The 144179-nt window shown below is 36.0% G+C and overlaps 8 protein-coding genes, 1 long non-coding RNA gene and 1 other non-coding gene across 11 annotated transcripts in view; 5 read left to right on the forward strand and 5 right to left on the reverse strand.

Annotated features, from left to right (window-relative positions):
• Positions 1–2544, reverse strand: part of LOC105964521 (serine hydroxymethyltransferase 4) — a 2767-nt gene extending 223 nt beyond the window's left edge. Inside the window, exons 1-4 of the mRNA XM_012989027.2 lie at positions 1763–2544; positions 665–1055; positions 448–549; positions 1–312 (exon numbers count right to left, since the gene is read on the reverse strand). The exon at positions 1–312 is cut by the window's left edge and continues 223 nt beyond it. Coding sequence (XP_012844481.1) covers positions 71–312; positions 448–549; positions 665–1055; positions 1763–2440 — 1413 coding nt within the window. The 5' untranslated portion in view covers positions 2441–2544 and the 3' untranslated portion in view covers positions 1–70. The remainder of the gene's footprint in view (positions 313–447; positions 550–664; positions 1056–1762) is intronic.
• An 18870-nt stretch (positions 2545–21414) lies between these two features.
• Positions 21415–22790, reverse strand: LOC148769060 (uncharacterized). Its single transcript, XM_088820819.1, has 2 exons — positions 21975–22790; positions 21415–21739 (listed from the first exon to the last, which is right to left on the reverse strand). The coding sequence occupies exons 1-2, from the start codon at positions 22684–22686 to the stop codon at positions 21702–21704; spliced, it is 750 nt and encodes a 249-aa protein (XP_088676945.1). The 5' UTR covers positions 22687–22790; the 3' UTR covers positions 21415–21701.
• A 5437-nt stretch (positions 22791–28227) lies between these two features.
• LOC105964524 (adenosylhomocysteinase) lies at positions 28228–30851 on the forward strand. The gene is made up of 2 exons (XM_012989030.2): positions 28228–29042; positions 29835–30851. The coding sequence occupies exons 1-2, from the start codon at positions 28332–28334 to the stop codon at positions 30579–30581; spliced, it is 1458 nt and encodes a 485-aa protein (XP_012844484.1). The 5' UTR covers positions 28228–28331; the 3' UTR covers positions 30582–30851.
• Positions 30852–32577: 1726 nt separating this feature from the next.
• LOC105964525 (adenosylhomocysteinase 1) lies at positions 32578–35571 on the reverse strand. The gene is made up of 2 exons (XM_012989031.2): positions 34746–35571; positions 32578–33577 (listed from the first exon to the last, which is right to left on the reverse strand). Exons 1-2 carry the CDS (start codon positions 35454–35456, stop codon positions 32831–32833), a joined length of 1458 nt encoding a protein of 485 aa, XP_012844485.1. The 5' UTR covers positions 35457–35571; the 3' UTR covers positions 32578–32830.
• An 18730-nt stretch (positions 35572–54301) lies between these two features.
• LOC105964526 (chaperone protein dnaJ 49) lies at positions 54302–57437 on the forward strand. The gene is made up of 2 exons (XM_012989032.2): positions 54302–55672; positions 57139–57437. Exon 1 carries the CDS (start codon positions 54557–54559, stop codon positions 55658–55660), a length of 1104 nt encoding a protein of 367 aa, XP_012844486.2. The 5' UTR covers positions 54302–54556; the 3' UTR covers positions 55661–55672; positions 57139–57437.
• A 101-nt stretch (positions 57438–57538) lies between these two features.
• LOC105964527 (uncharacterized) lies at positions 57539–61841 on the reverse strand. Its single transcript, XM_012989033.2, has 7 exons — positions 61524–61841; positions 59906–60018; positions 59659–59730; positions 59200–59235; positions 58634–58679; positions 58359–58446; positions 57539–57782 (listed from the first exon to the last, which is right to left on the reverse strand). Exons 1-7 carry the CDS (start codon positions 61600–61602, stop codon positions 57674–57676), a joined length of 543 nt encoding a protein of 180 aa, XP_012844487.1. The 5' UTR covers positions 61603–61841; the 3' UTR covers positions 57539–57673.
• Positions 61842–65489: 3648 nt separating this feature from the next.
• LOC105964528 (large ribosomal subunit protein uL1x) lies at positions 65490–67714 on the forward strand. Its single transcript, XM_012989034.2, has 6 exons — positions 65490–65572; positions 65693–65729; positions 66091–66310; positions 66699–66864; positions 67161–67366; positions 67478–67714. Exons 2-6 carry the CDS (start codon positions 65725–65727, stop codon positions 67529–67531), a joined length of 651 nt encoding a protein of 216 aa, XP_012844488.1. The 5' UTR covers positions 65490–65572; positions 65693–65724; the 3' UTR covers positions 67532–67714.
• Positions 67715–82465: 14751 nt separating this feature from the next.
• On the forward strand, positions 82466–84507 carry LOC148769061 (uncharacterized). 2 transcript variants are annotated; one of them, XR_016032166.1, is made up of 5 exons: positions 82466–82783; positions 83063–83112; positions 83225–83252; positions 83685–83750; positions 84281–84507. It is a non-coding gene; the product is annotated as an uncharacterized LOC148769061 (long non-coding RNA). The 2 variants fall into 2 exon arrangements; XR_016032165.1 differs by lacking the exon at positions 83225–83252 and having other exon boundaries at positions 84281–84505.
• Positions 84508–96968: 12461 nt separating this feature from the next.
• On the reverse strand, positions 96969–97049 carry TRNAL-AAG (transfer RNA leucine (anticodon AAG)). Its single transcript has one exon. It is a non-coding gene; the product is annotated as a tRNA-Leu (tRNA).
• A 4272-nt stretch (positions 97050–101321) lies between these two features.
• On the forward strand, positions 101322–102192 carry LOC148769063 (uncharacterized). Its single transcript, XM_088820206.1, has 2 exons — positions 101322–101391; positions 101564–102192. The coding sequence occupies exons 1-2, from the start codon at positions 101322–101324 to the stop codon at positions 102190–102192; spliced, it is 699 nt and encodes a 232-aa protein (XP_088676332.1).
• The last annotated feature ends 41987 nt before the right edge of the window (positions 102193–144179 follow it).

The raw sequence follows: 144179 nt of genomic DNA on the forward strand, positions 1-144179 counted from the left end.
TTAACGATAAAATCAAGAACATTGATTGGGCAAGCCTAATAATAATAAGAAAATGCGGAGGGGGTGGAATTTATTGGTACTTCATCTCGGACATTTTGAAGCCAGGCATGTCAAAGGAGGACGAAAACTTTTCGACGTCAGCCTTAAGCTCTTCAATGTCTTTGTTGTTGACAAGTCCTTTGTTGAAGTCCTTTAGTAGTTTACCGTGCTCTTTCTGAATCTTTAGGGTTACGCTCACTGCCCTGTGTAGGAACTCGGCTATCTGCTCAAAGTCTTTCTCGACTAATCCTCGAGATGTCATGGCGGGCGCACCTGCGAATTCCACAACATTTTGTTTTTTTTTTATCATAAATTACAGACGAGCGACACTCGAAAAATCATATAAATTTCGACTTTTATGTCTAGTAATGCAAATAAAGTTACAGGTAATTGCATCGGGATTCTTACCAATGCGAACACCTCCAGGGGCCAATGCACTGCTGTCACCAAACACAGCATTCTTGTTAACAGTAATGTTGCACAGGTCACATAGTTTCTCAACCTTGTTTCCTGAATTTTTTTTTTTTTTAAAACAACCCATATCAGATAAATATATTAATTGAAGTTACAAGTCAGTAAAAAACTTTTTCTCAAGAACAGAATAAAATTACTAGCTTTTAATTACCAGTCAAGCCGAGAGGGCGAAGATCCCACAGAACCAAATGGTTCTCAGTTCCACCAGTGACAAGCTTGTAATCTTTGCTCATCAGATAATTTCCGAGGGCAACGGCATTGGCCCTGACTTGCTTAGCGTAGGCCTTGAATCCAGGTGTCATCGCCTGCTTCAACGCAACAGCAAGAGCACCGATTTGGTGATTGTGTGGGCCCCCCTGAAGAGAAGGGAACACAGCAAAGTTGATCTTGTCCTCAAAGTCGTAAACGGCATCTTGTGGCTGCCCCTTCTTAGCTGGCTTAGGACCCTTCCTGTAGAAGATCATGCCGGCTCTAGGACCCCTCAGACTCTTGTGAGTTGTGGTTGTGACTATGTCACAGTACTCAAACGGATCTGCCGCTTCCTAAAATCATTTAACAATGCCGTGGTTTTTCAGATTGGAGCATCAAGCAATTTAATTTTCACATAATCACAAAATACGGAATTATTTTAGATTACAGGACTCAATACATAAAGCAAGATTCAAAAACTCCCTTGCTTGATTCGCAGGGCACATGCGTAAAGTGGTTTAATTTGACACGAAATCATATCAATGTCAAGATGTAGGCTGCATAAATGGAATCATCACGCGTGCTTCATATTGATAAAACCGATAGGAAATAAATGAACCATTCAAAATAACAGATTTAGAAAGTCGAGCTTTTGGCCAAAGGCCAGGCTAATCCCAATGTAGACTTATCACGCGATTCGTGTACAATTAGGCCATGTGAGTATGAAATTAATTTGGATCTAGACAAATCAGGATCGGCAAGAACTTTCTGAAATACGGGAATCTTCACTAGACTAAAGCACCATTTACGAATCTTGGATCCGATACAATTACGGTTTCAGAGAGTCGAAACACAAACACAAATGCATACTCAAAAGCCCAGACAGAGAATTAATACAACCGGATTCGATGTCCCAAATGAATCCGACATGCAACAAATCGGAATCAAGAAAATCAATAACAATAAACAGATCTAACAATAAGGCATCATGCAAATAAATCAAGCAAACAAATCAAATAATAATCAATATAGCATAAGAAAAAGGAATAATCTTTTTTACCTGAGCAGCAACAAGGCCACTAATATGAGCCATATCACAAAGCAAGAGGGCGCCACACTTATCAGCAACCTCCCTAAACCTCTTGTAATCCCAATCCCTAGGGTAAGCACTTCCTCCGCAAATAATCAATTTGGGCCTGAAATCCAACGCCTTCTCCTCCAACTTATCGTAATCGATGTAACCAGTGGTCGAATCAACCTTGTAGGGCAAACTCTCGAAGTAAATCGAGGTGGCGCTGATCTTCTTCCCGTTGGATGTGTAGTACCCGTGGGTGAGATGGCCGCCGGACGGCAGATCGAGGCCCATGATGCGGTCGTGCGGGTTGAGCACCGCCGTGTAGGCGGCGAAATTGGCGGGGGAGCCGCTGTAGGGCTGGACATTGACGCCCCACTTGGTAGGGTCGCATCGGTAGGCCTGGAGGGCGCGTGAGCGCGTGAGGTTCTCGATCTCGTCGATGAACTCGTTTCCTCCGTAGTAGCGGGCGCCCGGCATGCCCTCGGAGTACTTGTTGGTGAGTGCGCTGCCGAGGGCCTCGATCACGGCGAAGGAGGTGAAGTTCTCGGAGGCGATGAGCTCGATCCCGCGGCATTGGCGGCGCTTCTCCTTCTCGATCAGGTCGTGGATGTCTGGGTCGACGACGGAGAGAGGGGTGTTGCCCCAATCGTTAACTGGATCCATTTCTCCGGTGGAGAGTGTGTGTGTGTGTGAATGTGTGAGAGAGAAAGGAGTGACTGTGTGTGTAGAGAGAGAAAGAAGGAGCTGAGAGGACGAAGTGAAAGTGGGAGGTTGGGGTTTCATTTAAGGAGGATATTTGGTGGGGCTGAATGACCATTTTACCCTTGAGGTTGTTGGGATAATTTCTCTCTCTTAATTTTTTTTTTATTAGAACATCATGTTTCACTTTTGTTAATTCTGAGATTTATTTTGGCCAAATCCTATTAGTGGTCCCTTATCTTCACATTTAGTCTCACTTTAGTCCCTCGTGTCTTAATTATCTCATTTTCATCCCTCATTTCTATAATCCATCTCATTTATCATCTCTTTGTGTATATACATGTTATATAATTTAAAAATAATTTTTGCAACTAATAAAAATATAACTTATAAATATATAACTTAAAAAACTACTATTTTTGTGAATATATGACTTGTATTTAGAGATATATTTAAATAATTATAATATGCCATCTACATATATTCTCTAAAATATTATTTATATTTTTTTTGATCTTATGTTAATATTTAAAGAACTAATTAAATTATATATTTTTATTCTAGTATTTATTAATTTATTTATATTTTATTACAAATAATTATAAGAATAGAATATTTCATTCAGTAAATAAAAAATTTCGTTAAAGTTAACTACATTATACACGAAGGACTATATTGAGATAGATTATAAAGTTGGGGATAATAATGAGACAATTGAGACATGAGGAACTAAAATGAGACTAAACACTAAGATGAGGGACTATTAGAGAAATTTGGTAATTTATTTTTCATTTGTTTTTAAGTAAAAGCCAAGTTATAAATTGAGGGATAGTCGTGATGACAAGGTGGTTTCTTCTAAAATATTATGATAATGTATTTCCAATTTATTCTTGTCAGGTTATATTTTCTGAAAATGAAATTATTTTGTTTTGTTTATATTAATACTTGTTTTTGAACCAAAAACTATCCACATAGTCGATTGCGATCATGATTTGTTGGTAAAAATTAATTTTTTTTTTCTTTTTTTTTCACATTCGGGTACATAGAATTATGGTTGGGTATGGATCGGTTTTATCGGCTAATCGATCTACTTTCGACCCGCTTCTTTTGATCGATAATTTTATTATCGGGCCGGTAATTTTAACCGACCCATATAAAAGTGGGTGGTTTTCAGTTTACACAAAAGTTGGTTGGTCGGGTAATATCGGTCAACCAACTTTTTTAATATTTTTTTATTATAAATATTTAATTGTTAAAAAAAATTCACTATTAAAATAATATATAAAAGAAGTAAAAACTCAAATCACAAATTTATAAACCTCTCCATATTATCTCTATTTTATAATTCTTATTTCACATTCTTCATTATATATTTACTTATTGTAGAAGTTTAATGAGTAAAAAAAACTCTTAATTTTAAACTTAAGATTTTTACTAATATAGGTTTTCCCAAAATATTGAATATTTTTTGAATTTTTTTTAAAACAATCTTAGTATTGTAAAAAAAATTAAAAGAAAATTAAATAAATAGATGGCCGATAATACCAATCAACAACCCATTGTTTACCGGTCAAAGTCAGTTGTCACCATTACCCAACCCATAATGGTCAGGCCGTTAGTGGTTTTCAATTTTCAGTAAAATTGGGTGGTCGGGTCGAGTAGGTAATTGGCCGATAATTACCCGATCCAACTCATGCCCAGCCCCAAAAATTTAAAAACAAATCAAATGCAAAATAAAAAGGGAATTAAGGTTCTAGAACTGGAATTCGGAGCAGGGGTTCTAGAACCATAATATTTTGAAATTACAAAAAAATTGGTTTCTTTTTTGGTCGTTTACAGAAAATTGTTTGGAGAACATGTATTGTAAAATAAGAGAATGTCTTGGAAAGGAAAATGCATTTCAAATTTTTTTGGACGAATTATATATGACACAAAGTAAATATATTTTCTGAAATGTTAAATGTCGTTTCAATTTTACTAATGTCGTTTTGACTTCGAACCTAATTTTGACATATTTCTATTTTGATTTTGGCAAAATTCGAAACACGAAAACTGTAGTCCTTTGGGTTAGCTTTCTAATCCAACTTAAATCCGCTAGATTGAATGTCGTGTGACAAAGTTATGCATGAATGAGTCACATTTTGAATTTTAGATACCTAAATATTGTGGGCAGTATCAATTGATTCATGTATATCGTATCAATTGATTCATGTATATCTTTCTCGTCCGACATCCAATTTTGATGATTCAAGTTGGGTTAGAAAACTAACTCAGAATACTACAAATTATATTTTTCCGGTTTTGCAAAATTTGGAATTAAAAATGATCAAAATCACGTTTGAAGTCGAAAAGGTATTATTAAAGCTCGAACGACATTTATCACATCCCATATATTTTAGTTAACATTTTATTGTGATATGTTATTAATCTACTTTATTTGATTACAATGTTTGCCTTGTTATCAATGGATCGAATAAAAATTACCTTCCTAGAAATAAAAATTAGAAATCACAATGAAAACATAAATCGTAAAAATAAAAAAAAAATAAAAAAAAAAACGGAACTAATTATATATACGCATTAATACATTAAATGATGCACAATTATAAAAAATATCGCATCATAACAAAAATTTACATTATATAGAACTTTGTTTGCTCTAGTTTTCCCAATCACCACGCTTGTCTCTCTAGAAAGGATGTACGAAGAGATTGCTTGTAACACAACTTTGATTGAGGTCCAAATTCTAAAGTATTGATCACGCCTTTATCCACTACATGGAAACCCTGTATGGATTGGATCTCCTTATTTGCCATTAGTATCGTCGGACAAAACGCCATTATGGATTTTGCCGGATTTATTCATGTCCTGAGGCCAAAGCATAAAATGTCAAAATCCGTCGAAGGGTTTGGGCATCACCATGGTAACCCGCAAAAGATGAGCGTGTCGTCTGCAAAACACAAAGTAGAAACCGTCAAGGCCGTCGAAGCAATCCACACACCTCTCATATCTCCATCATCTACAGCTTTTTGGAGTATATATAGCAATCAGAGCCTTAGTGCAACACTAAGAGCATCTTCCAACCTAATCACTATATTTTCACCAAATTCTATTTTTTGTGGTGAAGAAATGGGTTTATCTCCCACCCTTAGCACACTATTCTATAATTTTACTACTTTTTGTGAAAAAATAGTGTATTTGGTCTACCACCAATCCCATCAAATTTTACACCAAATAATAAAATAATAAGATTTCACCATTTTCTTATTTAAAGAGAATAGCATTTGATTTGGTCTCCCGTGGTATTTCACCAAATATATCACACAATTATAAATTTAATGTTAATCATAATTTTAGTCTATTTCAATTTAAAAAATATTGATTATAGATCCGACTATAAGTAATAATTTTATTGATTATATAATCTTAAAATTATATAATGTTTTAAAAAACTATTGAAACATAAATGAAAATCAATGTAAATTATTATACATATAATAAAACACATAAACAATAATTTCACAACTAAATGCATAAAAATACTACAACAAAATTAATAAAAAGTTATTAAATGAACACCAATTCATTAATTAACACTAGTATATTTACTATAAATATGTTTATAAATTGGTGATCACGTGAGTTTATATAATAATTTTATATGCTAATCATAAAATGGTGTTAATTGCACCAAATTCTATTTTAATTTCTATATTTGATAGGAAAAATAGGATTTGGTGGAAAATATGGTAAAATGGTGGAAGGGTGGGAGTTGCAAATATCTTCACCAAAAAAATTGGTGAAAGTATAGGATTTGGTAATATGGTGATATATGGTTCGACCACAATGGGAGACTAAAACCAAATCATCGTAATTTAAGGTGTAATAGTGATTTAGTAATTTAAGTTGGGAGGTTAAAAACACCTAAATTAAGTGTAATAAATAGGATACGGTGTAGGGTGGAAGATGCCCTAAGAGCATCTCCGATCGGTCGCTATATCGCCATTTTTTCGTCTAATTTAGGTGTTTTTAGTCTCCCACCCGAAATTCCTATATCGCCATTACACCTAAAATTACGAAGATTTGGTTTTAGCCTCCCACCGTGGTCAACCCCATATCACCATATACTCAAATCCTATTTTTCCACCAAATTTTTTGGTGAATGAATTTTCATCTCCCACCGGTTCACGATTTTCCTATTTTTTCCACCAAATCCTATTTTTCCTACCAAATATAGAGGTGAAATAGGATTCGGTATAATTAACACCATTTTATTAAGTAGCATATAAAATGACGATTTTAACTAATTGCACTTGATTACCAACTTATTAGCATATTTATCATAAATACATTCGTGTTAATTACTAAATTAGTTTTTAAAATATAAATACATTTGTTATTATTAATAGAAACATTAATTCTAATAATATAAATATGCTTATTTTTAATTAATTTGTATATTTTTTTTTCGTATCAATGTTGATTAGTTCAATTTTTTTACTTAACTAATACGCTAATTGCTATTAATAAAATATAATAAGCAACAATAGAATGATTAACGAAAGACCCTTTAATTGATGAAATACATGACGAGATATTTAAATTGAAAACATAATTTTTAAAATTGATAACATAATTTTTAAATTATATAGTTAAAAAATTTATTACTTAACATTGAATTTATAATTAATATTTATGAAATAAAATATAATAAAATTATGATTAACATTAGATTTATAATTTTAGGGCATATATGGTGAGCTGCCATGGGAGACCAAACCAAATTTCATTTCCTATAAGTGGTGAAATGGTGAAATATTATTATTTTAATATTTGGTTTAAATTCTGTTGAAATCCATTGGAGACCAAAAACACCATTTTTCCACACAAAAATGTGAAAAGGGTAAAATGATGTGCTACGGGTAGGAGATGAACCCATTTTTTCACCACAAAAAATGGAATTTGGTGAAAAAATGGTGGAACCTGTCGGAGATGCTCTAAACACGCAATTTTTTCACTAAAAATGGTGGATAGGTAAAATGTTGTACTACCAATGATAGATGAACTCGTTTTTTTACCACAAAAAATAGGACTTAGCGAAACAATAATGGTGAAACAGGTTAGAAATGCACTTACTAATATTAAGTTTAATAACCACAAAATATTGCACAGAAATCAAGCCAAGATCCAGGCAAATGTTGGGCTTTTCTAATCAGCAATCAGCAGTAACATGAAAATCGAAATAAATGCATGTCGTCAACCTGGTAATGAATAACGGATCCTTTTCCTCGTAATCAGTGTCATTATTTATAGGGTTTTTGGCACTTTGCACCCTTGAATAACACCATTTTGGCACTTTGCACCCTTAAATTGTAAAATTGGCAGATTGCACCCTTAAAACATAAATTGTGTGGCACTTTGCACCCCAAATCAATTATGGCTTAAAAAACTTACCTGCAACTTGTTGGGAAACCTGGAAGATGGGCAAATTCATAATTTTCTTAATATGTATCCTCTTTCCCCAATTGTTAATCACCTTTACACCATTTTTATCTTTCATCCCTTTAATCAAAAAATCCTAAAATCTTTTTAGCCATTTCTTTCAGTGGTAAACCAGTATAAACACTAAATAATAAGAGTAAATCACTTTTGTTTTTTTTTTCTTTTGAGTTTGAAAAATAATGTAGCTGGAAATTTTAGGCCGATCCCTAAAAAAAAAATCTTTTTTTTTAATAGTTAAATGAAAAAATAAGGCTACTGGGGAATTTTATTTGGTGGCAGAGAGGTGGTGCCGATTAGTTTCATGATGGGAGGAATTTTGTGCTCCCATTGAATAGTCTGTATGAAAAATATTTAAAAAAATAGCGTTACCATGAAATAAAACTTGATCTTCTGAAGGTGTGTTATCAGACTCTTGTCTATATATTCCGATCGTTCTTGAGTTTTAGCTCAGAATTTACATATTAGGGCAAATAGAAATGGCTAAGAAGAATTTATGATTTTTTGATTAAAAGGACGAAAGATAAAAATTGCGGAACAATGATTAATAATTGGGGGAAGAGGATAGATGATTAAAGAATTACATATTTCTCCATTTTCCAGGTTTTCAACAAGTTGCAGGTAATGTTTTTAAGCTAAAAGTGGTTTGGGGTGCAAAGTGCCAAACAATTTATGTTTAAAGGGTGCAATCTGCCAATTTTGCAATTTAAGGGTGCAAAGTGCCAAGATGGTGTAATTCAAGGGTGCAAAGTGCCAAAAACCCTTATTTATATTTCATTTCATCTTTTTATGTTGTTAGTAATAAACAACGGCAAATAATAAAATAGACTACGTCATGCATACATATGCATTCCCGATGATAAGAAGAAGAATTTTGGAATTTAAAATTGCCAAATATACTATGCCAAAATATGTTTTGATTTGGGTTGCTGTGCAAATATTAAAAAAATTAATAAATGTGCGTCGATTTTAGAGAAAAAAAATATATAGAATGACTAAAATATCCATGACATTAATGTCGTTTCTATTAATTCTCTCTCAATTAATAAATAGCAATAAGGGTAAAATTGAGAAAATAGCAATTAATGCATCATTGAAAATCTAAAGTGACAAATAATTTGGAACAAGAAAAATTCTCCAAAGCGACAGTTAATTTGGAACGACGGGGTATAGTGTAGGTGGTACTTGGGACCGAAAATTCTGAATTCTGTCGATATCAATTCACAAATTTATGATGTTACAAAATAATATTTTTCAAACCTAATTTCGAAAGTTTTGAATTCCGATTTTTTCATTTTTATTGAGGGGATATGAATACATATTAGAATTTAATTTCCTATTTGATTTTAGTTTCTGAAAATGCCGATTTGTTTCTTCGAAAAGTACACTTGTAATATCAATATTATTATATATTTTGTATTATAGGTGACGCAAAAATTGGAATTTCCGAATTCCACCGATTTCAGTCGTAAAATTTCATATTCTGGAAGACTATTTTTCATTTCGAATTCCAAAGATTTTTTTTTCTAATTTTGTTCCCAATCTTTTGGAATGTAATGGGAATTAGTTTTTCACTTCAAAAAGAAATAGAATATTTTAAGAGTACTAGTTCAATTTCGCCTGATTCCCGTCGTTACTCTAATTTGAGATTCCAGTCCTAACTATTAGAGTAAGAAACAAGAGTTTTCTCTAATTTGGAATAATTTCTCTTTGCACCCTTGAAATAAACTTTTTGGCACTCTGCATCCCAAAAAAATTGTACCCCCAAACTTCAATAAATCATTCATTGTACAATTCAAAACTCATATTTTAAGAGGTTAGTTAGGGCAAATTTGTAAATATGAATGTATTTATTTAGGGTGAAAATACCAAAATAAAATATTATCTTCCCCATCTTTCAACCTAATTGGAGTGTACAAAGTTGCAAAATAAAAAAGGAAAAATGAAAATCATTAAATTACTTGGAAAAAGAAAATCTCACACGAAAGAGAAAAAATCTCTTAAACTTTTCTCACCAAACTACTTGATTGATAGGTCTTTTATTATAATTAATGAAACATGTAGTGACATTTTTTTATATAAAAAGTTCTAATTTTCAAGTAAGTTGGTGACAAGGACGTAATTATTACCCTAATTAAATAAACCAAATTTCTATATTTTAAATGTCAATGAGGGTATTCCTATCATTTCAATCGTATTTCTTTATAGCGTATAATACAAGATGGTTTATAAAATCCTATCTGGTGAAATACACTATGCGATCTAAATCGTAAATGTCCATAAATACATATCCACATAGATGTAAATTAATAGTGTAAAACTACATGATATATTTCACGTTCTATAATACCATCCGAGATAATATTATAATTCATTTCCACCCTTCCACTAAGTTGTCATCAAATTATTTAAAAAATATTAATATCTCACACAAAATGAACATCAATCATGATATGTAGAATTGAATATTATTAGCGTATCATATAGTATAAAATATGTCGATAGATAGCTGCCGTATACCACTAAATCTCCGCTACAACTCAAAGGCACGATGAGGTAGGTGGGGGCGGGGGGCGGGGGGCGGGGGGTGGGAGGTAATCATATCATAAAATGTAACAATGTCCTCATTATCAGTGGGTTGGTAAGAAAGGAAAAAAATGAAAAAGAAAGAAAAAAGAAATGGCTAAATTACGGTCAAGCCCTGAGTTATGGTCAAATTACGAAAACCCTCTTCTTGTTTGGGTAATTACAGCCACCTCCATCGACTATATATTATCTTACGAAAATACCCTACAGAGGTAAATTTAGGGATGTGAAATCGGTAAAAACCGAATCAAAATTTCGGTACGCCAACATTTCATACCATTTACTGAATTGAATATACGATTTGGTTCGGTAAATAACCGAATTACATAAAGTTTATGTAAAAATATCTAAAAGGAGAAGGGTTGATGTAGTTACCCAAACATGAGGGAGTTTTATTCGTAATTTGCCCATACTTCAGGGGTGGCCATAATTTGTCCAAAAAGAAAAGAAAAAGGCAAAATCTAGTTTTTAAACATAAATTTAAATACATAATTATCATTAAACACACATATGTGTATGTCATTATTTGTAGATCAATGATTTAAGACTAGCCGACGAGTGTAACATCTATAAAATGGTGTTTGAATGAAAATTTGTTGGGGGTCACTTTTGTCATTTAACATGTACCTACCCGCTAGTTCCCTACCTCGTTAGACTTCATTAATCAAAATTCAAAACTTTATAGCAAAAATCTTGACCCCCAAGAATTGGCTGGTGTTTGTGGTTATTTTGTCAAATTACAAATTTTAAATTGTAAGGTGGTGCTTGAAAAAAAATATATATGTGTGGTTCTGAGTTATGTTTAGGAATTAGAATACGTGCTTATTTCAAATACCAATGGGTCAACTTTAAGTAATCTAATGAGCAAATAAACTTTAATTTTTATCTTATTTTGATGAAATATCTAAATATTACTCCCTCTGTTCCACAATAACTGTCTTTTTTTTAAAATATTTTTGTTCCATATTATCTGTCACTTTAGATTTCCAATACTGCATTAAATGCATTTTTTCCTGTTTTAACCTTATTAATTCAATTATAAGTATTAACTCTCTCTTATCCCATTTTAAATAATCAAGGTTATTTAGTATTTCTAATATATTTTACCTAAAATCAAGACACATTTATTGAGTTTTTTAATCCTTGTGCAAAGCAAAAAACGACATTTAATAGGGAACGGAGGGAGTATAATAAAGTGGATTTAAATAAAAATAATAAGAACACAAATATTCAATCTCACTTTCCATTATGAAAATGCTTTTAAACTAGTAAACATATTTCAGACATGTTTTCTAAATTACAATGTGATATATTTTAACAAATAAAGTTTATGTTTGGTTGTCAATTTAAGATTAACTAATCTAATGAAACTCAATTATTTTATCAGACCCCGTGACGTCGAACAAAAAAATTATTTAAAAGACAAGATAAGTCATAATAATATAACAGCAAATTATCGAGATACTAAGGTGGTGTTTGCAAAAGTTTTTAGAAATAGATTATGAGTTTTTTTTGTCTTATAATTTGTTTTTAGGTGGTTGTAAAATCGAATTATGCTTTTGCTTTTATTAAAATAAACTACTTTAAGCTATAATTTAAAAAACCACTCATGTACCTCCTGTTTTTTCTATTTAAATTGATTTTACATATTTTTGCAAATACCCCCAACTTTTAGAATTAAACACTTCATATTAACTTAACTCACAATCACTAACTTATATTTTAAAATAAATTTTGCAAATATCACCTAAACATCAAACAAAATCCAATTATTTAATTAATCGTGGATAACCTTCCCATCAACCAAACAAGACCTTACCAATTTGTTAAATATTTTCCAAAAATTTCAACATCCTACCGAATAATAAGTTACCAGAACACCATCCTCAACAACTCATTTAAGATTTAAATAATAAAATAAAGGGTAAATTACAAACACCCCCTGAGGTATGGTCAAATTACAAAAACCCCCCTCTTGTTTGGATAATTACATCTACCCCCCTCAACTATGATTTTTTCTTAGACCTCCATCTTTATGGTGCCAAATTCAACATAGTCATCTAGATTCCGTGAAATGTGATCTAGTTTGTACTCTTTTTGTGTAAAAAATACAGTTTCCGATGCACCACAAACTGATATATACAATCTAAAAATCACATATTATGATCATCTTGCTTCATAATGTAGAGTTTGAATGGGATAAAACGGGTACAAAAGTGATAATATTCCATATAATCTCGAAGATTCCACTAAATTTGATGAGTTGAGGGGGGTGGTTGTAATTATTCAAACAAGAGGGGTGTTTTGTAATTTGACCATACCTCAGGGGGTGTTTGTAATTTACCCTAAAATAAAAGGTGATTTGTCAACATTTCACCAAACACGCACCAACTCCTAAGACCAAGTCCTACATTTCCCACCACTATCTTCCAAGTTTGTAGCAATTGCACCTACAAATCATTTATTTATTCATTTAGGGATTGACTTATTTTATTAAACTCTAAAATCACTACTCATAGTCATAACAAACCTAACAAGAGTCTCTCAACTATATTATGTTAATTTTATTAAATAAGATATTTTATAGATAAATCATATTTAATATCATAATTTAAACTGAAATTTAATGCAAGGAACCGAATATCTTATTAACGAAATAATTAATTAGTCACTAGATAATTATTCAAATTTTACTGAATCTAAACTAATTCGATATAGATAACAGATCGAGTCCCAAGAGTAAGTTCGGTTAACAAATAAACATTTTTTGAGTTGTTTACAAAAATAAACTAGAATAAGTAAATACTTGTAAGTTATAATTTAGATTGCTATGTGTATAAGAAATGATTTATATTTTTTGAGTTGTTCGTCCCAATTGAAACAAGTCGATCACATACTTTATTAAACGAATTGAACAATTATATATATGTTTTTTGGATTCTTGTGTGGTGCAAAATGTGGGTTAGTGGTATAGTAAAATAATGAAATAGTGGTATACACATACTATGCTCTATATATAATTTGTTTTCTTTTCTCAATTTTATTATTATAACGAATGAACCCGCAACTTATACCTATCGGCTATATGATTATAGGTGTATTAATTTTTTTATTTACTTTTATACAATAACTTAAAAACTATTGGAAGAAAGTATTCGAACTCGAATCATATAATATACTGCGCTCTCTTACTTCACCAACCATACCATCTTTACGAGCTTTGTTATGTGGTTAGTTTTTTTCTTTTTCTTTTTTCCTTTTTTTTTTCTTTTTTTTTTCATTTTCTATGTATTGTTGAATCAATCATTTTAAATTAGTTGAAACTTGAAACATGCACACATGGTTAAGTGAAATGTAACATTCAAATTAAAATTCTCACGTTCTATTCACCTTCACAATTAAGATTCCACCGACAGTTCACACACACATATACATACACATATATGTATACATAACCACACATAACACACACACACACACACACTCTCACACAAACTATAATGGTGGCCCAAAGCCTTTAAACTGAGATCTGGACTGAAACCAGATCTAGATCTCTCTCTCTCACACACACACACACACAAGTGGGCATTGTTGGCTTTATTTTCAACTAGAATTAATTAGCAAGTGGAAATATCTCTATCATACCTTTCATGAAGGGTACTGAACTGATTAGTAATTACTTCTTCAGACATAGATTTAATTTTTTGGTTTGTAGCACTAAAAGTTCAATATCGTTCGGAAATGTAATTTTACGAACCGCGACCGGCTTGGAAATTGTCGGTTTTAAACCGAAAAAAAAGAGAGTGAGGAATTAGTGTAACTATTTAAAGCAAGTATACAAAAGATCTGACTTGGTTGAATCGATAACGAAATCGTCAATTTGCGGTGTGGGGAGTTATGACTCATAATCAGGGCCGGTGCGGCGTATTCGGGGACCCAGGGCAAGAATATAATTTTTCGGTAGCTCAGGGGCGACGCCCGGCATCTTAAGCTTAATAAAATAATATAATTAAATTATTTGTTAACATAAACCTCATAAATAGAAGTTTGAAAATGTTAATGTTTAGATAAAACACTTAGAATTAAAAAAAAAAAAAAAAACATTAAATTTCAAATCTATTTTTAAAATAAATTTATAAAGAAAAATAAAAAAGAATAAAAGAGTAGAAATCTTTTTATTAAAAAATTAGAAAAGTAATATTTTTTAAACAATAAAACACTTTCTCACATAAAAATGAATAATATATATATTAACAAATTAAAAATTTGGGCCCCCAATGAAATCGGACTCTGGGCGTGGGCCCTGCTTGCCCCACCCCAGGGCCGGCCCTGCTCATAATTTGCTATGAAGTACATGCGACTTACATTTGAAGTCTTGCACTTAAAATATTTTAATTGGGTGGTGGTGAAATTCGAATTCAGGACCGAGAAGAGTACCACCGCCGGGAGGGAGAAAATTGGCTGAGTGGTGGTCCTGGCTCTGATACCATATAACCTATGAGTTGATTTGCATTGATTATATAGAGAGAAATATTACAAAATAATAGACGAATCTAGGTAATTGAATCATGACTAGGGCTGAAAGTCGGAAGGATCGGAATCATAACGTGTTTGATTTTATTTTTATAAATTGATTGGCTCGACATATATAAAGTTTTTAGGAAAAAAATTAAAAATATGTAGTCAACGTTAATTGTTAAACTGATTATATATATTTGGTTAATTAGTTTGTTGAGTACACGTGGGGAGCAAATAATTGGTGTGAATAAATGATTCTATATTTACTCCCGTATTAGCATTTTAGAAATAAAAATAATGATTAGTTTAATACACTACGATAACAGTTATAATAAAATTTATTAGTAATATCGATAACAGCGTTAATATTTATACAAATTTAATAATACAAATTGATTCTGAAAAGAAATATATAAACTTAATTATTATCAAATAAATGAAGCAAAGAAGAATTAAAGAAAATATACTGGAAAATAGGAGATAAAAATAAAAAGAACAATTAAAAAGATATAGATGTAGTGGATTATGAGTGTGCTAGTCGAGATTTGGTATAAAATAAATTAGAAAAAAAACACTGGCTACAAAATAGTATATATATATATATATATATATATATATATATATATATATATATATATATATATATATATATATATATATATATACAAAAAAAAAATTATTTTCTTATCAATATACTATTATGGTTTCTTATGTTGTCCTAGCATTTCTTTCTTTTATATATAAGATAGAACAATTAATAATAATTGATCAATAATAATTTATTAATCATTTAGTAATTTAATGAATAATTAATAATAACTTTTTGTGATTAATAACTATGTGCAATACCAACATGACAATACAAATATACAAATTATTATTACAGCTTAAACAATAAATAGCACTCAGCACTGCAATCTTGCATTAACATTAGGACCGGCAATTGAGCCGGGCCTAACCGAAGCCCGATGGCTCGGCCCGATTATATTTGAGCCGAGCCTACTTTTTAGTGAGCCGGGCCGAGTTTGAGCCATTTTACTAAACCCGATTTATTTATGAGCCGAGTTTGAGCCTAGTATGGCTCAACCCGAATAAGGCCCGATCGATTAGGATAATAATAATATATAATATATTTATTATTTTAATGTTATGGATCAACATACAAGTTATGATTGTATAAGATTATTTGATTTTGTAAAGAAAAAAGTCAAAATAAAAGGAATTAAGTAGTGGCAGTGGCTATAAGTTAAATAAGAATCAAATGCAACATATCACCGAGATTTGACAATATAAAACGTTTCCAATAATAAGAGTTACTAATCTTTTTGTTTTTACTTTTTTCAGTCTTATTTTCAAGTTTTTCGAATAACATGAAAAGATCGTTTAGGGTTTTTTTTTTTGGATTGACTTCATTGGAGGTAAATCTTGTTCATCACTTATTTTTATGAATTTTGTTACTCATTACAATTATATAGTATTGGGGCCCGATATAGACCCGAAACCCGAAAAATTACATGAGCCGAGCTTGAGCCTATACTAGTGAGGCCCGATGGTATATGAGCTTGAGCCTATAGTAACGAGGCCCGATGGTATGTGAGCTTGAGCCGACCCAAGCTCGGCTCACATGACCCGATTGCCAGCCCTAATTAACATCATGAAATTTCTTGCAATATTAACAACACATAGAATGCCGAGTTAGTTCAAAGTGTTCACGATTTTCTCTTTGAGAATTATTAGATAAATGTGACCCAAATTGTCAGTATTGAGGCTCATTTGATGTATACGATGAATGTACTTGCAAATGCTTCACGATTATGATGATAGTATCCAAATCTTTGATATCTACTACTGTCACAAGATGCATAATTGCAATCATTATTTATAGTACTTTTGCTTCTAAAGGACTCATAATGATATACATGTTACTATAGTAGACTACAAGCTTTTTTTTTTTTTTTTTTTTTTTTTTAATCTATAAACGATCTCATTGTTAATAAAATTTATTAATTTTAGTTAGTTATGAGAATCTGCAAGGTGTTTGAATGTGTTTAATATATATTGATTGCTGTCAGTCAATTATATGCACAAGTAGGGGTGGGTTTGGGAGGGCAACCGTACCAAACCCCTCAAATTACTACCATTACCGAAATTTCGGTATTATGAAATCTATTACTATTACCTTACCAAAAACTTTGATATACCGAATTCGGTATATCAAAAATTTTGGTATACCGAATTCGGTATACCAAAAGTTCAGTACGGTAGGGTATGATAATGGTGATTACCAATTTATATTATCTACTATTTAAGTCTAAATGCAAGATCATATTTTTCAAAGCAATTCAAAGCATACATGTTTAAAATGTATAAAACTAGTTTTTAAAATATAAGTGTCCTAAATTTATGTTCTAAAATTGACATAATGTAAAATATTTCTTAAATAAAATTATAACATAAAAACTTTTAACATCAATTATATCATCATTAATGAAAGCAATTTAAAATATTTTTGACATATCTAAAAAGTATAATTAATTTTCACTAATAGTAGTTCCTTAGGATACTATGTTCACTTTTTATATATGATAAATGAATTATTAAAATAATTTTTTATTATTAATAATATTTCAGTACGGTAGGGTAATACCATTTTAATAATATTGAGTGTCGTTGCCCTACCAAAAAATTTCGGTAGGGCACGGTAGGGTACGGTAATAATTCGGTAGAAATATTTCGGTAGAGAATCAGTAGGGTTCGGTAGGGCAACGGGTTGGTAGGGCAATTTGGTAAAAAAAAAACCCACCCCTATACACGAGTATAATATTCTAATAGTATTTAAAATTTGTGTTGATTTGGATATAGTACACAGAAGATCATTTTGGAAGTTCATTTAGAATATAAAGTTGAATAATTCACAATTTAGGTAGAAATGGTCGAACAATTGGAATAGACTGTAGCACGATATTACGTTATTCATCTTGACTACAGTAAATACAAAATATTGCTAGTTATTGTTTTAATTTATTGTGCTAACACACTCGGCATATTTAGAACATGACAAAATGAAATAATTGTTTCATTGTTTAAATATGAAACTGCATTATTTCAAGTTTACAGTATATTACTTTCTTTCGTAATCCTTAAATGATTAATGTACACATTTAATTGATGATCTCTACTTTCATGTCACAACGGGGGAGATATCTATACTGAGTCAAGTGAAATCCGGTGCTTTCGAAAATAATTCGCATCTCTGGAAAATAAGATTGATTTATAACCCTCGAGCAGCTTATGAGTTTTGATTATGGGTAAAACTTGGCCAAGTGCATTTTGTATCCGACATAATCAAATATGTTAAACGGGTAAAACTTAAGAAAATATGTCATTTAGTTTATTTAACAATGAGTAATTTAATCGGTGGTTCTTGAATTATTTTAATGCGAGTATAATCTAAATAATAATAAACTAGAGCTCAAATATAATACTTGAGAATATAAATGAGAGTTCAATAATTATATGATTGTAAAAAATATAATTAATTAAATTTTTTTTTTTAAAGTTTGAATTTAACTGATTATTAGTAGCACACATTATATTTTTCTCATTTCATCATTGTTATAGGAGAAATAGAATTGGAGAAAGAGAGAATTGTGTCTCTCACGTATATTAATTATATATATAGGTACATGTAGGAAACCCTAACCTATTACACAAGGTAACTATAAAATAATAATAATAATATATACGTATAATATATATATACGCTAATACACCCCCGCACTTGAAACGGGAAAGGAGAGGACGTGGAGACTGGAGACAAACTGTTGGAACAGTTGAGTAGGGAGTCCTTTCGTGAAGATATCAACAAACTGGTAGGCGGATGGGATGTGAAGGACTCGAACGTGTCCCAAAGCAACTTTGTCTCGGAAAAAGTGAATATCAATCTCCATATGTTTCGTACAAGAGTATTGAATAGGATTGCTGGATAGGTAGACGGCACTGACATTGTCACAGTAGACAATGGTAGCTTTCAAAAGTGGGCAGAGCAACTCAGAAAGTAGGTTGCGTAACCAAGTCGTTTCGACGACGGCATTTGTGACAACTCGATATTCAGCCTCCGCACTAGATCGAGAAGTAGTGACCTGTCGTTTGGAGGACCAAGAGATGAGGTTGTTGCCGAGGAAAACGCAATAGCCCGATGTCGAACGACGAGTGTCAGGGCAGCCACCCCAATCGGCGTCGGAGTAAGCGATAAGAGAGATGTCCGGATTGGGGGGAGAGGTGAAGGCCGTGATCAAGAGTGCCACGAATGTAGCGAAGGATACGCTTGAGAGCAGCCATATGAGGTTCCCTCGGATCATGCATGAATATACATATTTGTTGCACAACATAGCAAATGTCGGGACGAGTAAACGTGAGGTATTGCAGTGCACCGGCAAGGTTGCGATAAAGAGTAGGGTCACCAACGGGGGGTCCAGTGGTCGAAGACAACTTGCTCTTTGTGTTAGCCGGCGTAAGACAAGGGTTGCAGGAAGCCATGTGTGCACGCTCTAGTATCTCGTCGGCGTACTTGCGTTGAGAGAGAAATAGCTCATTCGACGAGAGAGTAACTGAGATGCCGAGAAAGTAGTGAAGATCGCCAAGATCCTTCATTGCGAACTCTTTATTAAGGGCAGCGATGATAGAGCGGAGCAATTCAGGTGTGGATGCCGTAAGTACAATGTCATCGACATACAGTAGAAGATAGGTGCATGAACTGTTGCGACAGTCGCGTGAACTGTTGCGATAGAACACAAAAAGTGAAGTGTCGGACTTGCATTCTCTGAACCCCATGGTAGTAATGTGAGAAGCAAAACGCTTATACCAAGCACGTGGTGCCTGCTTGAGACCGTAGAGTGCTTTGTTGAGACGACACACGTGAGTGGGGCGAGATGGATCGACGAATCCGGGAGGTTGCTCGTAGTAGACAGTTTCAGAGAGATTGTCATGTAAGAATGCATTTTTCACATCAAGCTGGTGGATTGGCCATGATCGTGAGAGAGCAATACTGAGAACTGTTCGAACAGTGGTTGGTTTGACAACTGGGCTAAAGGACTCGTCAAAATCGATGCCAGCATGCTGGTGAAAACCGCGAACAACCCACCGTGCTTTGTATCACTCAAGGGAGCCATGAGACTTGAGTTTTTGTTTGTATATCCACTTACCATAAATAACATTAGTGAACGGGGGGCGGGGCACAACATTCCAAGTATTGTTTTTAATTAAAACAGTATATTCCTCAATCATGGCGTTTCGCCAATTTTGGTCAAGAAGAGCTTGGCGGTAGTTGGTGGGAATGGAAGAGGTAGAGGACGCAATTAGAGAGAAGGGGACTTTGGGTTTGTCGATGCCCGCTTTACTGCGAGTCACCATAGGGTGAGCAGGGGGAGGTGGGGGAGTAGGAGAAGGGGTTGTGAGCTGGTCGTGGTCGAGAGGTTGTGCTGCAGGTGGAACAGGTGTTGGCTGTGTTATAGGACTGTTGGACGAACTGCTGGAACATGGTGGTTCACTGTTGGAACAGTTGGATGAACTGTTGCAACAGTTAGACGAAGTTTGAGGGAGGAGGAACAAGGAGGGTGTGTTTTCGTCCAAGGCAGAGGTAGGTAGTGTGTTTGTGGGGGGAGTTGACTCAGCAAAAGGAAAGTGAATTTCGTCGAAGGTAACATGACGAGAAATTATGATTCGGCCAGTGGATCTATCAAGGCAACGATATCCTTTGTGAGAGGAAGGGTGACCGAGATAGACACAAGGAGTAGAACGGGGGGCGAGTTTATGTGGTGTGGTGGCGGTGAGGTTGGGATAACAGAGACAGCCGAATACTCGAAGATGAGAGTATGTAGGTTTGATGAGGTAAAGAGCTTCGTGAGGGGTCCGGTTTTGTGTGGTTTTGGTAGGTAAGATATTGAGTAGGTGGGTGGCCATATGAAGGGCTTCGACCCAATAAGTAGGAGGAAGATGAGCTTGAAAGATGAGGGATCGAATCATGTTGGTTATGGTGCGGATCATTCGTTCTGCGTGTCCGTTTTGAGGGGAGGTGTGGGGACACGAAAAACGATTTATGATGTCGTGTTTAGTGAAGTAGTTTTGAAAATCCGCATTTTTTAATTCACGACCATTATCACTTTGTAAGGCTTTGAGGGGATGTTGGAATTGAGTTTTTAGAAGAGTATGAAAATTGACAAAGGTTGTAAAAACGTCAGATTTATTTCGAAGAGGAAAAGTCCATAAATAATGGGTAAAATCATCAACTAACACAAGATAGTATTTAAAACCCGTAAGACTAGAGACATGAGAAGTCCATAAATCAGCATGAATAATTTGAAATAGAGCAACAGTAGTAGATTTTTGAGAAAAAAATGGTAGACGAAAATGTTTGCCTAATTGACAGGCATTACAAAGAGACTCCTTAGGGTCTTTATTATGTGAAAGAAAAGTGCTAGAAAATAAACGGGACATGACGTGTTTGCCGGGATGGCCTAGACGCCGATGCCAAATAGTGTGAGACGAAGGTGTTGCGACAGTGAGTAAAGCAGCGGGAGGTGAGGTGGGAGGAGGGACGCTAAATGGATATAGGTCACCGGAGCTATTGCACCTGAAAATATCGACTCGACTCCGAAGATCCTTCACAGAAAAACCAAACGGGTCAAATTCAACCGAACATGAGTTATCGCGGGTGAACTTTCGAACAGAGATAAGGTGTTTGATGATATTGGGTGTGACATAGATATTTGTGAGGCGGAAAGGAGTGGTGGGAAGAATTGTGTGGCCTATGTGGGTGATGGGAGGGTGGAACCATTACCGACGACGACATGTTTGGGGAAATTACTACTAGGATTAAAAACAAAATTGAAATTACCTGAGTGTGGTGCCATATGAGAGGTCACCCCGCTGTCCATGAACCATTGTGACTCGGTAGGCTGCTGAAGTGTCACCGTATTCAAACGGTTTGCGAGATCCACCACGTTGGCACTGTTGCATGAACTGTTGCAACTGTTGATGGAACTGTTAGAGCTGTGGCATGGCTGCCGGTGCGGATGAACCTGAGTAGGGGCCGAGTGGCCGGTGTAGGGTTCAGGTGGTCCAGTAAAGTAGGCTTGAGCCGCTGGAGTGGATGGGTGGCCCGATGTATTTGGAGCGGATCCCAGAATTGACGGATGGGTGCCTTTCTTGAGGGACTTGAATTTTTCTTCAAGTTGAATGGCCCGATAATCTTTATTATCGGTGAAGAGATAAGAGATGGCGGTCCATAGATCACTGGCGGTGGAGGTTTTTGAGAGAACCATGCTGGACAAATCATCGGAGATGGTGTCGTAGATCCAAGATTGGAGGAGATAGTCGGCGCGTTGCCATTCATCGGCGGAAATTGAATCCGGTCGGGGTTTTCCATGGAGAAGATTGGAGAGGCAGAAACGACCGACGGTAATTGTGAAAAAGTAGCTCCACTTTTGATAGTTGGGATTTTTCAGATCTAGAGTAACGGGGATAAGAGATTTGATATTGGAGATGGCATGAGCAAGGTGGAAAGAATTGAGAGGGGCGGCGGAGGGAACAGAAGCGTCGTCGGCCATGGAGAAGGAGGTGGGCGACGGCTGAGAAGAGAAGGGTGGTGGTGACGGCTAGGTTAACCTAGTGTCTGATATCATATAGGAGAAATAGAATTGGAGAAAGAGAGAATTGTGTCTCTCACGTATATTAATCATATATATATGTACATGTAGAAAACCCTAACCTATTACACAAGGTAACCTATTACACAAGGTAACTGTAATAAATAATAATAATAATATATACGTATAATATATGTATACGCTAATAGTTGTAGATCAATCGGATTTTCTAATTAATTAAGAAAATAGAATTAAACCAAGAGGATAAAACGAAAGAGATGTTGACTATTTAATAACTACAGTTTTCGGCTCTTACTAGTGGATAAGGAGAATATTTTTGGCCATAACTCCTTTGCTACTTCAACTCCTTTTAGATTTCTTCAATATAAGGTAAAAAAGAGTTGGAAATAATTTTGACTTCTTTCCTATTCCTAAGTTCAAAATCGGCCCCTACTAGCGGCAAAGGTGAATGGATTCTTCTTTTCAACTACAAATCCCTCTACATTTTTAACATATCAGATGAATAGAGTTGAACAAAACTTGAGCTTTTATTGGAGCTCCAATTTTTTGCTATTAGCAAGAGTAGAAGAATGTGTTGTTTTTTCAACCCTTTTCTTGCTACAACTCATTCTAAAACTCTTTTAAATACTAAGGCTTGGTAGAAGAGAAAAATAACTCATGCTTTCTACACAGTGATTTTCAAAATTTTGGGATTATAGTTCTTAAATATTTTTCTCTTCTTGTATTCTGAATTATCGAGTTATAATTTTTTTAGATATAAGTCCTCTTTATTGAAAAATTTAAATTAATCTATAATTTACAATAGAAGATCGAAGATCTTGTGAGCAAAACAAGATTGAATTAGAAACTACAAAGTTCCTGGGAAATTTCACATAAAACCAGCATACACCAACCACGTCGTCACCGACTTCCCTCTTCAATTTTGGGTTTTGCAATCTAATTAGCTAAACAAAAATAAATTACAAAAACAATTGGGACATCACATTACTTGAATGAGATAAATAATTGTCCTTTGAATGTTTGTATTGTTTAGAAATATTACTACTTTGCCACTTTAAGTTATTAGTGTCGCTCCTCAAAGATGAAGCTACTTAAATTTACTTTCGAACAACTATAATTAAACAACAAAATAACGGATTACTTTTTTGTTCGGGTCTATTAGCGAAACACCCTTCATTATTTTTTTTTAATAGAACTAGACTCGCTTTGTTGTTTGCATTCAAGAGTCCCTTAACTTCTTATAATCTCATTTAACCCTTATATTATTCCAATTCTCCACCCTTCTTATCCATCACCTATATATCATTCTATTATCTATCTTTTTTTTTCTCTTTTAATAAATTTATTTTTTAATAACTTTTTTTAATAAATTCGTCTTCTTTTCTGGCAAATTTACTAAAATCTTAAACAACTATAAATTACAATAATCAACTACATGTCTTTTTTTTTTTTTTTACTAAAATCATAATCAACTAGAAATTACATTAATCAACTATACAAATTACAGTAATCAACTACAAATTTTATTTAATCAACTATATTTTATTAGATAATCAGCTATAATTTTAACGTACATATAATTGAAAATAACTATTTATTATAACAAAAACGACTATACAAAAATCATAATCAACTACAAAATCACAGAAGTCAACTACAAAAATCATCGAAATCTACTACAAAATCGCCGAAACCAACTACAAATTATTGAAAATCAACAACAAATTCGCCATCTTGTACCGTGCACGACTAAACCCTAGGAAAAAGATATCCGTTGGTTACTCCTGAAAAAGTCGCCGCCAAACCCTAGGAAAATTCCACCATCTACCATAGAACAAACCGCCGCCGCGTCATCGATGTCGCTCGCACCGTTGCCATCTTACACCGTGCACGACTGATGACAAACCCTAGTAACAACCGTGGTCTACTCTAGCAGGAACAACCGCCGCGTCGCAGCTACTCTCACCGTTGAACCCTAGCCGTTGTGTCTCTCGCCGTAGAATTAAATTTATGATTGATGATTAAATTAAACGAGGGTGTACTCCCTCCGTTCCCTTTTAATAGTCAATTTTAGCTTTGCACACGGATTATTAGTTTTACTAAATGTGTCTTGATTTTATGAAAAATGTAAGTTTTTAGACTAAATGACCTTATTTTATAATTAATATGAGATAAATGAATTAAAAAAAAAAGATATTAGAAATATGTTGTTAATAAGAAGATAAACTAAAAATTAAGTAATTAATGCAGCATTCGAAATATAAAGTGACAGATAATATAAAACAAAATATTAAAATAGAAAATGACAGATATAATGAAACAGAAGAAGTACAACGTAAAAAGGGGCTCGTTTTACGGTAGACTTATTAAATTTAATTGATGATTTATTTATGAAACCAGCCTTCATTTATGTAGGGAAAAGGTATGGAGGAGATATTTTGGACATACTCTGCCGACACCTGCTTGCTACAAATGCTTTTCCCTTTTATAAATGCCAGCTCTTGTCGCCGCGGCTCGTAATTATTATTATTATTATTAATCTACAAATTCAAAACATCTCAACTTCTTTTATTTAGATTTTAGTATAGTTATAACAATTTTGATTAAATATTTATGTTATTTATACTAAAAATACCAATTTTCTTGTGGTCATGCATGATACTTTATGCGACATAAGTCGATTGCATGAATCAGACTAATTTTAATTAAATTGGATTGAATTCTTTCTCATTGGCTAATTAATTTGCGAGTTGCTAAAATATTAGATTTCTTGTATTAGATCTTATATTATGTTTTTTTTTATTAAATATGATTTTTCAATAATAATCTTAATTGAATAATAATCACTTAGTAATATATAGTAATTTAATTTTGGGGAAAATCATATTCTTTTAGTAGCTACTTACGGAAAATTGACTGAATAGTACTTCCTTCGTCGTGTATTATGTATCATTTTGGGTGGTTGAGCACATATTAAGAAACATATGCATACATCGTACCAAAAAAGACACAGTAAATACTAAAATAATCTTGTAATTAATTGTTTTTTCAACTAACTAATTAAGAGTGATAAGTGGTAACATTAATAAAAGTGTAATTAATGTTTTATTGGAATTCTAAAGTGACAAATAATTTAGAAAAAAAAAAAAAAACTCCAAATAGACAAATAATATTGGACAGAAGGAATAGCATTTAGTTACGAGCTTCAACTCTAATTATGAACTTGAGGTATGTTGAATTTTGTCAATTGAATATATTCTTAACTCCTACTATAGTTAATAGTTAGGGCTCGTTCGGTTACCGCTATAAGGTTCAACTAACTAAATAGTAGGGGCTAATAACATGTTCGGTTGGCAAGATTCACACTTTTCATACCTGCTACTAAAATCAAAGTCCGCTATTAAATGCTACTATTTCATTAAACTAGTAACACCCCTCCCCCTGAGATTAATTTTATAGGGGTGACTAAAAAGGAAAAATACAATGTTATCCTTAAAATTATATTTTATTATTATAAACTAAGTGTTTTATAGACAATTCATATATAATAACTGATTTTAACAAATTTAATAGAGAATTTTTAATCTAAGAAACCGAACATGCAACTAACTAAATAATTAATTAGACAATATGAAGTTAATCTAATCTCATGTAATCCAATCTAATCCACTATTAAAGGCAACTAAATGATATCTTAGATTAAACATATAGATCAAAGTTATATATAAATATTTTTTATGAAACATAAAATATAAATAAAAAGCTGATTTTTTTTTTCGAGCAAATAAAAGGGTAAAATACTACAATTAAAAACCGAAACCCGAAAACCCGAATCCTAAGCCACGGTTTGCCTTAATTTAAGGTTACATTACTTATGTTTGTTTGTTCCCTTAATAATAGCATGTTCTTCATGGACATCACCTAAAGAACTTCCAAGAATTTCTTAAAGCCACAAATATCTTTTTTTCTTTGACCAATACAACAGATCGATTCCCTTTTGGTAGAAAAATAAAATAAAAAAATATTATAATATGATATGTCAACCATAAACCCAAAACCCAAATTCCAATATATCCGGCTTGAATGGTTGAAAATGTAAATTGTGCATGCAGAAAAATCTGAAGAAGGGCCTCAAAGCCGGACCCAGAGTGTGTTTGTGAAGTTTATAAGATGTTAAAAAGAGTTTATAAGATGTTTTAGAGCATATAAGTTCTTCGAAAGTGTTTGGTAATTTTTTTTAAAAATAAAATTAAGACCTCAAAAAATAAGCTGCTGAAAAATAAATAAGATTTAAAAAAATATATATATCTTTGTCCCACATTTTTATTGATTATCTTATAATGAGTAAAAATAGCTTATAAGATCATTATTCAAGCACTTTAAAAATTAATTCTAATAATAAAACATAAGAACTTATCAACTCTTAAATCAACTTATTCAGATATAAAAATTTATCTGTTGTTTAAAATAAACTTAACCAAGCGAGCTTTACAGTAAATTTTGTAATAACTTGAATGCGGGTGTGTAATGTTTATAAAACCAAGTTAAAAAGGCAAAGACCAACCCACGCGTCGTCGGTGAAATTTCTCGTGACATGTTTCTTCTAAATCGTTAGAAATTGTTTTGTTAATACTATTGGCAATAAAATATACTAGGCAAACTACTAAAGTTGAAATAACATCATACTCGATTTAGCTATTTCTTGTAACATTATAAAAAAAAAAATACATATATATTAATGCTTAGAAAGCTTTTGATTCTCTTCACTTGTTTTTTTTTTTAAATTTATTTTTTAACGAAGAAACACGCAACCAACCATTTAGGTGTACTGAGTTAATTCACACTTTCGTATAATAGCTTGCAAACCGCTCACACTCTCATATAATAACGTGCAAATGATACGGGAGATGTAAACCACACTAGGTACACTACATGTAAAAAAGTTAAGAGGATTCGAACTTGAGTTAATTGACACAGCCTCACTTGATCCAACCGCTAAATCATCCTACGGAACTCTCTTCATTTATTTCATTACTATGCATAAGTTCTTTAGTAATCAATTCAAAGAAAACTTCATCTAATTTTAAATTACATGCTCAAACATAATTCAAATGCTACAAATATAAATTGATCTTCTAAAAATTTAAAGCTCAAAATACAAACCGAAAACACTATTATGTTGCTCTCAAGCTATTTTCCCCTATATATCTTATAATGAAATGATATATTGATCAATCCAAAAGTTCTCATTTAACTACTAAAATAGTAAATATTCATAAAAAAAATTTAAAAAAAATAAAAAAGAAAATACAAAAATAGTAAATAGAACCTCATAATGTGTTCACAATAACAGCTAGCAAACCCCACTCTCTCCCCACCACCCACCACAGCCATTTACCCAAATCTCAGATCCACCAAACCCTCTTTAATCTGAGCCGTCCATTTTCAACCATTAAACTCTATTTATACCTCTCCCCCAAGCATTGTCTACACTTGCCTTACGATCCCTTCTTCTTTCTCACCCCCACTCCCCAAGAACAGCGCGTGCAGTTCAAACCCCGAGTTTCCATTCCCCAATTTCCATAATGGCGCTACTAGTGGAGAAGACAACCTCCGGCCGCGAGTACAAGGTCAAGGACATGACTCAGGCCGATTTCGGCCGACTCGAGCTCGAACTCGCCGAGGTCGAGATGCCTGGACTCATGTCCTGCCGCACCGAGTTCGGCCCGTCTCAGCCGTTCAAGGGCGCCAGGATCACCGGCAGCCTCCACATGACGATCCAGACCGCCGTCCTCATCGAAACCCTAACCGCCCTCGGCGCCGAGGTGAGGTGGTGCTCCTGCAACATCTTCTCCACCCAGGACCACGCCGCCGCCGCCATCGCCCGCGACAGCGCCGCCGTGTTCGCCTGGAAGGGGGAGACCCTCCAGGAGTACTGGTGGTGCACGGAGCGCGCCCTCGACTGGGGCCCCGGCGGCGGCCCCGATCTGATCGTGGACGACGGCGGCGACGCCACCCTGCTGATCCACGAGGGCGTGAAGGCCGAGGAGGAGTTCGAGAAGACCGGCAAATTGCCCGACCCGAGCTCCACCGACAATGCCGAGTTCCAGATTGTTCTGACGATCATCAGAGACGGGCTTAAAACCGACCCCAAAAGGTACGCCAAGATGAAGGAGAGATTGGTCGGAGTTTCGGAGGAAACCACCACCGGAGTTAAGAGGTTGTACCAGATGCAGCTCAACGGCACTCTGCTCTTCCCTGCTATCAACGTCAACGACTCCGTCACCAAGAGCAAGGTATACATACATCTCTCTCTCTCTCTCTCTCTCTCTCTCTCTCTCTCTCTCTCTCTCTCTCTCTCTCTCTCTCTCTCTCTCTCTCTCTCTCTCTCTCTCTCTCTCTCTCTCTCTCTCTCTCTCTCTCTCTCTCTCTCTCTCTCTCTCTCTCTCTCTCTCTCTCTCTCTCTCTCTCTCATCTTTGATATTGCTTTTCCAGCTTTAGATCTAATAATCGTAGTCCTGAAAATTGAATCTAGATCTGACATGTTTTACCATAATTAGGGGTGGAAATCGGAATGGAATTTCCGAATTCCGCCAATTCCGATCCGAGAATATCCGGAAACGTATTGTTCATTCTGATTTCCCAAGTTTCGATTTCAGATATTTCCATTATATCCGAATTTGAAACAAGAGATCATAAACATAAACTAATGTAATTTCCAAAATTCCACCAATTACGAGGCAATCCAAAATTGGAATGATTTTTTTTTGCAACGGAAATTGGAACCCATACTTTAGTTCCGAAAATAATTGGAAATTTTTCGAAAAAGCTATTTCCGATCCATTTCGTCCGATTTTCACCCGTAACCGTTTTGGTGGTTAAGATTAGCTAATTATGATTAATCATGCTCTAACAATACAATTTGGGTTTTCATGATATTATTATTTAATCTCATATTATGAATCAAATGAGGCATATTCATTCATATTGAGATAAAATTGCACTTTTTGCTCCAAGAATTGGTTGGTTACATACATATTTATGTGAATTACCAATAACGCCCCTAACTCCCGTTCCATTTCCACCAGTTCGACAACTTGTACGGGTGCCGCCACTCACTCCCCGACGGTCTCATGAGAGCCACCGACGTCATGATCGCCGGAAAGGTCGGCGTGGTCTGCGGTTACGGAGACGTCGGAAAGGGTTGCGCAATCTCCCTCAAACAAGCTGGGGCCCGCGTGATCGTGACCGAGATCGACCCCATCTGCGCGCTGCAAGCCCTCATGGAAGGGTTCCAAGTCCTCACCCTAGAGGATGTCCTCTCCGAAGCCGACATCTTCGTCACCACCACCGGAAACAAGGATATCATAATGGTCGACCACATGAGGAAGATGAAGAACAACGCAATCGTCTGCAACATCGGCCACTTTGACAACGAGATCGACATGCACGGCCTCGAGACTTTCCCCGGAGTGAAGAGAATCACGATCAAGCCACAAACCGACCGATGGGTTTTCCCCGACACCAAATCGGGTATTATCATTCTGGCGGAGGGTCGCCTGATGAACTTGGGTTGTGCGACGGGTCATCCTAGTTTTGTGATGTCGTGCTCGTTCACCAACCAGGTGATCGCACAGTTGGAGCTCTGGAACGAAAGGAAGAGTGGCAAGTATGGGAAGGAGGTTTACGTGTTGCCGAAGCATCTTGACGAGAAAGTTGCGGCGCTTCATCTCGGAAAGCTTGGTGCTAAGCTGACTAAGCTTACTAAGGATCAGTCCGATTACGTTAGCATTCCTGTCGAGGGTCCTTACAAGCCACCTCACTACAGGTACTGAGACGATAAAATGTCGAATTTGGAAGAGAATTTATTTATATACTTCGATCCGTGTTATTTGTTTTCTATTTTTTTTTTTCCTTTCCTTGAATCATGTTTAGTGATTTGGGAGTTCGTTTGATGACCGAAATAAGTTCGATAGCAATCGGGTCGTCGGGTTTTTTTTTTTTTTTTTTTTTATCGAAGTGTATTTTGCTACGGCTATATTGTATTTGCTTTCTGGCATCTGTTTTTTTTTCGGTGAAATGATATATTATATAGTACCAAGAAATGTTTCCGTTGTGGTGTTTGTGATGGAAAATTTTAATATATGTTTTTTTGCATTTCATTCAATCTAGGGTAAATTATGAAAATTCCCCTGAACATAAGCTAAATTATGAAAAACACCTCTACATATCCGTAATTACTAAAACCCCCGATGTTTGTATCCGTCATACACCGACCCCCTCAAGGTGTACTTTTTTCACGAAATCTTTTTGATTCGAGTGAATATTTCCCCAAAAATGTTGATTTCAATCCTGCAGTGGTATTTTTTTATGCTATTTTTTAAAGACAAATTATTCCAATGGTGACTTAATTTTTTATTTTTTTAAGTACCGCATACACAACTTTTTATTATTACCATTACCCCTCTAAGTGTTACTTTTGTCTTCAAAGAGTAAAATTGACATTTTCCGAAAAATATATCCATGGAGTTAAAAGGATTTCGTGAAATATTACACGGTAAGAGGAGGTCGGTGTAAGACAGAAATAAAAGTCGGGGATTATGGAAATTACTAATAGATGGGGCAGTTTTTCAGAAATTTCCCTTCCAAATATTAAAAAGTGGGCCTGTATTTAAGCTTAGGAACTAAGTGTTTGGTAAATTTTTAGAAAAAAATCTTAATTTTTTTTAAAATAAGTTGTTGGAGAGCAAATAAGATATTTTTAAATAAGTACCTCTACCCCACATTTTTATTTAAAGTCTTATAATAAGTAAAAATAGGAAATAAGCCCATTATCCAAACATTCTAAAAATTAATCCTAAAAATAAGATGTAACGGTTTATCAGCTCTAAAAAGATCTTATCAAACGTAAGAGTTTATCAGCTGTTTAAAATAAGGTTAGCCAGTTTGGGTTTAAGATAATTGCTCTTGCTCTTGCCTGTATTTATGGAATGCTTAGCACATGTAAACTAAAATGTACGTTTACAACGCCACCTTTCTTAACCCCAATTGCTTTTGAAAGAATAGGGCAAATTACGGTTACCCTTGAGGTATGGTCAAATTACAAAAACACCCCTCTTGTTTGGATAATTACAACCACCCCTCATTTTAAATACTTTTACATAAAATATATGTAATTCAATTATTTACCGAACTATATCGTATATTCAATTAGGTAAACGGTATGAAATATTGGCGTACCGAAATTTCGGTTCGGTTTAACAGATTTAACATCCCTAAATTTATCTCTAGAGGGGTTTTTTCGTAACGCAATACATAGTTGAAGGGTGACTGTAATTACCCAAAGAGGAGGAATGGTTTTTCATTTTGCCATAACTCAGGGGTGGCCGTAATTTGTCCAAAAGACTAAAATGATAAGGGTTAAAGCATATATAACACTATTGGATACTGATTTCAAACAAATAGGTGTGTTTCAAGCAATTAGCTACAGATTCTCATTGGTCTTAAAAATCTTGGAAGGTCCTCAAGTTTGTTATTAGGTTCAGAACTTTATAATCGAAGTTCAAATATTGCTAAAAATCCAACGAAAAAAAAAGACGCATATATATAATTATCTATTAAACACACGCACGTGCAGGATTTGTTAAAATCGTGCACCAAAATATGCTTCTGGCAAGAGTTGCTTAAATAAGAAACCAACTTAACCTGTCTTCTTCAACCCTACAGCCACTGTTTTCCTATTAACACGTTCATTTTGATTCAGAAAGTTCGAATCAGAATTCAACTTCAGAAAATCTACGTTTCGTTAGGAAAAATCTACATCACCGGGTGTAGGGGAGAAGACAAAAGTGGTACAATACATATAATTTAGGGAAATAATGAGTTCAACCAATGACAAGTAGCTCCCACGAAAAGTCGCAAAAGCAAATACAAAACAAACAACATAATAATAATAATCCTCACATTTAAGTTACTGCTAATGCAAAAACAATAAGAGTGCAACAAATAAACCAAACTGCCATCACAAAAAGACCAACACAAAATCAAGAAACAATCTCAAACCCTAAAATCACAAATCAACCCCTCAGTACCTGTAGTGAGGTGGCTTGTACGGACCCTCAACAGGAATGCTAATATAATCGGACTGCTCCTTAGTAAGCTTAGTCAGCTTAGCACCAAGCTTTCCAAGATGAAGCGCCGCAACTTTCTCATCAAGATGCTTGGGCAACACGTAAACCTCCTTCCCATACTTGCCACTCTTCCTCTCGTTCCAGAGCTCCAACTGCGCGATCACCTGGTTGGTGAACGAGCACGACATCACAAAACTCGGATGACCCGTTGCACAACCCAAATTCATCAAACGCCCCTCTGCCAAAATGATAATACCCGTTTTGGTCTCTGGGAAAACCCATCGGTCGGTTTGTGGCTTGATCGTGATTCTTTTCACTCCGGGGTAAGTCTCGAGACCGTGCATGTCGATCTCGTTGTCGAAATGGCCGATGTTGCAGACGATTGCGTTGTTCTTCATCTTCCTCATGTGGTCGACCATTATGATGTCTTTGTTTCCGGTGGTGGTGACGAAGATGTCGGCTTCGGAGACAACATCCTCTAGGGTGAGGACTTGGAAGCCTTCCATGAGGGCTTGCAGTGCGCAGATGGGGTCGATCTCGGTCACGATCACGCGGGCCCCGGCTTGTTTGAGGGAGATTGCACAACCCTTTCCGACGTCTCCGTAGCCGCAGACTACGCCGACCTTTCCGGCAATCATGACATCGGTGGCTCTCATGAGACCGTCGGGGAGTGAGTGGCGGCACCCGTACAAGTTGTCAAACTGGTACAAGCAAAAAGGGAGGAAAAAAAACGGATTAGTTTTGGTGTTACGACATATATATTTTTTGCTTGTTTTATCTAGATAAGTTAGTTAGTGATCTACATATTTCCCTTTTATTGAGGGAAAGGCATGAACGGTAAATTAAGATTCATTAAGAATACACAATTATCCATATTTTACTTGTAGGATATCAAGTAATTATGTACTAAAAATTGCATTTACATTGATGGTAGAAGAAAGAGAATGCCACTTCTATGAATTTTTATTCTTTAAACAAACATCTTAAAGTAGGAAAAATAAATAGCGCTAATTTTCTTTTCAGAAGACTCGGAGTTGACCAATTACAAAATGAAAATTTAATGTGCATGACTGCTCCACAGTCTGGATCTGTAGTGTGAAAATCAGTTACTTTTGTAACAACTTCTATTCACAAAAATTTTAAAATTTCGTTTGTTTTTATTATTTGAAAAATTAACACCCAATAATGCATTCGTAAAGAAAAGCATCAAGTGTTCCTATGTAACTACCGAAAAATCCTCTCACAAGATGATATGTGCACTTCAAAATCCAATTAGCAAACATCAAATTGTTGTTTGATGTACTATTTTGACATTTAGCCCAATTCAAATGCGCAAACATCATTTGTAAATATTTAGTTTGTTGAATTTTGAAATGTCACATGTTTATCAATTTAGTAGGAACGTTGTGATGCATTTTTGCATCCAAAGTGGTGGAGCACCAAAATGCCAACCAACTTTGATCTTAGTGTAGATTAAGATTAACTTAAAAAAATTGATTTAATATATGTAGAAAATAATTATTTAAGCCATTCAAATTGCTATTAAAGACATTTTAATCTTAGTATGTATTGGTTCGGGTTAACTTCAAAAAAATTAAGTTAAAATACGTTGAAAATAATGAATCATTTGATGTATGCGGTTGCAAGAATCAAAGGGTGCATAAAGTATACATTTTGCTTCTTGCTACATAGTGTTTTGATGTCCCAATAAAACTCATATACACCATCCACAAACATCAAATGAATCATCATTTTTTTAAAAATATATATTAACTAACTCATCAAATTCAATTAAAAACTTACATATTATTAAAATTAAATAGAAATAGTAAATCAAATAAAGATTAATTTAAGGAAACATAAATGTACCTTGCTCTTGGTGACAGAGTCGTTGACATTGATAGCCGGGAAGAGCAGAGTGCCGTTGAGCTGCATCTGGTACAACCTCTTAACTCCGGTGGTGGTTTCCTCCGAAACTCCGACCAATCTCTCCTTCATCTTGTGGTATTTCTTAGGGTCCTCCTTCAAACCATCTCTGATAATTGTCAGCACAATCTGGAACTCGGCGTTGTCGGTGGAGCTCGGGTCGGGCACCTTCCCGGACTTCTCGAACTCCTCCTCGGCCTTCACGCCCTCGTGGATCAGCAGGGTGGCGTCGCCGCCGTCGTCCACGATCAGATCGGGGCCGCCGCCGGGGCCCCAGTCGAGGGCGCGCTCCGTGCACCACCAGTACTCCTGGAGCGTCTCCCCCTTCCAGGCGAACACGGCGGCGCTGTCGCGGGCGATGGCGGCGGCGGCGTGGTCCTGGGTGGAGAAGATGTTGCAGGAGCACCACCTCACCTCGGCGCCGAGTGCGGTTAGGGTTTCGATGAGGACGGCGGTCTGGATCGTCATGTGGAGGCTGCCGGTGATCCTGGCGCCCTTGAACGGCTGAGATGGGCCGAACTCGGTGCGGCAGGACATGAGTCCCGGCATCTCGACCTCGGCGAGTTCGAGCTCGAGCCGGCCGAAATCCGCCTGGGACATGTCCTTGACCTTGTACTCACGGCCGGAGGTTGTCTTCTCTACTACGAGCGCCATTTTTTTTGGATTTAGATCTGAGATTTGGGGGTTTTGCAGAGAAGAGGAGTGAGTGCAGAGAGGAGGAGGAAAAATGAAGGGATAGGTGAAGGGTTTATATAGGGTTGAAATGGACGGTTGGGATTTTGAGGTGAGACTGGGAGGAATAAGGGGTGGATGTCCAATTTAGTTAAGATTTTGGGGCTATTTTGAATTTTGATTAAAAGTCTGGCCATTGGTTGAAGAGTAAACGAAGCAGATATTTTGCCGAACATAATAGATAGCATTCTTCTATTCATGTCAAACCCAATTCAGTACCGCTGAAATGATAATCTGAAATTAAGGGTGGCTAGAACTAACAGCAAAAAAAAATTATTTTAATACAATTAAAATAAAAATTAGATAAGAAATAGTTAGTCATAAAATATCCTTAATGAAAATTAAAACTAAATACACAAATACTCCTCCAATCCCTCTTTTTCTTCATAAACCCCTGATTTGCTCCAAAATAGTCGAGACGATGACGTGGGATCCTTGGAAGATATTTTGGATGATAGCTTGTCGGGGATCCCGCCAGAGGGGTACCTGCAACGCCGGGAGGGGTTTCCCGGCGTAGAAGCTCCGACGATCAAGTCAGTTTTTATCCGGAGATAATCGAGTGTCATATGTAAGAGAGAGCATAGAAGTGATAAGTTGAGAGTAACTCCCTATTTATAGGTGAGGATACTTGATGGACAAGAAATAAGCAAACTTGCCCTAACTCCTCTTCTTGGGCCTGATATGACTTTGGGCCAAATACAAGTGAAAACTCAATCCACGGCCCAATAAATGATTAGGAAACCCCATGAGGACAATTTGGTCCGTATCAACTACTCCCTCCTACTCCGAAGTCTAAAAGTCGTGATTAGACTAGGAGTATTATTCACGTGTCGTCTTTTCGCCTTACATCGTTTTTTCTCTGATTGTATGACTCGTGCGCTTATCTCGCCGTATTGGCTTGAATGTCTCTAGCGATTTACTTACTCGATTTGATAGGCTATTCTTGCCTATTATAACAACTCATCTTTGCTCGATTTAACGCCTCGTTTTTGCGCGATTTAACGCTTCATTTTTGCACTTATCTCGCCTCATTTCGTTTCGATTTAACGACTCATTTTCGCGCGATTTAACGCCTCATTTTTGCTCGAGTAACGATTCATTTGCTAAATTTAACGACTCGTTTTTGCGCGATTTAACGCTTCATTTTTGCACTTATCTCGCCTCATTTCGTTTCGATTTAACGACTCATTTTCGCGCGATTTAACGCCTCATTTTTGCTCGATTAACGATTCATATGCTCGATTTAACGACTCGTTTCTGCGCGATTTAACGCTTCATTTTTGTACTTATCTCGCCTCATTTCGTTTCGATTTAACGACTCATTTTCGCGCGATTTAACGCCTCATTTTTGTTCGATTAACGATTCATTTGCTCGATTTAACGACTCGTTTTTGCTCGATTTAACGCTTCATTTTTGCACTTATCTCGCCTCATTTCGTTTCGATTTAACGACTCATTTTCGCGCGATTTAACGCCTCATTTTTGCTCGATTTAACGACTCGTTTTTGGGCGATTTAACGCCTCATTTTTGCTCTTTATGTGCAAAGCGATGCGGTGTTACTCATCTCGCTTAAAGCGCATCGGTGTTATTTATTTCGCGCAAAGTGCCTCGGTGTTGCTAAATGATCAACCCATTTTAACGACTCGTATTCTTCGAAAATCGAATTTAACCGAACTCAAGGGTTTTTCACCTTTGTTTATCTGACTCATTGTCCCTGACCCCACACATATATAACTATATGTCGGACATAAATTCAAGCCACATCTCGCAAGGATATTAGTAGAGGTTCGAGCTTTCATAGATTCGTGTTCGAGGTGGAGATGCGAGCTTCGTAGGACCAATTCTATATAGGAGAGAACTACAAGTCTCGAAAAATCCCGCTTCGAGGTAAGAAAACGAGTTCAGCAGCAAACACGATCATTAAGTACTCGCTTTTATGTACGAGAATAACTCTGGCCTATAAGAGCTTTAAGAACTATTTCCCGGAATTTGAAATTCCAGAGAAAAATTCAAGCTTCAAGAAAGGTGATTGAGAGACTTGCCTCGACAGGCATTAGGTTGGCGAGATTCGGTTAGAGAGCACCGGGATGGTAACGTTCGAGACGGCAAAATCTGGCTCGGAGTTGTGGGAGAATTGGCATAGAAGTGCGAGCAATGTGAACGCGAGCTCTCGGGATAAAGTAAGTTTTCAGCAATCCCGCTGAGAGGATAACTCCGAGCTTTATGTAGAAAATGCGAGCTAGGAGAGAGCCCCATTTTAACACTTGATCGCCTCGACTCGTAGCGATCTCTTGCCGAGGTGGAAACCTCACATCGCCATAAAAATATGGCGTGGGTCCTCTCTTCTCACATAATCTCCTCCCGTAATAAATGAGAGCGACAAAAAGTCCAATTACGAGAAATGAATTTGAGGTGTGAGTTGTGAGTGCGAGTTTCAAAGTTTCACCAAGCGTCAGGTTCATTCCGAGAACTCCGAACTTCAAGAAAGCCCAGCCCCGCTAAATCATGGGAATAAACTTTGTGCCTCGAGGGATCTTCCGGGGTATATGAGAGAAAATTCAAGCCCTTGAATTAATAAGGCATGGATATCTGTTAAGCAATACCGAGCTAAGGAGCAAGGTCTAGGCCTGTGGCGCCCCAATACCCATGCTGGTCGGTGACCTTAGATGGTTAGGTTTAGAGAGGCAAGTTTAAGCATCCCGCCACCGATCGAGAAAAGAAAACCGGGTTGTCCGAATACATCCCTCAGACGGGTTCCGACTCAATATGCATCAACGGAGGTGGTGCTGAGTAGAGAACCAAATTTTCATAAGTGATGGGTCCGACATATTCGGCTTGACGGGCACTGGGATCGGCGAAATCTGGCTCGGAGTTGGCTGGCCAAGCTCCAACCGATCAATACGGACTTCAAGAATTCGTTTTCGAGAGAATAATGTGATCTTGAAAAACTTCCTGCCAAGGAATTAGTTTCGGGTTTTGTGAAAACCATCATCTCGCAACTTATAAATCTGAGTATTGTCGAGCTTCATAGAGAGCCCAAATCGTTCACGAGACATATTCAAACTCATTCAAGATCGAGATCTCAGAAGATTGAGCTTATAAATTGTGGGAATTCAGAACCCCTCAGTTGATTGAGACGGCTGGGCCAACCGAAAGGGGTTGTAAATAACATGCAGCGGGCTCTTGGAGCGTTATGTCCCATCATTGAGCTTACGAGCTCAAAGTGTTCGTCTATTTTTTTTTTTTTTTTTTTTTTTTGTGTGTGTAATCCCGATGTAGATCATGTCGACAAATGCGGGCTAAGATTGCTTTTGGCTCCAGAGGAGATGTAACTTCTATTATTTTGGACATAAAGATATATGTCGATACTTTAGTTTTTGCTCAATTCATGTACCACTCCCCCAAGTTATATCTCCGATGGGTGAATGTTTAGTGCACAAGACATTTTCCTTTGGAACACCATGTGAAGAAATTTTGACTGACAATCCCATGCTTGTCAACGCTGAGCTAACCAGTGGCACAAGATTCTCGGTACTGAACACCATCATATATCCAAAAGGGTTTGGATAATCGTCTCTTTTTAGTGTATGTTACTGTGGTTATGATCGCATCGAGCTCATGCGAGATCGCTGAGTTCCCGAGGTCCCGCTTCACGAGACGGGTTCAAGTTTATCGAAGTAAATATGACTGACAAAAATTCCGATTACCATAGATAAATCTGAGGCATGAGTTGTGATTGTGAGCTTCAAAATTTGCTCTTTGTCAACTCGTAGAAGTCTGATAGGTCTCATGTTGATTTCATAAATTTACTAAGTGTCGAGCTCCTTAGGATGATGTCTGAGCTGTGCAAGGGGAATGCAAGCTGTAATACGAGCCTCCAAAAAATCCAGATGAAGACGAGCTCGAGGGATCGAGCTTCTTGTTTTTAACTCGCAATGACCATATACTAGCTCGAGTTTGATGCAGAGAATGCGCAAGAAAACTCCTTATGTTGTAAGTATCTCATTATGGTGTGTAGTGGCACTCAGCTAATCTGTCTTGGAAACCATTTACCAATTCCGAAATGATAAACACAAAGATTCATACCCAACTCGGAAGGTGATTAGGAGAGGTTTCTTCCTTCGTAACTTTATGCTCGAGATGGCGAGCGAGGTTCATACTGTTAGGATAGTAGACTAAAAGTCTCGCTTTTAGCTACATAATTTTATTATTGAATTAATAAAATAATTTATTATCGTTTTATGAGAATCTGCACTAGGGTATTCAATGCACTTAATTGATTGTTTGTCAATTAATTAAAAGCATGTCTAATATTCTAATAGTATTCGAAATGGTGTGCTACGGCGCACAGAAAGATCATTTTGAAAGTTCGTTTAGAATATAAAGATAAACGTTCACAATCTAGATGGAAATGGACTAACCATTGGTAAAAGATTGTAGCACAATATTTAAGTGATTGGTCTTGATCACAGTAAATAGAGAATAACTTTTGTAGTTATTGTTTTGACTTATTGTGCTAGCACACCCGGCATGTGTTGAACCGGACAAAGTGAAATAATTGTTTCATCACTGTTCATAAATGAAACTGTATTATTTCTAGTTGACAGTATATTACTTACTCTCTTAATCCCTAGATAATTAACGTACACATTTAATTAATGATCTCTACTTTGATGTCACAATGGGAGAGATTCCTATATTGAGTCAAATGGCCCCGGTGCGTTGGGTAGAGACATTAAGAATTAATAGGTGGAAATTGATTATCGAAAGGAATCCACATCTCTGAAATATGGGATTGATAATAACCTTTGAGTAGCTTATAAGATTTGTTTATGCCAAGTCCTGGCCAGGTGGATTTCGTATCCGGCATACTCAAATAAGTTAAGCGGGTAAGACTCATGAAAAGAAACCATTTAATTTATTTAGCAGTGAATAAATTATTTGGTGGTTATAAGATTTCTTAATATGGGGAGAATCTAAGTAATGATCGACCGGAGCTCGAATGTAATATTTGAGAATATAAACGGGAGTTCAATAATTATTTGGTAGTGGAAAATAAATAATTATTTAATGATTAATTAAATGAATTCTTTTAAGAGTTTGGATTTAATTAATTATTAGTTGCCCGATTTATATTTTCTCCTTTAGTCCCTATTGTAGCCCAATGGATTTTCTAATTAATCGAGAAAATAAAGTTCAACCAATATTATATATTGGAATTAATATAGCCGAAAATTAAGTCCCCATTGGATTGCAATTTTCGACTATATAGAGTTATAGAAAGAGTGGGATTTGTTTCCATGTAATCCTCTCTATGTGTGACTCTAATTCCTTGTGCTATATATAATAGAGATTAGGTTGATGAGAAAAAATAATAATTGCTACACGCCTATTCACGTTCCGGAGAGGAGAATATTTTTCTCTTCTTCTTTTCTCTCTAAGTTTCTCGATTATAGATTTAGATTTCTTCAAGTACAAGTCCACCATTGTAGAAGAATTATTAATCCGGGATATACAATAGAAGACCATTGTAGAAGAATTATTAATCCGGGATATACAATAGAAGACTAAAGGTTTTTAGAGAAAACTATAATTCCCGAATTTTCTGAGCAGTCCTGCGAAGAAAATCACCATAAATCAACCGTTAGTCGGATAGGCACGAAATTTATACAGTAGCTTCCTAACCCTTAGATCTACAATCCGACCGAAGGGTTTCTCAATCGGGTCAACGGTCGCGGAGATATCGGTGAAGGAAGAGGACAGAAAATTTCTGGACAGCAGCTTTTACGAAGGTTGAAGGCTTGACGTGGATCCTCGTTCGTGCGCCGAAGATAGAAACGAATCTGCTCGCGAAAACTGTAAGTTGCTAGATTAGATTTATTCCGCTTTAAACGAATCTAATCAAAGCATGTTAATAAAATTAAAACCGGCTAATCTAGAACCTCTTGCGAATTTTCATTGAATCCTGGGCTTCACATCCCAACAATTGGTATCAGAGCTTCTTTGATTAATTCGTTTGAGGTTCACATGTTGTCCAAAGTTGCATGAAACGGAAAATTCATATGTTGCATATAGCGTTTTGTTTTTGACTTTGTTTTGCAGAATAGAAAATCCGCTATTATGGTTATGAATATTTTATTTATGTTTTATGTGAATGGATCCCACTGCCTCGTGAGTGGTTACTTGTCGGTTTTAATTTTCATCGTGTGATATTGATGGAAGATCGTGTGCCTACGATATTTTTATTTTTTGTAATTTTTCTAGAGGAGTTTTAGATAGAAATTACATAGATAGAATAGAGCAGATTTTGTTCTCGGAATTGTTTGCGCGACTGTGCCGTTTCTGTTATCACGGCCTTGTCCACCGTAGGATCGAGCTGAATTTTTTTTCAGAGGTTCCTTACTCCTTGGTGTAGCATTCGACCGTTCGGATCGTGAATCGGAGTTACCTAGACGGAGATATAAATTTCAGAACAAGGCTGGAAATTCCAGGACAATACCAGAATTATCAACCGCGCGGGGTCTCGACATCGGGCAGCGGGCAGCGGCTCCGGGCAGTCTGGAATTCGAGAATTCTGGAGTTTACGGGGACTTTTGGACTTCCTAATTTTAAGGAGTCTAAATCCGGGAGTCCCAACTTAACCATAATAGCGGAAAATTAAATTGCTTTATTTAATGTTTTATGGTTCATGTATGTTTATATTTGTTATAAACATGATTGCATGTATTATTCATGTTTATTATATTTGGGCTTAATTTGTTTATGTGAGATAAGAAACGAGCTCAGCGGCAAACGAGATCGTTAATTACTCGCTTTTGTGTTCGAGATATAACTCTGGCCTTTTAAGAGCTTTAAGAAATATTTCCCGGAGTTTGAGATGTACGAGGCAAATTCGAGCTTCAAGAAGGGCGAACTCTGAAAAATTCAAATCTCGGAGAATTTTTAACAACCATAAGTTGCTCAAGAAGACTGTCTCTATAAATGTGGATTCCTTGACAAGACATTTGTAAGTAATATATTAGTGCTCCAAGCAATAAACACGAGCCCCAAGAATCATTGTTTTAGAAATAAATCTAAACTTCGGGAAATTTGAGCTGCAAGAGGTGACTTTTGAAAATATTCGAGCTAAAGAAATCCAATTTCGGGAAAATCACGTTGAGAATAGTCCAGTCGACCTGGCTCAATTAGAGCCATTATAAATAGATTTGCTCTTCTAGAAATTCCAGGGAAATAATTTGCGAGCTCCAAGACCAGCGAATCTTTCGTGAGTCATGGTGAGCTTATATACAGACAGTCCGAGCTCTTGGAGAGGTTTGTCCCATCATTGAGCTCGCGACTTTGAAATATTCATCTCGTGGTAAAGAAACTCTTCAATTCTTCTTACTTTCTATCAATCCCATTGTAGATTTCGCGTTGACAAATATGGGCTGAAGTTGCTCTCGGTTCTGGAGGAGATGTAACTTGCATTTTTTCTGGGCATATATTGATACTCTACCACTCCTCCGAGTTATATCTTCGTTGGGTGACTTTTTAGTGTGCAACGGAATTTTCCTTTGGAACACCGTGCGAGTCAATTTCAATTGATAATTTTGTGCTTGTTAGCTCCGAACTAACAAGCGACACAAGACCCCGGAAAATTTATTGCTCCACACCTCTTTTCAGAAACTGTTGAACACCATCTTATGAAAACCAAATCATAGATCCAATTGTTTAGTGTCTTTATGTCGTGATAGAGTCGTCCTGTCTCGTCTCGTACTGAACCGCATCGAGCTCATGCACGATCAAGCTCCAATATTAGCTCATCTCATATTTCCACAAGTATTATTGTGATGCCTCCCACTTGTAACGATCTTTCACGGGCCAGAACGACCTCTTCCCAAACATCTTTCTCGGAGATCGGCCTCACCGTCTCGATAATTGGAGAGAAGTCTCATTCAAGAATCATTTCGATTTCCTCTTGCCACCCAATTTGATGTTTAATATCATACCTCGTCGATAGTTGTGTTGTCGAATGCTGATGTGTTGTTACTCCCATCTCTCAGCAAGAGATTACACTCGGTAATAGCTCGCCTCAGCTTCTCAAAGTCCAGCTCATTTTCGTATGATTTTCCTCGCGTTGTACCACACCAATGCACTGCCACCAGTGGCTAATCGAAATACGAAGTTAGAGGTTCGTAATCTGCATTCTCGGAGCTCGTCGAATAAAGGACAGCCTCGATAGCATCTCTTAATTTTGGGGATACAATATCCCTGCCAAGTAATCCCGGATCCCTTTAATGATTTCCTCGAAACTCGAGCTCAATTTGTAACACCGGCGTGTTCTCTGAGACATCTTATCAAACAGTTTGTTCGCAACATCATGCAATTGAATCTTTCTCCCCGATCTAACTTTCAACAAATCGGCATTTTTCAACAATTGGTTAAAATTGCTTTAGTTCGTAGATTCGGATTTTTCTTTCTTGTTCACATTTTTAATTCGCTCAATTCGATTTTCCTTTGCCTTTGAGCAATATAAACTCTAAACAAAAACATGCCGGTTGCTTCAACCCAAAGTCAAGAGAACTAGGGTAGCACTGCCTCACAAGAATGCCCCTAGGACTAGGCTTCGTCAGAAAAATCGGACTAGCTCATTCCCTCGCTAAAAGGATTTACGGACAACAGCTCTAGTCACTTGTGGTGCTCTCGTGGAGATTTTTTCCAAATTGATTTCAGATCTAATTCCAAATCAACATCCCCTTTCTTTCGGTTGGCAATGGTTGACAGCCTTAGATGGTCAGATCTGGAGAGGCGGAGCCTTCGGGTGGGGGCGCACTGGCCGGTACGAAAGAAAACAATTGACCGAACTCATTGCTCAATTGGCCGCTCTGGGCTTCGACGAGGAGAAGAGAATCGGATTTCGAGGTGATGAGCCCGCGAAATTCAGCTCGACAGGCGTTCGGTAGGCGAGCATAGGTTTGGCGAGGGATGGCTCAGCAGATCCAGGTTTTGCGAGATTCGATCTCGTCAGACGAGGTCGGTGAGACTTAGCTCGGTGGACATGGATCGACGAACACCGAGACGGGGTTGACTGTTGCTTCTCTCGTTTCTTCTCCCACCTCGGATCTATCAAGCTCGATCTCGTCAGACGAGGTCGACGAGACTTAGCTCGGTGGACATGGATCGATGAACACCGAGACGGGGTTGCCTGCTGCTTCTCTCATTTATTCTCCCACCTCGGATCTGTCAAGCTCGATCTCGTCAGACGAGGTCGGCGAGACTTAGCTCGGTGGACATGGATCGACGAACACCGAGACGGGGTTGCCTGCTGCTTCTCTCATTTCTTCTCCCACCTCGGATTTGTCAAGCTCTTGACTCATTTGGACTCGTTTCATGTGGTTTACCTCGTGAATCTACTCTGATTTCTTTTTCTCTTTAGATTTTGGTCGACGTTAGGGAAATATTTATTTCCACATTCTCCTCTTCGTACTTCATCGATTCATCAGATCTGGATTCCAAGCACAAGCTTTGAGCCCCTTTCTTGGTTTCCCGTTAAAAAACTTCCCCAAGAAATACAGTGAACCGTTCTTCCTCGATCTTGCAGCTCATTATCTCCAACCTCATGGAGAAGATTCAAAAATTCAAATTATCTCACGTCTTAGCTCGAGATCTTTTCCCACAGACGGCGCCACTTGATTTGCTCCAAAATAGTCGAGACGATGACGTGGGATCCTTGGAAGATATTTTGGATGATAGCTTGTCGGGGATCCCGCCAGAGGGGTACCTGCAACGCCGGGAGGGGTTTCCCGGCGTAGAAGCTCCGACGATCAAGTCAGTTTTTATCCGGAGATAATCGAGTGTGATATGTAAGAGAGAGCATAGAAGTGATAAGTTGAGAGTAACTCCCTATTTAAAGGTGAGGATACTTGATAGACAAGAAATAAGCAAACTTGCCCTAACTCCTCTTCTTGGGCCTGATATGACTTTGGGCCAAATACAAGTGAAAACTCAATCCACGGCCCAATAAATGATTAGGAAACCCCAAGAGGACAATTTGGTCCGTATCAACCCCTAACCTCCTTCTCATTCTTCTTCTTCCTATTAACAAAATCCTCCTAAAAACTCTCAAAATTAAAGAAATTAAAACCTTACACAACTTGCAAAATTGAGTCAAAATGACAATAAAATGGTCGTTTACGAGCAAGGAGAACACATTAAGATACATATTCATGTCTTTTTTTGAGCTTAAAAGTCGATTTTGACAGTTTTATTTTTAAAGCCGTCATCTATTTTCGACACATACAGGTCGAAAATGTGTGTTTTTCGACCCGTATGTGTCGAATAAAATAATAATAATAGATATTGTGAATTCGACGGGTGAGTGTCGAATTACAGTGAATTTTCGACATCAAAGTGTCAAAAATTCATTGAAATTCGACGCTTACCTGTCGAAAATCAAAGCACAGCCTTTTTCGACAGATTCCTGTCAAAAATGGTGGAAAAATCGACAGCAACCTGTTGATTTTTCCACAATTTTCGACAGGAATCTGTCAAATTTTCGATAATGCGCAAAATCGACCTGAATGTGTCGATTTTGGGAAGACGAAGAACAAACCACGAAATATCAAACCAATGCCCAAATCGACTGAAATTAGAGGCACCTATCACTAAATAACGATCATTCTTACCTAAAACAATCAAATCATAAAATGTAACCCAATATCTAAGGAGAAAAAATAGCCTAACTCTTACTTGGGGATAACGGCGGCGGCGGCGATTTGTTGGCATAGGGACGTCGGCTGCGGCGGTGGGTTTTGGGGTCTGGTTGGTTTTGGGAAGGTTTTTTTGTGATATTTTTTTTAATCGGTATTAAACTAAGAAATTTCAATATCTTTTGGTATAAGTTGATATTTTGTAGGTAAGGGGTATTTTTGTAATTGGAATTTCTTTTTGGTATTAAAGTAAGAAAAAAATTACAAATATGTATTGAATTGTGGTTTTAAACTTTGTGGTATTAACGTAACAAAATTTTGGTATTAGTTTTACCCATCCACGTGAAATTAACTGCAGCAGAACTTTTATTAAAATTGGTTTATTTGTAGTGGTAGTCTCATTTCTCATTTGTGTAACTTGCTAGTTATGTCTCTCGTGCAACTAGTTATGTCGTATGGATCATTTTATAGGATCTATGAAATATGACATTAAGTTGTCACAGACAAGTTATATTGATTTAAATACTTGCCAAATTTAGCATGTACAAATTCCAAAGAAAGAATTTTTTTCTTTCAGGCACGAAGTCACTCTATTGAGAAATTAGTGTCTTTGAACACGTAATGCGATAGAGATGTTAAATGCAGTTCTTGTTGCAAAGGAAGCCTTACATATGCTATAGTAAATAATTAAATTCAAATCTTGCTTTGCATCTTGCATAGTTAGCAAATGTGAATTTATTTTGAGGCTAGTATGTTAGACAGCGGTAAAGTATATTCTTAAGTATTGAAGGATACAAAATTATATACTAGTTTACTAGGAGGATAGTCTTAGTACGACTCAATAATTAATGGTCGAGTAATAGTGATTTTTCTTTAGCATATTATCACTTTGGGAGATTTATTTTCCTAAGAAAGTGAAACCGTATAGTGGGAGGTTTATGCAATCATGTGGTTGCGTGTTCTGCTAGATATACAGTGCATGCTTTTACATCGGATGATAGCCTCATAGATTTGTTCTATGGATGGGTTAGGGATGTTGAGCTGCGAGTCTTTGAGTCTAAGTGGGAGATTGTTAGGATAGTAGACTGAAAGTCTCGCTTTAATCTACATAATTTTATTATTGAATTAATAAAATAGTATATTATCATTTTGTGAGAATATGTATTAGGGTATTCAATGCATTTAATTGATTGTTTGTCAATTAATTAAAAGCATAAGTCTAATATTCTAATAGTATTCGAAATGGTGTGCTACGGCGCACATAAATATCATTTCGAAAGTTCGTTTAGAATATAAAGATAAACGTCCACAATCTAGATGGAAATGGATTAACCATTGGTAAAAGATTGTAGCACAATATTTAAGTGATTGGTCTTGATCACAGTAAACAGAGAATAACTTTAGTAGTTATTGTTTTGACTTATTGTGCTAGCACACCCGGCATGTGTTGAACCGGAATAAAGTGAAATAATTGTTTCATCACTGCTCATAAATGAGACGGTATTATTTCTAGTTGACAGTAAATTACTTACTCTCTTAATCCCTAGATAATTAACGTACATATTTAATTGATGATCTCTACTTTGATGTCACAGTGGGAGAGATTCCTATATTGAGTCAAATGGCCCCCGGTGCGTAGAGACATTAAGAATTAATAGGTGGAAATTAATTATCGAAAGGAATCCACATCTCTGAAATATGAGATTGATAATAACCCTTGAGTAACTTATAAGATTTTTTTATGCCAAGTCCTGGCCAGGTGGATTTCGTATCCGGCATACTCAAATAAGTTAAGCGGGTAAGACTCGTGAAAATAAACCATTTAATTTATTTAGCAGTGAATAAATTATTTGGTTGTTATAAGATATCTTAATGTGGGGAGAATCTAAGTAATGATCGACCGGAGCTCGAATGTAATATTTGAGAATATAAACGGGAGTTCAATAATTATTTGGTAGTGGAAAATAAATAATTATTTAATTATTAATTAAATAAATTCTTTTAAGAGTTTGGATTTAATTAAGGGTGAATTACAGTTTGCACCCCTGTACTATCGAAAAGGTCGCATTCAACCCCCTGTACTATCAAAATCTACAAATACCCCCCTGTTTTTAACAGTCATGGTCAGACATTTGACAGTGTTAACTTTAACTGTGCAATTACTCTTCTACCCTCGTTTTTACGTCTGATGAGTGTCTAAATTTCTCCAAGTCCTTTCATTCTCTCACAACAACACACACTCACTCTTTGCCTCTCGTTTTAAATTTTCATAAGGCAAAAAGTCTCACAAAATCTCCCTTTCTCTCTGAGTTTTCGCGAAATTGGTTTGAAGAACTACTGTATGAGTGCATTCGAAGGACGCTTACTGTAGAAGAAGGTAAGATTTTCAATTTTAGGGGTCTTCTCAACTAAGCCATGAACTTGTGTGGGTACAGTGAATTTTTTTGGGGATTCTTGAATTCGATGAGCTTTGAAGGTTTAGGGTATGTTTTTGAGTAAAATTTAGGTTTTTTTTATTGTTGTCGATTTTTACTATTCTTTAAAATTAGGGCTTTTGTCGATTTTTACTATTCGTTGAAATTATGACTGATGTAGTTCGAAATGAGGGATTTTTCAGTTTTTTTTATGGGATTTTATTGATTGAATTTTTATTTAATTTTTATCCACCGGGGAGGGAGATTCACAGTTGATGGTTTTGACTACATTGGAGGGATGACATTGGAGTTGATGGTTCCAGAAAAATAATACATATAATATTTGGATCTAAGACACGATTGTTGAGAATTTGAACCATTAGAAGATATTTTAGCATGAAAAAAAAAGGGAAACGAAGCTGGAAAAAAAATAGGAATTGAGGTTGAATAAAATGCAGAATTCAGGGAGAAAAGAAAACAGGAGAAAAAACGAGAAAAATGAGGAAAAATGAGAAAAAACGAGGAGAAAAAACGAGAAAAAGAGGAAAAAAAGGAGAAAAAACGAGGAGAAAAGAAAATAGGAGAAAAAACGAGAAAAAAGAGGAAAAAAGGGAGAAAAAACGAGCTGAAAAGGTGAAAATTTTGGTCAAAAAAATGGGCAAGAGTATGCAACATTTATAAAGTGATTTTTGGGGGTATTTTCGTCAGAAAAAAGCCAACGGCTCTATGAAACGGTCGGTCAACGCGTTTGACAAACGGAGTCAACAGTCGGTGCTCACGGCAGGGGGGTATTTGTAGATTTTGATAGTAAGGGGGGTGAATGCGACATTTTCGATAGTACAGGGGTGCAAATTGTAATTTACCCTTTAATTAATTATTAGTTGCCCGATTTATATTTTCTCCTTTAGTCCCTATTATAGCCCGTTGGATTTTCTAATTAATCGAGAAAATAAAGTTCAACCAATATTATATATTGGAATTAATATAGCTCAAAATTAAGTTCCCATTGGACTGCAATTTTCAACTATATAGAGTTATAGAAGGAGTGGGATTTGTTTTCATCTAATCCTCTCTATATGTGACTATAATTCCTTGTGCTATATATAATAGAGATTAGGTTGATGAGAAAAAAGAATAATGCTACACGCCTATTTCACGGTGGAAGAGAAATATTTTTCTCTTCTTATTTTCTCTCTAAGTTTCTCGAGTATAGATTTAGATTTCTTCAAGTACAATTCCAGCCTTGTAGGAGAATTATTAATCCGGGTAATACAATGGAAGACTAGAGGTTTTTAGAGCAAACTATTATTCCCGAAATCAGTCCTGTGAAGAAATTCACCATAAATCAACCGTTTGTCCGATTGGCTTGAAATTTATACAGTAGCTTCCTAACTCATAGTAATATAATCTGTTCAAAGAGTTTCTCCATCAGATCAACCATCACGGAGATATTGGTGAAGGAAGAAGGCTGTAAATTTCTAACAGCAGTTTTTCGAGGATTGAATGCTTGGTGTGGATCCTCGTTCGTGCGCCGAAGATAGAAACGAATCTGCTCGCAAAAACTGTAAATTGCTAGATTAGATTTATTCCGCTTTAAACGAATCTAATCAAAGCATGTTAATAAAATTAAAATCGGCTAATCTAGAACCTCTTGCGAATTTTCATTGAATCCTGGGCTTCACATCCCAACATAATCCGCAGACATCAACGAACGTGAAACATGTCTACAACCAACTTGAGAAGATGAAAAAAATGAATATGGCGGGGAAGACCGTGAGACAGCACATGATGTCGAGCCTTCAAGAAACTGGATATGAGTACTGCTATCGATGTAATGAAGCCGGTGATACACTGATTGATTTGATGTTTGCCGCTCATATTTCACTGAAACTTTTGCGATTATTTCCTAATGTTATATTGATGGACTAAACTTACAAAATCAATAGGTATGTAATTTGTATTCATTTTTTGTTACAATTTCACAATTTTTGTTGCTTTCATGTCCCGTGAAGATGCAGACACCTATGCATGGGCTATGAGTTGTATGAAATGTGAATAGGAAGGGCTGATAACTGATGTGATCATGACGGATCGGGAATTGGGACTCATTAAAACAATGCCTCGTTTTTTTCCAGATTTCGAACATTTCTTGTGTCTGTTTCACATAAATAGAAATGTGGAAAAAATGCATCGAAGTTTATTTGAAGTAGTAAACACGGGGTTTTATTCGGCGTAGACATTGGGCAGCGCTAGTGGAATCAAAAATAGAAAAAAAAATTACTATGAAAACTACGAGGAAATGGTTAGACGCTATGGTTGTTACCCCCAAACCGATATCATACCTGAACGATACGTGGTTGATATACAAGGAAAAATTTGTCAAAACATGGACTAATAAGATTTTGCATTTTGGGAACACGTTGACTAATAGGTATTTCTGGTTTTGGTTCTGCATTTTATAATATATTGTTGATGTTTTTAGTTATTAGTTACATTTTTTTATGTCTACGAATAGGGTGGAAAGTGCTCACAATTCATCGAAGGGTTGGATTAGTGCTTCTACCAGCGTTGTTAACATCGTGCAATATCAAATTGATTTGGGGCTTGAGCGTCAACTTACTAGGATCAAGGGGAGTTTTCAAAATCCAGCTTAATCAGGAAGCATAAAGCAAAGTATCCGGTATTTCAGAGTTTGATATGCATGTTCACACATAAGGCATTAAATTTTCTGGATGAAGAGCACGGTAAACCAGCTGTAGAAGATCTATCTAGTTGTGATCACGTTTTTATTTGTTACTCATGGACTTCCGTGTGCGTGCCGAATTTCGTTGAAAATCCAGCAACGTGATACATTTATAACTGTGGAGCTACATCCATTCTGGAGTACCAAGCACGTTGAAGAATCTGAAATACCCGAAGCATAGCCAGATTACGAAGCAATATGAGAGACCGGGTAATTAGACTAGCCACATAAATGTTAGAAAAGTATTACATGACTCAAAAGATGATTGTTGATTACATGAATAACACTATTAATCCTGACACAGTCCACTTGGCTGAGCATGTAAATGTTAAACCGAAGGGACGGCCGAAGGATAAACCGACGAAGATAGATAAATCTGGTTGGGAGTTCTCACGATGGCCACCGAAGTCGTCTACTGAAGAAGAAAAGGATAAATCGTCTTCAGGTTCTAAGCGGCGAGAAACTACTTCTACTCGAACCCCACCATCGAAAGTAACCGATCCCTCTCGCGGTCGCAGTCGGTGGCGCAGTCATGGTAGATCAAGTGGTGAATCTAATGCCAATCCAAATCGTAATCCGAATCCTCCAAAGGAACCGAGGGAAGACCTCAATTTTTATTCTACATCCCAGGTTTTGTGGCAGGATCTATTGCATCTTATGTAAATGTGGTCGCGGATGGAAACTGTGAGTACAAATGTGTTGCAAAAGCAGCATCGAAAGTAACCGATCCCTCTCGCGGTCGCAGTCGGTGGCGCAGTCGTGGTAGATCAAGTGGTGAATTTAATGCCAATCCAAATCGTAGTCCGAATCCTCCAAATGAATCGAGGGAAGACCTCAATTTTTATTCTACATCCCAGGTTTTGTGGCAGGATCTATTGCATCTTATGTAAATGTGGTCGCGGATGGAAACTGTGGGTACAAATGTGTTGCAAAAGCAGCATTCGAAGATCAAGACAGATGGAGTCATGTGAGAAGATATTTAATTGTTGAGATGTATGAACGATTTGGTACGTACGCGGCACAAAATGGGCAAGACGAAGTCATCCGATGGATTACAAGTTGTGATTGACGTCAAGGACCTTGTGGACCGGACAAATGGATGTCATATTCAGATATGGGAATGTCGATCGCGACGAAATACAATGCGGCTTTGGTGATATACTGCGTCGGTGGTAGTATGACTTACCTACCTCTCGTAGGTCCGAGTGAATTGTCTCATATGATCCATTCGGTGTTGTCATGAAACCATTTTGTTCTTATCTAGTTATCGATTAATTGTCCATAACCACCCATCACTCCACAGTGGCGACATGTTAGAGCTGAAAATCTTAACCACTTGTCCGATGTGTTCGAATAACGCCTATATATGTGGCGTCAACTACCTATGTTGGGGTATGTTTTGGTTTATTTAAGTATATTATGTTGCGTACTTTATATTTGTTATGTATTTGAAACTTTACGTATTTGTTATGGTTGGCGTATGTTTTGGTTTATTTAAGTATTTTATGTTGTATACTCTTTATTTGTTATGTATTTGACTTTTTAAGTATTTTAGACCTCCTGGACGTGCCCTCTCCCAAACTCATCCCTCCAGATCGCCGACGTGGTGGTGGGATCTGCTGAAAATCGTCGTCGTCGGTATCTCGAGTCTGGGAAGCATCTCCCTATCAACCAGATTAATAGATGCTCGTAAAGGACGGAAGTACTCATAAATCCAACACTTCAAATAAAGAACATAAAAAATTAGATACTAAGTTATAATATAATAAATTGAAACAAATAAATATGTTCATAATAAAATACCTGAAGCAGTACTGTGCATCCTTATAGCCCCTTTACGTGGGCCCTGCTAGCCAAACCCAACTGTCAGTAAAAGTGGCAAAAACCGCTGCAACTCAAGCATACTCGCCGACGTGCTCTAGACCGCAGGAGTATCTCATCCATGTTGGCTTCAACTTGTCTACGATTCGGTCGGGGAACAAAGCCATCCCGAATAGAAATGTAAAAACCCTACGGCCTTCTGCCTACAAGATTGGTGCCGCTTCCACACGCGATCACGTAACTCCGCCCAACGGATCCTAACATTCTTGAACACTGCCTTCGAGTCGACTAGGTTCAAATCAAAAACCTCTGCATGTAACAAGCACAACTCAAACATGAGCCTTTCCTACCTCAAAATCACCGTGGACTGATAGACCGTCGACACGCAACCCCATGATGAAGGCAACATCAGAATGATCGTCATCTCACCTCACGGCATGTGGAAACTATTCGTCTCCGGCTGCCACCTCTCTACAAACGCCTGCATAAGGCCTTTGTCCACATTATTAATGTATAAGCGCTCGAGTGAATCTAGGCCAGATGCCTCAAATAGCCCTAACTCATCTTGCCCGTAAGGTGCCATGTGCTTCTTCAGGCCATCCTTCGTAAACGACTTTAGCGCGTGAATCCTAGACTGACATCGTCCGACAATGCATTCTTGCAGAATATTTGATTAAATTAAAAAAATGTATATTAATAAAAATGAAAATATACATAAAAAGAAATAAATATAAACTTACATGTCCTTCCCAAATGTAGTTGACGATATGATTCTTGAAGCTAGGAATCAGCCTCGAGTCAGACATACCTCCATGAGCCGGACCCCTAACAAAATCCCACCCTTAAAAGTCTCGAACTCGTATCGAGACTTACGTTGTTGGTGGGCAACTAGGACGGGAACATCTTCATCATCAGTCGCCACATCGTCGTCGTCGTCTCGATCATAGAGTACACGAGGATGCTTCCCTACAGAGAACGATGGATGATAGTAATTACCCAAACAATAAGAGTTTTCCCGTAATTGGACATTACCTAAAGGGGTGTCCGTAATTTGGACAAAAACTAATTTGAGATGCATTAAGTAAAAATGTAAAATGAAGTACCTACCTACCCCTTGTGAAAGTAGAGTCCAATTGCTTGTCGCAAAGACCCGACCCGTTCTACAGCCAAATCGATCTCCCCCACAGCATAACAAAACCCCCTCCCCCGTTTCATTGCCGGAAGTTCCTCGATTGAATCTAATTCAGTTTCAGTTGTAGCTTCCCTTCTTCTCTCTTTTTCTGGGTAAAACCCCAATTTTTCTCGACTGATCGATCATACAATTATATATTTATATAAGCAGAGATTATCGCAAGATGGATGGGAACAAAGACGAAGCTTTGAAGTGTCTGACAATCGCCAAGAATTCAATCGAATCGGGTGACAGAAGCCGCGCCCTAAAATTCCTCAACAAAGCTCTCCGATTGGACCCATCAATCGAAATCGGCGATTTGATGTCGAATCTCAACTCTCCGGAATCAGAAAATATCAATCCCGACGGACCCGCCGCCGATAATCCCTCCAATTCCCCCCGAACCGGTCCCCGCCGCAGGGTTCCGGCGGCCGGGCCGCCGTCCTCCTCCTCCTCGACCGCATCGGCTGTCTACACCGAGGAGCAGGTTACTGTGGTCAGAGAGATTAAGAGGAAGAAAGACTATTATGAGATATTGGGATTGGAGAAGAGTTGCAGTTCCGAAGATGTGCGCAAGGCTTATCGAAAATTGTCCTTGAAGGTCCATCCCGACAAGAACCAGGCTCCCGGAGCGGAGGAGGCGTTCAAGATGGTCTCGAAGGCGTTCCAGTGTTTGACGAACGAGGAGAATCGGAGAAAGTACGATGTTCTCGGCACCGAAGACGAGCCCGTTTACCAGCGGCGAGGTGGTGGTGGTGGTGCCGCTAACGGAATGAGAGGATTTAACGGGTTTTACGACGGCGGAGATGTTGATGCAGACGAGATTTTCAGGAATTTCTTTTTCGGTGGGATGAATCCAGCCGCTAATTTCGGCGGCGGGTTTAATTTCGGGCCCGGTGTGAGAGTGAGAACCGGTGGTGGTGGTGTTGATCATGGCTCTCACAGTAGACTGAGGACTTTGATCCAGTTGTTGCCTGTGATACTGATCTTGTTGGTTAATTTCTTGCCTTCGTCGGAGCCTGTTTATTCTCTCAACCGGTCTTACTCGCACGATGTTAGGTTCACTACGCAGAAGGGTGTGAATTATTTCGTCAAATCGGCAAAGTTTGAGCAGCAATATCCGCCTAACACACAGGAGCGGATTGCGATCGAACAGAAAGTTGAGGATGACTATCACTCGATACTTACGCATAATTGCAGGCTCGAGTGGCAGCAGCTTCACTGGGGGTACAGAAGGGAAACGCCGAATTGTGATGCGTTGAAGCGCTTCGAGGCTGTTGCTCAGTGATTTTAATCCAAGGTTCGAACTTTTCTCTCTCTTTTTTTTTTATTTTTATGGCTACTTGTTTGTATTTGGTTAGCTTTCTTGCGTCTAAGTTAATTTGTTGATTGATTATGGTTGTTTGTGTGTTGAGATTTTTTATGTTGCAAATATTGCTTGGGAATAACCATGAAGTTTTACCTTTGATTCGGGTTTTTGGCTAGTTAGGTATATTCTTTCATCAGTTAAGATTTTTCAAGAACCAGTGTTGGATATATAGTCGTTACTAAATGAGTAATTTTGATGTATTGAATGAAGTCATGGACAAATTATTGTCATTTTCAGCACTTAATCTGCTACTCTGTGAGGCTTTTATTACTCGAGAAGATAAATTATAGTCAAGGTTTGATTGGCTGATGATAGTTGTATTTGACATATTAGTCAATTCTTGTTCGTCCTGTGGCTGGATGAGTTTTTTTTATTATTATTTTAAGGACGTGTTTTGTAGGTATAGTTTTGTGTTATTGCCTCGTCGGAGTTTATTGCTTTTCTTGAAGTGGTGTGGAAACTGAAAAAACGGAGTTGTAGTCTCAATGTTCCATTGCTCTAATGCCATTGAATGGAATTTTTCTAAGAGTATATTTGAGAAATTGGTTTTGTTTTTGTTTTCTCACAATCTTTAATGCACTTATGTTACATTTTTAACATATTACTTGCGTAATATGGTTTAACTTGTAAGATCAAATATTTTATTTTTGACTGATGCATTAAGAAAATATTCAAATTAATATATCGTAGAATTGAAATATTTCTTATACTGATGAATAAGTTTTTAAAACGCTAGAAACTTAAGTAATTTGTTAGTGGGTAGTGACTAAAAACCCTTTACTTTATGATAGACATAATAACTAGTAGTGAAATGAAAACGAAAAAGTAAAATGTTGTATATGAATATATGCTAGATATTTGTCTCGTTTTATTCTTTCTTTTTTCTCATTTCATTATATTACTTCATTTTGTTTTGTATTGTTTGTAATTTTATTCTCTCTTTTCTCATGCCTAGATCTAAAAAATCGTTTTTACTTTTTATTTTGGTCTTTTTGTTGTGGGGTGTGCCGTTGGGGGTTGTTTTGATCTTAAAATTCAAAGGTAGAAGGTTTGGTTTGGTAATAAAACCGAAAGGGTTATCTAGGTAAATATCTTTGGTTGAAGTTTCTTGTTATGTGTGATGAAGTTTTAAGTTGTGCAATTTGCAGCTTATTTAAAAAAAATTAAGATCTTTTTTTTTAAATTTATCAAACACTTTGGAAGAGCTTATAAGTTCTAAAACATCTTATAAGCTCCTTTTAACATCTCATGAGTTTAGCCAAACACCCTCTTAATGTGCAATTCAGTGTTAATAGATTGTGATTTGTGTTTCTTTTGATTCTATATGAGAATGCAAATAATACCTTTAATTGGTGTATATTAACCTATGTAATAATTATTCATTGTTTGCTTTGCAGATTAACTAGATATCCTTTACTTTAAGGCTTTCCTCGGTCAAGAGTCGATCCCGAATATCACAAGTTTGTGGTGGCAAGAAAGAAAGATCGAGATGAAATACGTAGAGAATTTCATCAGAGTTTTGAAATGCTGAATGTGCAGTAAACTACTCGAATATATTTTGTTACAAATCATCTACACTATTTATATTGATTGCGTCATGTTTGCTACATTGGGTTATGTCAATCTTTTGCCACTGGGATTTATGTATACTTTTAAACCCGTTCGTATTTACGTGAAATAATAACATTTTGGGCAATCTGATTAAAATCTTTTGCTATACTTTGTTCAGTTTTGCTGACCGAAACCATAACGATATGCATACAGCCACGCAAAAGAAGTGTGAACATGTGTCGGGAGTTAATAATTCAAGAACATAACACGATTTCAGTCAATAAATTCAGTCTACAAAATCAGGGATTAAAATTTGCCAGTGTATTTAAGTGACATCAGCAATTGGTCTAACTGTGTAATCTCCAGAAATTTCATAGTCTGTTATTCTTTTGAAGTAATGACCAGCAAACCCAAAGCGCCTATCAATATATACTTGATTATAGGCTTTTCGGTCATGATTATCGTCACCCAACCTACGTAAGGCAGGAATCTGCAAACAAGCGTAGACAAAATGTACGTTTATTAGTAAATAAAAAATAAAAAATTGGAGAAAGATAAATAAACAATTGCAATAATGAGAGAGCGATTTAATCTACACTTAAAAGTAGATTTTCTAGAACATAAAGCAATGTTGTAGAATTAAACGATTTGAATCGTGAGACTCGATAATCTTTAAACAAGGATAATTTTTACACTAAAGAAATTTGCTAAAATTGAAAGTAATGATGTGTGTAAATCTTTAAGAGGGTTATGACAGATTTTGTGTGCTGAAATTGCCTCGTGATTTTTTTATTTTTTTTTTGCGTTGTTCGAGTGGATCCTAAACAAACCAACAAACCTACCCAACCTAAGACTTCAAGTTCAGTTTAGTGTAGCCAAATTTAAACCGAACCCAAAAACACTAGAGAACCACGGCACTGATTATCTTCATTGGGACTTACTTTTCTGTTATTATGGTTTCCACATTCGATTCTTGACTACATCTCGGAGAAATCAGATATCATTATATTTATCAAATGAACCATATACATGGAAATGTCATGCAAACAATTTCAACAGCACTTACCCGACAGCTCGTCCCATAATGTGATGTCTGTGCAGCCAAAGCTGACCTTGTGCATACAGAAGTCTGTCGTCCCCAAAATTGTTATCTCCTGATTAAATCAACGGGCAGACAAACATAAAATTAACACCAAATTCGCTTCAAATGAACCTCAAAGAATCATACTTTACGGTTTTGAATACACTCAATTTTAACAAATTATGTGGCATTGCTCATACGTCTAATATAGGAGTAACAAAGTCTGTAACTATATATAATTTAATTATGCAAAAGCGTACCTTTAGTCAGGACATCAACTTCTCCGGTTTCTTGGCGTTCATGAACCTAAGAAAATAGCAATAATACCTATTAGCGTAAAAGACGAGAAAGAAAAAAAATTAAATAAAGAGCACGAGGGCAAAGTGCCTTTGCTTATAAAGCAAGAATAAGTGCTCATATGGGCATTATGTGCTTCTTATCACTATGAATTTCCTGTACTGCAGTTGGGAGAAAAATAATATACAGAAAGACATTTATTCCCACAACACTAGTCACTTGAAATAATTAACGACTACTAGAATATAGTAGCAAAGTCAAAGTCTCACGTGTTCGTTTGATGTGAGATTAACCCAACTACTGAATAAATTTTGATAAAGACATGACACTAAAATCAATGCATTTATGTAATATGTATGTGTCGACGGCTTTAAGAATGTCGATATGAATTCAACAGAATAAATAAATAAATAATGCTTGCATGTTTTAACAGCAAACTTTGACACCGTGTCATGTTTCTTTTGCAGATAGTCCTATGCTAATTGAAACATATGGACGGAGAAAAGGAGAGAAATAACACCAATCATACCTTGATAACTCGGTGGACAATAGGAATTTCACGTCCCTGTTGGTAAGCAAAAATAATCGAAATAAGTTTCAGAAAAAAAAAGAACATAACAAGAAGATTGATTCTAAATGCCTACTTAACACGTACGAAATTGATAACATCATTTAAAGTTTTCGAGATAAATTGAAATACGGTCTTTCTTCTTTATGAAGCTCTAAAGGAGAAAGACCGTGATACATCTTTTCTTCATCAAGTTTTCTCATACCTCACTAATTGTATTCTAGTTTTCCGTTCAAAAAGTTTCGAAAATGAGACTAAAGCTCTGAATTAGTAGATTCATTTACGGAGAAAATATATTTCTTGTCTCTCCAAATTGGCAAAATTGAATCATGAACTAACGACAAATAAACGAGCATAGGGGGCTAGCAAATTAGAAATGCAACGATACGCAGAAACGAATATGATACAAGGACCACATACATCAACATTGAACACAACAATTTCTCCAGAGCGAATTGGGTCCTTGCTCATGTGCAAGAACAGGATGTCACCCTGAAAGAATGTAAATTACGAAGTTAGGGTCGAGGGAAAAATATGTAAATAAACAACAAAGTATTTCATCAAAAGCAGTAGCTTGTGATTTTAATCCCGTGTATTGAAAATCGGCAGATTATTAAAAAGTTGTTAAAGATTATCTCACACGCATTTAAGATATGAAAGAACTCACCCTTTTGAAACCGGGTTCCATGCTGCCAGACAGCACGACAACTACAGGCGACTCACTGCCAGTAATACACATTAATCCTTTCCATATAATAAGTGCGGATGTAACGATCATACCTGGAATATTTTAGAAACAATAAGGGTAATTGGGTCATATACTTCTTCCATGCAAAACCCAGAAACAAAAAACGAAACTAATATTTTTACACAGAATAAAGGTACCACAAATCCAAGATCCATAGACGAAATCAAATGAACTGCTGTGAGGACCATTTTGTAAAATGATGATTCGTGTGTGTGTGTGTGTGCATACATTTGGCATGAATGAGTAGCAACTATGAATGGGCAAAAGAGTTTACTACATTTCTCAAATTCTTCTTAATATGCACACCACATAAGCAAACAAAAAGTCATGGTTCAAAAACACGTAATTGCATATTTTTAAGGTTAAATAGCATCCAACCCCCTTATGGTCGTAATTTAAGCACATAACCCCTTACGTGGTTTTGAATAGATGATATCCGTCAATTTTTTTGCGTTTAAGTTAACTGAACGCATTATTCCCACACCCAATTATGAAGTAATGGATTTTTACCAAAGTATAAACTCTTAAAATACCCGCTCTTTTAACTTATAAAATCCCCACCCATCACCCACTTAGTATTCTAATCCTAAGGCCCCGTTTGGTTGCCAAGATAAGATTAGCCAAGATAAGACTAAATAATCTAATGAAACCCAATTGTTTGGTTGGACCTTGGAAGGTCCAACAAAAAACATGCTTAAAAGGCAAGATAAGCCATGATAACATAATATTTGCGGGTCGACCCGGTAAGTTATTGGGATACCAAACATCAAACAAAGTCCAATTATTTAGTTTATCATGGCTAATCTCCCCAACCAAACAAGGCCTTAATAGATAAAGAAGCTAATTATCTTAACACTAAAGAATCACAAGGCAGGACAACCTCTATTAGAATCACAATCTTCTTCCCTATTAAATCATGATAATCCGAAATCTGAATGGTTGATTTTTTTAATTTTTTTTATGAATGAAACTAATATTTTTGGATATGAAAATACTAAATTTTCGGAGCTCTTCAACGATTGTGTAAATACGTTTTACAAACACTTCACTCAATGTTGCAAACACACGAAAAATGATTCAAGACTACATAGAGGAGTTATATGCTTAAATTACAACGGGGTCATGAGTCGAACCGCAAGGGGATTAGATGCTATTTACCATATCTTTAATCAAAATTAAAAATGTAGAAAATATCAATCTAAAAATTTGAAAGATGCTTTTAATTCATCTCCCCAATTTTGTCTTCTCCATCGTATCCTCGGAAACCCGTTCCGTTCCGTTCATTCTTTCGCACATTAAAAAAGTAACCGCAAAAGAATTAACATAAAATCATCAAAACCCACACTTGAAACTACTCAAAACAGAAAACCAAAAAAAAAATTGAAAAGAAGCCCTTTTGAATTTCCAAAGTATTAACAAAAAAAAAACCGAAGCCGAAAAGAAAAGGAAAAAACAAGAATAGAGAAACCTAGCTGACATTATTCAAAAATTCAACAGGCAAAAATCTCAACAGAAAAGCAAAATATTGAGTACGAACCGAGGCTAACGGCTTGAGTGAGGACTTGTCTGAAGTTCAAGGATTTGATGGAATCGATCTGCTCTCCGATCCAACCCATCTTCTCTCTCTCTTCTCTCTCTCTCTCTCTCTCTCTCTCTCTCTCTCTCTCTTCTTCTCTCGCTGTATTCTCTCTGTTCTGAGTCGAAACGCTCCAAATGGTGTTACAATTTACGAAGGGTGAAAGAGAGTGAAATCGGAAAATTTATTTCGAAGGCTCCGTTTTGGGACACCCTAGAAAATGGGAATTTTGGGACGAGATTTTTTGTTTAATTTCATACCCAAATACCTAATTGTGGTAATTGTACTAAATAAATAGTTTTAATAAGTAAAAATACCAAAAAGTACAACAATTATTATTGCATCTAAAAATTCCAAAATCTAAATATATATAATAAATCATATTCCAATTTCATATTAGTGGTGTGACTTTGGACAAAAAAATATTTATCTTGTATTATAATAATTTTATTGATGAATTAATAACTTTTTTTTATATTGATATCCTTGTTACCATTTAATTATTTCAAACACAAAATTTCATTAATCAATAAAGTAATTAACACAGAGTTAGTGAGACCCGTGATAATTTTGTTTTAATTTTTTCATTTCCAATTCGAAATTTTAATTTTTTTAATTTCATTTATGAAGGTTTTTTTAATATTCACTAGCATTTTTTCTCCGTGCGATGCACGGGAACGTATTTTAAAAGTGAAAAAAATTTGAACAATTTAATACATTATAAAAAAATATAATACACTATCATAGTAATATTTAAGAATGTAATGCTATTCATATTTTATATAACATTAGTTTCTTAAATCTTATGTAGTAAGATTTATAATCTAAACAAATTGGTTAATATTTAACAAATTGAATTTATATCGTTATCTCTTAAGATTTTAAATATATTAAAGAAAAATAGGAGATAGAGTTGCAAGTATTCTTCACGGTTCAGTTTCAATTTTGATAATTGTTGAATATATAGTTAGAAAATTAATACAAAAAAAATTAAAAATACATAATTACAAAAATACCATTAGGGTTTCTTAGGAATATTGCCTAGCATTTTATATATAAGATGTTGAAGCCTGAAATGATAATTAATTTAAAAGAAAATTGACTATTCATAATAGTAAATCATGATTAAATAACTTTTTAGTCAAAAACAATTAACTAAAATTGTATGCTATCTAAGAAAATCTACACCAAACACCCACCCTCCTTGTTATATAAATCATACACCAAACCTCATTGTGTTAATTTTATTGCGTAAAATCTCTCCGTGTTTTATTTCATCTTATCTCTCTTATTTCATTAATAATTAAAAATGTTAGCTATTGAGAGAATTTCATGCAAGTTTTTTGTAACACAAGGAAGTTTTGTGCATATTTTTAACAGTACAAGTGCATTTTTGTAAATATAATTTATTTTTTTTGAAATTCAAATTACTTTTCAAACTAAGTCAAATACATTAATTCAAGCTTTCAAAGTCTAGTTTTAAAAATTATTTATATCAAAACTAAATTCGAATTTTCATATTATATTATTTATATTCTTTTTACATATAATACACCCAAGCTAAATTATATAAATATGTAACAATTTTGATACTATAATTATATAGTTTTGAAATAATATTATTTTAATACATTCCTAAGTTCAATTTTTATCCAAAATTGAAAATTTTCAAAATTTTATTTAGTTACACTTTTGTTTTTGTGTAAAAAAATAGAATTAAATTTTGGAAATCCAAATGAAGAAAAAATGTTCTAAAATTTAAAATTTCGAATTGGAAACGACAAAATTAAAAAAAATACTTTTTTAGAAACTTCATCCTTACCATTAGTCTTTAATTTTTCATATTGCAATTTAATAAATGTGTTCGGCTAAATTTGAAAAAGTAATTCGAATTTTAAATGAATAATTTGCATAAATCCCCCTTATATTGAAGAAAACATGCACCAATGACCAAACCTCCTTTTGTTACGAAAAATTTGCCACAAATCCCATCAATAGTCAAAGGTGTTAATTGTTAACGGAATATGGTATTTCATGCAGAATAAAATAAAACACATTAGGATTCTACGCAATAAAACTAACACATGGGTTTTGGTGCATATTTTCCATAATTGTTTATCCTAACTACTCGTATAACAACAGATCTAAAGTAAAAAATAATCATTTTCAAAGTCTTACTTCATATACATTTTGTAAAAAACGGAAAAACAAAATATCGTTCATTTACCCGAAACTGAAGAAGTTTTGGGTAAATGAACCCGAAAGTGCAAAAAAAAAAAAAAAAAAAAAAAGAACTCTCGGTAAATAAACAAGAGATAAGAACTAAAAAATCAAAATTGGGGGCTCGAGTAAATTCGTGGATCCATCGAACACTGCCGATTTTCAGTTTTTATTTATTTCTATCTCAATCGATCTATCTTAGAACAAGTACTCACTTTTACGAATTTTAAATTGGAGATCGATTAAGAGAAATGTAGATTATCAAGTTGTTGAAAGGGTTGTATTGTTATGTTGGGCGGAATAAAAATACTTTCGGAGGGATTGAGCCAAATGCGGTGAAGACCGTTTTATTTGCTAATAAATTTTGATAATCACCAACATAAAATAGGTACATTATTACCCTTAGGGCTCGTTCGGTTACTGCTATAAGGTGCTACTGACTAAATAGTAGGGGCTAATAACACGTTCGGTTGACAAGATTCACATTTTTTTAAACCCGCTACTAAAATCAAAGCCCGCTATTAGATGCTACTATTGCATTAAATTAGTAGCACCCCTCCCCCAGAGATTAATTTAATAGGGGGTGATTAAAAAGGAAAAAGACAATTTTATCCTTAAAATCATATCGTATTATTTTAAACTAAGTGGTTTTATAGACAATTCATATATAGTAACTAAATTTAACAAATTTAATAGAAGATCTAATCTAAGAAACCGAACATGCTACTGACTAAATAATTAATTAGTCAGTAGGGAGTTAATCCAATCTCATCTAATCCAATCTAATCCAATATAGGTAACCGAACGAGCCCTTAATGAAAATCAATATCACGCATAAAATTTGTGTGGTATGATTTTATTAAGGGTATTAATGTCATTACCTATTTATTTTTTATTTTTTATGTTGATGGTATTGAAGTAAGAAATAAACGGTATTTGTTTTAGCTGTGTCCAAAGAAAAAAGCTCGATAAGTACATACAGTTAAACCTCTATAAATTAATACAGTTGGGACCATCAAAATTTCATTAATTTAGCGAAAAATTAACTTATCGATAAATTAATAATCATTAATTTATATATTAATTAATAACTTATTAATTTATGAAATTATTTTTATTATTATTTTCAATAAATGTATTTTTTTTTATTTTTTTTACATGTATATTTTTATTGTATCATTAGTTCAATGCACTAGAGAGCCCGTTTCACAAACGGAAGCTCTAAAAACGACAATGGTATAGAACAATTTATGTTGAATTATGAGAAAACTATACCGAAAGTTCTAACCATGGTAAGAAAAGTGAGGGACAAGATTGATGATAATGTGAACTTCAATAAGAAACAAGCGACAATTAAATTGTATTGTATTAAGCCTTCATAGATCTACAAAATATGTGATGTACCATGTAATTTAAGAATTATTTTTATGCGTTATTAATTTATATATTATATGGGGCTTCTTAAAATTTTCGATTGTGTATTATCTTATAAATTTAGTGAATTATTAATTAAGAACGTTGTCCCCAAGTCGGGACCAAAAAAATTTATTATTTAAGCGAGGCTATTAATTTATCGAGGTTTTACTGTACTTATAAATTAAAAAACAAATAAATAATATAAACGGGCTTAAGTTAGGTAGGATTAATTTGGGCCGAGAGTTAATCAAATGGTCTTCAATTAATTGGGCCCAATAATAGCCTTGAGTTAAACTGAGCTGGGTTTCATTTTCCACCACTCCTCTTAAATCCATCGACACTCTCACAAACCCTAATCAAGGCTTTCTCTTAAGGTTTCTCTCTCCCCCCTCGCCCCTCTCTCTCTCTCTCTCTCTCTCTCTCTCTCTCTCTCTCTCTCTCCTGCGTCTCAGTGTAAGCATATTTACTGACGAGGGTTTTTTTCTTCTTCACAGCTTAATCTTCGTTTTCGTAGGCTTCGGGAATCATGAGGTACGATGAATCATTTATGGATTAAACCTCTGATTTTTAGTTTTTTTTTTATAGTTTTGTTTGTGATCTGTATTCTGTATATGCATACCTTTTAGATTCTGTTTTTGTCTCTAATGAAGAAGAAATGTTCAGTCTTTTCGGTGAATTGAAGGATGTGATTTAGGGTTTGTTGAATTAGTGCAGATTTATTATGCACACACGGATGTTGAAGTTTGTATGTGCTGATTTTGTTTTTGTCTCTAATAAAAAGAAATGTTCAGTCTTTTCGGTGAATTGAAGCATGTGATTTAGGGTTAGTTGTGTTCACAAATGTTGAAGTTGTATGTGCTGATTTTTGTTCCTGACTGTAATGTATATACAGTAAGCTTCAGAGCGATGCCGTTAGGGAAGCAATCACCCAGATTGCTGCAGATTGTAAGGAGAAGAACCGTAAGTTCACCGAGACGATTGAGCTCCAGATTGGACTCAAGAACTACGACCCGCAAAAAGACAAGCGTTTCAGTGGCTCTGTGAAGTTGCCCCATATCCCGAGGCCCAAGATGAAGATTTGCATGCTTGGTGATGCTCAGCATGTTGAAGAGGTATATATATATCACTCGGTCCCGTTTAGTGTTTTAATATTATCCAAAGATGAAATGTCGACGTATCTATTGTCTCTGATTTATCACTTACTCTGTAGTGCTTTGACAACGCAAAAGCTCTTGGTAAATTTTTCATAGCTTAAGTAGTTCTGTGGTTGTAATGAATAAATACTTAACATGATATACAGAAAATAGTGATGTAGCATGTCATTTTTCTTGATTTTCTAATGTTAATAACTTAATAATGCATTGGTTAATTTGTTTTTTGGGGCTCTGTATCTGTTTATTACATAGATTTTTGTATTGTTATTTTTGTTTACTAATACTCTACTTGATTCATGGATTCTAATCTTTGATGCTGTTTTGCTTTTCAATGATATAACTTCAGGCCACTAAGATTGGTCTCGAGTCCATGGATGTGGAAGCTCTTAAGAAGCTAAACAAGAACAAGAAGTTGGTGAAAAAACTTGCAAAGAAATACCATGCTTTCTTGGCCTCCGAAGCTGTCATTAAACAGATTCCCCGTCTCTTAGGTCCCGGTCTTAACAAAGCAGGTAAACTACCTTTGTCTAATGCACGTGAAAGACTAGTTCATCTTGTGTGGTAATAATTACTCAAACTATAAATCTTAAAATTGAAAACAAAATGTTTGCAAATCTTTCCATCGAGTTAATAATTCAAGAAAGATGAGAAACTGCTAAAATATCCTGTTGTTTGTTTCATATTTAGGTCCATCTTCTTGTTTTCTATGTTGGAAACTTATATGCTAATCTTTATGTGTATCTGTTATTTCTCGTAATTTGTAAGATATTGTCCCTTTTTTGCTTATTTTTCAGTATGCTTGATGCAGGTAAATTCCCGACCCTTGTGTCTCACCAGGAATCTCTTGAAGCGAAGGTGAACGAGACAAAGGCGACTGTCAAGTTCCAATTGAAGAAGGTGCTCTGCATGGGAGTTGCTGTTGGAAATCTATCAATGGAGGAGAAGCAAATCTTCCAAAATGTGCAAATGAGCGTCAACTTCCTCGTTTCCCTATTGAAGAAGAATTGGCAAAATGTAAGACACCTCTATTTTTTTATTTTTTTTATTTTTTTAACCTAGTTTGTATTATTTTTGTTCCTTGAAATATTGTACTGAAATATTCTTTGATTATATTTTGTATCTCAGGTGAGATGCTTGTACTTGAAGAGCACTATGGGGCGTCCTCAACGGGTCTTTTAAGGAAGTTGAATTTGAGTTTTGTTTTGTTTTGTTTCCTATTTGCTTAGGACAAAAAAGGTTGTAAGAGATTAACATAGATTTAAATGTTTTCTCCAGAAATGGGATTCTCTTTGGTTTTCTGCTATGGTTACATTGTGAGGGATACCTTTTTTTTTATGGATTTTGTTTTATTTTGATTTCATTGCCATTTGTTTCTAGTTTTTGAGCGTTTTTAAATGATTATATCGAGTTCATGATATAATAGCCAACCTTGTGATAGAAAATGTGTGCTTTGAAATGTTTTGGGAGATGGAATCTTTGCATGTCACGTGTTATCAACGTGTGTATTTGCTCTTTGAAATCTCTCTGGTAGCAGCCATTGGAGACCGAATATAGATGCCAATTTATAGAACCAAATGAATTTCATTTCTTGAGTAAAGATAATTTGATAGGTTTACACATTGAAGTGACCAAGTGTAGGTGCCAAATGGCTTATGAACCAAAGCACTATCGGAAGTCGGAACGACCTCACAAAGAACTTCATCCTTGTAATGCCTATGCAATCGGGCTTCTCTGTTATCATTTATCCGTCGCAGCTCATATAATTTAGAATACTCCGAAGTTGACAAACTCAATTTTTGCTATGATGTATTGCCTCATCACGTGATTAGTGGAACTATCCCCATTAATAATCGATCGAATCGCAAGATTGTTCATCCACATGGTACCACTTATGCAAACTATTAATTATGTGCATCACGTCTCCATCTTCTTCGACTTGCATTGGAAGAGTATGTAACCTGGTTAGCTCGACACTAACTCGGGTAGTTGACTGGATCGTATCATCCCCACCTTTGTTGAGTGTATAAATTACACTTAATTACATATACTTTCGGTTGAACTTTTGTGTGATTTGATATGATAAATCCGTCTTCAAATTGACTATTTAGGAAAAAAAGAAGAATTCGAATTTTAGAAGGGTAGGAGACTAAAACAACTCAAAAATCCGAGAGAATCGGATGAAAAATCGTGACTTTATGAGACCCTAGTCTCAAGATCGTGAAGGAATCTCAGACCCCAGTCCGAGAAGAGAAGAAAATAAACTTGACTTTCTGTTGGCTCGGACCGCGGAGTTTTAGTGTTATTTCTCATACCGCGGTCCGAGAAGAAAATCTGGCGAAAATTTTAATTTTAACTGGAAACTTGGGCCAGAATTTAGGTATAAAATGAGGGTTTCCAAGGCAAGTTGGTTGAGACCTTTTAGAGCAGGAAAATTCAACCTTTTAGAGCAAGAAAATTCAGAGAGAACTTGGAGAAAGAGGAAAAGAAGACGGAGAAATGACGACGAAGACGTGACAAATCTTTATCATAGTTCCTCTTTTTATCTTTCTTTTCTAAAACTGTGTATTTTATTATTTTTATTATTTTTCTTTGAACAACATGAGTAGCTAAGCTCGTAATCTTAGATTTCGTTAGAACCCTAGGTGGGATTTGTTGGATTAATTTACCTATTCTGTAAGTTTTATGAATTATTTATTTATTCACCCTGTGCTTAATTTATTTCTTGAATCTGATCAATTTGTGATTTGTTTCATTGAATTAATTGACGAATTGCTTTAATTATTTAGAACCGTGGTAGAAGAGCTCTCGAGTTAATTTTATCTAATTGATGTTCTTGGCATGAACATAGGATAAAAATATATCTTTATTCCTTACCAGTCGTAATCGGAATTTGTTCTTAATGCTTAATGTTTTAATCGATTTGCATAGATGTATCGTAGATTAGTTATGCATGTTAGGATTAGCCATTGCGAAGGATGTTTATAATTAATCGAGTATTCCGGTTTAGTAAATTAATTCATTAGCTTGCATGACTAGGGATTTTATTAATCAAGTACATATAGGGGGAAGACGAGATCCTAAGTTTTTTTTTTAACAATTTGATTAAATCCTTCGCTATTTGCCTTTCGTTATTTACTTATATTTCATAGTCGAAGAATTAATAAATCAAAACTCAATTTTGTTGCTTGGATAAAAGTAAGTAGTGATAATTTAGTACTTAGAAGTAGGAAAATAACTTGCTCCATGTGGGTACGATATCCTGACTCTCACGAGTCCAAGTTACTACTTGTAAACGATACATGCACTTGCGCACCTGAAAAATCACCAACAAGTTTGAAAAATCACCAACAAGTTTCAAAAAGATCCGCACTCGAATCTAAACCTTCTTTTTCTTAGTGGTGACTGCTAGAGTGTCCCATTTGAAAAAGTGAAAGTATCATCCATCTTAGGAGATGGCAAACTATCACCCTTTTTCTTCGAAACGGATCTAACATCTCCACTTTTCCATGAAAACAAGCTTAACTTGTTTGTAAATTGTGAAGTAATGTGACCAAAACCCAAACACCAATAGCATTTAGTATCATGAATTGAATGAGATTGAGAAAAATAATTACCATGATCTTTATTCTCTAATTGAGGCTTAGTCCAAAAAAAAATTCTTTCATTTTTTTTTAAATGATTCCCAAGATCGTCTTGTTGACGAACTCCACTAGGATTCCCAATTTGGCGAGGCTCCTTTCTTCTAACGTAGTGGAAACAACTGTAGATTTAGGTCCATCAACCATTCTTTGCTCGCGATGCTCAAAATGACCTCATCTCCGTCGATCGAGCTGAGCCCTTCTTCCCATCTTTTCGCACTTGATGAGGTAGCGATGACATCGAAACTTCAATCGTTATATACTTCTTTATCACGTTAAGGTAAACCATGTTAGTGAACAATAAGTCCTACATTTGTGTTATGAGAATTGAGGAAAAATTGAAAGGTATACAAGGAAATAACTAATTACAATGAAATCTAATCTCCTTACTTATGTAAAAATATCAAATCAAATCCCTAACTTATTCTACAAGAATACACATTAACACCCCCCCCTCAAACTCAAGGAGGGTGACAAAGCAGCTTGAGGTTTTAAACCAAATCACGATGACGTCCCTTAGGATGAGGCTTTGTGAAGATATCTACAAGTTGATCTTTTGAAGAAACCGAGAAGAGCTTAAGAACACCTTGAATAATGTGTGAACAAATAAAATGACAATCTATCTCAATGTGTTTAGTCCGTACATGAAAGGCATCATTCTGACTAATATGGATAGCACTTTGATTGTCACAGTGAAGAGGAGTGGGAGAAGATGTTGATACTCCTAAGTCCTTGATAAGCCATTGAAGCCAAAGTAGCTCAGATGTGGTATCGGCAAGAGCACGATATTTTGCTTTAGTGATGGATCGGGCCACAAATGTTTGTTTCTTACTTCTCCAAGATATTAGAGATGTGCCAAGAAGAAAATAATAACCAGTAGTGGACCTGCGATCAGTGGGATCTCCAGCCTAATCACTATCGGAGAATGCTCGAAGGACTAGAGGTGACTCAGTAGAGTAGAAAAGACCATGAAAAAGAGTACCCTTTAGATATCGAAGGATGCGTAGAACAACAACATAGTGAAGAGATCTTGGAGCAGATAGATATTGACTCACTTGATGAACCGCATATGAGATATCCGGACGAGTCACTGTAAAATAGACTAGACTGCGTACCAAACGTCTGTAAAGTGATGAGTTTGACAATAGTGTGCCTATTGGTGGTAATACCTACACGCAAGTGCACGTATCGTACAAGTAATAAAGTGGATTTTTAAGTCCAAGTATCGATCCCACAAAGAATATTTAATTATCTAATCCTTGACGCTAAATTCTACCAATTGCTATCAAGCCCACCCTACGCAGTCGAAAAATGATTAATAAACTAAATTCACTAAAGCAAGCAAAAACAAGAAAGCAATTTAAAACGAAGTTGACAAGCCTAGGATTTTATTCTTCCCCCTATGTGATTATTAATTCCCCAATTCCTTCAATTATGCAAGTTATTAACTCGGATTATTAACCTGAGATGCTAAATTAATCATAACCCGCTTCCGCATGTATTACGATTCTAATACTCTAGATTCAATTACTGTATTCCTACGCAATTAATTCTAGAACACAACATTAAGCACAAATCTCAATAATGGCTACCTAAGAGATTAACTATATTCCTATGTTAATACCACAAAGGCTCTACTACCACCGTTCTAATTATTAACCCGATCTTCCGATTCATGCGATTAACAATAACATAAAAGCACATAAAGTGATCAAGTTCATGCACTTAATAAAACAAGTAGAAGAAATAATCCGGAATTAAAACTTGCACAAAATCATAGAATTGGGTTCATAAATCCCACATATGGTTCAAAATAAAATCCTAGAAACTAAAGACTTAGCTACTCGTGATTCTTATGATAAAGAAAATAAAATAAATAAATTAAATAAGAAAAACTATGCTTGAGTCTTTGTTGATCTTCGTTCCTCGTGTTTTTGGTGTAAAATTCGTGCTTATGGTGTAAGGACTTGTTGCTTTTATAGGCTTTTCTTGATAAGGAAGTAGTGGAAACCTAATAGGAATCAATTTCCGCCACTTTCCCCCACCAGGATTTGTTCTTCGATTTTCGCCATGATGGAGTCCGAATTTTGGAATGTTACGTGAATAAGAATTGTAGCCCTTGAAATTAGCTTTCCACTGCCGCCAAAATCAGCTGATTTGGAGTTTGTATGAGAGAGATATGCTCGAAATGGTGGACACTGCCAAAGCTGTGGCGAGATTCCTTCTTCCAATTTGATTTATTTCCTTATTTGCAACTTTTTCCTTTCTTTTTGATCTTTTTTTCCTTCATGGACACCTAATTCTCGTTTTTCACCTATAAATCACAAAATCAATCAATTAAAGCACAAATATAATTAAATCTAAACAAAAGATACACGTAAAGTAAACGTATTGAACGTAAAACTACACTCAACAGTGCCCCCTAAGGGAGTTAAGTGAGTATTGAGTTCAACTGGAGTGTCAATGATCTTGCTATCAGTGAGTCCGACTTGAGATACGAGTTGAGATGCATATTTGGCTTGAGTAATGTAAAAACCATCTTTAGAGTGAGTAATCTCAAGTCCCAAGAAGTAGCTTAGGTGACCAAGATCTTTCATTTCAAACTATTGACTTAGAAAATCCTTCAATTCTTGAATTCCACTAGGATCGTCACGAGTTATGATCATATCATCCACATATAAGAGGAGAAATATGGAGCCTTTGTCAGTACGACGAAGAAATAAGGTAGAATAACAACTGGCAGAGTAACCCAAATGAGATATACTGGAGTTGAATTTGGCAAACCAAGCTCGAGGGTCTTGTTTAAGACCGTAAAGTGCACGACAAAGATGACAGACCTTGTCTGGATCAACATATAGTCCTGGCGGAGGTTGCATATAGACATCTTCAGCTAGCTCTCCATTTAGAAATGCATTTTTAACATCCATCTGAAATAGATCCCATTGTCTAGCAGCGGCAACCGCCAAGAGAGCGCGAATTGAGAAGATTCGAACAACTGGAGCAAATGTCTCCTCATAATCAATTCCATACTCTTGAGTAAATCCTTTGCAACCAGACGAGCCTTATATCTCTCAATGGATCCATCATAGTGAGTCTTGATCTTGTAAATCCAGTTACATCCAACAACAGACTGTCCAGGAGGGAGAGTAACAAGATCCTAATTATGGTTTTTAGATAATGCATCAAGTTCCTGATCTCTCATTGCATTCTGCAATAAAAGGTCAGTGGAAGCCTCATGATAGATGTGAGGCTCGTGCAAAGTGGCAACAATGGTGTAACAATGATAGCCAAGTAGATGAGTAGAAATAGATCTTACCCTATTTGAATGGCGAGGTGGTGTAGGGTCTGTAAGATCCTCAAGCGGAGCAGGAGCAAGGGATTCGTTTTCAGAACTGGGCAGTTCGTGTTCGACCTGTTCATTTTCCACCTGTTCATTTAAGGTTGGGCTTGAGTGAGGATTATAAGTATTTTCAAACGAGTCAAAATAGGATAATGATACTCATTTGAAAATATATCTAACTCGAATGAGGTAGTGAAAGAAGAACGATAATGGGAAAGTTCAACAAAAAGACGATGTTCCCAAAAGACAATATGACGAGAGACACGAAGATGATGAGAGATAGGATCATAACACCGATAGACCTTTTGAGTTTCTCCATAACCAAGAATACAACAAATTCTAGATCGAGGCTCGAGTTTATTGTGTTCGTGTGGTTGAAGAAGAACAAAACAAGTTGTACCAAAAGAGCGGAGGTGATGATAGCCTGGAGATTTCATAAAGAGTCGCTTGTATGGAGTTTCATTTTGGATAACAGGACCTGGCAAACGATTGATAGCATAAATTGCATTCAAAGCAGCTTCACCCCAGAATGGGTAGGGAATTTTTGCAGAGAGAAGTGGAGCACGAACAGTGTCAAGAATGTGACGAAGTTTTCGCTCGGCTCGACCATTCTGATGAGAGGTCCCTTGACAAGTAAGGTGGTGGACAATGCCATATGATCGGAGGATATTTTGAAAGGCATTTTGAGTATATTAAAGAGCATTATCATATCGAAAAGTTTTAATATGCTGTGAAAACTGAGTTTCAACCATTTTTGCAAAATTACTGTATATTGACAATAATTCTGAGCGAGATTTCATAAGAAACAAATCCAACTATAGCGAGAATAATCATCAATAAAGACAACAAAATTTCTAGAGCCACCAATACTAGTAATGGGGGAAGTCCCCAAACATCAGAATGAATTAAGTCAATTTTTTTATTAGAAACAGAGGTACTCGTATTAAATGGTAAGACTAGTTGTTTTCCCAACTGAGACGAGGTGCAATCAAAATGTTCGTTAGACACAAAACCTAACAGACCTTTAGAAGCTAAATGTTGAAGACGAGGTGTGGGTGCATGACCAAGACGAGAGTGCCATAAAACAAGAGAAGGTGAAGAATATCTAGATGCAACAACAACAACGACAACAGAGATGAGAGCAACAGGTGGAAGACAAAGGTTATCCACGGGAAACATACGCCCAATTATAGTCCCGGTCACAAGCTCCTGTCCCGTCCTCGGATCCTGTACAATACATCCAGAGTAATGAAAGGTAAGACGATAGCCTAGTTCAGCTAATTGTCCCACGAAAAATAGATTATAAGATAGATCAGGAATGTGAAAAACACCGGGAACAAATATATTGGACGTTGAAACAGACCCTAAGTTTTTGCCATGTAAAGTGGAACCATTTGCTATGTGAATATTTAAAGGGTGTGAAGCAGGTTCAAGTTTAGAAAACAAGGATGAGTGAGGGTCATATGGTTGCAACATGCAGAATCGAAAAGCCAAGTTTGAGACTTACCAGGCAAGACTGATAGAGCAGTGGAAAGAGATGCATTACCAGCCATACGAATAGCCTGAGCTATTATATCTTGTAGTTCAGGAGAGGAAAGATGTATAATGGATCCAGATGACTGAGACACAGCTGAGTTGGAAGTCATTGGCGGAATGGACTCGGTAACAACAACGGTGGATTTGTTACGACGATAACATGTATCAATGGTGTGGCCCGGGCGTTTGCAGTAATTGCAAAACCTTTTGATGGATTGTCTACACCGACTGTTGGAGGCATCAAACCTTAAATGAGAAGGTTGCTCTGTGATGATCATGATAGGTGGAGCAACTGCGAGGACATTGAGCTTATTTTCACTTGAAAAGTTGCAAGACGTGTTTCTTCTTGTACCAACTCATTAACATCATAATCAAGAGATGGAAATGGACTACGATTGAGAAGCTAACCTCGGATTGGTTCAAATGCTTTGTCAAGAGACATTAAAAATTCATAAAGACGGAATTCGTCTCGGAAAAACAACACAAAGTTGAGCATCTTTAGGGCACACCCAAGCTGGTTCAGACAAATCAATTTTGTCCCATATATGCGAAACTGATCGTAATAATCATTGATGGATTGCCCTGGTTCTTGGCGAAGTTGGTGCAATTGGACAACCAACTGATATTTCATAGATCCATGAGAAGTCGAATACCGTCTCGCTAACATGTCCCATGCCGATTTGGCATCGTCATAATTGCCCAATAAGTTGGAAATTGAAGGAATGGAAGTATTTCTGAGCCATGTAAGAATCATATGGTTGTGGCTGTCTACTCAATTGTACGACCAACAAAGGCAGATTATGCTTCATCTTTCGCTTGAACAAGAATAGTGATTGCACCAGTACAATATTGCCAAATCATTCGACCTTTAAGAAAACTTTGCATAGCTTGAGACCATGATAAGTAATTCTTGGTTCCCTCTAGAGTATACTATTGTTGATGGGTCGAGGGCAAAAATTGTCTCTTTTGTCCATATTTTTTTTTCATAAAACGGACGTAAAAACTGAAATCTATGCGAAAACTCGAGCAAGAATGACCTAAAAGTCAAAGTCAATAGATGACTGGCGCTGATGTGATGAGCTGACTCAGCGATGACAAAACACTGCTGACGTCAGTGCTAGAGAACGATGATGTCAGTGATGACATGAGGATGACGTCACAGAGATGCAACCAAACCACACTTCGGGCGCGTGGAATTCTTCAGCGGCCGTACGGTAGCGCGTGAAACTACGCGCATGACCTTCTGGGGGCGCGTGAGGGTGCGTGTGGTCTCCGATGGCAGTCTGGTTTCCACCGATGAGTAGATCGTTTAACGACGATCTTGATGGTATGATCAGAATCTCGATCGGAGCGATGACGCACTTACATCAGTGGTTTTATGGTGTTTCGACGGATGCGAAAAATGAAGAAGATGAAAACACCACAAGGAAACCAAAAATAGCTAGAAGATCAGAGATTGACTCCTGGTACCATGTTATGAGACTTGAGGAAAAATTGATATGTATTCTTCTCCATAGGAGTCACTATTTATACACATAAAGAGAAAGCTATACAAGGAAATAACTAATTACAATGAAATCAAATCTCCTAACTTATGTAAAGCATATCAAATCAAATCCCTAACTTATTCTACAAGAATATACATTAAGAGTTTGGCTCCAGAACATGTCGACCCCCATGTAGTTTATATATTTGGTCTTCAAGTCCTTCCATTCGATCATGGAGTCTCTCAGAGGCTGGAAGCGTTGTTCCATTGCCGACATACTAAGTTGTTCGATCACTTATCTTTTACTATCCTTCTCGGACTTGTTCAAAATACTATAAAAATAGTGTTAAAAAAATAGAAAATTTCCACACCACTCGCTTACGTGTATAACTCGATGATAATATCTCATGTCTCGCACAATTTAGCTTTTCCTCTCTTTTGATCTCACACACTCGTATCTTTTTCCACTCGCCAATTCCCTTTCCTTCAAAGTTCTACATAAAACTAATACAAAATTATTCAATGAATTTTCATTTATAACTAGGGGTGGAAATTCGAACGGAATTTCCGAATTCCGCCAATTCCGATCCGAAAATATCCGAATTTGGAACCTTTTTTTTTCATTCCGATTTCCGATATTCCGATTTTCGATTAACTATGTTTACATTTCCTTTTTCTTTTTGAAAATTTGCAAGAATTATCTTTGCTTTCATAAACTGATTATGTTGTTATTACAAGTATTTACATTTCATCTTATTGATATTCGTTTTGGATTCTTGCATTTTGCTGTAAAATTACGAAAATATTAGGGAAAAATTATAAAAATTACCATTATTTCCGATTTTGGAACAAAAAATTAAGAGTTAATGCAGTTTCCGAATATTCCGAAATTCCGACGATTCCGAAATTGGAATGGATTTTGAAATTCCGATTTTTTTGGAACGAAAATTGGAACATATTTTTAACTTCCGAAAAAAATTGGAAATTTCCGAAAAAAATATTTCGATCCATTCCGTCCGATTTCCACCCCTTAATATATATATATATATATATATATATATATATATATATATATATATATATATATATATATATAGTATTTTTATAACATAATTTATGATATATATTATATAAAAAATGTAAATACCCATTCAGGCCCAAATAAAAGCCTATGACTACGAGTCTCAAGAGTCTAAGACCCTAGCCCAAGTTTCCATATAATTGTTATCATTCACGTTCTTTTGACTTTATTCACTACCGCTTTTCATATTTTTCACCGCCTCTGCTTGTTCTCTTCACCAAGCAATTTTTACTCGTGAGTATCAAATACCGGTGCAACTCTTCTCATTGATTTCACCATCCAATTTCTACTTGTCAGTGCTCTTCCATATTTGATGGTTTGAATATGGAAGATTAGAATTTTAATATTAGCATTTTTTTTAATTTTTTTTATCTACAGTATGTCAATTATGGCTTCAAGTATTGACGCTCCTAACGCCAACACCGCAAACATGCCGGAGAAAAAGCAAAAACTTTGCGGAAAGTCGGGGCTTTCCGGTCACCACGGTCGATCTGAGGTGTGGAATTACTTTGACAAGGTTAATGATGAGGAGACTAAAAAATGGCTTGGAAACTGTAAGTGCAAGTTTTTTGGTAAGGTAATATATTCTCCTACTGCAATAGGGACAAATAAGTTGTGGAGTCATAGAGATAAGTGCAAAGAATTACCTGCTGAGTTAAGAGACAAGTCACAAGCAACTATTTCTTTATTTACTGGTGCACTTAGTAGTTGGAAGTTCGACCAAGACAAGAGTCGTAAGGCTTTGGCTAGCTAGAATGATTATAATGGATGAACTTCCGTTTTGTATTGTTGAGAAGGCCGGTTTTAAAGCTTTTTGCTCCGAGGTGCAACCTAAGTTTCATCTGGTTTCCAGGCCCACGATTACAAAAGATTGTTATGAGATATTTTTTGAAGAAAAAGAAAAATTGAGAACCTATTTGAGTGAAAGTTCCACACGTGTATGCCTCACAAGTGATATGTGGACTTCCATCCAGAATTTGGATACTTGGTCCTTACAGCTCACTTTGTTGATAAAAATTGGATCCTTAGAAAAAAATCATCAACTTTTATGTTGTTCCACATCCAAAACGTTTTCCTACAACTTCCCCACAATCCCACGTAATCCTCCACTACATAGCGAATGAAATACCATAAAAACAAATAAAAAAAACGTAGAGTTCCAGCCTAATATCCATGACGCCATCTGTAATCTCTTGCTGCAGATCCTTCGACGGCTGACTCTGGAAAACCCTAGCCGTAAAATCTCTCTCACTCTCATACATTTCAGTCGATGCATCTTTTGATATTATTCTTTTTGTGATGTTGCTGCTATTTTCGCTGGCCCATTATTTTTTTACAGTTTCCCTTTATCATGACCTTTTTGGATTTTGTCCCTTCTTGAATTGTTTTTAGTGTCTGTTTGGTTGCATTGTGGAGCAAAATATGAGGTCTTAAGGTTACAACATTTGTATGCACACCTATCGGACTCCAGGTTTTTACCCTCGAAAAATATTCGAAGGTTGGTATCCAGGGGCGGATCTAGGGGGTGGCCAAGTATGCCATGGACCACCCCAAAAAATGAAAATAAATTTGCCTTAATGGCAAAGATCTCCAAGTTAATAGTTGAGGGCATGAGTTCGACTCCATTATGGAACAAAAATGTATTGTTTAATTTTTTTGTCTAAATTTCTTTTGAGCCCCTCTCCCATAAACACATTATATTATATCTATATTACTATTTAGTCCACCCGAAATTCAAAATATACAAAAAAAGTCCTAACTTTTTTCCTTTTCTTTTTAGCCCCTCTCCCCAAAAACACATTATATTATATCTATATTATTATTTAGTCCACCCAAAATTCAAAATATACAAAAAAAGTCCTAAATTTTTTCTTGTTTTTTTAGCACCTCTTCCCAAAAACACATTATATTATATCTATATTATTATTTAGTCCACCCAAAATTCAAAATATACAAAAAAAGTCCCAAATTTTTTCTTCTCCTAATTTATCCAAAAAAATAAAATAAAAAGTTTCAATTTCTTTTTTCCCTTCTCCTAATTTATCCAACAAAAAAAGGTTCAAATTTTTTTTTTCCGGGGGCGCTGCCCCCGAACCCCCGAAAATTTAACCCCCACTATACAGTAAATTCTTGGACTCGGCACAGTCGGCATACCCTGAATTTTCGTCCTGGATCCGCCACTGTTGGTATCTATTATGAATTTTGTTAGTTTGATTTCTACGTGTTTGTTTACACTCTGGAAAGTATCCGAAAATATACGACGATGTGATTATCTTCAATTAATTTCTATGTGTTGTCCTCAAATGTTGTTTCACAACGAATTAGATGCTCATTGGCTTACTAGATGTTTTTGCAGTCGAAGAAATCCTGTTGATTATATTGGTAAATAACATATTCTATTGCTTGATTTTCTTTTTCAAATAGTGGTATTTCACATTTTTTGATTATCTCAAGCAATATATATATATATATATATATATATATATATATATATATATATATATATATATATATATATATATATATATATATATATATATATATATATATATATATATATATATTTTGCCTTGCGCAATTATTATTGAATAATATTGCCTTTTTTTGTTGCAAACAAAGTTCATCCGTGATGGTTTATCATGAAACTTCGAATACATTTTTTCCTGTGTTGGTTTTGCAACTTCGAATGTGTATTCGGGATTGCGAACCTATATAGCAGCGTTTTTTTATTATTTGATGAAATCGTCTTCCCCAAAGTATTTTTGATATTTAGTACTTTCATGCTCATTTTGATTGCAAAACAAGTTCTTTGGTGATGCTTTATTTGAGATTTCGACTCCGTTTATTCCTGGAATTGATTTTGCAACTTCAAATTTGTATCTGCGCATGAATATTCAGTTGTTTTATGTATTATTTAATTTTTTTTTAAAAAAAAAGACATAAAGCAGACATGTATGCATGAACTTATGATATGAGATTCCTAACTGTTGCCGACCTGATTTCGAGTGTTTTCCTTGGGAGTATCGTCTCTTCACTAGCAATCTAAGCGACAATGCCAGCGAATATGTGATCCTCTTTTACCAATATATATATATATATATAATTTGTCTAAATGTTTCCTAAAAATAAAACCAGTGTATCAGTGGGACATTTCCTACACTGCCGATAGAGAAAATAAACGCACCGATGAGGAAGAATTCCCATGGTAGTAATGGAATAAATTACTTTCCAGAAAAATTGGTCTAAATGTTTATAATTTGTGTATTTCTTATTTACTAAAGTCTCTGTTTTTATACTTCTAACCATTGCGTTCCTTTTTTCTTTTTCTTTTTTAATCACAATAGCATGTACTTGGAAGAAGTTGTAGATGATTTAATAATTCTAACTGATTTTCTCTTAGACTTGCACAATTCTTCATCTCACAAAAGATCTTATCGGAAATATGTTATGCGTACGAATTTAGAGCAGTTGACTTCTCATGCTGTATTACGAAAAGTGGTGTTGTGTTTAAATTTCAATATTTTTGGATGAACATTTTAAAGAGAAAATATTTTTCTGAGTTGTATTTAAATTTCTACTCCTTTTTATGAACAGTTCAAGAGAAAATATTTCTCCAAGTTGTGTTTAAATTTCAAAGTTTTTTAATGAGCAGTTTAAGAGAAAATATTTTTTCGAGTTAATGAACTGAGCATTGCGTTCAAAATTCATAATTTAAAACATATTTTGTATTTTAATGGATAAATAGGGCAATGAACGATTCTTCTTGGTTGTATGCGGAAACGAGCAATTGTTGGTCATATTCCATCAATGACCGTAGCTTGAGGAACCTCTTATTTCTATAAATCTACTACTATGTTAATTATTTCTTTTTTATAATGAAAGAATATAAATTTTGCCAAAATTAAATTGTGAGACGGTCTTTCTTTGACTCTTCTCAGATGTACTACACAGTTTTGTACACTCTGTCACAATTTTTCCAAATATGAATCTTGACTCTTGAGGATTCTGAAACAACGAAGATATGGCAAGTGACGATATGTTGGACTTCGACAAGCTGTGGAACCTTAGGTTTGAATTGATTGTTCAATCGTGTGGCGTTATTTATTCTCAATTATTTAATTTCGTTTGTTTTAATGATACCTCGTGCAACGCACGGGTATAGTTACTAGTATATGTTAATGTTATAATATCTTTAGAATTTATAAATGTATCCTTATATTTTTAACATTTACATATTTCCTCACGTTCTTGTATCCAATTTTTCGAAAATGGGATTTCCCCCTGTCCGTTTTCTCGTGTCCCCGTCCCTGTATCCGTGCTCTATAGCTTGTATCTAAAACAACAAAGATAACTTGGTACCAAGTGTTTACAATTATTCACCCACAGGAATACGAATAACTTTAATGTAACTGGATCCTAGAAAATAGTAAGCTATTTATGAATTGATCAGTTTGATGAAAATATCTTCATTAATTACAAATTGAATTACTTCATTTCACATTTTTCTTTTCTTTGTTTCAATACTTTTACATATTTAACTATTACAGCATAAAATGTTATATGTCTTATGTAAACTACATCTATAATACAAGTAAATATGACTTCTTTTTTGAATTATTTTCTTAAAATAAAATGAAATGAAAATATCCTCCAAATATTTCCAAACACAGCCGGAGTTTTTCTATGTTTTGTGTAGGGGTGTGCACGGGTCGGTTCGGTTCGGTTTTAGCCAAAAACCGAACCGAACCGAATGTATCGGTTTTTGTGAAATTAAAAACCGTGTATGTCGGTTTTTTGTCGGTTCGGTTTCTTTCGGTTTCGGTTCGGTTTCGGTTTTTTTCGGTTCGGTTTCGGTTATTTTTCGGTTCAAGTGTCAATATATATTCAAGTTGTACAAACAAAAAAATACAATCTTATATATAAAAAGAAGATATTTTGACCTACAACCCTAAATCTAAACCTAGGGGTACTTTTGACAATTCATATGTTAGCAGTTTTTTCATTTCTCAATAAGTAAAAAATAAATAAAAAATTCCTTATTTCATGGTTACCAATAAACTGAATAACGATCTTTCTTCAACGGTTGCAGCAAAAACTAAACACACGATCTTTCATTAACCTCTGCAAGACTGCAACCACGATCTTCATCAAGGACACGATCCCATCTCAATTCTTTATATGAAAAACCTCTCCTTTATCATCGTAGAAATTTTATAGATTCCCTGTGAGATTCCATCGGCTTTTGACACCACTGCTTAATAGTTAATTCCCTTCTTTATCTCCCACAAACAAAATATAGAGTTTGCGGTGGTAATGATGCTCCATTCTCAATATTCTTGCTTATCAATAGGTTCAAACACTTCTATTTCCCTGCAAATCATTTATTGTCGTATCTGATTTAGATTTACGTATTCTTTTCCCTTGCTCTGTTATTTTTTTTTTTTTGTTTTTTAGATTCATATTTTGTTTAAGCTTGCTTAGAACATATGGTTTGTGTTTTGCTTTTTCGCATGTTTTTGTTGGTGGCGATAATTTAAATTATATGTCAAGGTCCTCAAAGGTTTCCGGAATTCGTATGTGTTTATTTTATGTAGTTCTGTTTTCTTAATTTTTTTTCTTTCCACTGCAGGTTAATTTTTTCTTTCCCCTTTCATCGACAATTAACAACCGACGTAGAAGGTATATCTTCTTTGCTTACAATCTCCCATAGTAGCCATTTTTTTAACATATTCAAATTTTATGTTGTTTATAGTGGTTTAAAGTTTGTGGAATGCATTTTGCTTTCTTGCAGGTTTGTTAAAACACATAATCTTTCCACTGTATGTTCCTTCTTCTTCCTCCAAAAAGTTTGCGAAGTTCTAATTACTTACGCGACTTCAATTTTGTATCAAAGTTTGCGAAGTTCCATAGCAGCATTCTTTCATTGAAATATCGCTGTTGTCCTCATATTAATTTCTGAGATGATGTTCATTATTGGATAAGTTGTCGATTCCTGATCGTTTATTCCTTATCTTTTGAAGATCATTTTTTTGTTTTTCTTCGATTGTTAAATGGGATTATGGAGATAAGCATTTTTCTTACTCTCGACTGTAATTCCTATATGATTTTGTAAGGAATAATTTACACAGACAAAATATCATTTTTTTTTTGCCGCCATCAAATATGTAGCAACACTGTTCACATAATAAATACAGTTCATAACTGAATTTTGTTTGGATACTTATTTAACACATTCTAAATATCTCTTGCAGGCAATGCTATTTGTATCAGCATCCAATACGTGGTTGGATAGAGCTTCTGATGCAATTTATTAGCAGGTAACCTACGGATGATTTTTTGTTTATTTGTTTCACTTTCATGTTATGTGCCATAAATTAGAGTTCTCATTATATCTCTTTTAATTTTTGAGATAAATTTTACATTAAACATATTAAGAAAAAAATCTTCCGAAGAGATCTTTTTTCTTTCTTTTATCATGCGAGAACATAAGAAACTTCTTCTATGAGAATCTTTATTTTTATTAACCTTTTGTTGTTCCTAGGAAATTTTAGATTAGATATTATTGTCAACAGAGAGATTTAAAGAAGTCCATTATATTAATATCATACATAGAGTGGCGAATTTTAGACTATATATACATTATAACATTATAGTACTCTCTGCATGAGCACATCTATAATATTAGAGTGTGAAAAGGAAGCTGAGCGGATATACAATGAGTGTTAATGCTGCTCTCATATTTCGTTTATAGCTATTAGAGTGATATATGGTTTACATGCTATTACCTTTTGAATATAATCATTTGACATATTATACTATTATTAAAAAAAATATGTTCTAATTTCAGGTTTGAACAATCTGAATTAATAGAACGGGGGGAACGGGATTGGATGAGCTTGACGCAGGCCATTGATGGAATGATTCTGTTTAGAATCTTATCAGGTTACGTTCATGGCCAAAAAAAAAAGGCTCACTTGCTTTTATATTTCCTATTACATACTTTTAGGGTGTTGAGATATTATTTTTTGCATAATATCGAGTTTGCATTAGTTATTGTCCTTTTTTATGTTTTTCGTTATGTATTGATTGGGAAATTTTATGGGTTTTGTGTGTAGGAATATATACATATATTTAGATATAGATTGATGGATGGTGATGGAAGTTCGAGTGGTGCAAAGAATAAAATTTTCAGAATAAATTCCTGCACACTTTGGAGGATTTGCTTTCCAGTTTCCACATACACTACTAATTTATCGAAATTCCTATGTTCAACTTTGAATCTTCTAAACAAAAGGGTTTTTATTTTTCGGTAAATCTGTTTCTCAATAAATTCCTGCTAAATGTTCTATGATGTTTATTGGTTAGTTATTGTTTGTATGAACAATTGCTATGAAAATTATTAAGTTAACTATGGGCTCTTTTGGTTGGCATTATTAGCCTTGATGGGATAAATAGTACATTTTAGTACAACATTTGGTTTGGATGTTTTCTCAAACCTTGACAAATGACCCCACCATTTTTATCCCTCAATCGAATTATTAGTTGTCAAGCCAAATTTGGCTTGACAAGTTATCACCGAAATACTCCCATCATGTGATACGTATGAAATGTCGAAAATGCCCTTCAAACATACAACAACTACAAATTTATCACATATAAATAGTCGTTTTTCTTCTCAACTTTGTCTTCACCGATGAGCCCTAATTTTTGAGAGGTGGGAACTGGCTTCCACATTAGCAACCTCCCACGGCTCCCGACTGTCCTCCGTCGCGGCCAAAAGACGCCGTTGAAGAGCCCTCCATTAACGCTTCGAATAATCTTATGCGATTAAGACCTGGCGAGTATTCAGAACTTAATTATGCGACAACAGATCATCAAATACAGCTGAATATCGAGATGCCGTGGTACTCGGATTCGAGAAATCTGTACAGGTTCATTATAAATCGTGTGTTGAATGTGTTCCACTTAGGATTTCGAAAGGGGTAAAAGAGAGAGAAGAAGATAAGGACATACATATGATTTCTGATGCTATGCTTTTCTTCATTAATGGAATCTCTGCACTTAACTACTTAATAATTGGGATAATAGAATGTCTAATATAGTTGCATATTTTATTTTAATTTTTTTTCTCTGCCTTATCTATTTAGTTTACAATTTAATACATAGTCAATTAAAGATTATGGCGGAAATTGGTAGGTTATCTGGGTTTTGCAATTGGGGATCTAAAGAAGACGAAGATGGGCATATCAAATTATATCATTAAGGGCATTTTCGGATATTTTACAACTAATCCCAAATAAGACAGTAAAATCAACAAAACAAAACATGAAATTGTTCATCAAGTGATTAACATACACGTGACAATACCACAAACCAAAAGTAATATTTGTATTTACTCATCAACATTTTAATCCCAATATTAGATATCTCATCCCTACCTATCTATCCAAACTACTCAACCAAAAGAGCCCTATATATCTTCTGTTTCCCTTAAATATTTTATTAAATAGGTGATCTTCCAAGTAGAAGTATCTATCCAAACTACTCAACCAAAAGAGCCCTATATATCTTCTGTTTCCCTTAAATATTTTATTAAATAGGTGATCTTCCAAGTAGAAGTCCAACGCTCATAAAAAATAAATAAATAAATGTAGCGTGCAACTCCATCCGCATTGGGATGGAAAATTGGATCATCACTTTAAACATTCTAATAATTTAAGTATATTGGTTCAGTTTATTTAGATGGAAAATAAACAAAAAAATGTTATTTCAAATCTGTTTTTTTATTGTTCAACATAGTTTTGTTATAATAAGACTCGAAATTTATATATTTATTGTAGGACGGAATAATATATTCCACAATAATAGGACTACACGTGAGTAAGCAATGTTTAATAATAGGAAAAATTAGAGAAAACCCCTCACCTAGGAAATATAGTTAAGGAAACACCCCCTCCCAAAAATAATTAGAGAAAAGTATCTTAGCTATATTCCTCTCAATTGATATATTATATATAAAAAGAAGATATTTTGACCTATAACCCTAGACCTAAACCTAATGACAATTTTGTCATTTAACTTTTTTATGCTTTTATTGGGTAGTTTTTTCTTTAATTTTCTTTTATTTATTTATTTATATTTTGGTAGTTCTAGGGGCAGTTATTTTTTTTTCCACATTCCCCCTCTCGGTTCTTTGTTGCACAATATCACAACATTTTTTTAATTGTATTCACCAAGTTTTCAATATTATTTATCCATCTATTTACGATTTTTCTCATAATGTGATATGTTCTCAATTATTTAATTTCAATAAATATATAATTTTAGAACATTTAATATTTTCTTATTATTTTAGGTAGTGGTATAATTCCACTCCACTCTAATTACAGTGTTTCTAAATTTTTTTTTGTTTTTTTTGGATTTTTCTTATCCACTCTAACCACCTACTAACTCGAAGTTAGAACACCATGATCTCAACGTAAGCAATTGTTTTTTACAAGTAAACAATACAATTATTTATTTAGAAGAAGAAGAAAAAGAAGAAGAACAAGAAGAATAAGGAGAAGGAGAAGAATGAGAAGAAGAAGGAGGAGGAGAAGAAGAAGAAAAGAAGAAGAAAAGAAGAAAAAACAGAAGGAGGAAAAAGAAGAAGAAGAAGAAGAAGAAGAAGAAGAAGAAGAAGAAGAAGAAGAAGAAGAAGAAGAAGAAGAAGAAGAAGGCAGGAGGGGAAGGATGAGAAGAAGAAGAAAAAGAATAAGAAGAAGAAGAAGAAGAAGAAGAAGAAGAAGAAGAAGAATGAGAAGAAGAATGAGAGAAGAATGAGATTGAGAAGAAGAAAAATGAGAAAAAGAATGAGATTGAGAAGAAGAAGAAGAAGAAGAAGAAGAAGAAGAAGAAGAAGAAGAATAAGAAGAAGAAGAAGAAGAAGAAGAAGAAGAAGAAGAAGAAGAAGAAGAAGAAGAATGAGAAGAAGAAGAATGAGAAGAATGAGAAGAAGAAGAAGAAGAAGAAGAAGAATGAGAGAAGAATGAGATTGAGAAGAAGAAGAAGAAGAAGAAGAAGAAGAAGAAGAAGAAGAAGAAGAATGAGAAGAAGAAGAAGAAGAAGAAGAAGAAGAAGAAGAAGAAGAAGAAGAAGAAGAATGAGAGAAGAATGAGATTGAGAAGAAGAAGAAGAATGAGAAGAAGAAGAAGAAGAAGAAGAAGAAGAAGAAGAAGAAGAAGAAGAAGAAGAAGAAGAAGAAGAAGAAGAAGAAGAAGAAGAAGAATGAGAAGAAGAAGAATGAGAAGAATGAGAAGAATGAGAAGAAGAAGAAGAAGAAGAAGAAGAAGAAGAAGAAGAAGAAGAAGAAGAAAAAGAATGAGAAGAAGAAGAATGAGAAGAATGAGATTGAGAAGAAGAATGAGAATAAGAAGAAGAAGAAGAAGAAAAAGAATGAGAAGAATGAGAAGAAGAATGAGATTGAGAAGAAGAATGAGAAGAAGAAGAAGAAGAAGAAGAAGAAGAAAAATCAGGAGAAAAAGCATGAGGATAAGAAGAAGGAGAAGGAAGAAGAAATATGAGTAGAAGGGGTGTTACCGGTTTGTGTGTGGAAATAAAGAAAGAAAAATGAGATTTTTTATGTTTGTGTGATATTGATTTTCATTACAAGTACAAATGTCATCACCTATTTATTATCTAATCGGTATTGAAATGAGAAACAATGTATTTAAAATTGCCGTTCCCTTTGCTAAATTTATATAGTTTATTATTTAACATGATTGTAGGATAGAAAATACATGCTACTATAAAATAAAGTAATAGTTTTTTTTTTTTTTTCAAGAGAACGACACCCGATGAGGGTGGGGGGTTAGGCTTGACCCCCTACCTGTTTATAAAACAAAATTTAAGAAGTACATAATGAGTTTCGCTCAAATTGCTACTGCCCAACATATGGCTAATAATAGCAATTGACAAACAAAAGACATTAGGTAACTAACAAAACGTTAAGAAAACGGGCAAAACAGGTGGCCCAAATAATAAAAAGGACGGGGTGGGAATGATCATAGAAGGTCGGGGAAGACCAAGGTAGACCGTTCGCCTCACCACAACAGCCGAGGCCACTTACACTTTCGCCAAAAATGGGCGAAACAGGTATAACGGCTGCGAAATGTGTGGCACCATTCGACAAACAGTCTAGTCTTGATAGACCCAAACAATCCATAATCACCCCAACCCTCCCTAACATGTAAAGTTCACGAAAATTCATAAATTGCCAATAATATAAAAACGTGGAATGCATGGCACCTATGTGCGAGACTGTCGTCGAAAGGATGGATATCCAAGCTGGTCCATCCGAATCATCTGCTGAATAGGTCGGGGAAGTTCCGCTGTTGTGAAGGTACGAGCCAACTCGGTCTGACACCCCAAGTAATAGTTTTGTAATCTGAATTTCACAGATATATTTCAATATTATTTGATATATTTTTATTATCATTTATTTAAACAATTATTTTTTTTCCTTTTGTGGAATGCGACCCCGTGCAACGCACGGGCATGATTACTAGTTACAATTACTTTCACAACTTACTAATGCAATGAAAATATAAAATCCTTAATTTCATAGGACTTAACGTAATTTAGATGATGTAATTTAGATGATGCATTATGCTTCATTTTTTTTTCCTACTTTTATCTACTACATTATTAACACCATGAACTCAAGTAAATTTTTTCTTACTAAATAAATAAAATACAATGGCTCAATTTATGAACAAATGCTTAGACTGAGACAAGTAATTGAAATATAGAAAATAAATATTAGGGTAAAATAATACATATATTATATAAAATGAAGTCATTTTATAGTTTCGGTTCGGTTTTTCGGTTCGGTTATTTACCTTCCCACCATACCGAACCGAATAATTCGGTATTTCAAAAATAAAAAACCGTACATGCGGTTTGCTATTCGGTACGGTTTAAAACGGCTCGGTTTTTCGGTTTTTCGGTTCGGTTTTTCGGTTTTTTTGCTCACCCCTAGTTTTGTGTCTTTCAGTTATTAATTCATGGGCGAGACCCGTGCAGCGGCCGTGGTGGCGGTGGAGGAGGACATGCTGGCCTTCCGGGATCTAGTATTTGATCCGACCCATGCTCTTCAAATTATAGAAAAAATGAACCATAAATATATACATATTTTCTTTGATTTATTGGATATCCCAAGAATCATTAATTAAATGAGAAAATATATACATATTTTCTTTGATTTATTGGATATTTAATACAGTTTTTTTGTTTTTGATATATACAGTTGAACATACAGGAGAACCTCGATAAATTAATACGTGATAAATTAATAATCTCGCTTAAATAATAATTTCTTCTGGTCCCGATTCAGTGAAAATATATTAAATTATTACTTCGATAATTTAATAGTTCGCTAAATTAATAAAATTTTGCTAGTGCTGACTGTATTAATTTATAAAAGTTTAGCTGTATAACATATTAAATATCACTAATAGTTTCGTTACAATCTATAAGTTAAATATAAAAAAATGGGTTATAATTATGGGACAATTAGAGAAAAGTCCCTAAAATTTATTTTTTTCTGAGGTAAGGACACTATATATTTTTTTGTTTCGAGTATCTTTGTTCATTCTTTTGCAAAACCGTCAAATGGACACACTATAGTCATCTCAGTTTATGTTTCCTCAATTTTTTTTTTTCTTTTTGAGAAATTCAAATCCTGTTACAAGTTGAAAAAGTAGGAGAGAAGCATAATTCAAACCCTAAACATCTACTCTAATAGTAGAGACTATGTACCAACTCTTCTAAAGAAGGTTGGTATGTTTCCTCAATTAGGAAGAAGCAGTTCTGTGAAACCAAATCAAGAGTCGAATATACTTACCTAGAAATATTGTTGTTCCTTGAATTAGCATAAAACCAAGCAATGTGAGTATAACAATAACCATATTTCTGAACCGCTTCATCTTTTCCTTGTACCTATGCATATTGAAGTGAGACAAACTTTGCTATTTTGCTTTAATTTATAGAATAGTGAGTCAAGTATATAAGGAAATACAGATAATTAGACACTATATCTGGTTGTTTACACTGTACGAATTTCAACCGTAGATCTATACATAATCGCACATACCCATGCATGTGTATGTGTGCTCAGTGGATACTTATTTAATCAGATCTATAATAAAAAACGACCCAGTATAAATAACTAGATATAGCATCTAACTCCCGAGGAAAGACTTCGATGGATTATTTTCTCTCTATTTTGCTGGGCAGACTTGAAGAGTTTAGAAATACTTACAAAGTCACAATTCAATTCCGCGTGAAAGAAGAGTTCTTAGGGTAGGGATGTGCCCGCAGGTCCAGTACTACACTACTACACTAGAGATAAGGGGCGGTGGTCACCCGTCACCTCACTCGTGTTATAAAAGGAGACCTTCGGTTCATGAAAATATAGATAAATATTATTTAAATTGGGTTCATATTTAGTCAGAATAAATCAAATGGCAGGTATCTAGCTCCACCAGCCCATGCTACAGAACAAACCTAGCTCCTGCATATAAAAGGATACCTCTGATTCATGCAAATACAAACTTACATAGACGTACAAATCAAGTCTCAAGCTTCCACTGCAAATTCATAACATATTTTAATTCAAGGTGTTGTTTATATTTATTCAATTCAAGAAAAAGCTTCTAAGCTCTTGAATCGATTTAGGAGAAAAAAATCAAGGGAATTATCCCGGAGATTGTAACTCATTTTCGTTTGATTAATAAAATTCATTTGTTTCCAATTTTTCTTGTCTCGTATAATTTATTTATGCAGACTAAAAAAATTGTGGCGATAAGTACTAACCACATAACAAAAGTTTAATAATACCAAGAGCATATAATACACATGAAAATCATTACAAAATATAAATAAAATGCAAATCTTCTGCATCCGAAATTATGCTCGAACATTGCAAGAATATATCATTAGGTCATTTGAAAATAGCAATTAATATAAACAAAACACAACATAAAGTCATTTTTTATTTATTAAAAGCTGGACTTTTTTTTTCTTTTGGATTAAAAAAACCGATTTTTGACCTATTTTTTCCATCAATATTTGACCCGCCCCACCTCTAAGGTCGTGACTGCCTCGGACCGTTTTGGACCGTCTCAAACCGCATCACAGGCCAAAACTCAGTTTTTCAAATCTTTACATCAAAATCATAAAGGTATTGATCCGCCTTCACTTCAAAGACCGATTAGTCTGCTACCTCAACCAACATTGATATAATATAATAGGAATTCAAATATTTCAAGCCACATAATATGTTTTAAAATTAACATAATTAGTTCAATACACGACAAAAAAATAAAATAAAAAATACTATAGAGCAATCTAAAAAAATTGGGCATATATAACATATTGAAACTTTCTCTGATTCCACGAATAAAAAAATATATTTATAAAAAATATATGAACTATTCAAGCCTCCTTTTCTAACTCCCAAGGCAATAATAATCCACGAGATTTATTTTTTTCCTCAGTAAGCCAAGTTAAATAATTAGGTTTTGTTAAATAATTTTAGTCAGATTATTAGACTAGGGAGAATTGCTTGAAGTTTAAAGTAGAAACTTGAAATTAAACCAAAAATATTAAATAACTGAAATTAAGTTGGTTGCTCGATATTATCTGAACAATCAAGAGTTTTACTATATTATCTACTATCAACTGATCCAACTATTCATGAATGGTTTTAATTACTGACCCGACTTTAATAGGTTGGATGATGGTTGATCCGACCAAAAAATATGAATTAAAAATGCGTAGGTTGCTCAGTAAAACCAATACACGAATAACACTAGTATTTTCAGGTTGATTTCTTATATAATCAATCTTATCACCCCAATTTTCTTTTAAGATTTGAAGCATTTATATCTATACTCTATACTAATACAAACATTTTTATCTTATCACCTACAATTTCTCTATTTATTGGGTCACGAGCCCGATTTAGAATACCACTACTACAAATACCCAATCACGTTCAAATAAGGTTCGGACCCGACAAATTAACTCTACCCCAATCGACGAGCTATAAATAAATGTTCTAACTTATTTGTTAAGGTACGTCTTATTATATGAGCAATACGATAATTTATATTCTCTCAATTACTTCTATGATCCGCACGTTTGACTTGAGCGACAGAGGGGTTTCCGCCGGATCTACCCCCGGCCTAGTTCACGTGTTCTCTATTCGCAGGTATTTCAGGACCATATAGCTCGCGAGCCAGTGATCCCCTTTGCTCTTCTAGCTCATCCTACCTCACTTATTTAAGGTAATCTATTTCTAGCATCATCATAATGGCTCTGTCAGTGGAAACGCATACAAGATCATGTAGCGCGCATGATGTCCCTGAGTCATCTACTCGGAGACAACATGACACTGGTAAAAACCTCCCACCTCGCGGAGGCTATGGCTTGCCACTTCCTCCTTGTAATCAGGATCCACCTTGTCACGTCCAGATAAACCCCCTATAGGATCCACAACTCACCGCTCCTCGAACGGTTCAGATCACCGAAGAGGCCCTCCAATACATGATTGCGGAGGCTTCAGCTCGTGCTACCACTGAAGCAGTGTCACAATACATCGCCACAACGGGAGTGAATGCTCCCCCTGCAGCTCCACCCGTGGCACAACGACCTCCACCGCCACCGGATAACGTATCCATCTCAGACTCTATGTCTCGGATGCAATAATCTACTTATCGCCATGATGCACGAATGGGAAACAAGACCAACGTTCACCTCCAAGAGGCAACGGCTCTCGCCAACGAGCTCCTCCACACAATGGTGGAGATGATGAAATTAACAGTCAGGTATCTCGCTCGAATCACCTTCCCCATATAGGTAATCCTATTGGTGGAAGGGCAGTTGCTCCAATAAGGCGCAGTCCCTTCACTGTCGCAATACTCAATGAGATACTACTCCAACGGGTAAAGGTCTCGAGTCTGCCGCAGTTCGATGGAACTAGTGACCACATGAGCACCTTGAAAAGTTCTACGTCATAGCAGATTTGTATGACCCAACTGATGCGGTGATGTGCAAGATGTTCCGCACAACGCTCTCCTAACGAGCATTAAGCTGGTTCAACTCTTTGCCCACTGGGTCAATTGAAGCTCTCTCGCAACCGACGGATCGCTTCACCAACTATTTCGCTATCAACAAAGAGTACTCTAAAACTCTCGCATACCTCTTTACTATCACCCAGAGACCGCAACTACATTAAACGATTTTTGGAGGCAGCTCATGAAGTTCCTAACGTGGGAGGAAGCATGCTCTCTGGAATCATTCAACAAAACTTGAAGCAATTTAGATTCAAGGAATCTATCGCAGGAAGACCTCCAGCCACTTTGGAGGAGTTATTAAGTCGCACTGGGAAACACGTGCGCATCGAAGAAGCTTCGGCCCTCGCTCCTCCCAATAGGAAAAGAAATGAAGATCACTTCGACACCCGACGACGAGATGACCGACGACAATCATCGACATCTCATGGACAATCTCCTTCTACGTCCCTGGACTTTTAATGATGTCAATGACACTTGGAGCCTCTTGAGCCCAGAACATAGTTAGTGATTGCATCATCCTAAACTGGGGGGTTATCCTACCCTAAGGATGATACATCCCCTCACATATCTACATCAATTGGACGAAACACCTACTACTTAGTATAAGTTTAGTTATTTTGGCGATTCGCTCCCTACATGTTTATTTCCCTTTGCCTCAAGTAGGCTTGTAACATTCACATTTTCAATCAATGAATAAAACAAGTTTTCCCTTACTCTCGCAGTTATTGCTCTTTCACTACACAATTATTAGCTCAAGTCAACATTAACGCTGAGAACACTTAGAGATGTTATGATGATCTATATAGCCTGGGCAGCTTGATTTCATAAACTTCTCTACCTGTTTTCATCGGGTCCTACATTTAAAACGTGGCTACGGTCCTAACATACTTACGACCCATGATATCTAACAAGGGGCACGATCCCCATCAAAAAAATCTTGAGATACTGATCCCCTCATCAAGTACATTACTTAATGTGATTTCAAAATTTGAATATAATGATTAGGGTTAAATACACTTTGCACCCCTAAAATATAGCCTATATAACACTTACCCCTTGAAAGTATTATTTGTAACACTTACCCCCTCAATATCAATGATTTTATATTTTAAAATTTAAAACATAGTAAACATAACAATCTAATAATTATTGGATCATAAAAAAATTAAAAGTAACTAAAATGAAATAATTGGAAAAAATAAAAAGTAATATATATTGTATAATAATAAAATGAAAATACATTTTAAGAAATTAATGAATTAAACTAAACTTAAATACTTAAGATTGCTATTAGTTATGTATTGATTACTTAAAATTTATCGATATGAATATATTCGATTAATTGGTACAAATAACACTTAGATGTTATTTATTAAATATGTACCCAACACAAGATAACATTTTTAACTTACAAAAGATTGCATTTTCAACATATATTTTTAGTTGTATAATTTAATTATTCTTTTAAATAAAAGAAGAAAATTTTAAGGTATTAGGATTTAAAATACAAATTAAATTCAGCTTGAGGGGTAAGTGTTACAAACGATACTTTAGGGGATAAGTGTTATAGAGGCTATATTTTAGGGGTGTAAACTATATTTAACCCTAATGATTAATTTGTTATTATATATTACAAGTACTTTGCTCCGTGCGTTGCACTGACGGATATTATAAAAAACGCAAAATAAATGCAGGTAAATAAATAATTTTAAAAAATATATAAATTGGTAATACAAATATTTGGCTACATCAATGTGCACTTGTAAGAAGAATAAACACACATGAAAGAGAACTCGAAAACGAAGAGTGGCATTGAGATCATTTATGGAACAACTTAGGAATATTATAATTAAGGTGGGAAGTGGTCATTGTTCAATGACAATGTTTGCCAAATTCAAAAATATGACATGATTAATTAGAGAGATATATGCAAATGAAGTAAATAAAAAAATAAAGTGAAGAACTAATAATACCAATTATGAAATTGTTAACACTAATTAATAACTCACCCGTTCGATAATAAACACTAGTAATTTATGTTTTTTTAGTGTTAACAACAAATTCATGTTTTCTATAAATATTTCATAACTTATGAAATATAGCAAATTAATAATTTATGTTTTCGATAACTCACCAATAAATTATGAAAATTTTAATACTAAAATTTTAGTTTGCTATGTCCAATAACGCCGATTTATGAAATTGTTATCAATTATGCAGTTTATGTTTATCAAGTATCAGTAAGTACAATATACAATCACTATGAACAATTATTTTCTCTATAAATTTGTATACTACGGACTGTATATCGAATAGCATATTTTTTAGCCTGAAAAAAAGAAGAAAAAAATGGTTAAAAATATAAGTTTATGAAGAAGAAAATTACCATGATGAGAGAAATAAAAAGAATGAACACCGTGAGAATTGATATAGGAGCAATCGAAATCTTCATTATCGGAAATATCGTTCTTGCTTAGCCGTCGAACAATATTGATACAGAAGAACTGATATATGAGAATTGATAAATGAGCAATCGTAAGCCCTCGAACAATATTATTCTTGGTGTCATCTTTATATAGATCAATTTATGGGAGTTGAGATTGAGAAATAATAAAGAAAAACGATGAGCAGTTAACTAATGATTTAGATCGATGAGCAGTTAACTAATGATTTAGATCGTGCTTAGTGGTGGACGAAAGAAAAAAAGTAAAAGAAAAAAAAAAGTAACGTGTGCTATAAAAAATGAGAGAAAAGTTAGTGGTGGAAGGGAAAAAAAAAAAAGCATGCTTAGTGGTGGATGAAAGAAAAAATGTAAAAGAAAAAAAAAAGTAATGTGTACTATACAAAATGAGAGAAAAGTTAGTGGTGGAAGGGAAAAAAAACAAAAAAAATAATTAAAAAAACACCAAAACAAACGTTTTCTATAAAAAAAAGGAAGAAGAAACAAATAAGTTTCAATGTGCAATAATAAAAGGAGAAAATAAAAGAAACAAATTTTACAAAAATATGTCGAAAAAACTGTTATGGTTTAGGGGCAAAATCTTTATTTTATATATAAAGATTTTAATTAGGTAATCTTTAAGTGTTCTATAAAAAAAAAAAAAAGAAACAAATAAGTTTGAATGTGCTATAAAAAAATGAGAAAATAAATGAAACAAATATTATAAAAAACTGCTTTTAGGGTATTAGAGCATAAAAAATATACAGAAAAGGAAGACATAGCAAAATCTTTATTTTATATATAAAGATTTTAATTAGGTAATCTTTAAGTGTTCTATAAAAAAAAAAAAAAAAAACAAATAAGTTTGAATGTGCTATAAAAAAATGAGAAAATAAATGAAACAAATATTATAAAAAACTGCTTTTAGGGTATATTAGAGCATAAAAAATATACAGAAAAGGAAGACATAAAATTATTGTTGACAGTGGGATTCGAACCCACGCCCTTTCGGACCAGAACCTTAATCTGGCGCCTTAGACCAACTCGGCCATATCAACTTTGTTATTCATTTTTACAATAGATGTTATTAATCTTAATAGTATGGATGATTATGCCCTGAGTTCTCATTCATACGAAACTTAATTATAATACTTTGACATGAATACACTTTGGACATAATAAAGTTTCTACAAAAACCATTGGCATCATAGAACGAGATGGTAAACAAAACTCATATCCTTTATAAATTGGAAACTGAAAGTCTTATCATGGTTGATAAAATCTTAAAAAATCTTAACTATGATGTAGAAGTTAAATTGATGTCGTATTTTGATTTTTATTTGAAATGGATTTGGACTTTAAATTATATCTTAAATTAGTATGGAGTTTTGAAGGTTTGATCATGCGGGTGTCTCATTGGTCTCTAATATACCTAATTGGGCCAACCCAATGGGCCCCCCTAATTTGCCTAATAATTGGGTCCACTACACAAAGCCCAATCACCTTCAAAATAAGGTTTAGGCCCAATTAAATAAACCCAACCCATTCAACGACATATAAATAAATGTTTTTACTCATTTGTTAAGGTACGTTCTATTATTCACAATCAATCTAGAGTATTATTCTCTCTACCATATCCACCATCCGCATATCTGACTTGAGCGTCGGAGGGGTTTCCGCCGGATCAACCCCCGACTTAGTTCACGTGTGCTCATTTCGCAGGGACCTCAGGATCATCAAGTTGTCAAGCTACTGATCCGCTTTGCTCTCCCAGCTCGTTCTACACTACCCTAGGTGATCTAAGTAATTAGCATCATCATTTTGGCGTCGTCTGTGGGAACGATGCAAACCAGATCACGTAGCCAACAAGATCCTCCTGAGGCATCCGCTTGGAGAGAGAATGACACAGCTAACAACCTCCCTGTCCGTAGAGGCTCTGGCTTGCCACCTCCTCCGCGTGCTCCGGATCCGCCTCGCGAGGTTCAGGTGATCCCCCCTTGGGACCCACCACTCGCCGATCCGCCACTCCCTGCTCATCGAACGGTTCAAATAACCGAGGATGCGCTCCAATGCATGATAGCAGAAGCTTCAACTCGCGCTGCCACAGAGGCCGTGACCCAATATATCGCCACGATGGGAGCAAATGCTCCCAATGCGATATCATCACCAGCTCCACCTGTGGTGCCACCTGTGGCACCACCGCCGATCCAAAACCAAATAAGTGTCTCATCATCCACCTCGGACCCACGGTCTCGAGTGCAGCTATCCACCAATTACAGGGGGGCACAGCCCAGACAGCAACGTCACCGCTCACCCCCAAGGGGGAATGCGTCTCCATAGAGAGTCCCACTCTTTAATGAGGGAGAAGGTGAGGTAAACAGCAGAATGTCTCGCCAAATTTCCTTCCCCCAATTGAACAATCCAATTGGCGGAAGAATGCCCGCCCCAGTAAGACGCAATCCTTTCACCATGGACATCCTCAACGAGGTATTACCTCAAGGAGTGAAGATCTCGGGGTTACCTCAGTTTGAAGGGACCACCGACCCACAAGAGCACATAGAGAAATTTAACGCCATGGCAGATTTGTATGGCCCAACGGACGCTGCAATGTGCAAAATGTTCCGCACCACTCTCTCCAAGAGAGCTATGAATTGGTTCAACTCTCTACCCACATGATCGATCGACACCTTCGCTCGATTATCAACACGCTTCACCAATCAATTCGCCATCAACAAGCAGTATGCCAAGACCCCAGCCCACCTTTTCTCTGTAGTACAAAGAGATAACGAAACGCTCCGCAACTACATCAAGAGTTTTGTAGAAGCCGTCCATGAAGTCCCCAGCGTAGGACAAGACATGCTCTCCGCGATTATGCAACAAAACTTGAAGCCGGGTAGGTTCAAAGAATCTATTGCTGGAAGACCTCCAAGCAACCTAGAGGAGTTGCTGATTCGAGCCGAGAAATACATACGAATAGAGGAAGCCTCTACCCATGCTCCTCCCAAAATGAAGAGGGAAGATGACCGCCAGGACATTAAGAGACGGGATGATCGACGTCCACCACTTCCGCCTCAAGGCCAATCATCTTCCTCCTACAATAGGTTGACTCCGCTAAACACTCGCCTCACTGAAATCCTTCATGTGATAGAACAAAGAGGTTTAGCAGAACCTCCACGCCCTATGCAGCCAAATGCGAAACGAGAAAAGTCGGATCGCTACTGTCGATTCCATAAGGATAGATGACATACTACCGAGGAATGTGCACAACTCAAAGTAGCCATTGAGAGGTTGATCAAGCAGGGCCACTTAGGAGAATACATCGATAAGCCTCGAAACAAGCGTCGTGATGACCCCCCACGCCGAGATAACAATCAAGATCAACTGCAACGACGAGAGGAGGGGGGTCATCGGCGAGAGCAAGATAACAACGATAATCAACCCACCCGGGGAGTCATTGCCTTTATCTCCGGAGGACCGGCGGGTGGCGACTCACAAAATGCGAGACACTCTCTTGCTCGGTCAGCACGTATGAATCAAGAGCACGCCTCTCCATCCGTATCTATCTATCAGATACGAAGACCTGATCATAGCATAGTCTTCAACTCTTCGGACCTTGAAGTTCCAGATGAAGATCATGTGGATGCATTGGTAATCACGGCATCGGTGACCAACTTATTGGTTAAGAAGATATTAGTGGACGGTGGAAGCTCAGCCGACATCATGTATCTTCACGCTTTCAAGCAGCTGGGCATAGATAATGCCCGGTTTAGCCCCATCTCCACGCCCTTAAAAGGATTCACGGGAGAGGGTGTTTTATCCAAGGGAGAAGTGGAGTTTCCCATTTCCTTAGGGGACAACCCTTGTCGAATTACCAAGATAATCAAATTCCTCATCGTCGACAAGCCGTCCCCCTACAACATCATCCTAGGGAGGCCAGCAATCCATACATTCAAGTCAGTACCTTCCTCCTACCATCAAAAGGAAATTCCCCACTCCTTATGGAATGGGGGAAATATTTGGAGATAGACGTCTCGCCCGAGAGCGCTATGAAAGAGCCCTACGAGAACCATCCAAGAAGCCCAAACTGTCCGGAAGGGGAGACGACACCCAAAAACCCGACAAACGGAAATGGGTCAACGCGATCATCGAGGACGACAGAGAAATCCTCATGAGTGTACCTGACGATAGCATCAAGCTAGCAGCCGTCGAAGAGCTTAAGCTCATAGAGCTCACACCTGGAGATAATTCCAAGCTCCTATGTATCGTATCCGATCTAGATCCAGAGATGGAGAAGCAACTAGTCAAATTCTTGCGACACAATGGAGATGTGATCGCTTGGAAAGCTCAAGATTTGTCGGGCATTCCCCCTCAGGTAGCTCTACATCGGCTCAACGTCGACAAAAGGTTGAAGCCGATCAAACAAAGGAAGCGGACATTTGGGCCCGAACGCAACAAGCACATCAAGGCGGAAGTGGCGAAACTTCTAGAGGTAGGTCATATACGATCAGTTCAGTATCCTGAGTGGTTGTCGAACGTGGTACTCGTTCCCAAGCCCGGTGGCAAGTGGAGGTTATGCGTGGACTTCACTGACCTCAACAAAGCTTGTCCTAAGGACCCATTTCCTCTACCTAGAATCGACCAACTCATCGATTCGACCTCGGGGTGCGAGCTCCTCAGCTTCCTCGATGCATATCAAGGGTACAATCAAATCTTACTCGCCCCAGAAGATCAAGAGAGGGCTAGCTTCGTTACAGATCAAGGCATCTACTGCTATCAAGTCATGCCTTTCGGGTTAAAAAACGCGGGAGCCACTTACCAACGTCTAGTGAACGCAATGTTCGCAAATCAAATCGGCAAGAATATGGAGGTGTACATCGACGACATGCTCGTCAAAAGTGTCAAGGTCTCGGACCATTTAACTGATTTGGATCAGTGTTTTGCCACCCTCCGAAAATATAAGATGAAACTCAACCCCCTCAAATGTTCATTCGGAGTTCGGGGAGGCAAATTTTTGGGATATATGATTTCGCAGCGGGGAATCGAAGCTAATCCCGCGAAAATCGAAGCCATCACCTCCATGGCTCCACCAACATCTATCAAGAAAGTCCAACAGCTTAACGGCTGTTTGGCATATTTGAATAGATTCATTTCAAGATCAGCAGACAGGGCTCTCCCCTTCTTCAAGATTTTAAGGGGAGGAAAAAAGTTTGAATGGGATGAAGCATGTCAAAAGGCATTCATCGAGCTGAAGTCATATCTTGCATCACCGCCCTTACTTACAAAACCTCAGCCCGTAGACACTCTCCTCCTATATTGAGCTACCTCAGATGATGCCATCAGCGCAGTCCTCATCCGAGATATGGGGTAGAATTCAAACCCCGCCCCGCTATCAAAGCGCAGGTATTGACTGACTTTTTAGTAGAAATGACCTCAGTAGAAGAGAGCACCTCCCTCCCTACTTGGTCTGTCAGCGTTGATGGATCTTCCACAGCCATATGAGGTGGCACATGTATCGTACTAACGAACCCCGACGGAGATGAATTCGAATATGCTCAACGATTCGAATTCACAGCCTCAAACAATGTCGCTGAGTATGAAGTACTGATAGCAGAAATCCGCCTCGCCTTAGCAGCCGGAGCGCGTAAGCTCCTAATCCAAAGCGATTCTCAGCTCGTCGTTAACCAGGTACTCGGCACTTACGAGGCCAAAGAGGACTCCATGGCCAAATATTTGGCTCTCACACACACTCTGTTATCCAAGTTCGAGAGCTACGAGATAAGACAAGTACCTCGCTCCAGTAACATCCATGCGGACAAATTAGCTAGGCTTGGTAGCTCCATGGCAAGCATCGGAAGTCAGAAGGTGACACTTCTCACCTCGCCTCAGCCGGAGATAACTTCAACTGATGAAGTCCATTACAATGAGGAGGACGAACCGTGTTGGTTCACTCCAATCATAAAGTATCTCAAGAAGGGAGAACTCCCAATTGACCTCACCGAAGCACGAAAGTTAAAAACGAGAGCCGCTCGCTTCGTAATAGTGGGAGAAAAACTGTACAAACGAGGATTCTCATTCCCCTATCTCAAGTGCCTCGACCCAACTACATCAAATTACGTACTTCGAGAAGTACATGAAGGCATCTGCGGAAATCATTTGAGCGGTAGAACCTTGGCTCTCAAATTATTAAGGCAAGGCCTATAATTCAAAGGTCCGCCCTCGATCCTTCCAAGTGGGAGATTTAGTCCTCCGAAAAGCTGAAGCCTCGCGCCCCATTGGTAATCTGGACCCAAAGTGGGAAGGACCATATAAAATCACACAAGTGGTCAACAGTGGAGCATATCGTCTCGAGAACCTTGACGGACATCCTATACCCAGAACCTGGAATATAGGAAACCTCAAAAGTTTCTACGCTTGTGGTATATATTGACTTTACTTCAAATCCGTTTAAGTTACTATCCATGTCCTCCTCACAAAAAAAATTGCTCACGAACCATTACCCCTACAGGCTTTAAAACCTTCCACGTCACTCGTCTCACAAAACTGTCTCTACATGCTTGAGAAGTTTCTACTCCATAACGAGGTGCGTAAACGTCCCACCTAAATTGGGGGGCTAGTAATTTTACTCACATCAGCAATCCATAATCACATCTCATCATCTTCTTACAGATTGAGAGCTAATTACGAGGGGATGCATATTACTCATCAATGGCCCAAAGAGCGAAGACACTCCATACCACATCACCAAGGGTAAAAATACTTCCACTAAAATATATCACACGCATGCTCTTGTATATTCATACTAACGTGATAAAATTATTCCATTTAACATGCATGATCACGCAGTAAATCACAGCAACTCACGAGTTTATTTCATATCTAGGAGTGCGGGGAAGAAAAACAATCCCCGTAGTAGGGTAAGTAAAACTGTAGTACACATCACCCCAGCTTCAATTACTAAGTCTTCAGTACAAGTGCTTAAACAATTTTTTTTTCTCAACTATACTTTTCAGGCATAGAGACGCCAAAGGAATTCAATCTACCATCAGCACAGTGAAACGAACGAGTACAAGGAAGACATGGAAAAAGAACAAATTTAGTATAATCACTTAGAAGAAATTTTTATTAACTCAACTATTAGCTTTTGCAATAGTTATTTCCCTTCGCCTCACGTAGGCTTATCACATCCGCAATTTATTTCCCTTCGCCTCACATAGGCTTGTAACAATTCTCCTCTGCTATCATTGAATAAATAATTTTTTTTGCTTTACTCTCTGTGCCATTACATCTATACTAATTACCCATTACAATGAGTTCAATTCAGTACAACCCTACAAACACTTAGCGAGATTTAGATAATCCATATAGCCTGGCCAGCTGGATATTCTAAGTCTCTTTATTTGTTTCACGAGGTGATACTTTTAAAACGTGGCCACAGACTAAATATATTTAAGACCCAAGCGGTCCGAACAAAGGGCACGACCCTTAACAAAAACCTTGGGAGACTGATCCCCTCCTCAAGTACATCGCGTACAATGCTAAATGTAAATACACATAAGCAACGCATAAAACTCTTGACAATGTCAAAGTAAATAAAACGAGATATCAAACTTCAAATGTCAAACAAGGAAGAAAATTCAAACGAAATAGTAGTGGACATACCCATCTATATCAGCGATAAAAATAAACTAAGAGATCCATAGAAAATAATAAATAAATAAAACGTTTAACTATCCTAGCAAACTAGCATATGAATCTAAACTCCCACACCACGGGCGGAAGACGCCCATACGGTGGGGTCATCAGCAACCATGTCATCCACGAGCTCTGTGCCCGTCTCGTTGACATCTGCCTCATCCTCGTCTTCATCGGATATACCGCCTTCCATCCCACGAATGACCCTCTCACTGATACCACCCGCCTCGCGAAGGTATTTGCGACAGGTACGAACTAAGGGCTTATAGACCGCATCCAAAGCATGTTCCTCAATCATAGCAACACACTTAGCACTACCTGGGAAGCTAAGTTTGGTTTCCTCCACGATGGACTCCTTATAAACAGCACCACCTGACGTCGCAAGAAACCTCTTTCCCGTCGCCTTCTCAACTTCGTATTTCTCTTTGAGCTGATCATAGCAGTCGTTCAACTTCTGAACATCATCCTTATAGGCATTTGCCTCACCTCGGATAACCTCGAGCTCCTCTATCTTCTGAGCAAGCTCTTCTGTCTGTTGAGCAAGATCGGACCGTGCTATCTCCAACTAGCTTCGAATTTCGTCCTCACGCGCCTGACTTCGATCCCGCTCCTCTTCCTTCCTAGCTTTCACGTTCCCATTTTGCTCCATGAGATATCTCCAAGTCGCTACCAACTATAAAAAAAAAAAATAATAATAATAATATTTTACGCAAGAAAAAAGAGAAAATACACATAAAGTCTTGTTCTAACAAGACAAGTACTCACCCGGCATATATCCCCACCAGCCAACTCCAACATGTGTGAAGAGCCCTTACCAGACATCCGAGCACGGTCATACTCCCGAACGAATCCCTCGGTACTCAACATCGGTAAATCATGGTCCGACACATCCCAAAACGATTCCTTCCCTTCACGATTCACGCCAAAGGTAAACAGCTGTTTCCCTGCCCCACCATGGAAGGCATAAGTCTCCTCTGGGTCTACCCGCTGACGCTTTGGCACAACCACATACTCAGTATCTACCCTCTTTCCCTTGCCACGATCTCTCGTAGGTTCACGCGCCTCCACTTCACCAGCACAACTACGGTCGTCTTCAATCACTCGAGGTGCCTCTACATGGATTGTCTCTCGAGGCAAACCACCCGAAGAACCTCCCAACGTAGAGGGAACCTTCTTCGATGCCTTCTTCGACATCCCATTCGCCTTAACTCGAAGCGCCGCAAAGTTGATACACCCATCTACAAAAGAAAACAACCACAAAAAAGTCACGAGATAAATACAACCAAAGAACAACACAAAATAAATTAAAAAAAAAAAAAAGAGAGAGAAAAAACAATTCGATGCATCAAAAAGGATATATGGTGCTGACCATCCGGTATCAAACACCTCGGGTCAAATTCCACATCACACAGCCTAGACTCTTCAATCCTCTTCGCCATATTAGCAGTAATCTTGAAACTCTCGCACGTAGGTTTCCAAACTAGGGGGACGTCGAAAGTGGGAGCCCTCACATAAAAGAAATGGGACTTCCATTTCCGCAAGGATATTTTCACACTTTTCAAAAATTGGTAGGGAACGCGAGGATGAACGCAAAAAAAAAAGCAACTTAGTCGGCCGATGCAATGTAAATAACGCCTTAAACAAACTCACAGTAAAAGGCAAACCCACTCGAGACACTCTATGGTGAAACGCCTCAAACATAAGAACCGCAGTCGGAGTTAGCTGACTATACCCTATCTTAAATTCATCACAAATCTTCAACAAGGTCGGAGGCGGAGTAATTTGAGATGTACACGTCACGTACGCCAAGAAAACCGTATGAAACCCAACGGGCGGCGAATATAAACGGTCGCCCTTCTGAGGCAACAACATCTCGATATTTCTTGGCGCTCCAACTAGTCGACGAATAGACTGCAAATGCTCTTCCGTCAATACACTATCAAAATCAATTAAGTCAAAATTAATTGGCTTAATTTTCTTTTGCCTCCTCGTATCAATCTCAACATCACCCGACGGAATATCATCTTCCTCTTCTACTTCAACAATCGGATCAATTTTGCTATTTAGCTCAACATGTTCACTCGACGAACGCGATTGATTAGACTCATCGCTATCACTCCCAAAATCCACGACTTGACGCCTATAGCGACGTCTACTAGAACCCACTTCGTCAACAGTGGGGCAAATATTAATATTAGGTTCCAAATCATCACTCCAAGAATCAATGATTTCTCGCCGTCCAAAACTCCTCCGACTCACACCATCTTCGACGTCAAATCTCAACTCCGATCCCCCGACCCGCTCGCGCGAATCGCGCCGAAAAGAGGCCCCGGACGCGCTCTCACGCGCGCGCGTCACGTCCGGCGACGCCCACCCACGCGCGCAGCCCCCTCCGTCGAACGCGCGTTCACGCGCCCCCTCTCCCCTTTGCGACGCGCGCGCACGCGCGCCTTTATTGGGCAGCGTGCGCGCGTCACACAATCCTCCCTCCCCCAGCGACGCGCGCGGACGCGCGCCTTTATTGGGCAGCGCGCGCGCGTCAGCTACCCTCCCCACCTCCCCCTGTGTGCGCGCGTCCACGCACACACCACTCAGACGCGCGCGTGGCACCACGCCCGACGCGCACTGTACACGAGGCCTCTCTCCATCTCTCTCTCTCCTCATCTCTCTCTCTCCTCACCTCGGATACCGTGCAAGCCACCGACTCCATGGGTCGGCTTGGCTCAGGATGTCACTCGGGGCGCGTGCCAACACACAGATTTTCATGGCTAGCAGCGCGGCTCAAGCCGACGGCCGCAGCCACCCTACCAACAACCCCCCTTTCCACCTCGATCCGTGCTCTCGCCGACGAGGATCCGATTTCCGCACCCGATACTACTACCTTCTCGCGTTCCATACCCACCGTACCAAAAGTTTTCTCGCCCCCTTCAACCGGATCTCGAAGTTTAATTCGCAAAGATTTCGACTTACCCGGGTTCGACATGATAAATAATTTTCCCCGAAGAAATAATCAAGAAACAAAAAATGTCTACTCTACCGCAATAGAATAAAAGAAGAAGAGCACAAAAGAAGATCAAATAGTTACAGATACTCACCCATATTTATTCTTCACAAGGATCGAAATTTATTCTCCTCACCGCAAAAGGATTCTGTTTATTTGGCCCTGGTATATTATTAACACCCTTAAATATATATCTTGTTGCCAAATAAATACAAAACATAAAAAAGAAGACGAGGCTCAAAAGCCACTTAATTACAATTACGATACGGTAAATCACGTCACTTTAAACTCTCGACACGATCCGGAACCCTCTCGACAAGTCTCCCATCTCGACTCGAGAGTTGGGGGCTTAATGATATACCTAATTGGGCCAACCCAATGGGCCCCCTAATTTGCCTAATAATTGGGCCCACTACATAAAGCCCAATCACCTTCAAAATAAGGCTTAGGCCCAATTAAGTAAACCCAACCCATTCAACGACATATAAATAGATGTTTTTACTCATTTGTTAAGGTACATTCTATTATTCACAATCAATCCAGAGTATTATTCTCTCTACCATATCCACCATCCGTATATCTGACTTGAGCGTCGGAGGGGTTTCCGCCGGATCAACCCCCGGCTTAGTTCACGTGTGCTCATTTCGCACGGACCTCAGGATCATCAAGTTGTCAAGCTACTGATCCGCTTTGCTCTCCCAGCTCGTTCTACACTACCCTATGTGATCTAAGTAATTAGCATCATCAGTCTCTGACTTTTTTTTTTTTTTTCTTAAATTGTACCGTTTTCTCTGTTGTGGATTCGAATCCATAACTTCAAATACATCAGTATGAGAATGCGGCTCTTTTCCAAACCAATGTTTTCATAACCGGACCGGCTATAGAATCGGATGACAATTTGGGTCATGGGTTTATAGGGTCGAACTGGTTTAATCGGGTTTTTTATTTTTTTAATATGTCATTATTTTATTAATCTTAATGTTTAAAAATATTATTTTCTTTATTTTTAATCTCTCGTTTATTATTTTCACTTTTATCTACTTCACCTCACTTTTTACCAGTGTTCTAAAAATCGGCCGAGGCGGCCGATTAATCGGTCGCCGAGGCGGTCCAAAACCTTTACGATTTTAGTATAAAGGTTTGAAAAATCGGTTTTTTGCCTGTGAGGCGGTTTGAGGCGGTCTGAGGCGGTCCGAGGCGGTCAAACCTTTAAGGCGGGTCAAACTTCGATGGCAAAAATCGATCAAAAATCGTTTTTTTTTTTATTTTTTTTATTTTTATAAATCAAAATAAAAGTTAGGATTTTAATAAAAAAAAAAAAAAAAGGAGTTTATGCTTTATTTTGTTTATGTTAATTATTATTGTTAAAGAACTAATGATGTATGCCAAGAATGTATGTAAATTCAAAAAAAATTGCCTTTTTATTTATATTTTATAAGGATATTTATGTATTATGATCTTATTATTATTAAACTTTTATTATGTTATTAGAATATATATACATGATGGAGATATAACTATGTTTAAATATTTTTTATCTATGTTTTGAGTATTTACAAATAATATCTACAAATATATTATATTAAATTTTAAAAACCGATTTATTTCCGATTTATCACCGATTAATCACCGCCGCACCGATTAATCGTGAGTCGGTGCCTGACCGACTCGGACCCGATAACCGCTTTTTACAACCTTGCTTTTTACTATATTTTATTACTTATACTCTATATTTTTTTATTTTTTGTTCTTCAAATCCGGCAATCGGCCACCCCTATTCGATCACCCATGATCATATCCGACAATCCTTCGACCACTCATGATTAGATCCGGCCACCCACTACTAAGTCTGTGAAGGTTCGCTCAAATCTAGCCACAAATAACCAACTCAGTGGTGATTCGAGACGTTGTGGCCGAAAACCGAGTTCCTTGACTGACTCGTCGGTTCTCTTGTTTTACCTGGTCGAACCGGATTTTGGTCATTCGACCCCGATTTTTTATTTTTCCGATTTTAGATGTTAGACCAGACAACTATATCAGTGGGTCACGGTCGAACCGGTCCGACCGGCCTGTTCGGTCCGATTCTAACAACATTGTTCCAAACCAAAAGTTTAATTCGCTGTCCAATACAAGTAGATCCTTACATGCACCTTAAATCAGTATCAAATCGGTAATACAAAATTTCCTGTGGATATAAATGCTGTGGAAATGGGGAAGACTACTTTTTGAATTTTGAAAAATTTCTCGAAGTCTCAATTATCTATTTGTAGGAATTGATTACCAATTCAAATTAGTTATTGAATCAATTAAGCTCAACTTTTTTCAATTCATAAACATTATTTAAAGATATGAATTGATTAAGTTAAACTATTAATAATAACGAATTAATCAAATTAACTATGCATGATTAAAGTAATATTTTTTTAATTGAAATTTAGCATTAAAAAAATAATAAAATTTAAGTTGTACAAATTATAAGAATCAAACCATAGATCGCAAAATTTAATCATTTTTTAGATTTACATTTTATTCAAATATTTGAATTGAATCGTAATGAAGCTCAATGCTTTCAAATTTTTTTCTTTATTGTACTTCAGAAAAATGAAAATCCGGTTTATAGCCGGAACTGTCCCGGACATGTCAAAACCCGCCGGGACCCATCCCGGAGCCAGATCCAGACCCGCCTCCACGTGGGTCGAGTTCACCCCTTCTAAAACTCGAACCTGGACCCGGCCCGAACCACCCTGTGGCCATGCCTATTTCACTTAATGGTTGGGGCCCACTTGCTGCTTGCGGCGGTGGTGGAGGTCGCCTTTTTCGTTTTAGTGAAGTCCATATTTGATAATTTTGATTGGAGCTATGATCTGAAATTATAGAAAGACTCGTAATGCTCGTGATATATTAAAGGGCGAATTGCAAAAACGCCCATGACAAGTACACTTAATTAAAAAAGGGATATTCAACTGTTTTTACCTTGCGAATATTTCAACACATCAATACTTATATGCAACGAAGGAAAACTCTCATATATACAAAAATTACCCTAACTCTTTGAAACCATGGTTTTCAGAACTGGACCGGACCGGACGGTCCGACCGGGAACCGGTGCCACGCCGGGTTGGTTCATCACTGAAAACTGGGAAAGATAGAAACCGGGGTCAAAAGGTCGAAATCCGGTTCGACCGGACAAAACCTGTAAAACCCAGAACTAGTGGAAAACCCCGGTTTTTGCTCAAAATAGCTTGGATGGCAGAATCAAGGCAGAGAATGACCGTGGGAGTTTGTATTTGAATGGTGAGGGTCGGGAATGACAAGATTCCGGTGGTCGGTGCCGGATCTGTAGAAGTTTGTAAGGATCAGAAAAAAAATGAGAGAGGTTTGAAAAGGAGATGCTTGGCCGGAAGATGGAAAAAAAAAAAAAAAAACAAGGGAATAAGGATGGAGGTGCATGCAGGGGCGAGTCCACCCCTTTGGGAGGGTGGACTCAAGCCCACCCTTAAATTATAAAATTTACCCCAAATTATACCTATATATCTATTAAGCCCATCCAATATTTATTAATTAGTTCATCCAAAATTCAAATTAATGCAAAAAAAATAAAAACACCAATTATTATTAATTAGTCACCCCAAATTCAAAATTATGCAAAAAAAACCCTTTTTTTCTTCTTCTTCTTCTTCTTCTTTTTTTTTTTTTTTTTTTTTCCTATTTTTTTATTTTGTCACAAAAAAGTCCTAAATATTTTCTTATTGATATTTTTTAGAGACGTGCTATTTCCACCCTCAAAATATCATATTTCACCACCAAATTAAATATATTTCTTATTTTACCCATTTCTTCATCTTTCACCCGTGTTCTGTAGAAATTCATAAATTGTTCACCACCAAATTAATTAGAATATTCACAAAAAAAAAAAAAAAAATCCATCATTTTCCACTAGAATCTTTACCAACAAATCCCGCAACCTCCACCTTTAAGTGAACAATACCTTCGGCAGAGAAAAACGCCCCCAGGTCAAAAAGAACAAAAATTCACGTTCTTTGAGAAATAAATTAAGAGCGCTCGTGTATAAAAAAGTAAATTAAAAAAACCCACAGATTTTTGATACTGATGATTTCGGGGGATAAAATAAAAAAATGGGTTACATTTCAATCATCGCAATCTGCCCAAAAAACTGATTCAAATTGGACGAATATTAGAATATTGTCTACCCTTTTAGGATTAATTTTGGGAAGATCAACCGTTGGCTAACTATATCAAATTTAAAGTTCACAATTTTGTTGTGCAAAATTGAATGAAAGAAATGCTCCATTAAACAAGTTACATAATCTGCTGGTCATCATCTAATATGAAGTTTAAATATTTGTTATAAATATTTCATTGCAAAAAAAAAAAAAAAAAAAAAAAAACTTAGAACATAGAAGGATTAAGAGGATATAAGGAAGGGTGGTTGATTATAAATTTGAAAGGTATTTATGATATTTTATATAAATTAGTTGGTGAATTGAGATAATTTGGAGGTGAAAATATTATCATAACAAATAGGTAAGAAAAATCACATAAATTGGAATCAAATAGATTTTAACATAAAACATAAAAACTAACAAAAGAATAAGCTATTTCATAGCAACCAATTCTCAAGGACATCTCAAAGGATAGTACAGATATCTCTGAGTACATACTGAAAGTAAAATCACATAAAAATGATCAAAAAACATTTATCATTTAATGATGTATAAGAGAGTGGTAATACTCATAGTTGAATTAATAAGATTAAAACAGAGAAATATGTACTTAATGCTGGAAATGTAAAGTCACAGATAATCTTAAGACATCTCAAAGGGTAGTACAAACATCTTTGAGAATTACATACTGAAAGTAAAATCACATAAAAATGACCAAAATAACCTTTATCATTTAAGGATTTATAAGATAGTGGTAATACTCAAAGTTGAATTAGTAAAGTTAAAACATAAAAATATTTACTTAATCTTGGAAATGTAAAGTCACTGATAATATGGAACAAAATTATTTTTCAAAGTGACAGTGGAACAGAGAGAATATATCTCATGTGAATGTGTAAAACGTGCTTTGAATACACGAACACAATGAAATATTATGTAATGAAATTCACCGAAAGTATGATATAACAAACCGTGAAAGTACTATACATATGCAGATTATATACTAGTTGTATTCTAATATACATACATACCTAGAAAGTTTGTTCTTCCTTGAACTTGTAGAAAAACAAGCAACGTGAGTATCACAATAATCAACTTTCTGAACCGTTTCATATTTCCTTATTAGATGTATATTAAAATGAGATAAACTTCTTAGCAAAAATTTATAGATTTTATCAAATACAAGGAAAGACTTGGATATTTATTATTTTTTCTTTATTTTGCAATACTTTATTGAATTTTTCCTGCTGACTTAAAGAGTTTATATGGTCAACTATGCCCAGGCACAACTTCATATAGAATTTAATCAACGGTGTTTGTAAGGCATCTCTTGAGTCTTGATTGGTTATACTAAATTGGTGGTTTTGAATAAATATTTTAATAAAGACTTATTTTGGAATTTTGGAAATTTCCCAAACAATGTGAAAATGGACTTTAAGGAGTCAATTTAGAAATTGTTAATTTTCTTTATTGATTTATTTATTTGTATTTATTTTTAATTATTTTATAGTCCTGGAACAATTTAAATTTAAATTTTGACCCCAAATTAGTGATTTCCTTTAGATGTGAACGGGTAGGTGACGGCGGGGACCACATGTGTTCAAAATTGAACTTTTGAGGTGTATTTTGTTCAGTTTAGAACAACGGAGACCAGAAGTGGAATCGGGTGAAACACGAGGGACGATATTGTAACTCTCCCTAACAAATACTATGTTGCAACTATTACATCTAACATGTAAAAGTATAATAAAAAGATACAAAATATATATAAAGTTGATCAGATACAAATGTATCTTATATTTACAAGGGCCTATAAATAAAAATTCACTAATTCAGTTTTTTAGTATACAATAACCGGACTTATTAAAACACTGAAGACTCCCTCGTTATGTAATACACCTATAATGTATCACTATGCCAAAACACGACACCGACAACAAAAATTTGCGAGGAAAAGAGGGTATGGGTGACGAAAGTTCAACAGTTGCGACGAACACAAATCGTTGCAAATGCGACCAAAAAAGTCGCCAAACGACTCGTCGCAAAGCGTGCAAGGAAATATTATTTTCGTCGCAGAATATTGCGACTCTTCCATTTTTGCCAATTTACTTTCTTGGGCGACGAAATTTGACAATCTTCGCAAATCTCCTAGCCATCTTGCGACGATTGTGCAAAAAAGGTCGCAATTGTTTTGTACAAATTTTCGATGAAAATGGTTTTCCTCGCAACTGTGTATCCACTTATTTGCAACGTTTTTACAAAAATGTCGCAAGTTTTTTTTTTGGGCACTGAATATTAAATGATAAACTAACCTGTAATTAAATTTCAATTTAAAAAAAAAATTAATTACCAATTCTAAAAATGCAAAATTAATTATTAGGTCAAATAACACATCACATTAAATTTTATTCCATCGTATTAAAATTTAAATATTAAGTAAAATACACTAGGTCAAATATGAAGTTAATAGTTCACAACTTAGATGGAATTGCACTGACCACTGGAAATATTGTACCATATTATTGAAGTTATCTATCTGTAAACAAAGAATAACTTTGGTAGTTATTTTTTAGATTTATTGTTTTAGCGCATTCAATGTATTCAACTGGACAAAGTAAAATAATTGTTTCATCGATGTTCAAAATAAAACTGTATTGTTTCTAGTTGTCATTAAATTACTTAATCTCATGAAATGGAGTCTTTTGGCACTTTGCACCCTAGAAAATCAATAATAACACTTTACACCTTCAAAACAAAATACATCATTCCCTAATGCACCTTCAATTGAATAAAGACAACTTCATTTTTATTGGGTTTTTTTTTCTTCCGGGTACAAAATAATAAATTAAAATTTTATTTTCTTTAAACTCCAACCTAATTTCAAGAGCACAAACTGCGAAAAAATAAAAATTACATCGGGTTATTGAAAAAAACTCTATTTTCTTACAAAATAAAATAAAATAAACTTTTATCACTAAATTATTCGATTGAGGGATCTTTTATCGTATTAGGTGGAAATATTAGGTAAAAAAATTTGGAAGAATATATGATTTTCAGATAACTTGATAAAGAAATAGCCGAAGAATTTTTTTTCGTAAAATATTTTTTTGTGATAAAAAATATAATTTTTAAATATGTTGATGAGATGTATTTTTATTTTTTCTCTTTATAGGCTCAAAATGATTTATTAACAAAAAAAACTGATTTGACATTTGACATTCCAAAAGAATATCACTAAAAATATTAAATTACATTTATTAGTTTTAAAAATTTATTTGTGATGCATTATGCATGATTTATTGTGTTTGAGGGTGCAAAGTGCTATTAATTTGTTTCGAGGTTGCAAAGTGCCAAAATGATAATTTCAAGGGTGGAAAGTAGGATTAAGCCTACATTTTTTTCTCTTTTAGTCCCTTTGTAGCCCAATTGATTATCTAATTAGAATAAAAAATAAGGTTTGACCAATTGGATAAGTAGGAGAAACAGTGGATGAATATTGAGCCATAATTGGACTCCATTTTTTTTGGTCATTGGTCATAGTGTTTGGTGAAAGAAGGAATTTGTTTCCTTAGATCTTTCCTTGTACAATTCGTTCTGAAAACCTTTTATATCCAAGACTTGGTCGGAGAGAAAATAACATTCAACTAATTGGATAAATAGTAGGGGAGAAAAACTGGATGAATATTGAGCCATAATGGGACACTCCAATTTGGTCATAGTGTTTGGTGGTGGAAGAAGGAATCTGTTTTCTTAGTTCTTCCTTGTACAACCCTTTGGTGTTTCAAGTAATTCCGCAATTAATATAGAATTTATCAAGAAAGCATGTGGTGGGGAATTATTTCAACTTGATCTGCCTAATTGGGCCAACGCAATGGGCCTATAATTTATTTACCTACTGGGTTACGAGCCCAATATTGAAGATCACATACCGCCGAGGCCCAATCACCTTCAAATAAGGTTTGAGCCTAACAATCTCAAAGTATAAATAACGATTTAATTCATTTATTAAAGGTACGCCCTATTATTTGAGTAATACGATGATTTGTATTCTCTCAACTACTTCTACAATACGCACGTCTGACTTGACCGTCGGAGGGGTTTCCGCCGGATCAACCCCCGACCTAGTTCACATGTTATCTGTTTGTAGGTATCTCAGGACCATCTAGCACGTGAGCAGTGATCCACTTTACTCTTCCAACTCCCTTTATCTTAACTATTTAAGATGATCTATTTATAGTATCATCACAACTAGCCAACAGTACTCATAACAGATGGTTTCACATTGATCACGTTCTTAGATTTTTAATTAATTGATAATTAAGTGGTCCACCTCATAAATATCTCATCATACATAAACCTTCCCGTACGCCCAAATCTAGAGGCTGGAAAAACTCTCAGTCAAGCTTGTATAAAACTCCATTACTACAGACTTGTCAAATTTATTGCTTAGAGCATAAAATGGTTACCAATAACTGTTTGTTTTTGAAAATCCTAAAGAAATCGTAAATTTCCACTTGAGACTTGGGAGCCAAGACATAGGAGAGAAGCTTTCTTTTCTAGGATTTTCCTCGTCGGCAACTTATTTCGGAAGTAGAGTTGACGGGCAATAAAATCTAATTATTCTAAAAAAATCATTGGTACCGAATTCGTAACATAGATGTTGCGAGAAGTGTGTGCAAAACTTAACAAAACATGCAGATGAATATAAGTAAACACAAGTATAAACTTTGTATCCACATGTAAATACTTGTGGACTACTTTTAAAGGCGAAACAATTAATATAAACAGTTTTACAAAACACACATTAGAGAAGTACTGATTTTCCCTATTATAAAACGATCTAACAAAGACTCTTCTTAATATGATCTCTAAACTCTTTGATCTTGAGTATTATCTAGAACCGTTAGACGTTGTTGAGCTAAATATCTAACACGCAAGTGCACGTATCGCTAAAAAGTAGTAAAAATGGACTCGTCAGAGTTGGATGTCGATCCCATAGGCAATATTAATGCTCAAATTATCTAATCATATCTACCGAATTCTACCAACTACATTCATTTTAACTGTCTGAGACAATAATTTTATTGTATTAATCAATTTTATCGTCTTGGCCTGCAATTTTGCTGTCTCCGACCGTAATATTACTGTCTCATGCAATAATATTATCGTCCCGAACAATAATATTACGGTAGAGAAAGCAAAATTGCAGACCGAGACGATAAAATTAATCAATACAGTAAAATTACTGTCGTAGACAGTTAAATTACTGTCTCCGACAGTTAAATTACTGTTGGAGACACTAATTTAACAGTCAAGACAGTAATATTGATTAAAATATTTTTTAAAAGAAAAATTAAAAACAAGTTTTCAAAAAATAAAAATAACAATAAAAGTCAACGCCGGAGACCGGCGGTCAACGGCGGCTAATCAGCGGTCTCTGGCAGTGGCGGGTCAAAATTGGGATAAGGGTCAAAATTGGTTAATTGGTGAAATTGGGGTGTAAATCATGAAATTGGAGTTAAATTAGGGTTTCAAGGAATTGAGGGTATTTTTGGTATATATAAAAGGGTTTTCCATGTAAACAAGTTTAAATGAGCTGGATTTATTTGGAAGACAAAAAAGTTGCATGTCCCTTTTTTAAGGGTTAAATACAGTTTGTACCCCTGTACTATCACCACTGTCGCATTTACCCCATGTACTATGAAATGCGACAAAACAGCCCATCACCTTAACAGTCAACTCTCACATCTCTAACGACGTTAGTTCACTAAGCTAAAATACAGTTACCTTTTTACCCTTACTTTTATTTAATAGAAATACAATTTTCTAACTTGGGGAAAAAAAATTGAACACGACATAACATTAGCGGAGAAGAGAGAACATAAGTGAGAAACTTGAGAAACTTTCCCCTCCTTCCTTTCATCCTCTCCACTGTAATTGAACACAACATAGACGTTTTTGAACTTCTCCACTATGTAATTGAACACAACATAGACGTTTTTGAAGCAATTCGAAGAGAACTTGGTGCAGACAAAGGTAAGTTCTCAAATTATCTCGTAATTTAGGGTTAGGATTGTTTGGTGGTTTTTGTCGTAATTTGGGTTTAGATCTTCAAGGATTGGGTTAAAGACCTATTTTTAGAGAATTATCAACAAAAGACTTATGGTTTTTGGTTAGTATTCACAATACAAGCTCTATTTTGTATTTAAAATTATGTTCTTTTGGATTTGGATATTTTGGGGTTGAAGGGTCAGGAATTTTGGGAATTTTTGAATTTTTTTTAAATTTATTTTCGAGAATCTATTTCGAAAGGGCTTTGAGAGAGAGTTTCTATATTCAATAGATTTTTGGGGATTTTTGTGTTAGGGATTTTCAAATTTTTGGGAATTTCGGGGATTTTTGCTACAATGTGCTTATGTAATTAACCTATTTTTCATGTTTTTATGTAGGGTAAAATGTTAGATCCGTTAAAGAAAAGGGTTGAGAATAAAAATTAGGAAGAAATTGGGAAGAAATTGAGTAGAAATGAGTGAAGACGATGTACACCTTTTATACACAATAGAGGGGTATTTTAGTCTCAAAAATTCCAACGGCTAATGCTATGGATAGTAAACAATTGAAAGTGACAGTTTTTTTAACAGAAATGGACTAGAGGGGCTATTTTGTCGCATTTCATAGTACATGGGGTAAATGCGACAGTGGTGATAGTACAAGGTGCAAACTATATTTAACCCTTTTTTTAATTAAGTGCCCTTGTCATGGCATTATTTGCTATTTACCCAAATTAAAAAGGCATTTGTAGATAGATTTGAGCTTAATATTAATACTAAATAGAGTTTTTTTTAATTACAATTCAAAATAACACATGAGTATTTTTAACATTTCAGCCAAATATTTTATATTAATCTACTACATATATTCAAGATACAAACAAATCATATTACTGGGGTTTCAAGTTTTTTTCTGAAAATACCTCAACCCCCAAAGTGAAATGAAAATGATCATCTAAATATGTCCAAACTGACATTCCCAAGTTCTTCCATCATTCGGGTTTTTGTGCCTTTCACTTATTCACGAGTGCGACGGGTGGGGCCCACCCGGTGGCCGTGGCGGTGGCGGAGGTGGAGCTTTTGGTTTTTGTGCAGCCAATACTTGATAATTTTGATTCGACCTATACTCTGAAATCATAAAAAGAGTCATAAACCTCGTGACGGATTCAAGGATATTTCTATGGCACACCCAGTGAAGACTACACCTGGTGTTTTTTTTATCGTTGATCCACACACACCAATATCATTGTTTTTGTGTTTTTAAGGGCAGTACAAATATCTTTAAGAATTACATACTGACACAAAAAAATGAACAAAATAACATTTATCATTTAATGATTTATACGAGAGAAGTCATACTCAGAGTTGAATTAATAAGATTAAAACAAGAAAATATTCATTTAATGCAATATCAGAAATGTAGAATGACAAATAATATAGAACAAAAATATTTTTTTCCAAAATGACAGCTATTGTAGAACAGAGAGAGTATATCTTATGTGCATGTGTAAAACGTGCTTTGAATACACGAACACAACGAGATATTATGTAATGAAATTCACCGAAAGTAGGATATAACAATCAGTGAAAGTAGTACATATATGTAAATTTATTTGTAATTATATAGTACTAGTTGTATTGTAATATACATACCTAGAAAGTTTGTTCTTCCTTGAACTTGCAGAAAAACAAGCAACGTGAGTATCACAATAATCAACTTTCTGAACCGTTTCATATTTCCTTATCAGATGTATATAAAAATGAGATACACTTTAATTTGCGTCTAATTAGTTGAAATTTATAGAACTTGGTCTAATATAAGGAAAGACTGAGATATATTATTTTTTTTCTTCTTTATTTTGCAATTCATTGAATTTTTCAACAGTTTAAATAATTTACTTAACGGTGTTTGGAAGGCATCTCTTCATTGGTTATATTCTATTCAATTGGTGGTTTTGAATAAAGATTTTAATAAAGACTTATTTTGGAATTTTGGAGCTTTCCCACACACTCTGAAAATGGACTTTTAAGGAGTCAATGTAGAAATTGTTTGTTACCAAACAAACTTTAATATTTAATTTTCTTATCTCTACCTACTATTAACTTTAAAAGCATCTACGTTGTTTATTTCTTAACATTTTTGTGCTTCTTATTATGCCCCTTATAACAAAGTTATACCATCAATTAGTTAGGGTCGATTGTCTAATAACAAAAATGAAAATAATGAATTAACATAGCTTAATAATATAGTTTAAACTTGGGTAATTGGCACTTTGCACCCTTCAGTTACATGTTATTGGCACTTTACACCCTTAAACTGAAAAAAAATGGCAGAATGCACCCTTCAATAATATTTTGCTTGGCACTTTGCACCCTGATTCATTTTTTGGCTAGAAAAGTGACATGCTACCTGTTGAAGAGGAGTGGATTTGTCTTTCTTTATTTCTCACAAACTTAAATATATTTTATCTTCTTCATTTCACATATCCAAACCCGACCAGGAACAACTATAATGTTCATTGTTCAATAATTATGTGGGTCACATATGTTAAGTAAATGTGTATGGCTATCTAAAAGAAAGTCCAAATTAATTGTGATCTAATAAAGATTATTGGGTTGGACTTATGGGTATTAGACTATAATTATGGGCCTAATGTGTAGAGACAATTAGGGCTTAATTGTGATTTATTGATGGGGCTGAATCACAATTATAATATAACTGGACTCTACAGTTATATAAAGGGTCGTGGTCCCCAAAGAAACGCAAGCAATCATTCCGTCTCTTCTAAAATCCATCGTTAGAGAGATAATTAAGGAACTGCGGATTCTTTGGAAGACCTGTCCCAAATCCGGTGGAGATTCGAAGATTCGATTACATGATGTAAGGTACGCTTCCGTGTTTATGTTTAGGTTTAATTATCGTTGATTCAAGCATGTTGGTTCTTGGGAATTCGTATGTATATACGATAAATTTTCTAACAAGTGGTATCAGAACCACCATGTATTGAATCATTGGGAATTTAGGTGTTATATGAAATATGATTTTATGGATTTGATTATGTAAATTGTTATCAAAATTTGAATCCATAATTGTGTTATGTAATCCTGAATTCAGATCTAAAAATTTTGGTCAGACATTAAATCTGAAATTAGGGCTAGTACTTATGCGAATCCCAATCTGATATACAATTCAATTATTTGAAATTGTTGTATTGTTATTGATTGATTCCGTTTTGGATATAAGTTTTTATGGTTCAGTCAATTTTCATGAATTGAATTAAGATTGAAGAATTAAGTTTTACCGCAAAATCTGAAATTCCAATTCGCAATGGTAAATCAATGGCGGCTGATTTGGTTTTCCGGCCGAGCCATTCTTCGGCACCACCGCTGCAATAAATATCAGTCATCAATACAAGGGCGGCAATTAAGGCTTACGGTTTTGCCGGTGGCCGTTCGTAAGGTTTCCACCACCATATCTCAATTTCAGACAATCGTTCTTTCATCTTCGACTCGTGTGGCTTCGTCGTTCGCGATGTTTGATCACACGATTCGCCGGTGGTGGATTCCGCTGTGCCAATTATTCCGTTGGTGGTGTTTTGTGGGTGATGCGGTGGCCCACGGTGGTTTTGGTAAAAGGTGATGATGGCGGGTCTGTAAAGAAGAAGCCAATTGGGTTTAATGATGAACCTTTTGGAAAATTACAAATTAAACCCCCAGTGGTTTCTGTAAATTTCAATTTGATCCCATATTTTGGTTATTCCTGATTTCGGCCTGGGGTCAATTTGTAATTAATACTTACGAAAGGTGCATTTCAGTCCCCAGTTTTAGAGTAAAATGCAGTTTGCCCCCTAAACTATGACCCATTTTGCGCTTTGCCCCCCAAACAATTTTTTTTTGCACGTTTTTACCTAAACTCGAGTTTTTGTTGCACGGTGCCCAAAAAGTGGTATATTCCGGCAAAATTCACCGGAAATCTGTGCACGCGCGCCACATGTGAAATTGATAGGGTTAAATTTGTCTATTCACTCGCATCTTGACTAAAAGTTTAATTTTTCCTTTTTCTTTTTTATCTCTCCTTTTCATTTTTCATTTTTTTAATCTGCCAAATCTCTTTCTCTCTCTCTAATTCTCAACTTCTGTAAAAAAAATTATTATTGTTCCCATCTTGCTTAGCCCAAATTCCTCCCCTGCGCCGCCTCCAATTCCCACTCCTTCCGCCGTCGGAATTTCCCTAATCAATTCTACCAAAGCAACCCAGGACCCAACTCCGACAACGAGACCTATCGCTCAAACCCCAGCCCACAACCTCCCACCACCCCGTTGCGAAACGACTCCATTTCGGCGCCGGCAGACAAGGCTAATGGGGATGTGAAGCCGGGGAAGGAGCCCGTCAAAACGGCGGTGGCGGAATCGAAGAAGGAATGAGTAAAGTTTTGAGTCTAGATTATTTTGATTGACGAGATGTTCGAAGACACACTCGGCGGAATCGAAGAAGGAATGAGTAAATTAGGAATGAGAATCAATTTCTGTAAATTTTTTTATTCTATGTAGAATTGATTGAAAATATTTTTATGGATGGAGATGAGGTTTAATTGCTCCGTTCGTTGCTCTCTGTTCTTTTGGCATGGAAATGGGTCTGGGAGGTTGTTGGGGAAGAAGATCACAATTTTTTTTTTTTTGTTTTTTAATGATTAATTATATTTAATATATAGAATTTTAGTGAATAGACAAATTTACCCCCGCAAATCACACGTGCATCGCACATGATACAACATTCCGGTCAAAATTGCCGGAAAATTGAGTTTAGGGGGCACCGTGCAACGAATTAACGAGTTTAGGTAAAAACGTGCAAATTTTTTTTGTTTGGGGGGTAAAGTGCAAATCGGCCCATAGTTTAGGGGGCAAACTGCTTTTTACTCCCAGTTTTAAGTTTCTCTCAAAACTGTGATATATTTTCAGAAATTATATTTTCACCCTAAAAATTAAGTATTTCTGAATCTTAGGTCCCTTTTCACTCAAAGTCTTTTCTTTCAAAATTTCAATTCAATCCTTTAAGTTGAAAGATTTTCTGGTTTTGGGGAAGGGCAATTTTTAAGGAATACGAAGTTAATTTAAGTCTTGGGGCCGTTTAAAATATTTCAATTATTTTGAGGGACCGACTAATGTGTGAATTCTTTTAAATTCACTTAAGGTTTTGTTTGGTCAATAAAGTGAAATTCGTTTGGAATTTCAAATTCGGTTTTCTAAGAAAATTCATGCCTTATTAGACTTAAATGTTTCAATTAATTGGTCGAATTAAGGATATGAATTAATTTATTAATTCAATAAGTTTCTGACCAAGCATAATTTGAACATTAACGAATCAAAATATGAATAATGGTTATTAATTAACCAAATAAGGGTTGACTCATTCGGCATTTGAGTCGAAACCCTTGTTTTAAGTCTAAAATTGAGTTACTAATGCAGTCCAAATCCATATAAAGTTAGATTTATTGGTTAAAATTTATTTTTTGCCTCTAAATCTAAATAAAGTTGAATTGTGAGCCTCACATTATCTTTAGCTCAAATTCAAAATAAAGATGGATTTGATGTTTTCAATTCATACTTATTTTTATGAATAACCATCTGAGTTTGATTGAAAACAATACAGTGAGGTCTTTAGAGCCTTAACGTTCAACGACTTTTAAAATTTTGAGTAATTTTTTGGGTACATCTAATGACTTGTTATTAAGTTTGTCTGACATTTAAAAGAACTAATTGAAGCATGACGCCACCCTACGTGACCTCTCTGTGTAGATTAGCTAATTGAGAATGTCAAGATGTTTATGTATATGTGAACTCATGCGAATTTTAACACTACCCCTACAGTAGGTTAATACTTGGCCGAACCACATGTGCAACTGTGGTAATAAACATGTGATGATTATTTGGCTCCATGTGAATAAAAGTTACATCCCTACGATGAACTTATTATTTGACAGGATTTATTATCAATGTTTGATTACTACAACAAGAGTGTCACTTACAATTAATATTACTGTCCCTACGACTTATTATTAATGTTGTACTAGGCATCTTGAGATGTATTCCATAATTATTTAAAATTTCAAAGTCAATCTTTTGATTATAATGTGAGCATATTGATTTTATTTGCGTTCTCTATTTAATTTATTTATCTACTTACACATTGTCTGCCTATAACACTTTTGTGCTTAATTGCACAAATATTTATTATTACTATTATTTATTATAGTGCATAGATCTTAATTTTTTTTATTTTGGATAGAACAATAGAAGAACCTAGAGTATATCATCGTTCTAATTATAAAATTTAAGATCATTATGTGCATCTATTTTAAATAACTTCTGGGGGCATAAGGTTTAATTAGAGGCTACGTACTAGAAGGTTTCCTTAAAGATAGTAAGGATACGTTTTATTTTAAAACGATAAAGTTGCAACAAATTAGATTTTGATATCTATTGTTTAAATAAGGTATAAAGAAAAGGAACATAATAAGTACATTAAGTAATAGTCTAATCTCATTTTGAGTTATAGCACTTCAGTTAGTGTGGTTTCGCTGACTTGAAAGTGGATATGGTTTAATTTATTTTTCTCCGTGAACAGTCAATTTAAGGTTTGTTGTAAAACGTAATGAATAAAACTTTGACCGTAAACAAGAAGAATAAATAATTAAGAGAGAAAAGACTAAGTGCTAATTTGACTAGTACACCTTAAGGTGAGTATTATAATTGCAGTTGACATCTCCGGTACGTTGAATAACGTAATTATGCTTGTTTCTCACTTTAAATTGTTCTAACATAAATTTTGACTTTGTACCTAGACACATTTAGTGAATAGATCCTAGGTTACACTATTCACGTAGCTGTGTATATAAAGGGTTATTTACATAACCAATATTTAATTGATGTTGAAAGATACATCTATAAAGGCTATGTAAGATATTTGGAATTGAGGCTATGAGGATTCTTAGGTTTTCTTTTGAATTATGAAATAGACATTTGGTACCGTCATTAGATGGATTTAGATTTTCTCTTGAACAAATTCGGTTAGCTTGTTCATTTGAAAACATTAAGTTTGGTCGATTTCATAATTCAAAATTTGACCTATAATTTAAGTAAAAGTCTCATACAGTAAAATCTTGCATAAGCAATTTAAAATGGTACAAAATTCAAGAATAGAACATTCAATGACATTCAAAGAAGTATGATAAGTCATTCTTATTCGCTAAGGTACATTTAGGAGAAACATTAAGTGCTGCAATATATTATTTTTAAAAGGGGAAATTTAAAATCTTTTAAGGATGTTGAGTTTGAGGGGAGAAATTTAGATTATAGACATTGTCTTTAAAGATGAATCAATTCGATTCCTAATACTGCTTTTGACAATGTACATGTCTTTATACTTGTCATTGTTTGAAAAGTAGATTTGGAGATTTGATAAGATAATGTTGAACAATTCCCCAATCAAGTCTTGATAATTGTTACTTAAAGAGCAAACTCAACAACCTTAAAATAATAAAGCATTAAAGATGAGTTGAAATTTAGAATGACAAGACATTAAGATCTTATCAAATTGCCATAAGGTGTGAATTTGGTTACAAATAATTGAGACCAAATGTAATTCAAATGGGCAATATTGAAAGATATATGGTACGTTTAGTCATTAAATATTTCACTCATATCGACTTCATTAAGAGATTTATGGACACAAGGAATATGTTTCTCAGATAGTAATATTTTTGGAACAATAAAGTGCAACCATAAAATTTTAAAGATTTGAAGGATATTGATTGCAAACTAAAGTAGTCCATTAATGAAATTTAAAATTCCCGTTAATGATGTTACAATCATAAGCTAATTATCTCGTATGTACTTTGAGATGAATAAAGTTAATGATTGTACATACCCAAGGATCAGTGGGAGATAATCTCACAACAAAGGAGACTTGTTTAGTCTCATTTCAATGCCCAATAAATATTTGAAGTAAAAGAATGTACGCATTTGGTTAAGGTGTGCATAAAGTTAGGCAGATATTTGAATAACCCTATAAAGTGGATCATTTAGCAAAGCAGCCAAATGGGTTATACAGTAATTATAGGGAATGTAAGTTAAATACATATGCTCATTTATCAAAATCATATATTTTGGGAGATCGTGTGGTTTATTCATGATTTTGATTTTTATGATGTGTATAAAGTAAAGATCCATTTGGTTGATGTAGACCTAAGTGATTGAGCTATTTCGACATGGGTGTTAAGCAAACACTTTAAGCTCTTTTCACGATGGTTAAGAATTTATGGTAATTTTTTTTGGCATCTTATTTTGAATATAGCTAGAAACACTTGTCATTAGGCTGCACATGTTGATTTTTATTAAAGTTATACGGTGACAATATTTAACAGCTATACTTCCGAACAACAACAAGAGCTTGTGAAAGTTCTTTGTTGTTAAAGGTACAAAGTGAACAGTACATAGAGCATATTAAGATAAACTCCACAATTGCGGATCCGCTTACTAAAGGATTAACACATGAGGTATTCATGAGCATTGCTCATGTAGGTGTTATATCATTTAAGGATATTTTGGTTCAGTGGGAGTTTGTACGTATGTGTACATATAAATACATTTTGGTAGCTCTATGATATGTTTGGACACAATTTTGTGTATTGGTTTTCTGCAGAAATAAAGCATTTGGCTACACTTTGTACAATTATGTAAAAGTTTGGTCTCAATAAAGTTTAAAGTAGGACCAGTTGGAAATAGGCATGTTAAGATCACATTAGTATGTAATTTCCATGTTACACACCATGATTTGATCTATGTCGTTTGGCTATATTGGTATATGTGATTACTGTTGGGTTTAGACACGATCAATGTGACGAAAGCCTCTTTAGTCCTATATTAGTATGGTCAATGGACGAGATTGTAAGCAATACCTTTTTTTTATATGATAGCAATATTTGAGCTCATAAGGTATACACATTTATAAGATATATAGCATATGTGGCCCAAGTGGGAGATTGTTGGAATTATTTCAATAATTATGTGGGCTCACATATGTGAAGTAAATGTGTATGGCTATCTAAAAGAAAGTCCAAATTAATTGTGATATAATAAAGATTATTGGGTTGGACTTATGGGTATTAGACTATAATTATGGGCCTAATGTGTAGAGACAATTAGGGCTTAATTGTGATTTATTGATGGGGCTGAATCACAATTATAATATAACTGGACTCTACATTTATATAAAGGGTCGTGGTCCCCAAAGAAACGCAATCATTCCGTCTCTTCTAAAATCCATCGTTAGAGAGATAATTAAGGAACTGCGGATTCTTTGGAAGACCTGTCCCAAATCCGGTGGAGATTCGAAGATTCGATTACATGATGTAAGGTACGCTTCCGTGTTTATGTTTAGGTTTAATTCTCATTGATTCAAGCATGTTGGTTCTTGGGAATTCGTATGTATTTACGATAAATTTTCTAACATTCTAATATACATACATACCTAAAAAGTTTGTTCTTCCTTGAACTTGCAGGAAAACAAGCAACGTGAGTATCACAATAATCAACTTTCTGAACCGTTTCATATTTCCTTGTGATGATGCTAATTACTTAGATCACCTGGGGTAGTGTAGAAAACGAACTGGGAGAGCAAAGCGGATCAGTAGCTTGACAACTTGATGATCCTGAGGTACCTGCGAAATGAGCACACGTGAACTACGCCGGGGGTTGATCCGGCGGAAACCCCTCCGACGCTCAAGTCAGACGTGCTGATAGTGGAAAATAGTCCAGAGAATACAGTTGATAGTATTACTCAGTTAATAGGACGTACCTTAATAAAATGAGTAAAACCTCTATTTATATGTCGTTTATTGGGTTGGGTTTGCTTTGTTGGGCCCAAGCCTTATTTGAAGGTGTTTGGGCCTCGGTGATATTGGTCTTCGATATTGGGCTCGTAGCCCAGTAGGTAAAGAAATTGTAGGCCCATTGGGTTGGCCCAATTAGGCATATCATTAAGCCCCCCACTCTCGAGTCGATGTGGGGGCCATGTTGTGATGGGTCTCAGATCGTGTCGAGAGTAAAAATGGTTGAAGTCGATCGTTGGCGTATGGCCTAATGGTATGCGAAAACGCGTTGGAGCGTGTGTCGGAGGGGTGTGAATGCGCGTTGGCGCATAGCGCGACAAAGTTGCCGCGATATAAATTAATTGAGTCGTCGGTTTTGTCCCGCGACGATGTAGTAGCGATTTATCTCCTCGTGGGAGTTATCTTGTCGCGGGGTAATAGTGTTGATCGAGTTATCTCCTCGTGGGAGTTGTCTCGCGATAATGTAGTAGCACGGATCAAGTAATCTCCTCGTGGGAGTTGTCTCTGGGGTAATCGAGTTGATCGAGTTACGTCTTCGTGGAAGTTGTCTCACGATAATGTAGTAGCACGGAGCTAGTATTCTCCTCGTGGGAGTTGTTATTTTTCGACATTTTCAATGTTTTGATGCGTTGCTCGTATGTGTTTACATATAGCCTTCTGCGTGATGTACTTGATGAGGGGATCAGGCTCTCAAGATTTTTTTTATATGGGGGTCGTGCCCCTTGTTAGACCTCGTGGGTCTTAAGTATGTTTGGACCGTGGCCACGTTTTAATGAATGACCCATCGAAAACAAGTAGATAAATTTGAGTAATCAAGCTGGCCAAGCTATATAGATTCTCATAATATCTCTAAGTGCTTCTAGGGTTGTAATCGTGCTAACTTGAGCTTGCGATTATATGGTGAATTTCGGGCGAGTTGTCTCCTCATGGGAGTTGTCTCGCGGTGAGTAATATTATCGAGCGAGGTGGTTGCACGTGAGAGTTGTCTTGCAACGGATTTGTAGTGTCGAGCGAGTTGACTCCTCGTGGGAGTTGTCTCACTGCGGGTTGTAGTATCGAGCGAGTTGGCTCTTCGAGAGAGTTGTCTTGAGCGAAGTTGTAGGAGCATTGGATGATGCGCGATTTAGGCGCGTGTGGATTGAGGTTGCTCTGAGCGAGTTGTCTCCTCGTGGGAATTGTTTCGCAGCGAGTCTTATTATCGAGCGAGGTGGTTGCACGTGGGAGTTGCCTTGCAACGGATTTGTAATATCGAGCGAGTTAGCTCCTCGTGGGAGTTGTCCCGCTGCGAGTTGGGGTACCGAGCGAGTTGTCTCCTCGTGGGAGTTATCTCGCTGTAGGTTGTAGTACCGAGCGAGTTGGCTCCTCGTGGGAGTAATCTCGCTGCGGATCATAGGATGGAGCGAGTGGTCTCCTCGTAGGAGTTATCTCGCTGCGGGTTCGTAGGACCGAGCGAGTTGGCTCCTCGTGGGAGTTTCCTCGCTGCGGGTCGTAGGATGGAGCGAGTGGTCTCCTCATAGGAGTTATCTCGCTGTGGGTTCGTAGGACCGATGGAGTTGGCTCCTCGTGGGAGTTTCCTCGCTGCGGGTCGTAGGATGGAGCGAGTGGTCTCCTCGTAGGAGTTATCTCGCTGTGGGTTCGTAGGACCGAGCGTTTTGGCTCCTCGTGGGAGTTTCCTCGCTGCGGGTCGTAGGATGGAGCGAGTGGTCTCCTCGTAGGAGTTATCTCGCTGTGGGTTCGTAGGACCGAGCGAGTTGGCTCCTCGTGGGAGTTGCCTCGCAACGGGCTGTAGGATTGAGCGAGTGGACTCCTCGTGGGAGTTGTTTCGCTGTAGTTTTGAGACTAGAGGGGGTTAGCTCCTCGTGGGAGTTGTCCCACAACGGGCTATAGGACGGAGCGGATGGTCTCTTCGTGGGAGTTATCTCGCAACGAGTGTGTAGGGCCGAGCGAGTTTGCTCCTCGTGGGAGTTATCTCGCTATGGCGTTGAGACCCGAGGGAGTTGGCTCCTCGTGGGAGTTGCCTCGCAACGGGTTATAGGACAGAGCGAGTAGTCTCCTCGTGGGAGTTAACTCGCTATGGTTTCGTAGGGAGTTGGCTCCTCGTGGGAGTTGTCTCGCTGCGGGTGGTAGTACTGAGCGAGTTGGCACCTCGTGGAAGTTGTCTCGCAAGCCCCCCACTCTCGAGACGATGTGGGAGCCAAGTCGAAAGGGGTACCGGATCGTATTGAGGGTAGAACGGTGCTGTAGTCTTGCGTTAATCGTTGGCATGGCGTGGAGAAATAAATTTTTTTTTATTTTTTTATTTTCCATTTGATAGCGAACGCAATTTGGTAGGTGCGTTAAAGAGCTCGCGGAATTTGGTGGAGCGCGTTGAAATTCTCGTGCGATTTGGAGAAGCGAGTCAAAATCTACTCGCAATTTGGTGGAGGATGGTGAAAGTTGAGCGCGATTTGATGGGATCACGCAGTCCAAGGGCACCTTGGAAAGCGCGCGCGCGCTCCAATAATTTTTTTTTTTTTTTTTTTTTTTTTTTTCTGACGCTGACGCAGGCACGCTTCAGCGCGCGCGCGTCAGGCGCGTGTCGCCCACGCGCGCGTGCTGTGCACGCGCGCGCGTCACGCGTGTCTGCCACGCGCGCGTGCGGTGCACGCGCGCCTCCTGCCTTTTTTTTTTTTTTTTTTTTTTTCTGACGCAGGCGCGTGTCGCCCACGCGCGCGTGCGGTGCACGCGCGCCTCTTCTCTCTCCCTTTTTTTTTTTTTATTGTTTTTGGTTTTTCTTCTTCCTTTTTTCTTCTTCTTTCTTCTCTTTTTTCATCTTCTTATTTTCTTCTTCTTTCTTCTTCTATTTTTTCTTCATCTTCTTTTTTTTCTTCTTCTTTCTTCTTCATCTTTTTTCTTTTTCTTTTTTATTTGGTTGATATTCACCCCCTTGGGGATGTTTTATTTTTTGAGTAGGGAGATTATCCTCGTTCCTTGAGATGGGATGTGCACCCCTCTTGGGGATGTTCTATTTTTTAAGTAGGGAGATTATCCTCGTTCCTTGAGATGGGATGTGCGCCTCCTTGGGGATGTTCTATTTTTTGAGTAGGGAGATTATTCTCGTTCCTTGAGATGGGATGTGCACCCCCTTGGGGATGTTCTATTTTTTGAGTATGGAGATTATCCTCGTTCCTTGAGATGGGATGTGCACCCCCTTGGGGATGTTCTATTTTTTGAGTGGGGAGATTATCCTCGTTCCTTGAGATGGGATGTGCACCCCCTTGGGGATGTTCTATTTTTTGAGTGGGGAGATTATCCTCGTTCCTTGAGATGGGATGTGCACCCCCTTGGGGATGTTCTATTTTTTTAGTAGGGAGATTATCCTCGTTCCTTGAGATGGGATGTGCACCCCCTTGGGGATGAAAGGTCAGTGGATGTACCACCCTTGAGATGAGATGTCCAACTTTAGGATTGGATAGCCCCCCATTTAGGATGAGGCGATCACGAACCACTGGGGTGAGATGCCCCACCTTGGCGATATATGGTGCCACTGATTCAGTGGCAGCACGAGTTGAATCTTCCGTGATCATACGCTGAAGGTTTTCTTCGGTTATCTGAACCGTTCGAAAAGTAAGTAGAAATTGATCATGTTGAGGACCCAGTGGGGCCTCACGAGGAGGAGCGTTGGCTCCTGCTATGACGAATGAAATGTTTTGGGGGCGATGTGAACCCCCAGGGTCGATAACCCTTGGCGAACGAAATATTTTGGGAGCAGATGTAAGCCCCCAGGGAGTCGGTAACCCTTGGCGAACGAAATATTTTGGGGGCGATGTAAGCCCCAGGGAGTCGATAACCCTTGGCAAGCGAAATATTTTGGGAGCAGATGTAAGCCCCCAGGGAGTCGATAACCCTTGGCGAACGAAATATTTTGGGGGCGATGTAAGCCCCCAGGGAGTCGATAACCCTTGGCGAACGAAATATTTTGGGGGCGATGTAAGCCCCCAGGGAGTCGATAACCCTTGGCGAGCGAAATATTTTGGGGGCAGATGTAAGCCCCCAGGGAGTCGATAACCCTTGGCGAGCGAAATATTTTGGGGACAGATGTAAGCCCCCAGGGAGTCGATGGCGGTGGTGCCATAGGTGGCTATGTAAGCCCCCAGGGAGTCGATGGCGGTGGTGCCATAGGTGGCTCCACATGTGGAGCAGGTGGTGGTATCGCGTTGGGAGCATCTGCTCCCATCGTGGCGATATATTGAGTCATCCTCGGTTATTTGAACCATTCGAGGAGCAGGGAGTGGTGGATCGGCGAGTGGTGGGTCCCGAGGGGGATCACCTGAACCTCGCGAGGCGGATCCATGGGATGTGGAGGAGGTGGCAAGCCAGAGCCTCCACGAGGTGGGAGGTCGTTAGCTGTGTCATTTTCTCTCCGAGCAGACGCCTCAAGAGGATCTTGTTGGCTACGTGATCTGGTTTGCATCGTTCCCACAGACGGCGCCAAAATGATGATGCTAATTACTTAGATCACCTGGGGTAGTGTAGAAAACGAACTGGGAGAGCAAAGCGGATCAGTAGCTTGACAACTTGATGATCCTGAGGTACCTGCGAAATGAGCACACGTGAACTACGCCGGGGGTTGATCCGGCGGAAACCCCTCCGACGCTCAAGTCAGACGTGCTGATAGTGGAAAATAGTCCAGAGAATACAGTTGATAGTATTACTCAGTTAATAGGACGTACCTTAATAAAATGAGTAAAACCTCTATTTATATGTCGTTTATTGGGTTGGGTTTGCTTTGTTGGGCCCAAGCCTTATTTGAAGGTGTTTGGGCCTCGGTGATATTGGTCTTCGATATTGGGCTCGTAGCCCAGTAAGTAAAGAAATTGTAGGCCCATTGGGTTGGCCCAATTAGGCATATCACCTTGTTAGATGTATATTAAAATGAGATACACTTTAATTTGCGCTAATTACCAGAAATTTATAGAACTTGGTCTAATATAAGAAAAGACTGAGGTATATTTTTTTTTCTTTATTTTGCAATTCATTGAATTTTTCCTGCTGACTTCAACAGTTTAAATGGTCAACTGTGCCCAGGCACAACTTCATATATAATTTACTTAACGGTGTTTGAAAGGCATCTCTTCATTGGTTATATTCAATTGGTGGTTTTTAATAAATATTATAATAAATACTTATTTTGGAATTTTGGAGCTTTCCCAAACACTCATGAAAATGGACTTTGAGTCAATGTAGAAATTGTTTGTTACCAAACAAACTTTAATATTTATTTTTCTTATCTCGACCTACTAACTTTAAAAGCATCTACGTTGTTTATTTCTTAATATTTTTGTGTTTCTTATTATGGCCCTTGTAACAAGTTATACCATCAATTAATTAGAGTCAATTGTGTAATAACAAAAATGAAAATAATGAATTAACATAGCTTAATAATATAGTTTAAACTTGGGTAATTGGCACTTTCCACCCTTCAATTACATGTTATTGGCACTTTGCACCCTTAAATTGAAAAAAAAAAATGGCAGAAAAGTGCCTATTATATTTTGCTTGGCACTTTGCACCCTTAATCATTTTTGGCTAGAAAAGTGACATGCTACCTGTTGAAAAGGAGTGGATTTGTCTTTCTTTATTTCTCACAAACTTAAATATATTTTATCTTCTTCATTTCACATATCCAAACCCGACCAGGAACAACTATAATGTTCATTGTTCTCTATCAAGAGTCTGAGGATATTTCCAATTTTGAATAAATTTATATTTTATTTATTTAAAAATAAATACGTATTCAATTAAAAGCAAGCATTCAAAATTAATGTTTGTTAATACGGTACATGCAAATAAATGTCATCCAATCTACAATTCTATAAATTTTCGCCACTTAGATATTATTTTAAACAGATAATAAAACTTAATTCTTATTGTTCATTTGGACTTAAAAGGAGAATTATGTATACATTATGGTTATTTGTGTAAAAAAAGAAGAGTTTACTTTTATTGTTTTCGTTACATCAATTTGTTAAAACATCAAATAACTAAAGAAAATCAATTTTTATATTTAATATTATGCAGTAGTGTTGAGTGTATATTTTACACTCAATATATACTTTTTTACGAGGATTTTTGCATAATTTGATTGATTTTATGGTGCTTAATTCTTGGTTTATTGTATTTTAGGTACAATTTGAAGATTTGGGAGTTCCAAGGATGAAACGAGTGAAAAAAGGTCAAAACGGGCAAAAACGGAAGAAAACATTCGAAGGCTGAAAATTGGCCTGGGGCGGCCGTGTGAGATTTAGCCTATTTTTGACACGGCCGTGCCAACTGCAGAATTTGGGCAGAAAGTTTCGGCGATTCTCGCGCGGCCGTGTGAGAATTGTTGTGATTCTCGCGCGGCCGTGTGAAAACACACTGGAAGAAATTTATGCTTTTAATCACACAAGGAAACCTAATTCTTCTACGAAGTTGAGAAATCTATTTAAGGGCAAAGACCAAACACGAATTAAAGCACTTTTCACACAATCTTAGAGGAAGAGGAGCGAGAGAACGGAGAATCGAAGACGGAGAACTGACAAATCTTCATCATAATTCTTCTTTCATCTATCTTTTCTGAATCTATGTCTTTTAATATTTTTATCATGTTTTTCGTAGAGAACATGAGTAGCTAAGCTTTTAATCTAGAATTTTATTGGAACCCTATGTGGTGATTCGAACCTATTTTTCTAATATTATGCAAGTTTAAATTCCATGATTATTTCTTCTATTTGATCTTATTTAGCGCATGAACCTAGCTAATTTTTGTTGCTATGTGTTATTGTTAGAATTGATTGACAGATCGTTTTAATAATTAGAACAAGGAAAGAAGAACCTTCGAGTAGTTTTCACCGGATAAATGTGTTAATTGCATGTATTATCGTAGACATACAGATAATACCTTAGGTAGCAGCCGTTTACGAGACTTGTTATTTAATGCTTTATTCATAATTGGTTCGCATAGACATATAGTGAATCATTTATGAATAATAGACTCATAATACACACGACAACGGGTTATGAGTAATTGAGTGTCTCGGGTTAATAATCGGGAATCATAACTTGCATGATAGAGGATTAATTGGGTGACGATTTATCGCATCGGGGGGGGGGGGGGGGGGGGGGGGGGGGGGATAAAATCCTAGATCCGTTTTTATATTGATATTTTCTCGTATTTATTTGCGTTCATAATTAGTTTAATTGTTTAGTTGATTAAATTTGACATCCTTGCGTAGGCTGGATAAAAATCATAATTGTTAGAATTTGGTACTTAGGATTAGATAATTTGAGTATTCCATGTGGGATCGACATCCAACTCTCACGAGTCCACTTTTACTACTTGTTTGCGATACGTGCACTTGGGTGTTAGGTATTTAGACCAACAAGTTTTTGGTGCCGTTGCCGGGGAATACGGCTAAGTTATATATTTATTCTAATATTAAATTTGTGCAAATTTTCTCACTTCAGCCGTTTTATTTATTTTATTTTATTATTTTATTTGCTTATTTTGTTTTTAATATTTTTGTTTTCGGTACTTTTTATGCGAAGAGGACATGACACAAACTTGCTACCTTTTGATCCCGAAATTTAGCGAACGTTTAGACACTCCAGGAGAAATCAACGGTTAGCTCAAAACTTTCCCGCAACAATGGAAGTAGAAAATAATCGCAGGGGAGATGACCAAGGACGCTTACTAAATGCGGAAGGAAATATCATCAACGAGCAAGAGCAACTTCATCTCATTAATCCACCACCACGTCAATGAGCATTGCATGAGTACACTGTTCCGACACTCAATGGGTTTCAATCAAGCATCCAACAGCCTCCCATTGAAGCCAATAATTTCGAAATTAGAGCGGGACTCCTTACTTTGCTCCAAAACAATGGGTTGTTTAGCGGATTAGCTCATGAAGATCCGCATCTCCACTTCAACTTTCTCGAAACGTGTGATTCGCATAAGATGAATGGAGTATCATCTGAAGCACTTCAACTCCGCCTTTTCAAGCACTCTTTACAAGGAGCAGCCCGAGAATGGTTATAAACTCGTGCACCGCACTCCATCTCGTCTTGGCCCCAGCTAGCACAACTCTTCATGAACACATACAACTCCCCAACCAAAACTGAAAAAATCCGGAGAGAAATACAGAACTTCATACAAGAAGCTGGTGAAGCGTTATTCGAGACGTGGGAGCGGTTCAAACAACTAATTCGAAGATGCCCGAATCACGGACTTCAAGAGTGGCGCCAGCTGCAAATATTCTACGATGGATTGCAAGATAACTCGAGGACTGTGCTCGACTCTGCAGCTGGAGGAATGTTCATGAGTTTGACCTATGACGAAGCATACAAACTGTTGGAGCGAATCGCTAGAAATAAATACATGCGGGCATCAGACCGGTCAAATAGCAGAGCCAATAAGGCGGGAGGAATTTTAGAGTTAGACGGTGTCACCGCAATCACTGCCCAGTTAGAAAAGCTATCAAAGAAAGTAGCAGCTTTGCAGACTCAGCAAGTCCATGCAGTCAAAAGTCCCGACGAGTGCTTAGAAGAAATGGAGTCTCTAAATTACGTGAGTGACATCAACCGACAACAGAGGACCCCGTACTCCAACACATATAATTCGGGATAGAAAGATCACCCAAACTTTGGATGGGTAGGAAATCAGCAAGGACAAAGACAAACACCACCTCAAGGTCAACCTTCTGATATTCACGGCCAGCTCCCAGATTTCAAAATCCACCTCAAGCTCCACTTCAAGGCGGAGATCTCGCAAATATCTTAGCATAATTCATGACATCAACTCAAGCTTCAATCCGAAATTTGGAAACACAGATCGATCAATATGCAACCCAGCTAATCACGAGGCCATCGGGAGCATTATCGTCGAATACGGATGATCCTCGAAAGAGCAACATCGAGCAATGCAATGCTGTAAGTTTAAGGAATGAGAGACAATTGGAGGAAGCCCCATGAAAAGAGAAGAGAAACACGGTAATCGAGAAGCCGGGAGTGATTGAGGAAAAATAAGCAACTCAAGAAGAACCAACATCGACAGTCACGAGCCCCTCCAATTCCATATCCTCAAACGTTTCTCAAGAAGAAGCTCGATGCCGAATACCAAGGATTTTTGGACAAGTTAAAGGAAATTCACATAAATATCCATTTTATCGAAGCATTTCAAAAGATGCCAAAGTCGGTGAAATTCCTCAAGGATCTCGTGACAAAGAGGAAGAAATCGCAAGGGAACGAGATGATCCAACTCACGGAGCAATGCAGTGCAATTCTTACACGGCCCATTCCACAAAAGCTCGGCGATCCAGGTTAGTTCACTATTCCTTGTACTATAGGAGGTACAAATTTTAGATCGCTCATTGATTTAGGCGCTAGCATTAAACTTATGCCTTATTCCACTTATAAAAATCTTGGGTTAGGTGAGATTGAACCGACGGCTATAACTCTTCAATTAGCCGGTAGGTCTTTAGTTTACCCAAAAGGTATTTTAGAGAATGTGCTAGTAAAAGTGAACAAATTTATCTTCCATGTTGATTTCATTATACTTGATATAGATGAAGATAGGGAGATACCTCTTATTTTAGGGAGACCGTTTTTATCCACGTCGAAAACTGTAATTGATTGTGCTAGTGGTGATCTTACAATGACGGTGCATGATCAAACGGTCAAATTTAACGTTTTTAGTGCTAATAAAAATCCATGTGATAATAATGATTGTTTTGTTATTGATCTTATGGATTTTACAAATCATGAAAAATTTGATGTTTTGATCTTGGACCACGGGAAAACATCTTTGAGTGCAGGAGATGATGGCGGAAACGGGAGTCGGAAGGAGCAAGTTTATTTTGTCAACTCGATCTCTACACCTCCGAAAGATAGTAAAAAGAGTTGGGGTGTTAACGGCGATAAAAGTGCGAGGAGAATGTTGCCACCTGAAGAACCAAACAAGCCTTTGTGGGAAGCGAGTAAAGATTGCCAAGTGACTTCGGTCACTTTTGCTTGAAAATAAAGAAACAAACGTCCGACTGAAGACTTTAAACTTAGCGCTTCTCGGGAGGCAACCCGAGATTTTTAATGTTTTATTTATTTATTTATATATTTTTTTAGTCTTATTTATTTATTTATTTATATATATTTTTAGTCTTATTTATTTATTTATCATTTTATTTTTATAATAGCATGCTAACTAATGAACTAAGCGATTTTTTTATTTTTTTTGTCACGAGGAAAAGCGCAACTCTGATTCCCGCACGGGCGTCTCAAAACAAGGCCAAAATCTCATACGGCCGTGTGGAAATCGGAAAAAAGCTACTGCCCAATTTCGACGTTTCATACGGCCGCACCAAATTACCCTACAATCTCATACGGCCGCATGAAATGCTAAATCGCTACTCCCCAATTTTGGCGTTTCATACGGCCGTCCGAAAAAAACAATGTTTTTCTCCGGGCGGCCGTGGTAGTTCAAAATCGTACACAGTGAAATACGCCTATTGACACGGCTGTGAAAAAACAATCAAAACCCAGCACGGCCGTGCGAAACGCAACAGGCGCATAATAAAGGCGAGGGTGGAGAGCAACCCGGAGATGGCCGAGACGACTAAGTCAGGTGTATTCTATCCTTAAACTTCGTGCTAATTACATTGAGGGCAATGTAAATTTTGAGTTTGGGGGTGGAAAATTACTTGTTTTTATGTGCTTTAATTTTTTCGTTTGCATGCCTTGGGATTTTTTGTTTTAGTTTAGTTGTTTTAGTTTATTTATTGCTTTCGAAAAAAAAATTTGTGGTTAAGATAAATGCTTCGATGAATCATGATGATGAAAGATGGTTAGTGTTTAATGATGAAATTGCTTGCTTAGCTTTATCTTGATTGTGATCGAATTTTGGTGAGCTTTTGATTCAAAGTGTCGTAGGAAGGAGTCATTGTTAGGAATCACAAATTATGCCTTACTTTGGTTGAAAGTTTTTGTGTTTTAAAACGTGAAATTAATTTATGCTATATCATAAGCTATTCGGTTTTAGAACTTGCCTTAGGAATTTACAAAGTGAAATATTAAATTCTTGAGCTATTTGGGAAGTGATTTGGGCCATCTTTGAATCGTTTGAGCCTTTCAAGCCTACCTTTAAATTTTTATCATTCGAACCTTGATTGAGCCTTGGAGAAACGGTGTTCTTTTTTTTAGCCGAAATAAAGTGGGTAGATTAGATGGTGATTTCTTGATAAATTATCCATTGGAGCTTGGTTGGAGAACTTGTTACGTTTTCTCTTCTTCATAAAAAAAAAAAAAAAAAAAAAAAAAAAGAAGAAGAAGAAGAAGAGAAATAGAAGGGGAAGAAAGGGCTAGAGAAAATCTCAAAGTGAAAAGAGAGAGAGAGAGAGAGAGAGAGAGAGAGAGAGAGAGAGAGAGAGAGAGAGAGAGAGAGAGAGAGAGAGAGAGAGAGAGAGAGAGAGAGAGAGAGAGAGAGAGAGAGAGAACTCGAACCATCATGTTAAGAGCAAAAGTGAAGACTTTTGAACTCTTAAACAAATTGAGTTACGTAATAAGTCCTTTGAGGTGAAGTAATAATTCCAAAAGCTAAATCTTAGCGAAAACACCTCGAGTCAAGAACAAGAGCTAAAAATTCCGTCAAGTGCAACTCTTAGTGACTAATTGTGAGATGAAAGGAAAAGAGTAGCCACTTTTACCCATATTTTCTACCTTGTACCAAAATCCAACATTTGAAAGCCAAAAAGTCCCAATGATCCCAATAGCTCAATGATTTGATACTAGCCGAGTAAAGAAATTTGGTGAGTCTTTGGAGTTGAATATTATTATGTAAGTATATATTTTCTCCATTTTTAATTTACAAATATGGGATACTTGAAGCGATAGCATGGTTTCTGGTTTTTGGCAAGGGTGAGTGAATACGTATCTTTGAATTACGAGCTTGTAAATTTTTGAGAATTGTCATGATAGTTGCAAGTTCTGAAAACGTGAAGTTGACCATTAATCTTTGTGATGAGAGGCATTTGTTGAAAGTGTTGCTTTGAAAGTTGCTAGTTTTTGCTTGAGGACAAGCAAAAGTTCAAGTTTGGGGGTGTGTTGAGTGTATATTTTACACTCAATATATACTTTTTTTACGAGGATTTTTGTATAATTTGATTGATTTTATGGTGCTTAGTTCTTGGTTTATTGTATTTTAGGTACAATTTGAAGATTTGGGAGTTCCAAGGAAGAAACGAGCGAAAAAAAGGTCAAAAACGGGCAAAAACGGAAGACCAAGCACGAATTAAAGCATTTTTCACACAATCTTAGAGGAAGAGGAGCGAGAGAATGGAGAATCGAAGACGGAGAACTGACAAATCTTCATCATAATTCTTCTTTCATCTATCTTTTCTGAATCTATGTCTTTTAATATTTTTATGATGTTTTTCGTAGAGAACATGAGTAGCTAAGCTTTTAATCTAGGATTTTATTGGAACCCTATGTGGTGATTCGAACCTATTTTTTCTAATATTATGCAAGTTTAAATTCCATGATTATTTCTTCTATTTGATCTTATTTAGCGCATGAACCTAGCTAATTTATGTTGCTATGCGTTATTGTTAGAATTGATTGATAGATCGTTTTAATAATTAGAACAGGGATAGAAGAACCTTCGAGTAGTTTTCACCGGATGAGTATGTTAATTGCATGTATTATTGTAGACATACAGATAATACCTTAAGTAGCCGTTTACGAGACTTGTTATTTAATGCTTTATTCATAATTGGTTTGCATAGACATATAGTGAATCGTTTATGAATAATAGACTCATAATACACCCGACAGCGGGTTATGAGTAATTGAGTGTCTCGGGTTAATAATTGGGAATTATAACTTGCATGATAGAGGATTAATTGGGTGACGATTTATCGCATAGGGGGAGATAAAATCCTAGATCCGTTTTTATATTGATATTTTCTCGTATTTATTTGCGTTCATAATTAGTTTAATTGTTTAGTTGATTAAATTTGACATCCTTGCATAGGCTGGATAAAATTCATAATTGTTAGAATTTGGTACTTATGATTAGATAATTTGAGTATTCCATGTGGGATCGACATCCGACTCTCACGAGTCCACTTTTACTACTTGTTTGTGATACGTGCACTTGTGCGTTAGGTATTTAAACCAACAAGTAGCTATTTAGCTAAAAAGATAAGAGAAAATCTATAAATGAATATTCTAATATTTGATTTATCTCCTTGGCACAAAGAGATGGTTGAATTAGTTGTTGGATTGATGTAATTGACACTAATCTCGTAGTTGTCTAGAAAATTAAATCATAAAAGAAATGGAAGTTTGTGAGCAATAAAAGGAAAAAGAATATGTTGCCCCTATTCAAATCTCACATAACATGTAGCAGGCCACTTTTCTAGCCAAAAAAATGAATTAGGGTGCAAAGTGCCAAGCAAAATGTAATTGGAGGGTGCATTCTGTCATTTTTCTAATTTTAGGGTGCAAAGTGCTAATGGCGTGTAATTTAAGGGTGCAAAGTGTCAAATACCCGTTTAAACTTTAAATATCAAATGTCTTTTCATGTGCTATATTTATACTAAGGTGAGAGTTTATCTTCTTCTTATGCATATTGAATTTTCCATGTAATTTAATTTGTATAAGACTGCGTTTGAAGAGTTTTCCAATGATATATTATAAGCATATATATGTACAAATCTATATCTATATATAATATAAAGAGATGATTTATGCCCTATATGAATGACATGTGGCAAATGTCTATGTCATTCATTAAAAATGCTTAGTTGAAGTTCAATTGATGAGGTGGATTACTCAATTGGTTAGTTGTCATTTTTAATTTGGTATGTATTTAAGTTCTTTCCTATTTAACATTTGTACACTCATTTAAACATTTACCACATGATTATATATTATTTCTACATTTAATATTTTATAAATTCGAAAAAATAGCTTATTTGTAGTATCAATATATAAAAATATATTTATTGGTAGTCTTTTAAAAGAAATTCAGTATACCCATTACGAATATTGAAATAATGTTAAGATTTTTTTTTTAATATTCAAATATTAAAATAAAGGAATACAGTTGTTTTTTTTTTTTTTTTTTTAATTTTCAATATTTTGGAATATTCGAATATCCAATCAATAAAAAAATTATTAAAAATAGTACTGTTTAATAAATATACAATAATTTTTGTTAATAATAATTTGAAATTACGTATTTCTATTATACGTTCAATCAATTATACTGGATTGATTTATAAAATTCGTTATTTTATTTTATTAATCTATTTATATATAAAACTAAGATACACGATCAAAATTTTCTAATTGAAGAGATTGAGTCCACATTGTTTTATTAATTTCAAAACAACCCTAACTTCCATAACCACCCTTATTATTAATGAATTAATTTCACATTATTGGTTTTTAAATTTTCTCTCTCCTACATGTCAAAATGGTGTCTTTTTATTGGTTAATGAGTTTCCTTTTTTCAATTAATAGTTTGTAAAAAACAAAAAGCGTAGATAAGTAAATGTAGTGTTAATAGTTTTCCCATATCAATTTAAATTAACGCAGTATTAATAATCTTTACGAACTATATCATCCGATTGTGTACTATTCCATTAATCAATCATTTATATTTCATTAATATAGTTTTATAATTTTACGTTAATTTATTTTACTAATGCATTAAAATTCGTTTTCAAATTAAGATATTAATAATATATTATGAAATTTATAATTTTATTATTAAAATAAAAAAAAAACCAAAAAAAAAAAACGTGTGTATGTTTTATGTATTTTAAAATTTTCTAAAATGAGGATATACATTTTATGATATGGAATTTGATTTCTTACATATTTAATTGATATAATTAGTTTAAGGAAAATATTCAATAACTATAAATATTGTTTAGTATTTTAAAATCAATTCCTAATCAATAGAGATCAAATCATCCGAATTGAATTGATTTGGTTTCTTACCTTTTTTCTTTTTCTTTTTCCACCTATAATCATGTCATTTGAAATTTGAATTCTAAAATTTTCCTAATTAATATACTTATCAAAACTATATAAACCCCCATCTATTCATTTCAGTACCCTACACTATTCTTCTTCACCCACTTCATTCGAGTTGTTTTTGTTTTTCGTTTTTTCTTTTTTGTTTTTTTTTTTTGTGATTTTTTTCCATTGATTTCATGCATTTATCATATTATAATTTAATTTAGATGGTTTTAATCCGTTCAATATTTTTTATTTAACTGATGAAATATGCTCATATTTTTTCTTTATGTATTTCTTGCAGATATTGTTTACGAATCCAACTTATGTCTTATGTGATACATTGTTACGGTTTGCATATAATTTTTGTAATTTCATTTATTTTATTTTTTTATTCAGTAACATGTCTCATGAATATTTTTTTATGTAAAAGTTTGTATTTAGTTTTTCAATAAATTTATCATTATCCAAAAATCGATTATTGATTTGTCAAGCAGAAATGAGAGAAATCGACATTGAATCATGTATTGTATGTGGAAACGTGGAAATTGAAGATTTCGTATTTTTCCTTGGTTTTGAAAAGAGGATTGGACAATATTGTTGTATGTACAAGTTTCACCACAATTGACATGTATCATCTTTAATTTTGAATGTTTTTTTTTTTGTGTGTAAATAATAAAGAATTTTTTTTATGTACTTTTGCTTCATTAGTGCAATTTTGGAGTTTTATTTTATTTTCTTATTGTTTGCATATTTTACATTCATTATAATTTTCTATTTTATGTTTCAATCTTAATTTTTCTGAATCAATTCTCGGATGCACGGAATTTGACTTGTCCAACAAATTCTTATCTTTCTTTTCTTCCAATTCCAAACCATAGACATCTCAAACATTCGATTCAAACATTTCTTCTCCAAGGACAACTCGGATAGCCTCTTTAAACTCGTACGCTTGTGCTTCTTCCGATTCTTCATCTTTGAGCTTGCTAGGATCGTATCATACTCCCCCTCTTTAAAAGGATATCGAAAATATCCTCCATGATCAACCCTGTTGTTTGGTGGTGATATTGTTCTTATTTCGTTGGGAACAATGCAACAAGATTCCATATTCGTACAACTAATTCCACCAACAATCGAATTGCAAGATTCAGCTTCATGGTACTGGATATTAAGAAGATCATCTTGATGTATTGCATCACCATCTTCATCAACTTCAATAATGGAAGTTTGCGCTTCGGTTAGCTCGACATTAAGTTGGATACATGGGTGGATTGTATATTATATATTTGTGAGAATAATAAAATTCTAGTCACTATGAGTGCCATTTGAAATTTTCAAATTTCCAAAATTGGAAACTTTCAATTCAGTGTACCTGCTAAATCTGGACACTTTCTCAATTTTAAAAGTTCACTAAATTTATACAGATTTATTTCTCTCTATTTATTCCAATTCATAATCAACAACTACGAATCTTGGATCTAATCACACTGACCTCCAATTATGCAATGATGAACAATTTGATCTTAGCTCATTGTATTAATCAAGGATCTCCAGTACACGAGAAGTGTGACCTTCAATGGTTAGGTGTATGCTAGCCATGGCTCACAACTTCTTGTGATTCGAACAACACATTGTTCATATACGGACTCGTCCCTAGATTTCTTATTAAGATAAAAGTCATGTTAACTTAATCACCGATCAAATCGGTCAATGCCCAACCTATCAAGATAGGGGTCTAGCTATTAGCATTATGATTTCCTAGATACAAATGAAGTGCCTTTAAGAACCGTGTGATATAGTTAACATACAGTACAATCCTTTCAACGCATATGTCCCGATCAAATAAGAGACATTAGTCCACCAAAGATCTCTTATTAGTTTGATGATAATGCGAACGCTCTAAATGATATAAGTCGTTCGTGTGTGGCTTAGAGAAACTATTCTCTATAATCACCCTGCTATCAGCTCTGACCATAGATTCCATGAATTATAAATTGATAGAACACACTCGACATCTAATATGACTACATATAATTGTATATGACTATAGCAGATTCTTTGTAATTGGTATGTCGTTGCCCATCTTCTTCAACATCGACTTTTTTAATTTGCTGCAAGGGAACTTTACACCGGAAAACACCAAAAAACAGACTGGGATCAAGAGGAGATAGAAGAATAGGGAGAAATATACTTTAACCTCAATTTTTTGGCGGTGGCGAATGACTCAAAATGATTGATCAAACCGCAAACACACAAAAATCGAAACAAATAAAAAAGTACCCAAAAAATAAATATTCCTTTACTTTGGTCTCCGATCTCGCGGCAGCGGCAA

The sequence above is a fragment of the Erythranthe guttata genome, chromosome 7, assembly GCF_056151865.1.
Source record: "Erythranthe guttata isolate IM_541 chromosome 7, IM_541, whole genome shotgun sequence".
Lineage (NCBI taxonomy): Eukaryota > Viridiplantae > Streptophyta > Magnoliopsida > Lamiales > Phrymaceae > Erythranthe > Erythranthe guttata.

Coding starts and splice junctions, on each gene's coding strand:
- LOC105964528 (XM_012989034.2), top strand. Junction 66,865..67,160: donor TCCCGGTCTTAACAAAGCAG/GTAAACTACCTT, acceptor TGCTTGATGCAG/GTAAATTCCCGACCCTTGTG. Junction 67,367..67,477: donor TGAAGAAGAATTGGCAAAAT/GTAAGACACCTC, acceptor TTTGTATCTCAG/GTGAGATGCTTGTACTTGAA.
- LOC105964524 (XM_012989030.2), top strand. CDS start 28,332: ATGGCGCTACTAGTGGAGAAGACAACCTCCGGCCGCGAGTACAAGGTC. Junction 29,043..29,834: donor ACTCCGTCACCAAGAGCAAG/GTATACATACAT, acceptor CATTTCCACCAG/TTCGACAACTTGTACGGGTG.
- LOC105964527 (XM_012989033.2), bottom strand. CDS start 61,602: ATGGGTTGGATCGGAGAGCAGATCGATTCCATCAAATCCTTGAACTTC. Junction 59,236..59,658: donor TTGTTGTGTTCAATGTTGAT/GTATGTGGTCCT, acceptor GCTTACCAACAG/GGACGTGAAATTCCTATTGT. Junction 58,680..59,199: donor TTGTCCACCGAGTTATCAAG/GTATGATTGGTG, acceptor CTATTTTCTTAG/GTTCATGAACGCCAAGAAAC.
- LOC148769063 (XM_088820206.1), top strand. CDS start 101,322: ATGCCATCAGCGCAGTCCTCATCCGAGATATGGGGTAGAATTCAAACC. Junction 101,392..101,563: donor GCCCCGCTATCAAAGCGCAG/GTATTGACTGAC, acceptor TCGAATTCACAG/CCTCAAACAATGTCGCTGAG.
- LOC148769060 (XM_088820819.1), bottom strand. CDS start 22,686: ATGGCCGACGACGCTTCTGTTCCCTCCGCCGCCCCTCTCAATTCTTTC. Junction 21,740..21,974: donor TCATATGGCACCACACTCAG/GTAATTTCAATT, acceptor TTTTCTGTGAAG/GATCTTCGGAGTCGAGTCGA.
- LOC105964526 (XM_012989032.2), top strand. CDS start 54,557: ATGGATGGGAACAAAGACGAAGCTTTGAAGTGTCTGACAATCGCCAAG.
- LOC105964525 (XM_012989031.2), bottom strand. CDS start 35,456: ATGGCGCTCGTAGTAGAGAAGACAACCTCCGGCCGTGAGTACAAGGTC. Junction 33,578..34,745: donor ACTCTGTCACCAAGAGCAAG/GTACATTTATGT, acceptor TGCTTGTACCAG/TTTGACAACTTGTACGGGTG.